Here is a 144,179-nt window from a genome sequence, read left to right as displayed (position 1 = left end):
ACGCTCTTGTTGGCTGGCCCTCACTTCATACTCGTCGCTGAACCCACAGGTTATCTACAAGTCTAGGTAAAGCCCCGCCCTATCTCAGCTCGCTGGTCACCATAGCAGCACCCACTCGTAGCACGCGCTCCAGCAGGTATATCTCACTGGTCACCCCCAAAGCCAATTCCTCCTTTGGTCGTCTTTCCTTCCAGTTCTCTGTTGCCCATGACTGGAACGAACTGCAAAAATCACTGAAGCTGGAGATTCCCATCTCCCTCACTATCTTTAAGAACCAGCTGTCAGAGCAGCTCACAGATCACTGCACCTGTTCATAGCCCATCTGTATACAGCCCATCTATCTACCTCATCCCCATACTGTATTTATTTATTTTGCTCCTTTTGCACCACAGTATCTCTACTTGCACATCCATCTTTTGCACATCTACCATTCCAGTGTTTAATTGCCATATTGTAATTACTTCGCCATCATGGCCTATTTATTGCCTTAACTCCCTTATTTGACCTAATTTGTACTCACTGTATATAGACTTTTTTTCTACTGTATTATTGACTGTATGTTTTGTTCATTCCATGTGTAACTCTGTGTTGTTGTATGTGTCAAACTGCTATGCTTTATCTTGGCCAGGTCGCAGTTGCAAATGAAAACTTGTTTTCAACTAGCTTACCTGGTTAAATAAAGGTGGAAAATAAATAAATACTTGAATAGGTTTTGTCGTGCCCTCTTCACGACTGTCTTGGTGTGCTTGGACCATGTTAGTTTGTTGGTGATGTGGACACCAAGGAACCTGAAGCTCTCAACCTGCTCCACTGCAGCCCCGTCAATAAGAATGGGGGTGTGCTCTGTCCTCTTTTTCCTGTAGTCCACAATCATCTCCTTTGTCTTGATCACGTTGAGGGAGAGGCTGTTGTCCTGGCACCACACGACCAGGTCTCTGACCTGGCACCACACGCTGTGCAGTCATGAGTGAACAGGGAGTACAGGAATTGGACTGAGCACGCACCCCTGAGGGGCCCCTGTGTTGAGGATCATCATGGGGGATGTGTTGTTACTTACCCTTAACACCTGGGGGCGGCCCATCAGGAAGTCCAGGATCCAGTTGCAGAGGGAGGTGTTTAGTCCCAGGGTCCTTAGCTTTGTGATGAGCTTTGAGGGCACTATGGTGTTGAACACTGAGCTGTTGTCAATGAATAGCATTCTCACAGGTGTTCCTTTTGTCCAGGTGGGAAAGGGCAGTGTGGAGTGCAATAGAGATTGCATCATCTGTGGATCAGTTGGGACGGTATGCAATTTGGAGTGGGTCTAGGGTATCTGGGATAATGTTGTTGATGTGAGCCACGACCAGCCTTTCAAAGCACTTCATGGCTACAGATGTGAGTGCTACGGGTTGGTAGTCATTTAGGCAGGTGTGGGAACAGGCCCTATGAGGTCTGCTTAAAACATATTGGTATTACAGACTCGGACAGGGAGAGGTTGAAAATATCAGTGAAGACACTTGCCAATGGGCAGCGCATGCTCGCAGTACACATCCTGGTAATCCGTCTGGCCCTGCGGCCTTGTAAATAGTGCCCTGTTTAAAGGTCTTACTCACATCGGCTGCAGAGAGTGTGATCAGTCTTCCGGAACAGTTGGTGCTCTCATGCATGTTTCAGTGTTATTTGCCTCGAAGCAAGAATAGAAGTAGTTTAGCTGTCTGGTACGCTCGTGTCACTGGGCAGCTCTCGGCTGTGCTTTCCTTTGTAGTCTGTAATGGTTTGCAAGCCCTACCACATCCGACGAGCATCAGAGCCGGTGTCGTACAATTCGATCTTAGTCCTGTGTTGATGCTTTGCCTGTTTGATGGAGTGCATAGCGGGATTTCTTATAAGCTTCCGTGTTAGAATCCTGCTCCCTGAAAGCGCAGCTCCACCCTTTAGCTCAGATAAACTAATCTACTGAACTATTGAGTCGCCAATCATATCATAATCTCAGCAGGAATTTATCTCTGACAGATTTTCTTTCACAAACTAGGTTTCCATCCAATTGGCAACAGATTGTCATACGAATATTCTAAAAAACCCATATAAACAAAATGCAGATTTTCCCACAAGTTCTATTTCCATCAGATGGACTTGTTGTTGTTGATAAAAGGCTGTGCGTGATGACCTGGTACACATAAAAATTACTTTTGCTGTTCAACTCCCACTTTACTGATGGTTTTGTCACAACACATTTCCCGTTATATAGCGAATATGCCCACTCTGGTCGTGGCACGTGCACTCTAGCTAACAGCTAGCATAAAACGGTTGGATGGAAAACTGGTTAGTGTAGATTACTCGTAACATGAAATATTTTGTCAATCGTTTATTCGGAACCCCAGTATTAGCTTTTGCCGACACAGCAGCTATTGAATGTCAAGTTTGAAGGACAAATGTCGATTTGTTTAATTTGATTTGAATTTAAAGGGTGGGTTTCTTTGTTTTTACCAGTTCTTCATGGAAATAACCTCAACAAAGGAAGCTTAGGGCGGGAGGTTTGTCTTTTGACGTCAACAGTCTGGCAACAGACATGAATGCGTGTGTATCGCCTCTCCGATTGGTCCTTCCGTCACATAGCTGTTGTGATTGGTGAGAGCTCAGCCAGCGCAGTTACATATACCTGCTCGAGCTTCCATTTTGTTGCAAATCAGACAGTCGAGAGGGAATATAAGTATACATATCTTTTACACCGTGTAAACTCCACACATTTCTAGATTCTCCATCCAGAGATTTCAGACTTCAATAAAAAAAAATATCTGACAAACGGCTTTTACCAACCAAGCCTGAGGAAGTCGGTAAGAGCCGGTGTTGTGTTTAGCTAAATAGGTTAAGTTCATTTAGCTAGAATGTGTGACGCCATACATATGAGTGGTGTTCTTTGTTTTGTTGCCAGATTTGTGACCTAGATGGATCGCTATTTACTTACAATGATGATAACCCTGAATACATAACTTTAGTATAGTAATGTTAACAAGCACACATTACGGTTACTCTATGCGTATTTAAAAAAAAAAAAAATTATGCAGCTAACGTTCACCAAGCTAGCTGACGAAGACGTTCGCATTCTTCGAAGCCAGTGAAAGAGGATTATTAGCTGTTTACGTGGTGGCTTTACATAGCTAAACATGGACGTTAGTTAACTACCTGCTTTATTTTCCAGTATTCCAACGAATATCCATTATTTTACTACAGTACCAGTTTAAATGAATTTGACCTGACTGTTGCTACTTGTAGAATGTAGTTAGCTCACTGGCTAACATTATTAGTTGGCTTTGTGACGATGCATGTTTGGCACACGAAAGCTGTCCCCATTCTCAGTTTGTAACATCAACAGTTTACACACTTGGCTTGTTATCGAACGCTGCGCGAGCAGTATCGTGCTATTTTACCCGAATTATTAATATAAAAACATTTTATTGTTTAGCTCGCCGCCTTGGAGCAATTTCGTGCGCTGAAGTGAATTGATGTTCTACTCGGCTTCACGGGAAAACGACGCTCATTGGCACATGACAACTCCAGTTCTTGCTGGACCTAAAAGTGCAGCGAGAAGTAGATCGAAGACTACTTCGAGGACCTGGAGCCCAATTGGAAAGGAGAAATTAAGGAAACATCTCTGCACGTTCAACTTTCTAACAACAAAGAGGTAGGCAATGGATGCGACACTGTTTTCCCAGTTGGGTGGGGGAAGGGCTGAGTTTTTGCACGTAGCCAATTGAGCTCTTTGAAGTAGATTCAGGTATGCACATTTGTTCCAGAAGTTCTGTTAGTTCTATTTTGCCCGTCTTAAATATAAATCAAGTATATTTTAGGCCTGATTGTTAAAACGGGGTTTGTCAACCGGGGACAATTGTCATTTTTTATTTTTGGGCAGCATGTAACAGTAGCCTAGCATTAAGAGTGTTGGGCCAGTAACTGAAAGGTCGCTGGTTCGAATCCCTGAGCTGACAATGTGGAACATCTGTATGCCCTTGAGCAAGGCACTTGTAAGTTCTGGATAAGCGTTTCTGCAAAACGACTAAATTGTAAATGTTAGAAATGAATTGCTTCAAGTTTGTAACTTTGATTTCCTCCTTCAGGTGACACACTGTGTGAAAAGTACAGTATGGGAGGTGGAGAGAGGTACAACATTCAAGTGTCCCATCCAGAGCGCCCATTGCCCAAGAAGAACCATCAGTTGGGCCGGGCCAAGCAGAGAGTTGTCCGCGATCAGAATGGAATGACAACAGTAGCATCCTCAGGGGCTGCGGGAGGTCCTCACCAACATGGCCACCGCAAGGGAGCAGCCTACCCCTGGTTTCCAGAGGCGCGGCTGGCCGCGTCGGCTGAGAAGAAAAATGCTTCTGTCCGTTTTGCCAACACCTATGATCAGAATTGGGAGGGCGCTGTGTCCCACCTGAACACACTTCTGGCTGCCCAATGTGGTGGCCCGAGCTATGCAGGGGCCAAGTTCAGCGAGCCACCCTCCCCCAGCGTGCTACCCAAGCCCCCCAGCCACTGGGTCCCCATGGGTACCCGTGACAGCAGGGAGATGATGGCCTTCCAGCTGAAGAGCCTCCTCAAGGTGCATGCCTAGAGATGGACTCCCATGACCTGGTCTTTCAAAGCCAATGTGTGAACGAATGCCCCTCTGAAGACTCCTGCCTGCCTAGAATGCCCCAGCGTTGTAATACACTTTTAGCTATTTTAGATTTGAGGTCTTCGCAGGGTGGGAGGCATTTTGCTGGAAAATCTCTGCAAATGTTTGGCACCCTTTTTGTTGAGAAACCACAGATATTACAGCGCTGCAGCCTTGTCGGTGGGGGAGACTGTTCTCATTGGAGTCTGTTTCTGTCACTAACGATGAACTGGATATCCGTCGTGCTCTGTTCTTTTTTTGTTTTGTTCTTTTTTTGTTGGCCGTTATAGCAAGTCTGTGGGCTTCTCTTCCCAAACGGTAGGGTTGGATATTAGTATACACATGTTCATGCGGTCTCATTTACAGTCCATTTCTGTGGACAGGTAATTCTTACTTTGGCACGTTAAGTTCTGTTAATCATTAAGGATTTCACCTCTGATAACCTGGTGCTGCCTGAAGCACAATCTACAATAGTAGCATTTCTTTTTAGTTTGACTTATTATTTTCCATCTTGTTTTTGGGGGATGTAAAAGCCACTGTTCTGCAGGGAAACCAGAGCTATCTTTCAGGCGAGAATCAGCTGTAGTAGTGAGTACAGGTCACAAGAATAACCTCAAACTGAAGTGTAGAGGCCATGGCACACAGGCCTTGGACGTTCAACTCCTGTACTTTTTTATTGCGCTGTGCGCACTGCACTATGGCAGTTGTGCTGGTCCGAGGCCTGCAGCTCTATCCTACAATTATTTTGTCTTTGTGATGTAGTTAATCAATGAGTCAGTTTTGTCTTAACCAAAGCAATGTCTTTTGCTGTGATTTTTTTTTTTTTTTCTCGCCATCTCTCCTTTGTATGTCTGACGTGGTTACCAGTGCCATATCAACCACGTTGGCTTGAGTGGCGCAGAGAATTGGTCCTCTGGGTCACTTTTTCAATGCAATCAGTACTGCTATTAGCCACTTTCAAACTATCTCCTTCCCTACTGAAACCCCACCCAGTAAACAATGCGGAAGAGGGCCAGATTCAACAGGGATGTGGGACTGTAAGTTTCGCAACCTCGATCTCCTGTGTCATGGCCCTGTTTGCTGTGTGGCAGTTTCTTACGAGGAAGTGCAAAGTTGAGAGAAGTGCGTAACGTGGCACAGAGGACGTTAGGCGCAAGGCCAGTGTGGATCTGTTTACATTTAAAGTATCCAGCAGCAATCTCCAGATACTCACTGCCTCCTGCACCCTATTCTTGCACTGCAATCAAAATTGTTTTCAGAAGTTACAGGCTGAGAGGCCCTTTTTATTGGTGGATGGTTAATTGACTATCTCCCTCTAGGTTCTAATTTGAGGGGAGGCAGTCTTTTATTTTCTTTGCAGAATGGGAACTGTAATGGCCATCTTAGAGACGACAAAACAGAGCTCACGAGCTTGAAATAAGTTAAAGAGCCATGTAAATAATGCAATGTATAAAAAATACTTGTAGCATATGTACATTTAGCAGGGTGTTTTTAAACCTGCTTGATAAAGTATTTTTAGTAATAACACTGAATGTATAAGTCATGCTAAGGACATGTCTTGACTTCAAATACTGAATATTTTTGTAAAAAAGAAATCTGCCTATAGCATTTGTCAATACCCCTGCACTGTGTAATTATTGCCAGTAATCTTGCACATGTTTTTTATTTTGTATTATGCACAGTGTAGGGTAAAAAAATGCAGTGTGCAAAAAAACGTAACTTACATTTGACCTTTTGAGTTGACTTCGATATGTATGAATTGTTAAATTATTTTAGTTTCCAGGTGTGCTACAGCCTGAAGACAGCCACTGGGGGCTGGTTTCCCAGACAGATTAACCCCAAACCTGGATTAAAACAACTATTTCAATGGATAGTCTCCATTGAAATATATATATATTTTTTTATCTAGGACTACTTATGATTTGTCTGGAAAATGTGCCCTGAATTGAGTTTGTCAACTTGATTGTGCCTACATTTTAACCCAACATTGCAAACTTTTGTTATTGAACCAACATGGACTTATATTTTTTGATTAGGTAATGTTATTCATTGACCAAAAATGTATATCTAAAAACCACCTTCAATTATCTGCTGTTCTTCTGCTAGAAGATAATTGAATTTGGCCCTATGTTATTGTGAAACTGTTTTTCAACTGCTTTTGTTTTGATATCTGTGTTTTTAATGCATTGCTGTTTATTTTTAAAACAAAGATGTCCTGTTGGTTTCTGCTAATGATTCATACATGTATAAGGCTCTTCATCCTAAATTTGAAACTGAAGGGTTTCTCAACAAATTGGCTCTTAATTTGTCCCATTTGTTTACTGTCACCAATGCTTATGAAATTATGCCACATGTCCAGACTTGATTTGAATTTGACAAAAAAAAAACTCCAGCACTGCTTTAATTGGTCTGATCAAAGTAACCCCCCAAAAAATAAAATCCCTTCCCTTTCCCCCCCTACTTTGTGTCTGTCTTTTCCTGAATGCGCTCATTATTCCAAACCATTTCCCACATTTAGTACAGCTTACTGTATTTATTTGAAAGTTACGCATGGTTATGTTGATGATTACACATTCTCATAGAATATTCGTCTCCTCGGTAAGTGAAGGTAACTAGCAATCCTGTCATAGTGAAGTGCTTTCAGGCTAGTTAAGGATCACGTCACCCTAGACCCACTACAATTTGCATAACGCCCCAATGGATTCATCTGGACAAGAGGAACACCTATGTAAGAATGTATTTTTTATTTTATTTTTTACTACAGCTCATCCTTCAATGCCATGGTACCCTCCAAGCTCATCATTAAGCCCTGGTTCTGCACCCCACCCTGTGCTACTGGGTCCTGGACTTCCTGATGGGCTATCCCCAGGTGGTGACAGTATGCAACAACACCCCCACTACGCTGATCCTCAACACAGGCCCCAGTGGGGTGCCTGCTCAGCCCCCTCCCGTACTTCCTGTTTACCAATGACTGCGTGGCCATGCAACTCTGACACTAGTGGTAGGCCTGATTACCAACAATGACTAGACAGCCTACAGGGAGGAAGTGAGGGGCCCTGGCAGAGTGGTGCCAGGAGCTGATCATGGACAGCAGAGGGAACACGCTCACATCGAGGGTGCAGTGGAGAAGGTGAAAAGCTTCCAAGTTCCTGTCACATCACTGACAAATCTGAAGTGGTCCACACAGACTTGAGGTGAAGGTGCAACAGCATCCTGTCGGGCTGTATCACGGCCTGGTACAGCAACTGCAGGGCTCTCCAGAGGGTGGTGCAGTCTGCTCAACGCCTCACTGGGGGCACACTGCCCTCCAGGACATCTGCAGCACCCGGTGTCACAGGAAGGCCAAGAAGATCAAAGACCTCAGCCACCCGAGCCATGGCCTGTTCACCCGCTATCATCCAGGAGGCGAGGTCAACACAGGTGCATCAAAACTATGACCAAGAGACTCTACCATAAAGGCCTGATTGGTGGAGTGCTGCAGAGATGGTTGTCCTTCTCCACAAAGGAACTCGTGTCAGTGTGACCATTGGGTTGTTGGTCACCTCTAAGACCAAGGCCCTTCTCCAACGATTGCTCAGTTTGGCCGGGCAGCCAGCTCTCGGGAAGAGTCTTGGTGGTTCCAAACTTCTTCCATTTAAGAATTATGCAGGCCACTGTGTTCTTGGGGACCTTCAATGCTGCCTAAATGTTTTGGTACCCTTCCCCAGATCTGCCTCGACACAATGTTGTCTCGGAGCTCTACGGACAATTCCTTCGACCTCATAGCTTGGTTTTTGCTCTGACATGCACTGTCAACTGTAGGGCCATATATAGACAGGTGTGTGGCTTTCCAAATAATGTCCAATCAATTGAATTTACCACAGGCGGACTCCAACTTGTAGAAACAGCTCAAGGATGATCAATGAAAACAGGATGCACCTGAGCTCAATTTCGAGTCTAATAGCAAAGGGTCTGAATACTTACGTAAATAAGGTATTTCTAAAAACCTGCTTTCACTTTGTCATTGTGGGGTATTGTGTGTAGATTAATGAGGATTTGTTATTTAATCCATTTTAGAATAAGGCTGTAACGTGAAAAGTCAAGGGGTATGAATACTTTCCGAATGCACTGTACACACACAGTACCAGTCAGAAGTTTGGACACCTACTCATTCAAGGGTTTTTCATTCTCCATTTTCACTATTATCTACATTGTAGAATAATAGTGAAGACATCAAAACTATGAAATAACACATGGAATCATGTAGTAACCAAAAAAAGTGTAAAACAACTCAAAAATACATTTGAGATTCTTCAAAGTAGCCACCCTTTGCCTTGATGACGGCTTTGCAGTAACTAGGTGTCCATCCAATTGGTGAAATATTTAGAATATTCTAGAATCGGCATAAAGCAAATATTCGCATCATGTTCCCACCAGTAGTATGTTTCCACCAAATGGACTTGTTCCGTATAAAATCAGTGCCTGATGACCTAGTGCGCACAAAATATACTTTTCACTTCAATTTTCATGCACCGAATACACATCTAAAGTTCAATGTGTTCCCATTGTATTTTCAACTCAACTGATAGTTTTGTCATAAAAACTGTTGCGTTAAATAGCAAATGTGCCTACACTGGGCTTGGCATGGTTTGCAGATACAGCGGGAGTTGCCTGGTCTACTTGAGGTTATGGATGAGAGCGAGAATAATGTTATCTGTCAAACGGCAGTCAAGTACCGATCATGTCCACAGAATAAGACCCTCGATATTTATTGGAAAGCAGCAACAACCTTCACCATCCTGTGAAGTATATAATTTATTTCATCTGAAGCCTAATAAACTGCATGGTTTCCCCAAGTCATAATGGGAGGACCACACACCATATCATCACGTGACTCCAAATTTACTTCAATCGGAGTTATTAAAAAATAATAATAATACGCCTCCCGTCGTTTAGAAAATTACAATGAAACCAGACGCGCATAAAAACTGGATGGAAACGTGGTTGACAGTCATTTTCCATCAATATACAAATAGCCTTTGCACTTGCCTGTCTGTATAGCAGTGGTAGTCAGGGCCTTATTACTGACCAGGGGGAGCACAACCCATATTGTTAGTATTTTCGGTGGCAGGCGGGAAAGACCCCAAAAGCATGTCATTGCAAAATGTGTAGAAAAGCTGGTGATTTGCTTTAAAAATACATTTTCTCTGTCTCATGGAAAAATGTGTAGAATAGCATTGGTAGTCATTCCGTAGCCCAAAAAATGCAAATGAGTTGTACTTTAGACGGGCCGACGGCCAATTAGAAAATAGGGTATTTTATAAATCACACTCCAGGGGTGTTTCAGGGGGAGTTGGAATATGCAAAAAACACATTTCCAATTTACACATGCGTATTAATATAGACTTGTACATGTGTGAAATAGGACTCATTTAAACACCCACCCACGTGCATTAACCAACATCCATTCTAATTTGGTGTCCGTTCTCCACGGATCAGTCTTTCCTCGACCTAAATAATCAGTAACAATTTGACATGGGTAGTGTTTTAGACGTCCCAGACGAACAATTAGTGGTGGGCCTGGACCATCATTAATCATTTGGAATTATATTTATATTGTTTATCGATAGCAGCAAGGCCTTTTAAAATCGGGTTATTCTTCACGATTATGTCAAAAAAAGCACACGACTGTTCCTGCAGGCACAAAACCCTCACAGACTTTCTCTTAGCAGCCTGCTGATGGGCCATCAACTGGATGTGATTTCCCATTCTATTTAAACTGGTTACGTAGGTGTATGCTAGAACATTCACACCTGGCACCAAAAGGCAATCCACAAGCAGTTGTCTGGACTTCACAGAGCTGGGGAAGTGAAAATATTAATGTTCGCTCAGTTGCAAATTTGCCATGTATTTAAACAAACCGATAAATGGAAAAATGCAACTGATAATGGTGCCCATCATTAGTAACAATATTCTCAGTAAATACACTATATATAGAGAGAAGTATGTGGACACCCCTTCAAATGAGTGGATTTGGCCATTTAAGCCACACAGTGGTTAACAGGTGTATACAAATCTAGTACACATCCATGCAATCTCCATACACAAACATTGGCAGTAGATTTGCCTTACTGAAAAGCTCAGTGACTCTTAATGTGGCACCATCATAGGATTCCACCTCATCAAATTTCTGCCCCGCTAGAGCTGCCCCGGTCAACTGTAAGTGCTGTTATTGTGAAGTGGAAACGTCTAGGTGTGCTGAAGCACGTAAAAATCTGTCCTCGGTTCCAATATCTCTGGAAGCAACCACAGCACAAGAACTGTTTGTTGGGAGCATCATTAAATGGGTTTCCATGGCCGAGCAGCCGCACACAAGCCTAAGATCACCATGCACAATGCAAAGTATCTGCTGAAGTGGTGTAAAGCTCACCACCATTGTACTCTGGAGCAGTGGAAACACGTTCTCTGGAGTGATGAATCACACTTCACCATCTGGCAGTCGGATGCCAGGAGATGCTAACGGCCGAATGCATAGTGCCAACTGTAAGGTTTGGTGGAGGAATAAATGGTTCCGGCTAGGCCCCCTTAACTCCAGTGAAGGGAAAGATTAATGCTACAGCATACAATGACATTCTAGATTATTCTGTGGCAACAGTTTGGGGAAGGCCCCTTCTTGTTTCAGCATGACAATGCCCCGTGCACAAAGCGAGATCCATACAGAAACGGTTTGTCGAGATCGGCGTGGGAGAATTTGACTGGCCTGCAGAGCCCTGGCCTCAACCCTATCAAAAACCTTTGAGATGAATTGGAACGCCGACTGCAAGCCAGGCCTAATCGCCCAACATCACTAATGCACATGGCTGAACGGAAGTCCCCGTTCAATTATTGTTAAATTGAACGTTAGGATGGACAAAACGAGTAACCTAAGCGACGCAGAACAGCATCTCGGAACGCACAACTTGTTGATGCTTGTCACTGATGGGCTATTACAGCACACAACCACACCGGGTTACACTCCTACAAGTTAAAAACAAGTAGAAGCAGCTCCAGTGGGCACACAATCACCAACACTGGACAACTGAGTGGAAAAACAGCACCTGGAACATGACAGCGAGTTCATTTTACTTAGAGCATCTTTGGAATGAGATCAAACAGGCTTTTCGCAGCAGGAATGTATGCGTGTTGTCTCCAATCTGCGAGATACCATTGCACTAGCATGGTCCAACATCCCTGTGGAACACGCCTGACACCTTGCAGAATGGTCCTGGCTGTTGGGGGGGGGGTGTGTGTGTGTAAGGTACGAGACACTGGACAGTTTGTTAGGAATAGGTGTACCTAACAAACTGTCCGGTGTCTTGTAGCTTCAAGAGAACAACAGCTTTGTACAACTCAGATGATTAACAAAAGTTAAAACGTAACATTTTTAATCCACAAAAAGAAAACACTGCTGCTCGATTTGAACACAAAATAACAATTGATATCAAATAAAAAAATGCGGGAGACTTTAGCAACATCAAATGTACAAAAATAATAGCAGTTAACTTGATGGCTAGATATCACTGCAAACTCCAGATTTAACTTGTTTTTTCTTATAAATGGGTTTTTGGACTCTTCTGTAGCTACAGGTTAATACCCATTAGCCCAAAACTGTACCTTTGCATTTCATAGTTGACCAATTCTTATGTGCTGAACTTAAATCCATTGGGTTCTCAATTAATAGAATTAAACTGATATGAATGTAAATTAAAAACAGCCAATGTTTTTCAGAGGTGAATGAAACTGAACTAACATAAAAAAAAAGTACTATCCATCTGTAGGGACAACCAGCTCTCCTGTTGTATGGCATCAGCCCAGAGATATAATAACTCAACTAATGAACCGAGGTGGGGTGTGGAATAACCACTCCCTAGATACCATATTCATATGTTGTAGTGTTGAACAAAAATATCTTTAGCTACAGAATAACAGGGTTTGAGGGTGGTGGGGTCCTAGGATCTGGAGCGAGATCGGGACACAGATCTGGAGTAGGAGCGTCGACAGGCCTGTTTCTGGGAGCCAGAAGAGGGGTGGAAGTCCTTGACGGGGCTGGGGGATTTGGACTGAGACTTTGTGTCTTTGGGCCTAGATCTGGGAGGAGAGGGGGAGCGGGATGCAGAGCGGTTACGAGACGGGGGTGCGTGGTGCATCCTGTGGTGTTCACGTGGAGGGCCCCTGTACCTGTAGAAAAAAGGATGGCATATGAACAGAACAATCAGTCAACACACTAATGAATACACGGACTTGACAACTGTGTAGTGTTTTGAAACCACATAGGCTTATGCATTATAAATGCAATCTCACTGCACTGTGTCGTGTTAGACAAGTCAGAATAATGAATAATATATATATATATATATATATATATATATATATATATATATCTACCTGTCATTTTCATGGCTTCTGCTTCGCCTGTGCCTGCCATATGATCGAGAGCTGTAGAGAGAAAAGTGAAAGTAAGAACCAGTCTGTATACAAAGGCATTTCGGTCTGCAATTGGGAGGATTACTTGACAGGCGAAACAGTGGTTTAGTTTCAGTGTCACCGAGGAACTCACTCTCTAGGGCTCTCTGACCTCCGAGGACGGCGGTCGCAGGAAGGGCTACGCGACCGGCGCCTTTCGTAGCTGCGACTGCGAGAGCGTCTGCGACGGCCATCGCCGCGTTCGTAGTCGTCGTAGCGGGAGAAGGAGCTGCTGCGGGACCCTCTGCGAGGAGAGCTCTCCTTAGTCTTCATCTGGTTGGGGGCTGGAGGGACAAGTCATTAAAATGAAGTACTGGGCACAAGGATAGTTGAGCAAGAAGGGTTTTAAAAATAATTTGGCATGCAGGTTGGCAATGATTTCACTAGTCTGAGAGACCCGAGTCAAGATATTACCAATAAAAGTGAAGCTGTAGGCCTAGTTAGACTTTCCAACTTAGATTCTTGGGTAAACTGTTGACGGTGAAATGTGAAATTTTTCACATTGAATTGATTGGTAGGTAGTAAATAGTGCATTCATACAGGGCACCTAAATAAAACCCATTCTTACTTTTTCGGTCACCCTGTGCAAACTGGATCTCGATCTGTCGACCACACACCCATTTGTGGTCCAGGTTGTGGAGGGCATCCTCTGCATCTCGCACGTCCTCGAATGTGCTACAGACTGTTAAGGCTTTTTACTTTCACTTGTGGAAATGGGGAGACGTATGCACACATACAACTACGAAAGTATTTTAAAAATTCAGTAAAGAGGCTGGAAGCTTCAAATTGGTAAGTCAATTGTGTGCCAACATGGAATAATAGTAAGCTAAAAGAATAAAAACATGAAGCTGAAACTTCTGTTCAAATTTCGGGAGGAAACGAGAACAAAGGCCACACAAATGCAACATTGAAATCGTATTTTCAGTAAACTTGCTTACAATTAAGTTATAATTGTCTTGCCCTTTTGTACAGAGAACACACAGAGCAAAATATTTGGAGGTGAAGAGCAAGGGTTCTATTTGGTAGGATACAAAACATTAAGCTTGTTACCTTTAAGCTTCAGCTTGACCTTTATGCTCTTTAACTGCTCGGCAGAAGAACTTGAGATTTCCGGCTTGTCTTCGCCCAATACATCCTTTAATTTTCCTCTCTTTGGTAGTCAAACAGCTGCCTTTCGTGCCCTCTTTTCTCCTCCTTGTATCTTCATGCTTTAACTTTGCTCTTTGTGTTCTTCTCCCACTATTTCCTGTCGCCTGAAATCATTATGGTCCCTTTGGCTTGAAACTACTCTACACCAGTCTTTACATTCTTTGTTGGGGTTTCTCCAGAACTGTACGTCTTTAACATTTCTAGGGTAACAGAAGCAATTTTAGTTAGGAGAGATGTTGATTTATGTCTGTACACATTTTTTACTGCGTTTAACATTCAATGTTCCCCTCCCATAAACCAGTATAGCCTACTTTTATGACAAATATACAATAAATACTTCAAAACAGCAGGCAAACTCAAGACGTGCGACAGTCAATACCCCGCGTGTGAATAATAACGCACCGAATGAAAGACATGTTCATTAATACATTACATGAGTATAAAGGATATTGAATGTAAGCAAATCCTCTTGGTCGCCGTGTAGAGAAGTCAAGTGGAATGTAGACATCTACAATAGGCCCATAACGACCAAATTCGCGGCGTAGTTCCTCTGGCCTAAAGTGTTGCGAAATGACAGGACATTTAATCTAATGGCCAGCGAAGTACAACCTTTTTGGGCTAATATTAAACCAGTGTGATTCAAAGTTCAAACCTGCAACTGTGGCCAATAACCTTCGGATTCAAGTAAATTGGCATAATACTTACCATAGAAATGGAGGTATAAAATGTGACATTGGACAAGAGATATTTCATGCATTACAAGCCAGGTAGATGGTAGCCTGAGTGCCAGTCTGTTTGTGCCATCATGCCAACTCCTGTCACTTATTGTCATGTTTGGCATACATGCCAGTTAAGCCCAGGTACTGGTTCAGCCAGTTCCATGATATGGAGTTGGCAAAAGGCAAGAAACAGTCAACCAGTGGTGTAAAGTACTTACGTAAAAAATAATTTAAAGTACCACTTAAGTACTTTTTGGAGGCATCTGTACTTTAATTTCATATGTTTTTGACGACTTTCACTTCATTCCTGAAGAAAATAATGTACTTTTTACTCCATACATTTTCCCTGACACCCAAAAGTACTCGTTACATTTTGAATGCTTATCAGGTCAGGAAAATGGTCTAATTCGCGGACCTAAAGAGAAAATCCCTGGTCATCCCTACTGCATCTGATCTGGTTGACTCACTAAACAGAAATGCTTTGTTTGTAAATTATGCCTGAGAATTGGAGTGTGCCCCTTGCTATCAGTAAATACAATTTAATAAACAAGAACATCGCATCGTCTGGTTTTCTTAATATAAATATGTTTTACTTTTAATACTGATATTATATTATAGTGTATTGAAAACCAAATGCTTTTTAAACTCAAATAGGATTACACTGGGTGACTTTTACGTGAGACATTTTCTATTAAGGTATCTTGACTTTTACTCTAGTATGACAATTGGGTACTTTTTCCACCACTGCTGGCAACCTGGCAGGTAGAAAGATGGCCAGCATAATTAAGTTATTCACAGTTGGTTCAAACAACTCTCCTGTTTTTGTGCAAACCATTCTATTTGGTGCAAACTCATGTGCAGCCTAGCAGACATGCTAACGTTAGCTTTGATACAAAGCTTAGCGAGCTAACGTTTTCAGGTAACCACCTTAGCTATCCAACTAACGTTAACGTCTCCCATCATACAAACTTAAAAACAACTAGCAACCGACAACACTTAACTACAAGTTTTCATTGTAAATTAGAGTTAAAAATCAGTAAACACAGTTTAGCCACCTAGCTAACGTTGCTCGCTAGCATACGTTAGCCCGTCCGAATGATTCAATCATAGCTACCTGGATTCGTCGGAGATGTTTCTAATGAAGAGTGATGGGTTAGGGGGCCTCATGTACCTAGCCATTGTAAAATTTGTTGTTACGGTTGAAATCTCTGATATAATATCAGTAAATTATACGACTTGTTCTAGCTGTAGCAAAAAGCAGCGAGGTGGTCTCATCTATCCGCGAACAGAGGCCAGCGCGCAGGCTCAGATACTATTATTTTAGCCCTGCCCACCAGGGGTGGCCTGGCCATCTGGCAATTTGGGCAAGGGCTATTTAGATGTTAAATGATGAGTAACCACGGCCGGCCCGCTAATTATGTACGATTAGGGGGCCATTGAGGAGTGCTGCATTTTCTGAGCTAAACTGACCAAGACGCACCTCCAACAACAACACACAAAACCTCACATAACCTCGTAAATTCAATCTGGAGTGCCAGAGGCGCTCAGAGTGTGCTCTGGGCATTTGTAAATTCAAAGTACTGAGAGTCAGATTGTCCATTAATACATTTAGAGCATTTCGCTCTGAGGCACACGTTGATCCGAGCGTTCTGACCACTCACCCTGTTTTTGCTTTGTCATTATGGGGTATTGTGTGTAGATTGATGAGTGGAAAAAACGATTTAAATCAATTTTAGAATAAGGCTGTAACGTAACAAAATGTGAAAAAATCAAGGGGTCTGAATACTTTCCGAATACACTGCATATGAAAGTTAAGTTCCTGAAGTTTCCAAAACCATATCGCTAGGGAGAATGACAAATGTTTATACATGTTAAAACAGAGCGTCAATAGTTCACGTATCCAGTTGTCCTCCATACCATCAACTGAGAACCCAAGACTGGCACCGGCTGTAGATCCCCCTTGGGCACCCTTGGGTTCTCGAGAGCTAGGGTCACTGCTGAAATTATTTATATAAAAAACATCCAGGATTTTTTTTAAATAAAAATTGAGTTTTGCATGTTTGGTGTAGGCCTAGTTTTAGAAAGTTGTGTGGAAGGGTCTCGAGCACTGAGGTAAATATGAACTGGAGACAGTCGACCATGTTGGAACGTTGTTTTCAACGTAATCTACTCACATTCGCATACTCCGTTTCGGAGTCGCTGCAATCTGCTTTACAGAGTCAGTAACACCTTCTCAGTGCACACTGGAGCAAGCGCGATGCTATCACGTCATCCAGAAGCATGGCAGACGTTGGATGAATATTAAAATGTTCATATCTTCAGCTGTGAGTGATGGAACGAATCAACTTTGAAGACAATTACTGGAAAAATCCAATAGATATTTTTTGGCACAAAGGTGATAGGTTTCCACTAGATAACACAGCCAAAACAAGTCAAAAATGATGTTGAAAAATAGGTACTGTATGTGATAAGCCTACCATTTGCTAAACACTTAAAGGCTGTAACGTAACAAAATGTGGATTGGTGGATACATCTTGTTATTTGAAGAATTTTAAAAATATTGATGTCAACTGCCTGTATGCAATGGAGAGTGAGATGCTATGCTAGCCTCATGAATATGCATAGACCATCTCAAATTTCGAGATGGTATTTTTTCCTCAAAGTTGCCAGGATGTCACGTGCAACACACATCAATCAGTACACTCATAACAACCTAAGGATTACGAAACTTCTATTAGATCAAATAAGCCTCAATACAATTAATGTTCATCGTGACTAAATTTGACACTTTTTGATTGCCTCCCATGAGTATTTTTCTCCACTCGTAACACACACACACACCCACTTAGAAATTCTTGTTTTTGAAAGAAAAGCACATTTTTTGTCCATTAAGATAACATCAAATTGATCAGAAATACAGTGTAGACATTGTTAATGTTGTAAATGACTTGTAGCTGGAAACAGATTTTTTATTAAATATCTACATTAGGTGTAGAGGCCCATTATCAGCAACCAGCAATCACTCCTGTGTTCCAATGGCACGCTGTGTTAGCTAATCCAAGTTGATAATTTTAAAAGGCTAATTGATCATTAGAAAACTCTTTTGCAGTTATGTTAGCACAGCTGAAAACTGTAGTGCTGATTAAAAGAAGCAATAAAACTGGCCTTCTTTAGACTAATTGAGTATCTGGAGCATCATCGTTTGTGGGTTCGATTACAGGCGCAAAATGGCCAGAAACAAAGAACTTATGGACTTTATCTAACAAATCAAACATTTATTGTGGAACTGGGATTCCTGGGAGTGCATTCTGATGAAGATCAAAGGTAAGTGAATATTTATAACGCTATTTCTGACTTCTGTTGACTCCAACATGGATATCTGTATGGCTTGATTTGTTGTCTGAGCGCCGTACTCAGATTATTGCATGGTTTGTTTTTTTGAAATCTGACACAGATTTCTAATTCTGTGCATTACACTTATATTGTATAATAAAGTTTATTATGAATATTTCTGTAAATTGATGTGGCTCTCTGTAAAATCACCGGATGTTTTGGAAGCAAAACATTACTGAACGTAACGCGCCAATGTAAACTGAGATTAGCTAGCGGAGGTTTTAATATAACTGCACTATCCAATTTACAGTAGCTATTACAGTGAAAGAATACCGTGCTTTTGTTTGAGGAGAGTGCACAACTTTGAACATGAAAAGTTATTAATGAACAAATTAGGCACATTTGCGCAGTACTGATACAACATTTTGAACAGAAATACAATGGTTCATTGGCTCAGTCTAAAACTTTGCACATACACTGCTGCCATCTAGTGGACAAAATCCAAACTGCACCTGGGCTGGAATAATACATTATGGCCTTTCTGTTGCAGTTCAAAGATTATGGTATCTTTGTATTATCTTTTACCAGGTCTATTGTGTTATATTCTCCTACATTCCTTCCACATTTCCACAAATGTGTGTGTTTCCTTTCAAATGGTACCAAGAATATTCATATCCTTGCTTCAAGGCCTGAGCTACAGGCAGTTAGATTTGGGTATGTCATTTTAGCCAACATTTTAAGAAGAGGGGCAGATCCTTAAGATGATTTGTAGGGCTTCTAAAGTAAGCATTCACGGTAAGGTCTACACTTGTTGTATTCGGCACATGTGACAAATAAAGTGTGATTTGATTTGAGTTTGTGGTGGTAAATAGACAGCTATGACGAATATAGATAAAAACGCTTGGTAAATAGTGTGGTCTACAGCTTATCATGAGATACTCTACCTCAGGCGAGCCTTGAGACTTCCTTACTATTAGATTTCGTGCACCAGCTGTTGTTTACAAATATACCCAGACCGCCACCGCTTGTCTTACCGGAGGTGGCTGTTCTATCTTGCCGATGCAGCGTAAATCCTGCCAGCTGTATGTTATTCATGTCGTCATTCAGCCACGACTCGGTGAAACATAAGATATGACAGTTATTAATGTCTCATTGGTAGGATACACGTGATCGTAGTTTGTCCATTTTGTTATCCAATGATTGTACGTTGGCTAATACGACTGATGGTAAAAGCAGATTACCCATCTCTTTGTGAGACGCAGAGTAGGTGAATGGATGAACTCCGCATGTGTGGTCCCCACCGTGAAGCATGGAGGTGGTGGTATGGGGGTGCGTTGCTGGTGACATTGTCAGTGATTTATTTAGAATTCAAGGCACACTTAACCAGCAAGGCTACCACAGCATTTGGAAGCAATACGCTATCCCATCTGGTGTGCGCTTAGTGGGACTATCATTTGTTTTTCCAACAGAACAATGACTCAAAACACATCTTCAGGTTGTGTAAGTGATATTTGACCAAGGAGGGTGATGAGTGCTGCATCAGATGACCTGGCCTCCACAATCAGCTGACCTCAACCCACTTGAGATGCCTTCGTATGAGTTGGACTGCAAAGTGAAGGAAAAGCAGCCAACAAGTGCTCAGCATACGTGGGAACTCCTTCAAGACTGTTGGAAAAGCATTCCAGGTGAAGCTGGTTGAGAGAATGCTGATAGTGTGCAAAGCTGCCGTCAAGGCAAAGGGTGGCTACTTTGAAGAAACTCAAAATATATATTTTGATTTGTTTAACACTTTTGTTTACTACATAATTTCATGTGTCATTTCATAGTGTTGATGTCTTCCCTATTATTCTACAATGTAGAAAATAGTAAAAAAAATAAAGAAAAACCCTTGAATGAGTAGGTGTATCAACTTTTGACTGGTACTGTAGGGTTGGTTGGTGGTGCATTTTTCTGTTTGTATCAATATGTAACATTATACACTACCGCACAATAGGTGGCGGCATGCACAAACAAAATGTGTGAATGCCATGATACTGAAGTGTCTTGTGTAGGCCTAGCGAGCCTATCTGTGCATGTGATTGTGTGTGTGTGTGTCTTCAAACAAAACCATTAAAAAAATATGGAAAAATGTCACAAGTTTCATTCATTTCATTTGTACCATTTCACAACTTGCCTGGTTGTTTCAGTAAGGTGTGCCTATGCAAAGTCACTCAAAGGTGGTACTGAAACCCAACTGTCTGATGGGTTTTGAAAATGTGATATCTTTCACTACCTTGGTTGTTAGTGAAAGTTGGACTTTAAAAGCCACATCTAAGTAGTCATTTCAAATGTGTAAGCATTCATCTCCCCTTCATTGTCTGTCGTCTTGAATTGAATGAGTGCACACATTCATTTGAATCAGAATACAGATTTTCTTTTAGTCATGTACATGTTCTGTCAAGTATTTGATTGTGGATACTCCACCCCTTCCTTTCTTTGGAAGGTTTGTAATTTTGTGATAAGTGTGCACCCTAAATGTTTGTACATTTATTTTAAACATTGTTTAAAAGGGTCTGTTTTACTGGAACGACTTGTTTAAAAATGTGTGGTTTCTAAAGTGGGGAACAAGATAATAATTTTCATGCACTTTTATGATTTTGGGTAGGCAAAAGCTCTGCTCATTCTATAATATACTGTATAATATGGGATTTTGCATAGAATAAAAATCATGTCTGTCCCAGTGCAGTTGAACTAGGTGCCCTTCATGGTTTCAATGTTGTGCAAATGAAATGCTACAAACTGAGTTCTATAACTACTGAATGGTTACACCTTTTATTCTACATATGATTTCTCAGTCCAATACCAGGCTGAGAATATTTGGACAATAACTCAGTTTACTTGCATTCTCCTGTTCGTGTTTGTTGGCCTTCAGCACACCTTAAGCTGCATTTAGACATCTAGCCCAATTCAGATTTTTTTCTTCTTCTCTAATTGGTCTTTTAACCAATCAGATTAGCTCTGAAAAAGATCTGATGTGATTGGTCAAAAGATCAATTAGTGCACCACACTCATTCCACAGAGGGCCAAGTCTCTGCAGGTTTTCGCTCCTCCTGTACCTGATTGATGAATTAAGGTCACTTATTAGATAGGAACTCCCTCACCTGGTTGTCTAAATCCAATCAAATCAAATTTTATTGGTCCCATACACATGGTTAGCAGATGTTAATGCGAGTTTAGCTAAATGCTTGTGCTTCTAGTTCCGACCATGCAGTAATATTTAATTAACAAGTAATCTAACAATTTCACAACAACTACCTTACCTACCTTACCTTACACACAAGTGTAAAGGAATTAATAAGAATATGTACATATAAATATATGGATGAGCGATGGCCGAACGGCATAGGCAAGATGTAGTAGATGGTATAGAGTACAGTATATACATATGAGATGAGTAATGTAGGTTATATAAACATTATATAAAGTGGTATTGTTTAAAGTGACTAGTGACACATTTATTACATCCAATTTTTTATTATTAAAAAGTGGCTAGAGATTTGAGTCAGTATGTTGGCAGCAGCCACTCAATGTTAGTGATCGCTGTTTAACAGTCTGATGGCCTTGAGATAGAAGCTGTTTTTCAGTCTCTCGGTCCCAACAACCCCCGATGCACCTGTACTGACCTCGCCTTCTGGATGATAACGCGGTGAACAGGCAGTGGCTCGGGTGGTTGTTGTCCTTGATGATCTTTTTGGCCTTCTTGTGACATCGAATGATGTAGGTGTCCTGGAGGGCAGGTAGTTTGCCCCCGGTGATGCGTTGTGCAGACCTCTCTACCCTCTGGAGAGCCTTACGGTTGCCATACCAGGCGGTGATACAGCCCGACAGGATGCTCTCGATTGTGCATCTGTAAAAGTTTGTGAGTGTTTTTGGTGACAAGCCGAATTTCTTCAGCCTCCTGAGGTTGAAGAGGCGCTGTTGTGCGTTCTTCACCACGCTGTCTGTGTGGGTGGACCATTTCAGTTTGTCTGTGATGTGTACGCCCTCACCTCCTCCCTGTAGGCCATCTCGTCTTTGTTGGTACTCAAGCCTACCACTGTTATGTCGGCTGCAAACTTGATGATTAAGTTGGAGGCGTGCATGGCCAGACAGTCATGGGTGAACAGGGAGTACAGGAGAGGGCTGAGAACGCACCCTTGTGGGGCCCCAGTGTTGAGGATAAGCGGGTTGGAGATGTTGTTTCCTACTCTCACCACCTGGGGGCGTCCCGTCAGAAAGTCCAGGACCCAGTTGCACAGGGCATGGTCGAGACCCAGGGTCTCGAGCTTAATGAGGAGTTTGGATGTTACTATGGTGTTAAATGTTGAGCTGTTGTCGATGAACAGCATTCTTACATAGGTATTCCTCTTGTCCAGATGGGTTAGGGCTGTGTGCATCTGTGGACCTATTGGGGTGGTAAGCAAATTGGAGTGGGTCTAGGGTGTCAGGTAGGGTGGAGGTGATATGATCCTTGACTAGTCTCTCAAAGCACTTCATAATGACGGAAGTGAGTGCTACGGTTCTTAATTGAAAGGAAGAAAACAAAAACCAGCAGACACTAGGCCCTCCATGAAATGAGTTGGACACCCCTGTATTAGTGAGAAAAATATCAGAATTGGGCTGCCTGTCTAAACGCATCCTGAGGTTTCTTGTCTAGCTGGAGGGTCCATTCGGAACGCCATCAACCGGGCAACAAGGACCACAACCTTGACCAGACCACTTGGGTCAGCCGGGTAGGTCCACTTTAAAGACAGGGTTTGAGAATATGTGTCTCTGGCGCCGATGCTTTACGGGATGACCATCACCACATGCATCGCAGCCTGGGTGTGTCACTCCCCGCACCGGAACACCAATGTAGGGCCACTTTCCTTACGTTGATTCTGTTGCAAATAACTTTGTCTGTTGCAAAACGTTTTGCAGCAGAAACCATTTACTCCAAACGGAAGACGTTTAGCAAGGACAACAAGAGTTTGTATTGGACAAATTTAGGGAGGTCTATCCCCATTTCATTCTGTTTGCTCTGTTTGCATCCTTTTGGTTCTTAAAACGGTAAAAGTTTCCATTGAAAGACGTAATTAATACACCCCAGTTTTGATTATTTCAATCACCAACTCTATTTTGCAGTAATTTTATAAAATTAGTCAATGGCCACATGTAATTATGCCTGATACTAGGTACAGTTCATTCATAAAGTATTCAGACACCTTCAACATTGAACCAATGTGGAATACACGTTGAATTGACGTCTGTGCCCAGTGGGACCATCAGGTGTACTTCCCGGAGCAAGCCCACTGGAGCAGCTTAATGGAAAGATCAGCCTGCGCCCAGAACTAATCCTCTTGTATGTTTCCCCAGCCTGGTGAGCCCTATGGCAGCTCCACGTACCAGACTGCCCATACGTCTCCCCAGTGATAATCCATGGCACTAAGCCTCCAGTGATGATCCATGGCAAGAAGCCTCCAGTGCTGATCCATGGCAAGAAGCCTCCAGTGATGATCCATGGCAAGAAGCCTCCCGTGGTGATCCATGGCAAGAAGCCTCCAGTGATGATCCATGACAAGAAGCCTCCCGTGATGATCCATGGCAAGAAGCCTCCCGTGATGATCCATGGCAAGAAGCCTCCCGTGATGATCCATGGCACGAAGCCTCCAGTGATGCTCCATGGTACGAAGCCTCCAGTGATGCTCCATGGCACGAAGCCTCCATTGATGCTCCATGGCACGACGCCTCCAGTGATGCTCCATGGCACGAAGCCTCCAGTGATGCTCCATGGCAAGAAGCCACCAGTGATGCTCCATGGCACGAAGCCTCCAGTGATGATCCATGGCACGAAGCCTCCAGTGATGATCCATGGCACGAAGCCTCCAGTGAGGAGTCATGGCACGAAGACTCCAGCGATGGCCTCCAGTCCGGAGCCTCCAGAGACGGGTTCCAGTCCGGAGCCTCCAGAGATGGCCTCCAGTCCAGAGACGGCCTCCAGTCCGGAGCCTCCAGAGACGTCCTCCAGTCCGGAGCCTCCAGAGACGGCTCCAGTCCGGAGCCTCCAGAGACGGGTTCCAGTCCGGACCCTCCAGAGACGGCCTCCAGTCCGGAGCCTCCAGAGACGGGTTCCAGTCCGGAGCCTCCAGAGATGGCCTCCAGTCCAGAGACGGCCTCCAGTCCGGAGCTTCCAGAGACGTCCTCCAGTCCGGAGCCTCCAGAGACGGCCTCCAGTCTGGAGCCTACAGAGACAGCCTCCAGTCCAGAGACAGCCTCCAGTCCGGAGCCTCCAGAGACGGCCTCCAGTCCGGAGCTTCCAGAGACGTCCTCCAGTCCGGAGCCTCCAGAGACGGCCTCCAGTCTGGAGCCTACAGAGACAGCCTCCAGTCCAGAGACAGCCTCCAGTCCGGAGCCTCCAGAGACGGCCTCCAGTCTGGAGCCTACAGAGACAGCCTCCAGTCCAGAGACAGACTCCAGTCCGGAGCCTCCAGAGATGGCCTCCAGTCCGGAGCCTCCAGAGACGGCCTCCAGTCCGGGGCCCGCAACGAGGGTGCCGAGTCTGGGGCCCGCTACGAGGGTCCCCAGTCTGGGGTCGGTGGCGAGGGTCCCCGCACCAGATGCGCCACCAAAGTGGGGGGAGCCAGAGAAGCGGAAGGGGGTCTACGTCCCGCACCAGAGCCGCCGCCGTAAAGGAAGCCCATTTCTCCAAAAAGTACGATCTTTGTCCCCATGTGTCCCCATGTGTCCCCATGTGCAGTTGCAAACAGTCGTCTGGCTTTTTTATGGTGGTTTTGGAGCAGTGGCTTCTTCCTTGCTGAGCAGCCTTCAAGTTCTGTCAATTATAGGAATGGTTTGTACTGTGGATATAGATACGTTTGTACCTGTTTCCTCCACCATCTTCACAAGGTCTTTTGCTGTTGTTCTGGGATTGATTTGCACTTTTCGCACCAAAGTATGTTCATCTCTAGGAGACAGAACGCGTCTCCTTCCTGAGCGGTATGACGGCTGCGTGGTCCCATGGTGTTTATACTTGCGTACTATTGTTTGTACAGATGAACGTGATACCTTCAGGCTTTTGGAAATTGCTCCCAAGGCTGAACCAGACTTGTGGAGGTCTACACAATTCTTTCTGCGGTTTTGGCAGATTTAATTTGATTTCCCCATGATGTCAAGCAAAGAGGCACTGAGTTTGAAGGTAGGCCTAGAAATACATCCACAGGTACACCTCCAATTGACTCAAATGATGTCAATTAGCCTATCAGAAGCCTCTAAAGCCATGACATAATTTTCTGGAATTTTCCAAGCTGTTAAAAAGCACAGTGTGTAAACTTCTGACCCGCTGGAATTGTGATACAGTGAACTAATCTGTCTCTAAACAATTTTTGGGAAAATTACTTGTGTCATGCACATGGTAGATGTCCTAACCGACTTGCCAAAACAATAGTTTGTTAACTAGAAATTTGTGTAGTGGTTGAAAAACGAGTTTTATTGAGTCCGTCATAAGTCTATGTAAACTTCCGACTTCAACTGTATGTTGAAAACGTTTTTGGGACATGCGATGGATCGTTGGGGACCCTTTCTTTTGTTGTTCAGTGAAATCCTCCCATGAGAAGAGTCAACTCATTTGATTAAAGTTCAATTTGTAACTACATTTATTTAGTTTTTTCTATTGGAAGGATTTATTCATTTGAAATTGTCTACTTATGATAAGGTAAAATGTTTATGTTTCTGTCCCCATTTGATATGGTAAATATATCCAATGCAAAAAACATCTACATTTAAATGGTATTAATATTAATTTGCATAGATTTCCGTTAATTCACATATATTCCCGTTAATTCCCACGGAAAGTTTCCAGCTCTGAATATTCCCCAAAATGTGCAACCCAAGTCACGCCAGATACTGACTAGTTTTCTGATCCAACAGATGCATATCTGTGACCAACAGATTCATATCTGTATTCCCAGTCATGTGAAATTCGTAGATACAGGTTTTATTTTAGTTGTACATCTTGAATGTAAATTATGCATTAGTGATTCAGTGGTTTGTTTTACAATGTGAAATGAGTTGATGTACCCAACTTTGCTGTTTTGAGTGTGAATTATCACACTGTAGGCCTATTCAGTATTTGAAAGGGCACTGTGAAATGATAGACTGTGTATTTTGAATCATATGTCAAATATATATTGAATACTTTTCTATTATTCAATAAGTGTTCACTGTTTATTAGATGATGCACAGCAGCATGTTCACAGCACACATAATAAACCACAGGTTTTATGTCAAGCAAGTTTATGTAAATAGCCAAGGACTGCCCCCTGCCTGCTACCATTCCAGGTTCACAACTTTTTGCTCCTCCTGATGAGTGACGTAGAGTCCACTGTCAGCGTCTGAAATGGGGAAGGTAGTGAAAAGTGTTTAGTTACTGTGGTCAGGTCACAATTATACAAATAAAACCACCTAAGGTAGAAATAGACAGCTTGTTTGACCTGTGCCCCATATTTCACAACTATATATGCTTATATTTGACACGCTGTACTGACAGATATGTAGTGTGTTATTTTTGAGTGCTACCAACATTAGGTCAAATTACCTCAACCATCTCTCCTCCCTTGAGCTCCTGGACGCTGGAGAATTTATCTGTGTTGCACATCAGCTTTCCTCCCTCCAGTCTGACAGTGCACTGTAGGGGCCAGAGAAGAGAGAGGTGATCAGTAATGCGTGGCAATAACGAGTGAGGACAGACGAGCTTAGAAACTTGGAAGAGTGAACAAGACATACACTAACTGCAGATACAAGACTATTGGACTTCAGTTCAAACCTGTCGATTTAACATTATATCAGTCAATCAATCAATACTTTCAGAAGTATAGATTCAACACAGACAGGTAAATGTGGATTGCCTACCTTGAGCTTTTTGCCATCCATGGTGGTGATGTCGGCCTCTTTGCCGATGGTGAAGGAGTTGGTGACGGACTTGCCAGGAGTTTTGGAGGTGATGACAAAGTCATTGCCGTTCTGCTGGATCTCAGTGATGGGTTTGATGTCTTTGGCCAGCTTGATAACATCTTCTGGGAGGGCTGATAGACGGGCAGGAGGATGAGTCATTAGCTTACCTTTTCATTTTGGGTCATAGTTGGGAATCTATAGTTCAATCTTTTGTATTTCCTTGATTCCTTACATCCTCTCTCCTTCTCAAAACTCATTGGATGAGAAGGTCAGAGGGGAGGAACCATTAATCTTCTCTCCTCCAATGAGTTTTGAGAAAGAGGACACAAGGAATCAAGCAAATACATTTCAGATTTACCCCTAAACAACCCTATACATGCAATGCAATGGATCTTTAGGAAACTCACAGATGGCCCTGAGAAACTCCTCGTAGTTCTCCTGCGCATACACCTGCCACGTTCCACTGAAGGCCATTTTGTCTGTGTCTGTACCGGTCCGGTTTCTTCTCCTTCACCAAGATGGGCAATAAGAGCCTGAGACAGCTGTGCGAAGCTCAACACAAATGTAGAGATGGCACTGCGTCCCCCACAGCTACTTATATCAGCAGGTAGAGGGGGCTCCGCTCTGTGCATCTGTGTCTAATCAGTAACACAGCCTCTGAAGTAATGTCCCCCATTGTTTGAACAACCCAGAGTTCGCTTACATCTCTGTCTGGCATGACCCCAACTTCCAGTTACGTTATGTCTGAGCCATAAAATTACATATGCATGGGTTTTACTCATCCCAATAGATTGGCTTCTGAAACTTCTGACACGCAGATAGATCTAAAGTTTGTTTCTGAGCACTTATTGCAATACTGTCCTAAATACAGACCTGTGTTTAAATTGCTATATGAAATCATTTTGAATACTTTAGCTGGGCTTTATCGAGCTTGCCTAGCACAATGGAACCAATAAAATCAGTGCAAAAGTGCAAACCAGGCCACATGGCTCTCCGGCCAGGCTAAAGCAAACTCTGAAACTGTTTGAATAGTATTCGAACCCAGGTCTGATGTCCTGTGGAATCTTCCTAAAAACAGTGTTCAAATCTACTCCACTGTTTAGCCAGGCAATGGGTGAATGACACCTTGGACAAGAGCTCTTCTATCAGTTGAGAAGACATGTTGTAGCTACTCTTTGCTTGCATAATACTTTCCCGCACTTTTATGAGATGCTTCTAATAATCATTGAATTACGAATCCCTCTTGCAGACATCTCAAACAGTGCACACAATGACATCAGAAGCATGTTGAGGTGAATGAAATGGTGTCAAGCCACTAAGATCAAATTACTTTATTAGCAGCTTTTTTCAAAGCGATTGCAGAGACACGTGATATGACAAACGATGTATGTGGAAAGCTAACAGGCTAATAGACCGACTTGAGCTGCAGGTGCCGACTCTGAGTGAGTGAGATTACAGCCTTAATACAGGGAGGTCAGAGCATAAATTAGGTTGATATAGAAAAACGCACTGGATGTGTCGTGCACCTATGTAAATCTGCTCCGTGTACATGACTAACATGACACCTCTAGTGAAATACAACATGGGAGATAATTGCAATTGGCATCAAGTCTGCTGCTATCAAGACATGAAATTAACATTTAACGTGCTCGCCTTGGCCAATGAATCCTACCTCCGAGCTTTCTAGCCCCTGCTCACATGTCCTATTATTAAATTGCTCCAGAAAGAAAGGGGTGACATCATACAATTGTAGCTGACACTCTTGGGATATTTATTGGTAGTCTAATGACACAAGAAAACAGGTTGTTGCAGGTTTGACTGGACCTCACATTGTCCTAATTGACCGCATTCCTTCTAGCACAAGTAACTTCTTAGTCATTGCTTACATCCCAATGCCACAAATGAACCGCTTCTAGCATGTCACTCCCCATTAACTCCAATTTAACCCCATGAAAACAAACTGGCTCAACCACACAAACACAACCCACTGGGCACACACTGGTTGAATCAACGTTGTTTTCATGTCATGTGGAACCAGCGTGGAAATTACATTGAATTGACGTCTGTACCCAGTTGTAATCGTCTCTTAGTGCAACAAAACCAACACTCCTTCCTTCCTTACATCTCCACTGCATCGTGCGCGGGGGTTTCTCGCCATGCTTGTACACGCTCACCGTCTGAGTGCCGTACTGGTTGCGCACAAAGATGCTGTAGTTGCCTGATTCCTCGCTAGTCACACTGTTGAGGGTCATAGTGCTGCACTTGTTCTCGTTGGCGATGTTGAACTAGCCCCCTGAGACGATGCCTTTGTCGTTCTTCAGCCAGAACATCTCTGAGGCAGGGTCACCGTCAGCGAAGCAGGTCAAGCACAGAGACTGGGGAGGAGAGGGAAATAGAGATGACATGATTCACAACAGTCAATGTAAATATGAACAATGACAAAATACCACTTGTCACTGTTGACTTGGGCAGGTAAGGCTATTTAAAGAAAAAAAGAAAAAAAACGTATTGGAGAAGGTGCTGATCTATGATCAGTTCCCCCTGTCCATTGAATTGTATTCATTATGATCTAAATGGCTAAACTGATCCTAGATCAGCACTTCTACTCGTTGGTCTAACAGTACAATTACAAAAATCGGACGTAAAAGGATAATGAAGTGCTAGTGAACATGGTAACCACTTAATAGGACAGTATTATTTAGTAGTTAGCCTACTTTATTCTCCATGATAGCCACCACATCTGGTAGCCCCTTGGTCACCCTGGCCCGATCTAAAGCAACGAGAAGGACATTTACTCCCTTGAATCATCCATAGGAAGCTCATTCAATCATTCCAGTGTACAGAAAATTAAACAATTAAGAAACAATGAAAGAGTATGCTACTCACTTTTCTCAGCAACCGCTCAGCAACGATTTACAAATGGTTTCAGATCTATCACCATACTATATGTCAACTCATTAATATTGAATATAGAACAGTTTTCTGTTTGTCCATGTGAGAACAGTGATAGAAAATAGTACCTGCAATTGTTTGTGTTAGTGTTTACCACTGCGCGCCACGCTGGGCGCTCACCATCAATATGGTAATGCACTTACTTCAACCTCTGGTATTCCAACAGAGCATCAGCAAAGGCTTTTAAAGAGAGCGATATTTAAATATAGATTACTGAAATGTATTTCGGATGAATGTAATATTCACCAACTGCCTGTCTTGGAAGATATGAATGTAGATCAAGATTGCAGACAAATTAAATTATAATTGAGTAATAATAGTCCGATTCTGAGGTTTACATTCTAGTGGTGAAGACATTGACATGAATCTGAAGCAGTAAAATCCCTGTATGAAGCCTATTTCGCTTAACTGCTTTGAGACAATAGTGCTTTTTGAGTGAATCAGACTGGTCAGACTAACCTTGTCCAGATAGGTCTAGGGTGTGCTTTTCTTGACCATCAAACATCTCCAGAGTGTACTTCCCCTTATCGTTCTCCGTGGGCGCAAAGACCTCGACCCACAGCTTCTGCATACTGCTGCCAGGCTTACACCTCTCCAACTGGTTAATCCTACTCTCCCTGGTACACAATGAAATAGAATATGATAATATGATTCAATAGAATAGAATATATGTTTTGTAAAAATCCAACAAAAGATACTTCCATACAAGGCCATGACTATTTATGTCTGAGGGCTTTACTTGTTCAGTTTTAAGTTTCGTTTGTTCTTTTTTTTTCTTTACGTTTGTTCTTTTTCAATCCGGTGAGATGAGATGGATTTGGGATTAAAAGGCTCAGACTGTCTCACTAAGGAAGCTGTGGGGCGATGTGAAGAAAAACAAAAATGCTAAAGCAACTGAATTTAAATTGGACAACAATCCATGCTGCGACAGCAGTGCCCTTACAGAAAAATCACATGATTTCACATAAAATTTCACATTTTCACGTGTAGTTTCATGTTATCACATATTGTGTAACATATTATCACATTAACTTCATATAAGATCACATGTGATCACATGAAAACGTGTTTTTGGAGCACCACCTGTGTTCACGTGTAAAATTAATGTGGTTTTTCTGTGTTGGGTTGTCACCAGCTCTCGTAATAGAGAGGTACAGGGTGTGCAGGCTCTCCAGACAGGCACCAACAGCTGATTCAATTAATCAAAGTCTTAATGATTAGTCTATTAGTTAAATCAGGTGTGTTAATGCTGGACTAGAACAAAAGCCTGCCTGCGCCGTAACACTGTAGAACCAGGGTTGGTGGTTGGTGCTTACCATAAAAGCTGCCAGCAGGTGGCGATAAAAGTCCGGGTCCCTGTTCCCTGTACCATGCTCTGGTGTGAAGTGTCCCTTAGGTGCAGATTTAGGGTCAACTGCCCCTCCCCCAATCCTAGCCTTAACAATTAGTGGGGAAAATGCTAAACTGACTAAAAATCAGCACCTAGGGGCAACTATTCCTTATAGCAAAGGCTGACTGTATAATGTATACAAAGTAGAACCAGTGGGCCTGGAGCACAGCCCATGTGGCAGGGCAGAGTACAGAGACCAGGCAAGGCAAGGGAACTCACTTGAATTGCCAGCTGGTCTTCATGTAGCTGATATAGTACTTGAGAGAGCAGTAGAGCTTGAAGCCCGTAGCAGTGCATTGAATCCTCACTGGGCCTGTAGACAGCGCTGTGCCACAGAGAGAGGAAAAAGTCAAACTCAGAGAGATGATACTCTGTGACAGAATGTCCTTGTTGGGATATTGACAGCTGACAGGGCATGCTGTCTACACTGTAGTCTAGGTCTAATACATTTGTATTTGATTCTAACCTGTAGTCAGGATATGACTTCATCTTAAGTTGTTCCCATCCAAAAACTGTCCATAGAATGCTTGAGAAGTCACTCCTGTTTCAGTACTCATCATCGTCATCCTGCCCGGAAAGACCCCCGTCTACGGTAGGCGGCACCCATAGACATACATATTCACATGATATTCATTGGAATCAATCAAATTTATTCATAAAGCCCTTCTTACATCAGCTGATGTCACAAAGTGCTGAACAGAAACCCAGCGTAATAGTATTAGGAAATCTATGCTGAACTTACCCCACTGTTTGCTCAGGAGTTGGAGGAGCTTGTCATACTCTGTAAATAATGACAGAAGAATTATGTCTCCAGACAGTGGGCTCTACTTAAGCAATAAGGTCTGAGGAGGTGTGGTACATGGCAAATATACCACAGCTAAGGGCTGTTCTTATGCATGATGCAACGCGTTGTGAGTGTTCCCCTACTGGCCCCTGGTTCACCTCTGACCTCTGGGCTGGGTCCCTAAGCGCTGTGATTGGTCCACAGTGTTCCTGCCAGGGCCAACAAGAGTCAACAAGAGTGTCTCCCATCCGGCTGACCAAAGTCCATATAGGACATTCTATGAACGCCTGGATACAGCCATTAGCAGTGGTATATTGGACATATAACACAAACACCCAAGGTGCTTTATTGCTATTATAAACTGGTTACCAACGTAATCAGAACAGTAAGAAGTCATTTTTTTGTCATACCCCTGATAAATGGTCTGATATTCTACGGCTTTCAGCCAATCAGCATTCAGGGCTCAAACCACCTTGTTTATAATCGTCATTAACCTCTATGCATCTTCATTCAAAGACTTAATCATGGACACTCTTACTGACAGTTGTGGCTGCTTTGTATGATGTATTGTTGTCTCTACCTTCTTGACCTTTGTGCCGTTGACTTTGCACAATAATGTTTGTACCATGTTTTTGTGCTGCTACCATGTTGTGCTGCTACCATGTTGTGTTGCTACCATGTTGTTGTCATGTTGTGTTGCTACCATGCTGCGTTGTCATATGCTGCTGCCTTGTTATGTTGTCGTCTTAGGTCTCTCTTTATGTAGTGTTGTGTCTCTCTTGTTGTGATGTGTGTTTTGTCCTACATTTATATTGTACTCATTTTTTTATATTTTTAAATCCCAGGCACCCTTCCCCGCAGGAGGCCTTTTGCCTTTTGGTAGGCCGTCATTGTAAGTAAGAATTTGTTCTTAAATGACTTGCCTAGTGAAATGAAGGTGAAATAAAATAAATACAAATAATACATGGATGATAATATTACATCATGTGCCGTCTCAGTTTCTGCACCTTCTGAATCATCATGAGACATAAAACAATACTGCACAAACAAATACTGCACAAACAAATACTGCACAAACAAATACTGCACAAACAAATACTGCACAAACAAATACTGCACAAACAAATACTGCAAACAAATGCACTTTGAAATTGCCTCATAACAATGTAACTTGAGAGACCACATACTGTAACATTTCACCGATATTTCTGCTAGACCGAGGACCGTATTGATAAAGCACTTCAGAGTAGGAGTGCTGATCTAGGATCAGGTCCCCCCAGTCCAAGTCATCATATTCATTAGGATCTACGAAGCAAAACTGAGTACTTTACGAACATGGGCCCATGTCTGTGGTTGTCCATGACAGTGCCATGATGTCTCACCTTCATGTAGCAACTCCAGTGTGCTCACATCCTGTCCTCCACCATCAGACGCCACAGCTTTGTAGTGGCCTGCCTCCTCCTTAGTCACCTGAGATTCACCAGAGAGAAAACAAGTCAATCATTATGACACACACGCAGGCATATCTGGTTCATGTCTCCTGAACAAGGCAGTTAACCCACTGTTCCTAGGCCGTCATTGAAAATAAGAATTTGTTCTTAATTAACTGACCTGCCTAGTTAAATAAAGGTACAAAAATTAAAAATTAAAAAATGTCCGCACACACATAGGGTTTGAGAACACATTTGACTTTCTGTACACAGATAATCCTACCCACTGGGCACAGACTTCAATTCAACGTCTATTCCACATTGGTTCAACGCAATTTAATTGAAATGATGTGGAAACAATGTTGATTCAACCAGTGTGTGCCCAGTGGGTAATTATGCAATGATCTATAAATACTCATACCGTAGAGACACTCTGACACAGATTCTCTCTCTCTCTGTGTGTGTGTGTGTGTTTTCCTGAGCTTAACCCTATTCCCTCATCTGCCACCATCCCATTAATGTACATCCAGTACTACTGAACATTACTTTACATATTCATTACAATACTGTAAATATGAGGTGGTAGGTAGCTTAGTTAGAGCGGCGGGTCTGTAGGCGGAAGGTCGCCAGGTCAAATCTCCACGGTGGCGCTAAATAGTGGGGTTGAGCATAAGTGATATGTGACATTTTGGGCCAGTTCCCTGGACCCAGATTCAACCTAGTCCTGGATTAAAATCATTCACAATAGAGCCTCTCCGTTGAAAGTGTGTTTAAATCCAGGATTATGTTTAATCTGGGTTCAGGAAATCAGCCCTATGAGGACTGGATGTGATGCCCTATGAGGACTGGATGTGATGATGTCATGGTGCTGACTCCAGTCTGCTGGTCATACACAGCTGGAGTCTCCATGCCGTCCTTGAACCACTTCAGAGTCGTATCCTTGCTTACGTTGGTCACCTGGACCTAGAATGACAGAGGATTCTAATGATACAGTAACACTGTGCACTGAATACATTCATAACAACACACATGCATATCAGAATCCGGAATCCATGTGATTATTCCATAACGAAGATAACAAGATATTGGAGAAAGGAATCTATAAATGATAAATAATCTACAAATTACCTTGCATTTGGTTATAAACTCACAGTCCTCTGTCACGGTCCATGACAAAAACTCCAGAAAATAGGGTCCTTGAAAATGATTAAGTGATTAACTGCGCACACTGGACCAGAGATACAGCGGCCATCTTTGCTGGCACTCAATCAATGAAACTCACTATATTCTGGTGTGTCAGCACTATATGTTCTAAAGATATAGCTGCCTGTTCAACACTGTTTGCACTCCAAAAACTGTAGATAGGTATGTTTTTGCCACTAGCCACAAAGTTAAGGAAATGGACTAACGGTTGATGATAGATAGGAAACTAGGGCATTGAGGCGTATTGAATCTGTTTCAGCACATTTGGAACCTATTTGGCAGGAGCATTTTACACAGAAATTAGATATTTATCTACTGTTGGCAGTAGATGAAAACACATCCTACATGGACTTTGGTCAGCTCGATGGGAGAAACTCTCTGAGAGGATCCGGCACCTTTTCAGATATGACTTTGTTTGTTCCGGCACCTATTTACCCTGATCCGGTACCTCTCGCGGCATGATTTATTCATTGTTTCACTGTTCGCACTGTAGACATTCGAATAAAAGCGATCGGCGTTAAATCAAGTTACCTCCTCATTATTTTTCCGGACCCCCAAAAACACCATCAAGTAAAAGCATGGCGATCCTTCTGTGTAATCATCCTATCCTGCCACACTGATTCCAGACCTGCTCTCTTATTTGTACATAGAGGTTTCGGGGAGGGTGGGTGGGGTAAGTAACTGATTTTGGTCAGCTGGTGAAGAAGTCCCTACGTAATCACATTACGTAGCCTAGGCTAGTCATCTCCCTACTGAATTTGAATTGTGGGAAAGCCAAGTAAAAAATGTTAGAGGTTAGAGGTGAACCAGGGGCCAATAGGGGAACACTCACCTGACTTTCTCTTGTAGTCCATTCTGTTGGCTCTGGACTGAGCCAGTGTCTGACGAAACTCTGCCAAAGACACAACCACAGGGTTACTTCCCTACTAGTACACTGAGGATATATATATTAACTACCAATAATAAGACAGTAACATTGAATATAATAACCAAATTGATTGGAACAAATCTATATATAAAGCCAGGCCAAACACTTACTGCTCTGTAGAGTTCACTGCAATAGTAAGCTGCCCTTTTCACACTACTGTGCCGATCTGAAGCAAACTGTGCTGGCTCACCACTTCCAGCAGCTACGGAGGATGCGAAAATAGGCCAGCTCATCACGGCTTGGTTTAGCTCAGCTCGGTTCGGTAGTATGAACATCCCGGCAGTGAGTTGGGGTGACCAGATGGACTCACTCTCGTCCACAAGCACCAGGGCGAACTGGTTCTTGGCGCGGCCGTCGCAGAGCTGAGCTGTGTAGGAGCCCTCGTCCTCCTTAGACAGCTGGTCAAACAGGATCTCTATCAGCCCACTGGCCTTGTCAAAGTTAATCTTACTGGCCGAGAGAGAGAGAGAGAGAGAGAGAGAGAGGACACACACAAGCACATGTATGTACATACATGTGCACACACACACAGGCTGCATACCTCACAGTGTGACTTGGCAAGGGTTCTAATGGGGGAAATGGGGATTGGTTTATTCACAAAATCCTTATCTGTAGTCATTTAGTAATAAACCCTTAGCAGTGTTGACGTACACGTATACACACGTGCATGGATGTAATCATGCTATTCCATACCGAGTAACCACATGCAAGACACTGAGTCCAAAAACATGCATGTTGGGTAATATTAGTTTAACCCCATGGAAAATCCACATCTGTTGCAACAACCTCTGCCTACAGTAATCTTCCAACCTGTGGTTATTTTTTAGGTTGATTTCATAACAAATCAACATTGCTATCATATTGCTACGTACATTCTGGTGAAAATCTTTATGAAGGTGATTTGTGTTTAAATGAAATTGCAAATATGATGGCGAGGGTAACATTTTTGGATTGTTATTTTGTGATTACTTTCTCTTTCTATACAGCCAATACCTCTTACTAATGCAAACTTGAATGAGAAAATATAAAACATTTAGCCATTTTGTGGCACATCTACATTTAATTATTTTATGGAGAATTTCACTGGAAATGGATTCGGAAACACAATCATCTGCATATATTCAAAAATAAATGTGTGTATGCAAAATGCAGTAGCTTATGCTTTATACACACCTCTGGGAGACAAGCTATAACTTGGACCAGTCTGTTTCTGTTTCAGCCAACTTGTCATCGTCTTCCTAGTCATACATTACTGCACCATTGACTAAAGCAGGAACATTCTGACACCCAAGCTAGTTTTAGTATTCATTTGAGACATACACACTCTCCTGACAGACAATATTTAGTTCTGGGTTCTGAGATTAGAACATATAGCCAGTGTTTTGAAGTGCTCCTTTACTGCAGCACTAGAGATCTCTCTGTCGCTGAGAATGAGGTGGAGCTCTGCAGCATTGCTCAGGCTCTCAGTCTGCATCCAGAGACCTACGTTCCCTTTCTCTGACACCTCCACCTGCCACTTGGAGCGCAAGGCTATCACTGTAGGGGGAGGGAACAATGAATAGGGAATAGGTTATGCATTCAGGTTGGCCTCCAAGCTTCAGCAAACTAAAATAATCTAGGAAGGGCACAATGACAGGAATCAAGGTTGTTGAAATTGTGATGTTGAACAATGTATTATAATGCCCGTTTCGATTTGAAAAGGAGTACTATCAATTGTTTTAGCTCGATAGAGACTTGTATTATTACAGTGACTACGTCTTACATGGGTGGCAGATGTGCCAGCCGAGCTCGGTCAGTCTCTCCAGATCTATGGGAAAAGAAAGAGAGAGGGAATTACAGGGAGCAGCAATCTTTTGTGCAGGTTGTCTTTAGCTTTGAGTATAAAGTGCCTTCCCCAGTGAAGGTGAAACTGGAAGAGATGTCTGGGTTGTCACTCATCTCCACTGTGTACAGGCCCAGGTTCTCTTTAGTGGCGTTTGTGAAGGTGAGGATGGGCCTGGGCATGGGCATGGACAGAAGGAAGGACAGTTAGCTAAAAGGACGGACACAAGGACAGTAGGCTTAAAGGACAGACCAGGGGACTCAGTTGGCCTGAATGGGACCATAGTGCTCAGTGAAAAGGGAGGACATTTTGCATCGTAGTGTGAGGTGAGGAAGAATCTCCACTGAGTCCGACCCTTTGCTGACCTCTTAACATTAAAGTCTTTCATGGGTTAAATGTCCTCTCACAAATCTACAGGTAATTTTTTTTCTCTCTCTGTAACAGACACACACACACACACACACACACACACACACACACACACACACACACACACACACACACACACACACACACACACACAAAATTGCAGTACCTATTGTTCTCCCACAGTACCCTGGCTCTCCCAGCTTCAATAGCCTCTTTGTAGCTTTTGCTCCAGACAAACGTGCTCTTCTTCGTAATTTCAGTGGCCTCAAAGGCTAGGAAGACAAAGCCATCATTGTCCACATCAATCTCTATGTCTCTGGTGTCTGATGGAGAAAGAACATGAATCATAAGTCATTCTGGTGATATTGTTCATCAGGGACCTGTATGGCTAAAATCAAGACTTATCCCTGACCTGTTAGTGCTCTTTTGCCAACTTCTATGGTCATTGTTACTCCAAACACAAACAGACCTTGAACCAGGCTAACTAAATCCCTAAAATGACTCACCTGGTTGGGTCTGGGCTCTGGGCTCTGATAAGCTCAGAGGGCAGAGAAGGGATGCCCATTCTAGCCTTGTTGAAGACACATACTCTGAGACGATAGTCTGACCAGCATAGAGACCTGACACCTGGGAACACAAACACACCAAAATCAATTTGATAATTTTATCAAAAACAAAAACACATGACCTCTATTTTAATGCATCTATATCCTTATTACATAAAACAAGTATATCTCACCAACCTTCAAAACGGTGTCTGCAATTGGCTCTTCATTCACAGCAGTCCAGCTCTGTGATTGGTCTCCCTCGCTCAGCTCCACCAGGTACCCTGTGATTGGTCCTTGCTGTCCTTCGTAGAAAGGCACTGCCCACAGGAGGACTAGAGAGTTAACCCTCACCTCCCTGAATTCCAGGACACAAGGGCAGCCTGGGAGATGAGTGGGGTTAGCATAACACAAAGAGAGAAATATGAGGGAAAAACACACATTTGTTTATCTGTGTCAACCCATACAGTGTTTCATTCTATATAGTACATGGATTGATAAGTGTCTACTGTGTTAGAAATATACCAACCAAACCTGGGTTCAAGTACTATTTGAAATCAGTGTTTGGTTCATCCTGACTGGAGTGCCAGGTGGGCAGGGTCTGCACTTTTTGGGGATTTTCTATTGGTTACATTGCAACATGCATGCTTATTCAGGCACAGATAACGTATTTGAAATGATTTAAAACCAGGCTAAAACAGGGAGAATATTGTTATTCGTCCTTTTCCTGTCTCATATACTCACCCATAAACAGCCAAGTTGTCTGTGACAGAGCAGGCCATCATAAAGAAACAAACAAATAATAATAATACAATTTAAAAAACAAGTCAAGTGATTTTGCTTAATCTACCCCTTCGTTTTTTAGTGCCAGTGCACGGAGGTTCATTTGCTTAACGATTTTCAGTCGCATTTAAATTATTTAAGACACGAGGGAGATCAGGATGGATTCAGCTGGATTAATGGGCTGTGCGGGATAAATGGTGTGTGGCTCTCTCCATTTCCAATATGAATATCACAACAGGCAGCCATTTTATGAGAAAGACCATGGGGCCAACACAGCTGGCCACGGCTGTGCACTGAACTGCTCCATTACCGAATGACAGAGTGGGTAGAGGGAGAGAGAAAGAGAGAGTGTGTGTGTTTTAGAGAGTAAACGTGCATGTGGGTGCGAACTCTTTGCGTGTGTGTACAGTGACCGTGTGTGCGTGCGTCCGTGTGTATGTGTGTGCATGAGTAAGTGTGTGTGTTTTCATGATGATTGCATCATCCTCACCTGGCTCAGGCATGGTTCACTCCTCACACAGGAAAGCCTCACTTGGCTCAGAGGGTTTACCAACACCAACCACGTTGGCAGCAAAAACACAGAACTGATAGTAATGCCCCCTATCCAGGTTACAGACCTGTAAATAAGACAATACAAAATGAATACAGTTACTGTCCAAATTACAACCAGGGTTGTGTTCATTAGGGCATACTGTAGAAAAACATTTCAAAACATTTTTACAACAGTGTTTCTTATGGGTCAAGTTCTTCTGTTTGGTGCCTAAGGAACAATACCCAGGTTATTGAGAAAACAAGGGTCAGCTAGCCCCGAGTTTCAGTATGTCAATTCTTACATGGACCAACTGTGGACAAAACAAAAAAGATACCTTGTAAGGAGAGTTCAACACAGTATCTGGATAACCTCGGGCACTCCTGATATTCGCAGAGATTCATTTGAAATCTGAGGTTGTGTTCTCACGTCCTGATTTAGCCGGGTTTCTTCAACTCCACACATATGGACATGGCGGGGGAGTTGGGTTAACGACGACTGTGGAAGGAGTGTACCTTTGGCTACATGCAGACGCTGTCAGTCGAGACAAAGAAACATTTTGCATTTGATGGTTGAATTTGATTAACGTTCTATTAAAAATGATGGATTTCAGCAAATGAAGAAAGGCACGCAGCTACAGAGGACAAACATAGGTACACGGTAAGGTTTGACATATCTACATGTTTAGAAGTATCGACTGACAGCGACTTGACGTAGTCAGAGATACAGTCCGCAAACTCTCGTCTCCACTCAACTCCATTGATGTGATGGACATTGTGCAGTTGAAAAAAACTTGGCTAATCCTAACCAAGCCACATACTGTAAAGCCAAGCGTAAATTCTGCCAGTGCAGTTTGGAAAAGCCCCATAGAGGCTGGCTTTAGGAAGGGGATTCAGATCATTGATCTCAACCACTTTTTTTCACAGCCACTTAGACTTTAAAGTCCTTATCGCCTATGAAGTCTTTCTGCTTTAGGGGGGCTGAGCCAAGGGACAATGGCTATCAATAGACAAACCTGAGGGGCTTATCTAAGTGTGATGGGAATCACACCATCGAAAGACTATGCCTCCTAAATGTATAGATTGGTCACTAGGCCATCCATACTTAGGTACAACAAAAGCCTCTTTATCAAATCAATATCTAAACAGTGCCGCTTGGAGCTCTGCAGTGAATTATAGCGGGGGCAGGACAGATGGGGCATTTGTCCCAAAGTGTATGTCAATTTGACATATCGCCACTAGATGGCACCAGTTCACCTGATTCTGAATCAGTGGAAGTAAAGGCACTGCCATGGAGATGGAGGTGGAATTCCAAACTAAGCGAGATAACAAAAAATCCTAAGGGTTCACATCTCAGACATTCTTCTAATGAGGCTGGATAGGTGGCATGCCTGCCTGACTGCTAAACTGGTGGTGGTGGATGGAAAGGATTCAGGGGGTAAAGTCATTTACATTGGCTTACACAAGCAGGAAGACCAAAGTGCCCCGAGCATGAATCCTCCGTTGGATCGATATTCTAATTAATCTCATTTACATGGAGGCAGCAAGTGAGCAGCTTGTAAAAATAAGAGCAAAAAGCAAACTCAAAGATGGGAGGAACTATTATTGGAGGAGACTGGGCAGTTGTAGGGGCTGGTTTAGCCAAACAGAGGGCACTGCGTGTGACCTCTGTGTTTTATAAATGCCTGCAAGCAGATCAATGGCTTTATATGATAAATACCTTGGACATTAGGGCACATCGTAGCAATATGTTTTGCAATGGAAAACGAAAACAAGCGTTTCTTATTGGACATTACATCCCTGTTTCAGTTTGCTTTCGTCCTCCTCCTGAACAAGACCCTAGGCAGTGAAAAAGTACGGTTTGCTCCACACTTCTAAACTATTTTGCAGTGTGGCAGACTTTCAATTGCTTTGTTCTGTTGAGTCTAAAAACAACAATATAACTCTTTTGCGCGTCATAAAATTACAGGTCACAGTTGCAAAAAGAGACAGGTGACAATTTTAACTTTCCATTAGTCTCCATGGACACCACTACTCGTTGCCTAGTGACACAGCTAAGGTAGTAGAGGGAATGTGTTTTTTCCTCCAGTATACTTCCACCAGAGCCTGATGTTCAGCTCTCTGACCACCACTAATTCTGTTTTCTACATAGATACAAAGACAGTTAGTTCTAATGGAGTGTATTCCAGGGATAAATGTTTTTTACTGATTTATTACATACATAATTATTATTGGTTATCAGAGGCGCATCTTTAGTTTTAGAAGTGAGGGGAACATAATTATCTGGATAAAAAAAATAATCTGTCAGATAAACACTCCAAACAGCCTACCCGACCGTTCCGAGGCGTCCACATGGTCCTAAAGCTTCGCCCAGTATCACATTCCAATGGTAAAACTGTGGGGGGGGGACAAAAATGCAATTTCAGAATGTGTGGGGTTCCCCCCTTCCCCAGTGAAAGTTGCACCCCTGTTGGTTATTACATTTGAGTTATTCCACGGCATTGTTGAATAATTGGCTAGGAAGCCATTCTAGAGAGGGCATTACATATACAGTGCCTTGCGAAAGTATTCGGCCCCCTTGAACTTTGCGACCTTTTGCCACATTTCAGGCTTCAAACATAAATATATAAAACTGTATTTTTTTGTGAAGAATCAACAACAAGTGGGACACAATCATGAAGTGGAACGACATTTATTGGATATTTCAAACTTTTTTAACAAATCAAAAACTGAAAAATTGGGCGTGCAAAATTATTCAGCCCCTTTACTTTCAGTGCAGCAAACTCTCTCCAGAAGTTCAGTGAGGATCTCTGAATGATCCAATGTTGACCTAAATGACTAATGATGATAAATACAATCCACCTGTGTGTAATCAAGTCTCCGTATAAATGCACCTGCACTGTGATAGTCTCAGAGGTCCGTTAAAAGCGCAGAGAGCATCATGAAGAACAAGGAACACACCAGGCAGGTCCGAGATACTGTTGTGAAGAAGTTTAAAGCCGGATTTGGATACAAAAAGATTTCCCAAGCTTTAAACATCACAAGGAGCACTGTGCAAGCGATAATATTGAAATGGAAGGAGTATCAGACCACTGCAAATCTACCAAGACCTGGCCGTCCCTCTAAACTTTCAGCTCATACAAGGAGAAGACTGATCAGAGATGCAGCCAAGAGGCCCATGATCACTCTGGATGAACTGCAGAGATCTACAGCTGAGGTGAGAGACTGTCTATAGGACAACAATCAGTCGAATATTGCACAAATCTGGCCTTTATGGAAGAGTGGCAAGAAGAAAGCCATTTCTTAAAGATATCCATAAAAAGTGTTGTTTAAAGTTTGCCACAAGTCACCTGGGAGACACACCAAACATGTGGAAGAAGGTGCTCTGGTCAGATGAAACCAAAATTGAACTTTTTGGCAACAATGCAAAACGTTATGTTTGGCGTAAAAGCAACACAGCTCATCACCCTGAACACACCATCCCCACTGTCAAACATGGTGGTGGCAGCATCATGGTTTGGGCCTGCTTTTCTTCAGCAGGGACAGGGAAGATGGTTAAAATTGATGGGAAGATGGATGGAGCCAAATACAGGACCATTCTGGAAGAAAACCTGATGGAGTCTGCAAAAGACCTGAGACTGGGACGAAGATTTGTCTTCCAACAAGACAATGATCCAAAACATAAAGCAAAATCTACAATGGAATGGTTCAAAAATAAACATATCCAGGTGTTAGAATGGCCAAGTCAAAGTCCAGACCTGAATCCAATCGAGAATCTGTGGAAAGAACTGAAAACTGCTGTTCACAAATGCTCTCCATCCAACCTCACTGAGCTTGAGCTGTTTTGCAAGGAGGAATGGGAAAAAATGTCAGTCTCTCGATGTGCAAAACTGATAGAGACATACCCCAAGCGACTTACAGCTGTAATCGCAGCAAAAGGTGGCGCTACAAAGTATTAACTTAAGAGGGCTGAATAATTTTGCACGCCCAATTTTTCAGTTTTTCATTTGTTAAAAAAGTTTGAAATATCCAATAAATGTCGTTCCACTTCATGATTGTGTCCCACTTGTTGTTGATTCTTCACAAAAAAATACAGTTTTATATCTTTATGTTTGAAGCCTGAAATGTGGCAAAAGGTCGCAAAGTTCAAGGGGGCCGAATACTTTCGCAAGGCACTGTACATATGAGATGAGTAATGCCAGATATGTAAACATTAAGTGACTAAGATATTGCAGGATAGTATAGAATACAGTATATACATATGAGATGAGTAATGCAAGATATGTAAACATTATTAAAGTGACATTATTAAAGTGGCCAGTGATTTCTAGTCTATGCCTATAGGCAGCAGCCTCTAATGTGCTAGTGATGTCTGTTTAACAGTCTGATGGCCTTGAGATAGAAGATATTTTTCAATCTCTCGGTCCCAGCTTTGATGCACCTGTACTGACCTTCTGCATGATAACAGGGTGAACAGGCAGTGGCTCGGGTGGTTGATGTCCTTGATTATCTCTTTGGCCTTCCTGTTGACATCGGTTGCTGTAGGTGTCCTTGAGGGCGGGTGGTTTGCCCCCGGTAATACGTTGGGCAGACCGCACCACCCTCTGGAGAGCCTTGCGGTTGCGGGGAGTGCAGTTGCCATACCAGGCGATGATACAGCCCGAAAGGATACTTTCAATTGTGCATATGTAAAAGTTTGTGAGGGTTTTAGGTGACAAGCCAAATTTCTTCAGCCTCCTGAGGTTGAAGAAGCTCTGTTGCGCCGCCTTCACCACACTGTCTGTGTGGGTGGTCCATTTCAGTTTGTCCGTGATGTATACGCCAAGGAACTTGAAGCTTTCCACCTTCTCCACTGCAGTCCCATCAATGTGGATGGGGGGGTGCACCCTCTGCTGTTTCCTGAAGCCCACAATCATCTCCTTTGTTTTGTTGACATTGAGTGAAAGTGATATTTCCTACCTTCACCATCTGGGGGCTGCCCGTCAGGAAGTCATGGACCCAGTTGCATAGGGCGTGGTGCAGACCAGGGCCTCGAGCTTAAGGATGAGCTTGGAGGGCACTATGGTGTTGAATAATGAGCTATAGTCAATAAACAGCATTCTCACAAACGTATTCCTCTTGTCCAGATGGGATGGGGCAGCATGCAGAGTGATGGCGATTGCATCGTCTGTGGATCTATTGGGGCGGTAAGCAAATTGAAGTGGGTCTAGGGTGGCAGGTAAGGTAGAGGTGATATGATCCTTGACTAGTCTCTCAAAACGCTTCATGGATGACAGATGTGAGTGCTACGGGGCGATAGTCATTAAGTTCAGTTACCTTTGCCTTCTTGGGTACAAGAACAATGGTGGCCATCTTGAAGGATGTGGGGACAGCAGACTAGGATAGGGATAGATGGAAAATGCCCTTAAACACACCAGCCAGCTGGTCTAAGCACGCTCTGAGGAAGTGGCTAGGGATGCCGTCAGGGCCGGCAGCCTTGCGAGGGTTAACACATTTAAATGTTTAACTCATGTTAGCCACGGTGAAGGAGAGCCCACAGTCCTTGGTAGCTGGCCGCGTCAGTGGCACTGTGTTATCCTCAAAGCGTGCAAAGAATGGGTTTAGCCGTGACTGGTTTTCCTTTTGTAGTCTGTAGTCCCTGCCAGCTGTTGAATTGCAACTCCACTTTATCGCTATACTAGTGTTTAGCTACTTTGATTGCCTTGCGGAGTGAATAACTACATTATTAATATTCGGCCATATTACCAGTCACTTTGCCATGGTTAAATGCAATGGTTCGAGCCTTCAGTTTCGCGCGAATGCTACCATCTATCCACGGTTTCTGGTTAAGGTAGGTTTTAATAGTCACAGTGGGTGCTACATATCCTATACACTTCCCTATAAACTCAGTCACCGTATCCGTGTGTGCGTCTAGATTATTTTCGCAAGCAAGGAACATATCCCAGTCCACGTGATCAAAACAATCCCAAAGCATGGATTCCGATTGGTCAGACCAGCGTTGAATAGTACAAAGCACGGGCACTTCCTGTCTGAGTTTCGTGGTCAGATTTGCCGAAAGGAGGGCAGGGGAGGGCCTTGTAAGCATTCCGGAAGTTTGAATAGCATTGGTCGAGAGTCTTAGCAACGCGAGTAGTATAGTCGATATGTTGATAGAACTTCTGCAGCCTAGTCATTAGATTTGCTTTGTTAAAATCACCAACTACAATAAATGCAGCCTCAGGACATGTGGTTTCCAGTTTGCATAAAGTCCAGTGAAGTTCTTTGAGGGCCGTCAAGGTTTTGGCTTGAGGTGGGATGTAAACGGTCGTGGCGAGGACGGAGAAGATTTATCTTGGGATATAATATGGTCGCCATTTAATTGTGAGGTATTCAAGGTCGGAAGAACAAAAGGACTTGAGTTCCTGAATTTTCCAAGAATTACACCATGAGTCATTAATCATGAAACACACCCCTCCGCCCTTCTGCTTCCCGGGGAGATATTTATTCCTGTCTGTGCGATGTACTGAGAATCCTGCTGGATTTACAGACTACGTCAGAGAGAGCCATGTGGAATAAAGTGTTATAGGCCCCGATGTCTCTCTGGAAAGAAATCCTTGGTCTATGCACATCAACTTTGTTATCCAAAGACCGAACATTAGCGAGTAATATACTGGGAAGCGGTGGGTGGTGTATGTCGTCTCCTAGGTCGAACCAGCAGGCCGCCTCGAATGTCTCTCCTCCGCCCTTTTGAGTCAGCCACTGGAATAAGTTAAATTGCTCTGGGGAGAGTGAACAAAGGATCTGCTCCAGTCGTATTCCTGGTTGTAATGCTGGTAGTTCTGGTGAGTTACCGCCGCTCCAATAGTTATTCCTGGCTGTATGTAATGACACAAAACATTTCCTGAGCTAATCATGTAAAAGTACATAAAAAAACTAAATACTGCATTGTTGTCTAAGTGCTAGTCGCAATGCTGCCATCTCCGTCGGTGCCATCTTATTGATTCAAACCGAAATAGGATACATTGTAAACGCAGGTCCAATGAGGGAAAACTTAGCTAGCTAGATAGCATTAATTTGTTTTTGCAAATACTTTTTTTTTGCGGCATCTGATGACCTAATGTGGTGAATGATGAACATGAATTCATCCGGTTCTTCATGACGCAATTGAAGCTATGCTGTCAAATCCTTCCACATGTTTGTAGTTTGACCAACTGTTTTCAGCAACTGGTATTGTTGAATTTGTTTGTCATAATGGCAGATTTGCTAGCCACAAATGATTTAGCCACAGTAGCTTCTAGCCTAGTGTTTGATATGCAATGCGATCTCCTCTACTGTAATGAACAGTGTGTCCTTAACAACCAGATGTTCTGAAAACCAGATGCGGGGACTCTGCTCAGATGTTTATCTTCCGCCTGCTACGTTGGCTTCCTAACCGACTGAACTAATGACTAGGTTTGGTGGAAGGATGAAAAAGTATGAATTTAATTATCAAAATGTAAATATCAATTAAAACATGTCATTTCTACCAGAGAAAATGTGCTTCAGTATTATTTTCTTTGGCAACTTTGGTACAAGCAGGATAAATGCCTCCACTCTGTACATTATCTTGGAACTAATGAACACACGGTCGTCAATTATTTACAAGATAATATACAGAGCATCAGCGTTTATCCCTTACTTAACATTACTCTGGTAGAGGGTCTTTGTCAGGTGAAGTGTGACCCAACATTCTAACGGCAGTGACACCTGGGTACCAGAACCTTCCTCACCTTGTGCTGCCTCTCCTTGGCAGGCTTGGTGTTGACATTTCTCCAGGAGTCCAGCTCTTTGTCCTTCTGATCCAGGTGGTAGCCTCGTACAGGGTCTCCTCCATTGTTAGCAGGGGCTCTCCAGGTGAGAATCATCTCAGAGCCAGTGCAGAGCAGCAGGGCGATGGCAGAGGAAGGGGATGGGGCGACTGGGAAGGGGAGATGTATTTGAAAAGAAAGTTTTGGCATACTAGACTTTTCCTCAGCCTGCCCAGAGACAAACAAAAAAAGTATTACATTAAGATAGATAGTTTAGATGGATAGTGTTTTGAATAAATAGCTAATCAGCTTCTATTATTCTCTATTCCATTCCATTCTATTCTATTCTGGCCAATTCCGTGTATCAGGTCAGTTATTTTAAGGCCACATAGGGTTCCAGACACAAAGTATTGGATTTCAGCCATATCACCAACTGATCCGAGACCAGCTTCGGAATCTGGCACCACTGTGAGTGGCAGCTAAAATGAACGGTCATTACAATGTAGCAGTCTGCAGAGTGCATATTATTATTTGTATTATTATTATTACTATTATCAGACATGCTATTATAGGGTAAGACAGCAGTGAGCGGGGTCAGTCGTTATTCATCAGGTGCCTACCTCATCACACGTCTATTTATTTCACTGTGTTTGTGGACAAACACAAAACACAAAAATCAGGAGCCTACCCATTAGATCTAATAGCTGTCATCACGTAATGGGTTCATGAGGCTGTTATGAACTAATGGTGAATTGAGGTCAGGAATAGATTGATGAAGAGAAAGGAGAAAACAGAGTAACAAGCCTTGGCTACTAACAAAGACTGACTGAAAAAGAAAATGGACCCCAACTTATTTACATGATCACTTCATATTTTGCATTACACCTCCTTATCCCGTCTGATTAGCCAGTGAAAGTGTGAATAAGAGATCACCACGAAACCATTCACAACTATCAACACGTTTCCCCGAGTCCCTGACAGGTGTAACTGTTTGATATGACAGCAGGGTCTTATTCATCAGGCACCAAATGGAGGAAAACGGACAGGGAAAAAAGGGAGCAACTACTGTATCTGTCCTTGTTCAATAAGAAACACTCGTTTTATTTGTTTAATTATTTCTTCATTATTTCAGTTTGCCCTAATGAACATGTCCCAGGATCATGTCCACCATTGTGGGTCAGTCCGCCGTTTTTTGTCTGGTACTCACCGAGAGCTGCTTTCACCAAGATAGGGGGAGACTCGTTGGAGTAGATACTGTTCCCAGCTCGCCCCACAGACTCAACTCTGAACACACACTCCTTCTTCGACTTCAGACCATGGACTGTAAACCTGAGAGGAAAAAACAAGAAATTTAGGCCTAGGTGTTGCCATGACAAATTGTACTATTCATATAGTCCTTATGCCTAAGCATTGCTTTCTACATTGGGATGGTTCTATGGACTAAAAAACTATTTAACTGGAAATGTCAATGGAGCAGGACTAGGCTTAATCTGTGTCCTGGAAACTGGCCCATCATGTTCTGTTGTAGAATTGGTGGCAAGAGAATAAACAACAATATTTATCCAACACACAATAGAAACAGCATTCCAAAAAGAGGATCTCAGTTCATTTAAATGGGTTCAGTACAGTACTTGGTGTCGGTGGTTGGCTTGTTGTTGATCGTCCTCCACTCTTGCTTCCCAGCCTCGCTGTAGTACAGGTAGTATCCCAGAATGCCCTATTTCTCCACGGGCTCCTGCCACTGAAGCAGGACAGCAGAATCTGTGTCTCGGATGGCAAAGACGGAGGTGGCTGGAGCAGGAGCAGCTAACAGGATAACACAGAAAACACGGAGCTCAGCTGATTGGCACACTCTTAAGACAATAAAATCATTCTATCTAAAGCCATCCCTGTAGGAGAACCCTGTATGGTTCAAGGTAGGACTGTTTTTAAAAACTTCCAAAGAGAAGGTCCTGAAGGAAGAACCACCCTAGATGAAAAGGATAATTGAAGATCCATTGTCCAAGTGTAGAATAACTCTAGAACAGTTTTTTTATATTTCTAACAGTATACACAAATCCATGTCAATGGAACTAGTATAACATTAAAGAAAGAATATGTTTGTTCCTCTCCCACACCTTGCGGTTGTCCCAGTGATATTGGCAGGCTCGGCTCTGAGGATTCGCTCACGCCATACTTGTTGACGGAGCGCACCTGGGAGCAGTAGGACTTCCCCTTCTGTAGGTTAAACATGGGGTACCTGGGAGAGCCCACCGTGATGTCCATGCTGGCCAGTTGCCAACTGTTTTTCCCTGCAATGGACTGATGGACAGAAGGAAGTACGAACAGAGAGAGAGACAGGCAGTCAGGCAGAAAGAGACAGAGAGGTAGATGGAAAGAGAAGTAGACAGACAGACAGAGAGACAGACAGCCAGACAGACAGACAGCCAGACAGACAGACAGACAGACAGACAGACAGACAGACAGACAGACAGACAGACAGGCAGTTTTTCACTGTTGTGTATCTTTTCTTCTGCTCCATTAACTTGGCTCCAATCTCTTCTAGTAATTTTTAAAAAATGTACATTTGAATGAAACCCAGTGTTTAAAAGGAGATCAGCAATTATAAAGCGCATGCCCAAGGGTGAGCCGAGGATATTTGAATATTCCTGGGTGGAACAGAAGCGGGAGATCTTGATAATTTCAGATGCTTTTGATGGATTGGACAGTTTTATTACAGAGTTACTTATAAAAGTCCAATAAAAATACATTTCCTGTGGCAGTTTGCCACTTTTCTTCTCATTATTGGAACTGCAAGCTGTTGGGCATCTAGAATGCAGAGTCCTGGTTGATATTGAAGAACTGGGGCACTTTGGGGAAGATGTAAAATTAATGATCCCTCCCAGCACTTTAATTCTTCAGGGAACGTTTTTATTTTCCTGGGCGGCCATTTTGATAAACCAGAACTTTGACAAACTCATTGTAAGACATTCATCAAAATAGGAACACTTGTGTCCTGTATAGTTTGCCATGTATGAACACACCCACAACATGTACTATAAAACCTCAACGTTAAAAGTAAACCAGAACAAAACTGTGGCTAATTCACAACCGTGAACCTATAAAACCAAGAGTTATACTTTTAATCACCCCAAAGCCTAGAGACAGAGCTTTGACCCAGCTAACAATTATAGGGAGAGAGAACGTTTTTGTAATGTTACGCATAATGTTCCCCTAATGTTCGTGTCCAGTTTTCCGTTAGTTAGGGAATCATTCTATCTATGTTATCTAAAACATTGTGAGAATTATTTTATGTACGTTTTGGGGTTAAAGTTGGGAGAACATTCTCTTAATGTCAAACATAACTTAGCAAGAATGTGGTTACAACGTTCTCAGATTATACAACATTAATGTCCGAGACGTGTTTTATGGGACATTGCAAGAACATTAAATGCGTCCCGTTTTCGAGGGTTAGGAGAATATTCCATCAACGTTTCGATACCTTTACAGCATGTGTTCTTGCAGAGGCCAGAACCCTAACCACCACCCCTCCCTAGGCACTTGTGTAGATCTGAAACAACTGGTTCAGTGAATACACTTTGAAGTAAATCTCACCTCTGTTAAAAGTACCCTCAAAAAAAGATTTTATTGATCACAGTGATTCAGGGCTATCATTAACTTCTTCGAGATAGGGGGCGCTCTTTTACTTTTTGGATAAAAAACGTTCCCGTTTTAAACAAGATATTTTGTCATGAAAAGATGCTCAACTACTAAAAACTCTGACGTTTCCAAAACTGCAAAGATATTATCTGTGAGTGCCCCAGAACTAATGCTACAGGCGAAACCAAGATGAAATTTCATACAGGAAATGGTCCAGATTTTGAATGTCCTGTGTTCCAATGTCTCCTTATATGGCTGTGAATGCGCCAGGAATGAGCCTGCACTTTCTGTCGTTTCCCCCAAGGTGTCTGCAGCATTTGTAGGCACATCATTGGAAGATTAACCATAAGAGACTACATTTACCAGGTGTCCGCCCGGTGTCCTCCGTCGAAATTATTGCGTAATCTCCAGCTCCATGCGCGTTCCATTTTCTTCAGAGGAGAAAGTAAACTGCCACGAATGATTTATCATCGATAGATATGTGAAAAACACCTTGAGGATTGATTCTAAACAACGTTTGCCATGTTTCTGTCAATATTATGGAGTTAAAACCTCTTACTTCTACCCCCTCCTTTTTCGAACATTCTGTTAAAAATCGCGCAACTTTTCAGCGTCCTGCTACTCATGCCAGGAATATAGTATATGCATATGATTAGTATGTGTGGATAGAAAACACTCTGAAGTTTCTAAAACTGGTTAAATCACGGCTGTGACTATAACAGATCGTGTGTTTCATTGAAAAACGTAAGAAAAACTGCTCTCTGAAAGCTAAAAATAATTTCCATAAGTCACTTTCATGGGTTGTTAAAAGAGGACAAAATGTAATATCGACCTGCATGCAATTCATACAAATTCCACACGATGTCGCCATTGTCGTCATTTTCAATTGAATTTTTTGTTGGAAAATCCAACTATCTGGCTTCCGTTTCTTCCAGTCTCCACCAGGACGCTGTAAATGTGGACATTGGCAGCCATTGATTTGCAGACGAGGAGCTATTGAATATACATCGCCCTGTAATCATTTTGATAGATTATAAACGTTTACTAATACCTAAAGTTGGATTACAAAAGGATTTCGAAGTGTTTTGTGAAAGTTTATCGTCGACTTTTTTAATTTAAAAAAATGACGCAGCGTTTAAAAACGATGTTTTTTTCTGAATGACAGCTTCCATAGAAAGCTATTTTGGGTATATATGGACCGATTTAAACGAAAAAAAAGACCCAATAGTGATGTTTATGGGGCATATAGGAGTGCCAAGAAAGAAGCTCGTCAAAGGTAATGAATGTTTTATATTTTATTTCTGCGTTTTGTGCTGCGTCGGATAAGCAGAGTCTTTGTTTACGTCGCATTCAGGCATTTTGAGGTGGTGCATGCTATCAGATAATACCTTCTCATGCTTTCGCCGAAAAGCATTTTAAAAATCTGACTTGTTGGCTAGGTTCACAACGAGTGTAGCTTTAATTCAATACCCTGCTTGTGAATTTTGATCAAGGTTTGAGTTTTAACGAGTACATTTAGCATTTAGCGTAGCGCATTTGCATTTCCAGGTGCCTACTTGAGACATATGCGTCTCAAGTAGAATCAAGAAGTTAATTTGGAAAAAAGTTTGCGTTGTAATGACTTAATTTTCGTTTTTTTTCTTACCCAAACGTGATGAACAAAACAGAGCGATTTGTCCTACACAAATAATATTTTTGGAAAAACTGAACATTTGCTATCTAACTGAGAGTCTCCTCATTGAAAACATCTGAAGTTCTTCAAAGGTAAATTATTTTATTTGAATGCTTTTCTTGTTTTTGTGAAAATGTTGCATGCTGAATGCTAGGCTTAATGGTATGCTAGCTATCAATACTCTTACACAAATGCTTGTTTAGCTATGGTTCAAAAGCATATTTTGAAAATCTGAGATGACAGTGTTGTTAACAAAAGGCTAAGGTTGAGAGCTAATATATTTATTTCATTTCATTTGCGATTTTCATGAATAGTTAACGTTGCGTTATGCTAATGAGCTTGCGGCGATAATTACACTCCTGGATACAGGTTTTTTTCGTAGTCAAACGTGATGAACAAAACGGAGCGATTTCTCCCACACAAATAATATTTTTGGAAAAACTGAACATTTGCTATCTAACTGAGAGTCTCGTCATTGAAAACATCCGAAGTTCTTCAAAGGTAAATTATTTTATTTGAATGCTTTTCTTGTTTTTGTGAAAATGTTGCCTGCTGGATGCTAGGCTTAATGCTATGCTAGCTATCAATACTCTTACACAAATGCTTGTTTAGCTATGGTTCAAAAGCATATTTTGAGGGGCCTCCCGGGTTAAGGGCGCTGTACTGCAGCGCCAGCTGTGCCATCAGAGTCCCTGGGTTCGCGCCCAGGCTCTGTCGTAACCGGCCGCGACCGGGAGGTCCGTGGGGCGACGCACAATTGGCCTAGCGTCGTCCGGGTTAGGGAGGGATTGGTCGGTAGGGATCTCCTTGTCTCATCGCGCACTAACGACTCCTGTGGCGGGCCGGGCGCAGTGCGCGCTAGCCAAGGTTGCCAGGTGCACGGTGTAGCCTCCGACACATTGGTGCGGCTGGCTTCCGGGTTGGACGCACGCTGTGTTAAGAAGCAGTACGGCTGGTTGGGTTGTGTATCGGAGGACGCATGACATTCAGCCTTCGTCTCTCCCGAGCCCGTACGGGAGTTGTAGCAATGAGACAAGCTACTACAACAATTGGATACCACAAAATTGGGGAGAAAAAGGGGTAAAAAAAAAAAAAAAAGGCGTATTTTGAAAATCTGAGATGACAGTGTTGTTAACAAAAAATATTGAGATATTGAGAGCTAATATATTTATTTCATTTCATTTGCGATTTTCATGAATAGTTAACGTTGCGTTATGGTAATGAGCTTGAGGATCCCAGATACGGGATTGCTCGTCGCAACAGGTTAAAACAGGTTAATATAACCCACCAATATTAGACAACTACACAGGAAGCCTTTAAATTGCTGAAATAAGTCAATCAAATCAATGATAAGAGAATAATCCGATTAACTGACACCTGACACAGACGTGGTTGCGCATCGTGAGGTCACAATCCCAGGTTGAATAATAATCACTGTATAAATGAACATGCACAATGTAATGATGTGTGTAAGTTGAAAAGACTATGTTAAAAGCACCTGTGTGTGAGTATCCCTAACCTTGGCAACAGACAAAGAGCTATAAACTTACCATCAGCGGTTCACCAATCAGGGCCTTGATTGGCTTGGCATCAATAAGTGATGTGTAATTCTTTTTTTTCTTTCTTTTTTTTTGGGGGGGGGGCTCATGTATGTTCTTGCAACGTTCTCATTTAACTTGTCTAGAACATTCACATCTTGTGTTCTGAGAACATGGCGACCATGTTCTGTGTGTGCTTGGTGGAACTTTGATGGAATATTCTCCTGACCCACAGAAAACTGGATACGTAAATATTTTGTTCTTGCAACGTTCCAATGAAATGAGTCTAGAACATACACCGAGTGTACAAAACATTAGGAACACCTTCCGAATAATGAGTTCCACCCCCACTGTGCCCTCAGAACAGACTCAATTTGTCAGGGCATGAACTCTACAAGGTGTCAAAAGCCTTCCACAAGGATGGTGGCCCATGTTGACTCCAATGCTTCCCACAGTTGTGTCAAGTTGGCTGGATGTCCTTTGGGTGGTGTACCATTCTTGATACACATAGGAAACTGTTGAGCGTGAAAAACACAACAGGGTTGCAGTTCTTGACACACTCAAACCAGTGCGCCTGGCACCTACAACCATACCCCTTTCAAATGCACTAAAATATTTCAGCCTCTGAAAGTCACACATACACAATCATTGTCTCAAGGCTTAAAAATCATTCTTGAACCCGTCTCATCCCCTTCATCTACACTGATTGAAGTGGATTTAACAGGTGACATCAATAAGGGATCATAGGTTTCACATTGATTCACCTGGTCAGTCTATGTCATGGAAATGTTTTGTACTCTTAATATCTTAAATTCTGAGAACATGGTCACCACGTTCCGGGTATGTTCTATTTGACATTAAAGGAATGGTCTCTTGGAAACATTCCTTGCACATCACGGGAACGTTTGTTGGTAGTTCATATAAAAGCAAATTAACTAGCGATGCCAAAACGCACGCCACGAGAGAGCAACTTCAAGGTCTCTCAGTTTTTAATGAGTGCACCGATGCCCACCTAAACTGACACCGGCAGCCATATAAGTGTTTTCCCCCTCCCCTTTAATATTTAATTAGCATAGTGGTCAGAGCTCTTCATTAATTTGGCCCTGAGTCTAAAGTTAGTCTACAGAACAGTAAAACAGGTCAATGGGAAGCTGCGGGCTGACACTTCATGCACTGAGATGGCCGGGTTGAGGGTTAATTGGACCTGCGTTTTAATTAGTGTTTAGGTGGTCTGTGTGTGTGTGTGTGTGTGTGTGTGTGTGTGTGTGTGTGTGTGTGTGTGTGTGTGTGTGTGTGTGTGTGTGTGTTTGTGTGTGCCTGTGTCTGTATTGTGCGTATGAGTAGGAGCACAGGCCTTAACTCACCCCCTCCACATAGAAGGTAAGTTGCTCCTTGCCTCTGGGCTCCGGCTCAGTCCAGCTAAGCACGGCGTAGTTGTCACTCACCTCACAGGCATGGACACCCGTGGGAGGGAATGGGACTTTCATTTTGACCTGAGGTCAGAGGGAAGAAGGGAGGATGGGTGTAGAAGATAGTAAAGGGTCATGGTCAGAAGGAGAAAACGTTTTGAGATAGGGAGGTGTACTATCTGAATGTCCAATAGGAACACATATTTTCCTTTTCTATTGCAAATATTTTTGCTATGGTGTACCCTGCTAAACAAGACCCAGAGCATTGGATCACATGACCAAGCAAAGGTCAGATATAAAATCAGTTTTTTTATAATGAGAAACACACACACACACACACACACACACACACACACACACACACACACACACACACACACACACACACACACACACACACACACACACACACACACACACACACACACACACACACACACACGCGCACACACACACACACACAGTTATTGATTCATTGAAACCTAAAGCTGTACCAGGGTGCCTCGAAAAGAGAGTATGGCAGTCTATGAGGTTGAGGTAGTACTTTAGATAGAGAATACATAGAGAATAGTCCACCTAATGGAACAAAATACACTGCTTTCACAAAGCTATTAACATGATGGAAGATATGAAGGAACATGACGCTGTTATATTAAATATCATAGGCGACATTGCCACGGATGGGTTTTGTAGTAAAAAAAGATAGTGAAAGACAAGTGTTTCCAATGACAACAGTGTGTGCATTGCCTGATTTTGACCAGTTGTTAGTAGGCATTGCCTGTCTGGTAATTGGTTGATGATGTCATTGAAAACACTTATCTTTCTCTATCTTTTTTTACGACAAAACACAGAAACACGCCATTTTCACACATGTTGATGTTGGTGCTGGAGATTATGAATATGAAGTTGACAAATGTTACAATTTTAAACTGCCACAGGTTCTTTCTGCCCCATGGCAAAAGTGTTACAGTTAACTGTTCCTCCCCCAAAAATCGGTTTTACCAAAACAAAAACCAAAATCACTTTCCATTTCCACATATACTGTGTTTTCAAAATACCCCTCCATATAACCTCCCACCCCAAAGAGTGACCCTCAAGAGAGGAATGATACATCATGTCAAACTGTGTAGAAATGCAGGACATGTGCATTCAAATGACAAAAGAGTACCAAGGGGAAAGCAGAAATATCGTATCGTAAGTATTCGGTCTAGGGTAAGTAGCTGGGGGATACCATTGAAAAGGCTGTAGTGCCATAGCTACAAACACAGTTAATAATAATACTACAATGATGATATATGTGGTTTCTCACTTTCCAGCTGATCTTTGGTGATGGTGATCTCTCTACCTCTGTCCACCTTGATAACTGATTGAGAAGAAAAAGAGAGAGAGAAATAAAGGAAGGAAACGCATGATAGCACAATGACTAGATGACATGGAAGAAGCCGTCCATCCAATGCCAGCATGCCAGGGCTCAGCAGAGAGAAAGGTAGAGAGAGAGAGATGGGAGAAACAGTCAGAGGCAAGCCAACCTTCTGGCCGTACGTCATCTGCGCCTAATGACCCACAGCATCTGACCAGAGCACCTATCTGTCCTCTCCGCTACACTTTCTCTCTCATAGCCCCCACCCACAGCGCACACATGAACGCACGTACTCACACACATGCATACTGTATGTTCTCGTGCATAAACTTAGCACAACTGACACACTGACACACACACACACACACACACACACACACACACACACACACACACACACACACACACACACACACACACACACACACACACACACAATATACTCTATGTGTTCTATTTAGCCTATGTTATGTCTCTCTCTATGTAATGACCTCTACCCAGAGTGTGTTTGGTGTGTAAATCTGAGTGTGCAGATTACCCATAGTTCTAGTGTGTTCTAAAGGGTCGGTGGTGATGACAGGCTCGGTGGCCTTAGAGGGGCGTCCCACACCTGCCTGGTTGACGACACACACCCTGAACTGGTAGATGGTGCTGTCACTCAGACCCCTCAAAGGGTAGTGACATGCATGCCTTCTGAATGGTGTCATTGCAACTCACCCACTGCCCACTACCAATGTCACACCTGGGAATAGGTAGAGAGAGAGTGGAAGAGAGCGTGGGAGAGTGAGGGCGAGAGAGAAAGAGACCATGTGAGAAGGGAAATTAGGAGATCAATGACTTTAATTTTTTTTATTTCACAACTTTATGACTTCCAAAATTGTTTTTAGCGCAACGTTCCCCAATTTTGTTATTTCTCCATGAAATATAATTTTGTCATTATAAAATACATTTGTAAACGTTTTTGATTGCATAAAAGAAAAACACATTTCAGGCAACAAAGGACAATCATTTTTCAACCCAAATATATATGTCTCACAACTCATTCATAAGAAAAAGTGAAGAAGAAAAGCAGCCGTCAAATGCTGATAAATCAATACTGAACATGGAGCAATGCCACCTGGGAAAGCAAACAAAGTAAGGAAATAGCATGAGAGAACATTAAGCTGTGTATGTGTTGCTAGGCAACTGGAAGGTTAGGTCTCTGATAGGTCTTTCTCTGATGCATATTATATATATATATCGATGTGCGTGTGTGTGTGTGTGCATGTGTGTGTGTGTATGCATACTTTCATCGTACTCACACATCTTCTCTATCATGCATGCAGAGGGCACATTAAAGACTAATGTTAGGTCTCTCTCTGATGTCTTATACAATATATGTATATATATATATATATATATATATATATATATGATTTGAGGGGTCTGATTATACATATATTGTATAAGACATCAGAGAGAGACCTAACATTAGTCTTTAATGTGCCCTCTGCATGCATGATAGAGAAGATGTGTAAGTACGATGAAAGTATGCATACACACACACACACACACACACACACACACACACACACACACACACGCACATCGATCAGCTTCAGTGATTAGTGAGCACCTGTTACCTATGGGAGGGCTTTGATGCTGTTAACGCTGTGTTCCATGTTGAATTATTATCACGCATATCATCCATCTTCTTTGGGCTTTGCCAAATGGATATTACATCAAAGTTGGCTGGGGTTATATCTGCCCGATCCAATTTCCTCACACACAGCAGAGTAAGATGTGGCCCAACAGTTTAGTCTCGTTTGCTGTGCGTTGTTGATTTTGAGTAAACAACGATAGCTCATATCTAAGATAACTCTTTTCGTTTAGATTGAACGTACACCTGAGTAGATCTAGTCATTATCCGTGATATATTGAGAGCGCACGTTGCACTTTGAGAATTTACCCTGAGTGTAGTTAATTGCCATTTACCTCCTCAAAGTAATTCTAATCCCCTTTTCACACTATAGTGCCAACGCCAAACTTACTGTTTTGGCCTGGGGCAGCAGGTAGCCTAGTGGTTAGAGCATTGGGCCGGCAACCGAAAGGTTGCTAGATCGAATTCTTGAGCTAACAAGGTAAAAATCTGTCGTTCTGCCCCTAAACAAGGCAGTTAACCCACTGTTCCTAGGCTGTCATTGTAAATAAGAATTTGTTCTTAACTGACTTGCCTAGTTAATTAAAGCTTAAAAACATATATGTATATATTTTCAGGCACGCAACATTTCTCAACATTTACATAACAATGGCTAACTGTGAACTTTAACACCTTCTCTCAAAGCAATTGTTTTGAATACTGTATGCAGTGGATGTTGATTCTGCTCTTCACAAGTCCTCACTGTCAGTCAGCCCTAGCTATGGAAACACAACTTCCCTGGTATAACATAACGGTGTATATACTAGTGAAACACCGGTGTTACAGTCGAAAAGCACCTCTCCACAAAGTAACCCTCCACTTGGTAGGCTCCATCAGCACTGGGAGGCTCCCAGGTGAGGAAGACATAGTCCTTTTGTACATCAGAAACCTTCAGGGCCAGAGGAGAGCCTGGGCCACCAGACACGGCTGCAGAAGCATCTGAGTAGGGGAGGGTATGGGGAAGGCATGAAAGAAGAGGGGACGGAGGGAGGGAGGGAGGGAGGGAGGGAGGGAGGGAGGGAGGGGTGAGAGACAACAACACAATAAGACCCAACCAAATCATAAGAAAATAAAAAGATAATTACTTGACACATTGGAAAGAATTTACAAAAAACTGAGCAAACCAGAATGCGATCTGGCCCTAAACAGAATACTTGACCACTGTGACTGACACAAAATTAAGGAAATCTTTGACTATGTACAGACTCAGTGAGCATAGCCTTGCTAATGAGAAAGGCAGACCTGGCTCTCAAGAGAAGACAGGCTATGTACACACTGCCCACAAAATGAGGTGGAAACTGATCTGCACTTCCTAACCTCCTGCCAAATGTATGACCATATTAGAGACACACATTTCCCTCAGATTACATAAACCCACAAATATATATATTTCTTTAATCAAATTTTTATAAATTCCCATATCTATTGGATAAACTGACAGTGTGCCATCACAGCAGCCAGATGTGTGACCTGTTGCCACAAGAAAAGGGCAACCAGTGAAGAACAAACACCATTGTAAATACAACCTATATTTATGTTAATTTATTTTCTCTTTTGTACTTTAACTATTTGTACATCATTACAACACTGCAAATATACACAATATGACATTTGAAATGTCTTTATTATGTTTGAACTTTTGTGTGTAATGTTTACTGTTTTGTTAATTTCACTTGGTTTGTCATTGTAAGCATGTTTTCCCCCATGCCAATAAAGGCCTTTAAAATGAAATTGAAATGAAAGGCTGGAGAGGGAGAGGACACGGAGAGAAAGAGAGGGAGACAGGAACATGGGGAGCAACGCAGAGGGAAAGAGAGATGGAAAAAAGGGAGAAAGAGAGTGAGAGAAAGTGAGGGAGAGAAGGATTTTGATAAACTCCCATATCTACTGGGTGAAATACCAGTGTGCCATCAGAGTGGCAAGATTTGTGACCTGTTGCCACACGAAAAGGTCAACCATTGAAGAACAAACACCATCGTATATACAACCCATATTTCTGCTTATTTATTTTCCCTTTTGTACTTTAACCATTTGTACATCGTTAGAACACCGTATATATACATAATATGACATTTGTAATGCCTTTATTATTTTTGGAACTTCTGTGAGTGTAATGTTTACTGTTCATTATTTGTATTGTTTATTTCACTTTTGTATTTTGTCTACTTCACTTGCTTTGGCAATGTTAACACATGTCTGGAGGTAAGATTAACAGGTCATCAAATCTGCATTCGTTATAAAGACAGAGCAAAGGAGAGCAGTAAAACAGAGACAGAGAAAAAGAGAGAGAGAGAGAGAGAGAGAGAGAGAGAGAGAGATAGGTAGGTAGAGACGGAGAGATAGGAGAGAGAGAGAAGGGAATGAGGGAATTATGTTAAGAGGATTAAAGAGATAAGATGTGACATGTATTAGACCCGTTTTCTATTCTCGGAGGCTTTTGAGAGACTGTTGCTTTTGCACCAACAGAAGAGTAGAGAAATGTCAAGTAAAATGTCTTTCCAACTCTCTTATTGTTTGTGCTGCAAGTGTGAGAAATTGAAGTTGGAATCCGTTGTGGTGAAACTGCCACGTCCGTTTGCGACATTACAACAATAAAATACGTTACTTCAAGCCACAAACCCTTTTTTTCACCCTCGGACATCATTGCACGCGCCATAGAACAGCAATAACAATAACAAATAAATGTGCCTTGGGTGACCAGTGGCGCTGTTTCACTTTTCGCAGATCTCAGCTTTAAGGCCGATGAGTCATGACCAATTGCCTAGGTATCAGCATGACTGGTCATAAATGTCCTTGCGGTCAAATGTCAGACATCTCACTATTTTGACATATTCTATTGAGACCATTTCGAACTAGTAGACACCCTCAGTCCATAATTTTACTTTGCTGTACTCGGTGGTGAAGAGGTCCCTCCCTCCCTCCCTCCCTCCCTAAACCAAACACAGCCCTTGTCTCTTCTCTCTTACCTCCCATTTGTAATGCAAATTCTGAAAAAATCCACTTCCACTCCCTAATGACTAACTCCAGCAGGAGTTAAGGACCAAGATTTTTTAATAAGACAGAAAATACAATGCAGTGTTAGTGATATTGAGGTCTCACTCTGGCTGGGAGTTTGCAGTGGTGGGGATGAGGGAGAGAGGAGGGGCAAGGGGGTGGGGAGGTGTGGGCGACTGGTGTCATTAAATATTCAGTGGACGTGACTGTGAATGTGGTGGGTTTAAATTACGTGTGGAAGTGTTAGGTTGGTTTCGAAACACACTACTGCTAAACCCAACCACAGACACCTGTGGGTCCCAGACTTCTCTCAAGGCCTTCAGGCAACTTTGGGAAGAAGCTACTTTTATTGTAGTGTTGGCTAGTTGCTTGAAGATCATAACAGGTCAGCTGGCAGCTGCCTTGCTCTTGGCATTGTGGTTTCTTATTATTGCCCTAATGTTGGTATAGTGCCCCTACTGGCACCGAAATCTCACCACTGCCACCAAAGGTATGGTGGCCACATTTTCACCAGAAAAACTATGAACACTCCAAACTCAGACATGCTATTGTGAATGTTATAGGGAACATGCAACCTCACACCAGACCCACAGATACACACAAAACATCCCAGAACCTACCTTTGACCCCCTTCCAGGTACGCAGACGCACCATGTACATGCCCTCCTGCTCCTTGTGCACGCCCTTCGGGGTGAGGGAAGCGGAGCGAAGGGCGGTTTGAAGCTCCACCCTGCTGGACTGGCGCAGTTGGACTCCTGTGGGAGGGAGGTGGCATTCTTGTGTGCGGGTCCTACTTCATTTATGCCAGTTTTCTTGGGGCCCAGCACCTTCTAGCAAGTGACGTACTTTACACCAGAATAATACAAAGAAGCTGAGGCAACAAAAAACAGCCCACTGGGCACACATTGTTTGAATCAATGTTGTTTCCACATCATTTCTGTTGAACGTGGAATAGATGTTGATTTGACGTCTGTGCCCAGTGGGGCTTTTGGAGATTAACCTGAATTTTCACTGATTGTACAAAACATTAGGAACAGACTGAGGTAAATCCAGGTGAACGCTATGATCCCTAATTCATGTCACTTGCTAAATCCACTTCAATCAGTGTAGATGAAGGGCAGGAGACAGGTTAAATAAATATTTTTAAGCCTTGAAACAAATGAAACATGGATTGTGTATGTTTGCCATTCAGATAGTGAATGTTCAAGACAAAAGATTTAAGTACCTTTGAACGGGGTGTGGTAGTAGGTGCCAGGCACACTGATTTGAGTGTGTCAAGAACTGCAATGCTGCTGGGATTTTCACACTCAACAGTTTCCTATGTGTAGCAAGAATGATCCAACACCCAAAGGACATCCAGCCAACTTGACACAACTGTGGGAAGCATTGGAGTCAACACGGGCCAGCATCCCTGTGGAACGCTTTCCACACCTTGTAGAGTCCATGCTCTGATGAATTGAGGCTGTTCTGAGGGCGAAAGGGGGTGGAACTCCCTATAAGGAAGGTGTTCCTAATGTTTTGTACACTCAGTGTATAAAGTATGGCTTGTATGCAGTTCAGACGGTACAGCCAACAATTCCAATACTAGTTGATATTTGGGAAGGATTCTTACTAGCCTGGTCTAAGATCTGTTTGTACTATCTTGCCAACTCCTATAGTCATTGTCGATAGGAGTTGACAAGACCCCACAAACAGATCTGGGACCAAGCTCATACCCACTTCCACTCACCATCTCTGAACCAGGCCACGTCCTGTTGGAAGGGCAGCAGGGCTGAGGAGAAGGCACACTGCAGGGTCAGATTCTCCCCCTCTTTCACCCAGGTCGGAGGGAAGCTGAACTCAATAGAGCCTCCAGCTCCAGTATTACAACTACCAAGGAAGAGGAGGAAGGGTGGGGGAAGGAGGAAGAGTAAGACTATAAGGAAGGAGGAAAAGGAGGAGTTGTAGGTGGGAAAGTTGGGCGAAGAAGAGGAGGGGAAGGCAAAAGAAGAAGAGAAATAACCGACAGGCAAGAACAAACATATAGATGGGAAATAATCCACCGAGATGAGAACTAATTTTCCCACCATCTCCAACCTCATGATGACGTTATGTCAGATGAAGTTGAGGTTTGCCATCTGGAGGACACTGGTGTTATCCCATTATTCTTGGCAAGCAATGAGTAAGAAGCCGTGGTCTCCCTCAGATTCTCTCACTTGTGGCAGCAGAGTGAAAATGCCCAATGCAAAGAGGACCTTAATTAACTGGACGAAGGTACGCCAACTGGCATGTACTAGTAATGGAAGGGAGGATATTTTTCATCTTCAGGAATGCACGAACGCACGCATACAAACACGAAGGACACACACAGACACACACACACACACACACACACACACAAACTTACTCCTTCTCTGGCATGCATGCACCCTTTTCCTGAAAAGGCCGCCCTCACAAGGGGATAAACATAGAATTAATGAGAGACAGGAATTGACCCCTTGACTTTTTCCACATTTTGTGATGTTACAGCCATATTCTAAAATTGATTACATGTATTGTTTTCCTCATCAATCTCACACAATACGCCATAATGAAAACAGGGTTTTAGAATAAAATAAAAAATAAAAAAATTAAAAACTTATTTGCATAAGTATTCAGACCCTTGGCTATGAGACTCTGGAAAGGCATACACCTGTTCATATAAAGTCCCACAGTTGACAGTGCATGTCAGAGCAAAAACCAAGTCATGAGATCGAAATAATTGTCCGTAGAGCTCCAAAACATGATTGTGTCGAGGCACAGATCTGGGGAAGGCTACCAAAAAGTTTCTGCAGCATTGAAGGTCCTCAAGAGCACAGCGGCCTCCATCATTCTTAAATGGAAGAAGTTTGAAACCACCAAGACTCTTCCTAGTGCTGGCTGCCCAGCCAAACTGAGCAATCGGAGGAGAAGGGCCTTGGTCAGGGAGGTGACCAAGAATGCAATGGTCCCTCTGACAGAGCTCTGGAGTTCCTCTGTGGAAATGGGAGAACCTTCCAGAAGGACAACCATCTCTGCAGCACTCCACTAATCAGGCCTTTATGGTAGTGTCCATATGGAAGCCACTCCTCAGTACAATGTACATGACAGCCTGCTTGGAGTTTGCCAAAAGCCACTTAAAAACTCTCAGACCATGAGAAACAATATTCTCTGGTCTGATGAAACCAAGACTGAACTCTTTGGCCTGAATGCCAAGTGTCATATCTGGAGGAAACCTGGAACCATCCCTACGGTGAAGCATGGTGGTGGCAGCATCATGCTGTGGGGATGTTTTTCAGTGGCAGGGACTGGGACTCGATTCAGGATCGAGACAAAGATGAACGGAGAAAAGTACAGAGAGATCCTTGATAAAAACCTGCTCCAGACCATTCAGGACCTCAGACTGGGGCGAAGGTTGACTTTCCAACATGACAAAACCCTAAGCACACAGCCAAGACAATGCAGGAGTGGCTTCGGGACAAGTCTCTGAATGTCCTTGAGTGGCCCAGCCAGAGCACGGACTTGAACCCAATCGAACATCTCTGGAGAGACCACAAAGTAGCTGTGGAGCGATGCTCCCCATTCAACCTGACAGAGGTTCAGAGGATCTGAAGAGAAGAATGTATGCCAAGCTTGTAGCGTCATACCCATGAAGACTCAAGGCTGTAATCACAGCCAAAGGTGCTTCAGCAAAGTACTGATTAAAGGGTCTGATGTATGTAAATGTAATATATATATTATTTTTTGCTTTGTCATTATGGGGTATTGTGTGTAGATTTATGAGAAGAAAAAAACGGTATAATCCATTTTAGAATAAGGCTGTAACAAAACAAAATGTGGAAAAAGTCAAGGGGTTTGAAATCTTTCTGAATGCACTATATGAAGAGTTAATTTCCAAAACTCTATATCCACAAATGTTTCACATTTTTGTTTTTTCATCATAAATTATTGCTTATGGTTGCCTTCATATGTGTGTAAAATGTTATTACTCTTCTCAGATTTTAGATGTGTATGAAAATGTGTTTTCGCAAAATGCTACATATAAATAATTTAGCTGGAATGGAATGTTTGTATCCTGTATATTTGACTGTGATATGTGGTTGTCTCTCCTAGCTATCTTAATAAGATGAATGAAATTACTCTAAGCCACTCTGGATAAGAGCATATGCTAAATGACTAAAATGTCAAATGTAAATGTTCTACAAACAGATCTCATATTACTGCAGTGAATTATGTTCTTAAAAACATGTTTTGAATAGTGTATGTATCATATGTACAGTTATTTATAAGCAATTTAGTTATTTGTTACATTTGACTGTGTAAAGCCTACCAGTACTACTTATTTCTCTGAGAGTGAGGCGGATATATAGCATTTAGCGGGAAAAAAAACATGATTATTTGTCTCTTTGAAACATAACAATCAAGTGATAGATGTTAAACAAATACATGTCTGTCACTGAACAACCCCATGCCATGACTAAATAGTGAAAAAACACACCAATCATTTTCATAATGTATTTAAACAATAAAAGCTAACTTACGAACATGAAACTCTTCCTTTTCGGAGGTCCCCTAATCCGTCTACAAAACAGGGTCTAGACTAATTGTGAGATAAAACTGAAAACTACCAGGCCTAGTCAGATCCCATTACCACCAACAGATCTGAAAGGTCGCAGACATGTTTCCATAATGATATTTTTCTAAATAACAGACAAGGGCAATCATTCGGATGCACATCAATTTAATAACTCCCCATCTCTCCCTAACTTCCGGCGCCGAAAGAGATGGCCGCCTCGCTTCGCGTTCCTAGGAAACTATGCAGTTTTTTGTTTTTTTTACGTGTTATTTCTTACATTTGTACCCCAGGTCATCTTAGGTTTCATTACATACAGTCGAGAAGAACTACTGAATATAAGAGCAGCGTCAACTCACCATCAGTACGACCAAGAATATGACTTTTGCGAAGCGGATCCTGTGTTCTGCCTTTCACCCAGGACAACGGAATGGATCCCAGCCGGCGACCCAAAAAAACGACTTTGTAAAAGAGGGAAACGAAGCGGTCTTCTGGTCAGACTCCGGAGACGGGCACATCGCACACCACTCCCTAGCATACTTCTCGCCAATGTCCAGTCTCTTGACAACAAGGTTGATGAAATCCGAGCAAGGGTAGCATTCCAGAGGGACATCAGACTGTAACGTTCTTTGCTTCACGGAAACATGGCTCACTGGAGAGACGCTATCGGAGTCGGTGCAGCCAGCTGGTTTCTCCACGCATCGCGCCGACAGAAACAAACATCTTTCTGGTAAGAAGAGGGGCGGGGGCGTATGCTTTATGGTTAACGAGACGTGGTGTGGTCACAACAACATACAGGAACTCAAGTCCTTCTGTTCACCTGATTTAGAATTCCTCACAATCAAATGTCGACCGCATTATCTACCAAGGGAATTCTCTTCGATTATAATCACAGCCGTATATATTCCCCCCCAAGCAGACACATCGATGGCTCTGAACAAACTTTATTTGACTCTTTGCAAACTGGAATCCACATATCCTGAGGCTGCATTCATTGTAGCTGGGGATTTTAAGAAGGCTAATCTGAAAACAAGACTCCCTAAATTGTATCAGCATATCGATTGCGCAACCAGGGCTGGCAAAACCTTGGATCATTGCTATTCTAACTTCCGCGACGCAAATAAGGCCCTCTCCCGCTCTCCTTTCGGAAAAGCTGACCACGACTCCATTTTGTTGCTCCCTGCCTACAAACAGAAACTAAAACAAGAAGCTCCCGCGCTGAGGTCTGTTCAACGCTGGTCCGACCAATCTGATTCCACGCTCCAAGACTGCTTCCATCACGTGGACTGGGATATGTTTCGTATTGCGTCAGACAACAACATTGACGAATACGCTGATTGGGTGTGCGAGTTCATTAGAACGTGCGTTGAAGATGTCGTTCCCATAGCAACGATTAAAACATTCCCAAACCAGAAACTGTGGATTGATGGCAGCATTCGCGTGAAACTGAAAGCGCGAACCACTGCTTTTAATCAGGGCAAGGTGACCGGAAACATGACCGAATACAAACAGTGTAGCTATTCCCTCCGCAAGGCAATCAAACAAGCTAAGCGTCAATATAGAGACAAAGTAGAATCGCAATTCAACGGCTCAGACACAAGAGGTATGTGGCAGGGTCTACAGTCAATCACGGATTACAAAAAGAAAACCAGCCCAGTCACGGACCAGGATGCCTTGCTCCCAGGCAGACTAAATAACTTTTTTGCCCGCTTTGAGGACAATACAGTGCCACTGACACGGCCTGCAACCAAAACATGCAGACTCTCCTTCACTGCAGCCGAGGTGAGTAAAACATTTAAGCGTGTTAACCCTCGCAAGGCTGCAGGCCCAGACGGCATCCATAGCCGCGCCCTCAGAGCATGCGCAGACCAGCTGGCTGGTGTGTTTACGACATATTCAATCAATCCCTATCCCAGTCTGCTGTTCCCACATGCTTCAAGAGGGCCACCATTGTTCCTGTTCCCAAGAAAGCTAAGGTAACTGAGCTAAACGACTACCACTAGCACTCACTTCCGTCATCATGAAGTGCTTTGAGAGACTAGTCAAGGACCATATCACCTCCATCCTACCTGACACCCCAGACCCACTCCAATTTGCTTCCGCCCAAATAGGTCCACAGACGATGCAATCTCAACCACACTGCACACTGCCCTAACCCATCTGGACAAGAGGAATACCTATGTGAGAATGCTGTTCATCGACTACAGCTCAGCATTTAACACCATAGTACCCTCCAAACTCGTCATCAAGCTCGAGACCCTGGGTCTCGACCCCGCCCTGTGCAACTGGGTACTGGACTTCCTGACGGGCCGCCCCCCGTAACAACATCTCCACACCGCTGATCCTCAACACTGGGGCCCCACAAGGGTGCGTTCTGAGCCCTCTCCTGTACTCCCTGTTCACCCATGACTGCGTGGCCACGCACGCCTCCAACTCAATCATCAAGTTTGCGGACGACACAACAGTGGTAGGCTTGATTACCAACAACGACGAGACGGCCTACAGGGAGGATGTGAGGGCCCTCGGAGTGTGGTGTCAGGAAAATAACCTCACACTCAACGTCAACAAAACTAAGGAGATGATTGTGGACTTCAGGAAACAGCAGAGGGAACACCCCCCTATGCACATCGATGGAACAGCAGTGGAGAGGGTAGTAAGTTTTAAGTTCCTCGGCGTACACATCACAGACAAACTGAATTGGTCCACCCACACAGACAGCATCGTGAAGAAGGCGCAGCAGCGCCTCTTCAACCTCAGGAGGCTGAAGAAATTCGGCTTGTCACCAAAAGCACTCACAAACTTCTACAGATGCACAATCGAGAGCATCCTGTCGGGCTGTATCACCGCCTGGTACGGCAACTGCTCTGTCCACAACCGTAAGGCTCTCCAGAGGGTAGTGAGGTCCGCACAACGCATCACCGGGGGCAAACTACCTGCCCTCCAGGACACCTACACCACCCGATGTCACAGGAAGGCCATAAAGATCATCAAGGACAACAACCACCCGAGCCACTGTCTGTTCACCCCGCTATCATCCAGAAGGCGAGGTCAGTACAGGTGCATCAAAGCTGGGACCGAGAGACTGAAAAACAGCTTCTATCTCAAGGCCATCAGACTGTTAAACAGCCACCACTAACATTGAGTGGCTGCTGCGAACACACTGGCTCAACTCCAGCCACTTTAATAATGGGAATTGATGTAAAATATATCACCAGCCACTTTAAACAATGCTACTTAATATAATGTTTACATACCCTACATTATTCATCTCATATGTCTACGTATACACTGAACTCTATATCATCTACTGCATCTTTATGTAATACATGTATCACTAGCCACTTTGTTTATGCCACTGTATGCCACTTTGTTTACATACTCATCTCATATGTATATACTGTACTCGATACCATCTACTGCATCTTGCCTATGCCGTAATGTACCATCACTCATTCACATATCTTTATGTACATATTCTTTATCCCTTTACACTTGTGTGTATAAGGTAGTAGTTTTTGAATTGTTAGTTAGATTACTCGTTGGTTATTACTCATTGTCGGAACTAGAAGCACAAGCATTTCGCTACACTCGCATTAACATCTGCTAACCATGTGTATGTGACAAATCAAATTTGATTTGATTTGATTTGACGTTCTCTCTATTTCAATCATTCCTGCACGTCCCCATCATGATTATGATAAATGTGCTGGGGTTGCCCTTTTTTCTAGGGAGTAATCCACATTGGATAATAGTGTCTGTCTCCCTGCTCCACATGGCATAATGAAGTCTCAGCACCACACTAATGTCATTCTGCAATTCAAATCCCATTTTCTCCTCAGCAAGTGTGTATGAATGGCATTACATGCTGATAAAGCTTCATTCAGAATGATTGCAATTTAATTTCAAACATGCAGAGGACACCACCGTCTGAGTCCATTGATTGTGACTTGCACACAACTTTAAACAGTGTGTGACACAGTGAGTTTGTTATTGTCAATAACAGTTTGCTCCAGTTATGTGTGATGCTGACACAATCTAGGAAGAACAAGTAATTTACTAAGGCAACACAGCAGTGCTAAACAATATAGATAAATAATCTGTTGGTTATTAGTCAGTGTCTAATCACTACTCTGCATGGTCTCCCTGTGGGTGCAACCAGCATCTCTACTAGCTCAGTATCAAGGTGGAAGAGGGACATAGCCTATATAACATTACATTTGATTTGATTTATAGGGCTCCCTAAGCTGCCAGCAAATGTGAACAAATCGCACACTCTCTCTGTGTGCTGAAATATACATGACTATGACTGGCGCTGAAATGGCAGCGATTCGTTCACCTGCCCCTCCCAATCAACTCCTTTATATACAGGCGCACGCACGCACACACACACACACACACACACACACACACACACACACACACACACACACACACACACACACACACACACACACACACACACACACACACACACACACACACACACTCCGATGAACCATAAGCATCCCTTTGCCATCCAATCCTCCTTGTATCCAGTCAGCCAAACCATGTCAGAGTACATGCAGCAGAGCCTCAGAGTCGTGTCTTCAAAGGCTCAGTCTTAGCGGAGGAGAAGAGAGTGAACTCCAAAAGGCTGCAGAGAAATTAAGAAGGACATTTTTCATTAGACGCTGCATGAAACTTACTTGGGGTCCAGGATTGCATTGCTTGATTGTGGCCTCGGCTCCTTGATATGCTGAATCGTGGAGTGGGGGGGCAAGGAGGAGGGAGAGAGAGAGAGGTGTGGGGAGAGTGCAGAGAGATAGAGGGAAAGGAGAGAGAAAGAGAGACAAATCAATCCTGGCAAGGCCACTTTTATACACGTCACAACTAATATTCCCTTTAACCTATTTAAACAATCGAAGGAGAACGTGAGCAGGTGAAATATGGATGATCGGTGAATAGGAGCGCTTGGCCCCTTGAAGTGTCTCATTACTCCTTCGCCATTTAATTGATCTAGGAGGGGAAGGAGTGTCCCGGTATTTTCGGGGCACCCTCACACTGTTTCTAGGCCATTAAGTAGCTTGGGGAAAAGATTCAGAATTGAATTAATTAATTACTCTTGTAATATTATTAACATCCCTTCTGTCAACAGAGTTGTTGTGGTGGTGTAACGAAAGGTCCAAAGTTCTGTTAATGTGGGCGGTAGACTGCAGACACCGAAGGTTTTTGGTTAGTTAATAAGCGGACTAACCCATTTAATATTAAGATGTTTTATAGGGGCAGTGAAATGTGTTGTTTTATAGTGTCAGCCATAGTAGTACAGCATCCCTGGAGCAAATTAGGTTTAAGTGCCTTGCTCAAGGGCACATCGGCAGATTTCTGATCTTATCTGGTAGGGTATTCAAACCAGCTGTCACTTGTGCTCCCTCTCCGGCCTCTAGGTCACCAGGCTGCTCGTTATGGCGCACACCTGTCACCATCGTTAGGCGCTTCAGCGCATTATGCAGCTCACCTGGACTCCATCACCTCCTTGATTATCTGCCCTATATGGCACTCCCTTTGGTTCCTTCCCCAAGCGTCATTGTTTCTGTTTCTGTGTCATGTCTGTGCTTTGTTCGTGTTTTGTATTATGTTACATTTATTTATTAAATGTATTCACTCCCTGAACTTGCTTCCCAACTCTCAGCGCACGAGTCTCAATTACACCAGCGACCTTCCAGTTACTGGCCCAATGCTCTTAGCGCTAAGCAACACGCGTTACATCACTCGTAATGGCATGTAATGTAATGCACTAATCAGTTTAGATTGAAGGTGTAGGCTATTGATATGGTCTAGAACCCCAGTCATCTAGGTGCAATACATCACTACAGATGGAAACTGGATCAAGATGATTTAGAAATAATTGGTATGGATGAACGGCGATTTAAATCCCATAGAAGTATGAATGAGCATCCCTTTAGGTTGTCTCACATGAGTAAAACAAGTATGGACTAGTATGGAACAGGAAAGGGGAAATGTGACATGGTTACCCATTTAACATTTTGAATGTGAGCCAGAGGAGCAATCTGCATGCAGGAATACCATGTCCATGAAAGTTGTCAGAATCAGCAGCTATTTACAGTTGACCACCAGAGTGGCAATGGTAGTAGCTTCACCCAGAGAACTCCTGGCAACCACCTTGTACTCCCCAGAATCCTCAACAGAGCACCGGGGGATGGGGAAGGGTGATGACTCATATGTTTGTGCCACCATCTTGGCTCCAGGCTGAGCCCAAAGCTAAATCACAAGACATGTCAACATTCTCATGTACAGTGCCTTCAGAAAGTATTGTTACAACCTGAATTTAAAATGGATTAAATGTAGATGTTTTGTCACTGGCCTACACACAATACCCCATAATGTCAAAGTGGAATTATGTTTTTAGAAATTTGTACAAATTGATTAAAAATGAAAAGCTTAAACATCTTGATTAAACGTATTCAACAACTTTGTTATGGCAAACCTAAATAAGTTCAGGTGTAAAAATGTGCTTAACAAGTCACATAATAAGTTACATGGACTTGCATGTGTCTAATAATAGTGTTTAACATTTTTGAATGACATCTTTGTACCCCACACATACAATTATCTATAAGGTCCCTCAGTTGAGCAGTGAATTTCAAACACAGATTCAACCACAAAGACCAGGGAGGTTTTCCAATGCCTTGCAAACAAGGGCTCCTATGGGTAAAAAAAAAAAAAGCAGACATTGAATAACCCTTTGAGCATATTGAAGGTATTAATAATACTTTGGGTGGTGTATTAATTCACCCAGTCACTACAAAGATACAGGTGTCCTTCCAAACTCAGTTGCTGGAGAGGAAGGAAACCGCTCAGGAATTTCACCATGACGCCAATGGTGACTTTAAAACAGTTACAGAGTTTAATGGCTGTGAGAAAACTGAGGATGGATCAACAACATTGTAGTTACTCCACAGTACTAACCTAATTTACAGAGTGAAAATAAGGAAGCCTGTACAGAATAAAACATATTCCAAAACATGCATCCTGTTTGCAACAAGGCACTAAAATACAAGGTATTGTGTGTAGATGGGTGAGAAAAAAATATATTTAATCCATTTTGAATTCAGCCTGTAACACAACAAAATGTGGACTAAGTCAAGGGGTGTGAATACTTTCTGAAGACAGTTCACTCTCATATTCACTCAGAAGGAAGGGGGAGGAAATGGAAGAGGGGAGTGGAAGTAACTACAACGTCTTGAACAGCAGGGTGCTAAAGGCATACATATGAAAATCCTTTCGTTTACCTTCTGATTTCCAGCGAGTTGAGACCAAACTTCTTCTTCAGACTGTAGTTCCAGGCCTGGCCATAGGCACCCAGAGGTGTCCCCATCATTATTCCTGGGATGGAGAGAGTTAAAAACAGTCCAAATGACTAACAAAACGTAACATAAACTAACAAAAATCCCAATTAAATGTAAACATGACCACTGTTATGCAATGTTCCTGCCCAATGCTAATTATGCTAATCTATGTTACGCAACAGGTAACATGACTCCTTTAGCATATAGATAGATGGCTTTTGATCTCACATTTCTTCTTGAGCTCTGTCTCAGTCGAGTCAAGACTCTCGAAGCTCATTGGGATGCATGCGTCCCGTCTGGGATTGTTCAACTCATAAGCCGCAGGTCATCTGGTCCACAGCTCTGACTATGCTCAGGCATGAATACTGAACACATATTCTTTTCATCAGCTAGTCTTTTAGTGAATCTGCTTATCAAGGATGATGGTTATACACATTGCCAAGGCTTATACCTAAGCAAATAAGGTAATTTCACCCACAAATATCAGAGCAATATTCCAATTCAGGAATCAAAGGTTAACATGACAAAAACCTGTGTAGCTACATAATAAGCATACTGTAACCTATCCGTCTTCAGAGATTTTCAATGGAGGTCATTAGCCTTGAGTGTGAGTGCTTACCAGGTGACCCTAGGGGGTGGGCATCCCTGGATGGTGCAAGAGAGTTTGACCCCCATGCCCTCCCACACCATGTGGGCTCTTAGCGGGATAAGGAAGTCTGGGGCTTTATGACTCAGGTCCTCCAGATACTTAAAATGGATGGAAGCCTTCTGCGCAGCCTGGAACACAGATAAACACAGCTGGTACTTCTCCGCATCTGACCGTAAGGCGCTACAGAGGGTAGTGCATACGCAATCCAGGACCTATATAATGGGCGGTGTCAGAGGAAAGCCCATAAAACCGTCAGAGACTCCAGTCACCAAAGTTATAGACTGTTCTCTCTGCTACCCCACGGCAAGCAGTACCGGTGCGCCAAGTCTAAGACCAAAAGGCTCCTCAACAGCTTCTACCCCCAAGCCATAAGACTGCTGAACAATTAATCAAATGGCCACCGGAATATTACATTGACCCCCCCTCCATTTGTTTTGTACACTGCTGCTACTCGCTGTTTATTAACTATGCAAAGTCACTTCACCGCTTCCTACATGTACAAATTACCTCTAACCTGTACCCCCGCATACTGACTCGGTACCGGTACCCCCTGTATATAGCCTCATTATTGATATGTTATTGTGTTACTTTTTATTATTATATTTTTTTAACTTTAGTTTATTTGGAAAATATTTTCTTTACTCTTCTTGAACTGCACTGTTGGTTAAGGGCTTGTAGGTAATAATTTCACCGTAAGGTCTACGGTCTACACTTGTTGTATTTGGCGCATGTGACAAATAAAGTTTGATTTGAATACTGGTCAACTGACATAAGGCAAAGAAACGTCAAAATCTCAGTAAGCCACGGGGAATGTAGGGATGTCAGCGTTAGCGACATATAACTACAATGGTTAAATGAGACCATGTTGATTTTCCACTGGGCATCTGTTTTTATACATTCGGCCCTACTGAATTCACAATACTGTAGGCCTATAATTCAGTGTCCAGAGTGTCCGTGGATATCTGTATGTGATGAGATCACAGCAGACTCTTACCTGTCTACGCAAGGCCATGTGGTCACAGCATTGGCGGACATAATGCTGTTCCCTGAGCACCTCCACCTCCACCTTCTCAGCCTCATTTCCAAACAGGGTCCACTTCTCTCCAGTTCTCAGACCCTGTTCATCCGCTGCCATGGTTTCCTTCAGGACATCCTTATTGGAACAGAGCACCAAGAGATTCTCTGTTAGAAACCCACTGACAAAAGGTCTATTGGCAAACGTGCACACAGTACATACACCAACTCCTTGTGACACTGAGGCTGTCCTAATCATGGAAATATAAATAAGCAATAACGCACGAGGGGGTGTGGTATATGGCCAATATACCACCGCTAAGGGCTGTTCTTAAGGACGATGCATGCGGAGTGCCTGGATACAGCCCTTAGCCGTGGCCTTATACCACAAACCCCCGAGGTGCCTTACATCTATTTTAAACTGGTTACCAACGTAATTAGAATAGTTTAAAGAAATGTTTTGTCATACCAATGGTATACGGTCTGATATAGCACGACTTTCAGCCAATCAGCATTCAGTGCTCGAACCACCCAGTTTATCATGATATTTATATGGTCCTGATATGGACATCTTACATAATCTTATAATAGATCACTGATATTGCAGAATTTGTGCATGTACTGCAGGCTTGCCAGTACTGTAGTTCCATTGTGTTAAACTCATATAGACTCAATACACCTTGTTTCTTGTTGTCTGCTGACAAACGCACTGATCATGCCCACCCCAAAAATCCAAAGCAGTAACAAGATCATGAGCAACAAATGTTGTTGTCAAGGCAACACTGCAGCCTCTCTGAGATAACAGTTTAACTGTGAGGATGTCGTTGGAGGAAGAAGGGGAAAGGACAAATTGAATAAAGCAATATAAATCATACAGCTTGTGCCTGCCGAAAGTCGATACAATATATCACCTTCAAGTAGGTTTTGGTTTTGCTAAGGCTTTGTGTATGGGGATGGTTGGTATGGTTATGCATCTGCCTCAGTTGCCAGTGGTTGCGTTTTTGAATCCAGCGTTAAAAAGTTGTTTTTTGTTGTTTTGTTTTTAAGCTTTACATGTCGGCCCCAGCCTCGAACTCAGTTCCTGTATGTAGCAAACTGACCTGCTCTGCCCATTCATCACCATTTACCCATTGTTGTCTTAGCTCTCCTGATCAATACCTGTGATTGCTTTATGCCTCTCCCGAATGTCAATATGCCTTGTCTACTGCTGTCTTGGCTAGTCCTGATTGTTTTACTTCACTGTAGAGCCTTCAGATCCACTCCAAATGCCTTAGATAGCTCTTTTGTCCCACCCCACACACATACGGAGACTCACCTGGCTTAACTGGTGCCTCCAGAGACGAAACCTCTCTCATTGTCACCCAACGCCTAGGTTTACCTCCACTGTACTCACATCCTACCATACCATTGTCTGTAAATTATGACCTGAATCTATTCTACCACGCCCAGAAATCTGCTCCTTTTATTCTCTGTCCCCAACACACTAGACAACCAATTCTTATAGCCTTTAGCCGTACCCTTATCCTACTCATCCTCTGTTCCTCTGGTGATGTAGAGGTTAACCCAGGCCCTGTAGCCCCCAGTTTCACTCCTATTCCCCAGGCCTTGATATATTCCTCACCATCTTAAATAAGCATGCCCCATTCAAAAAAATTGAGAACTAAGAACAGATATAGCACTTGGTTCACTCCAGACTTGACTGCCCTTGACCAGCACAAAAACATCCTGTGGCGTACTGCATTAGCATCGAATAGCCCCTGCAATATGCAACTTTTCATGGAAGTTAGGAACCAATATACACAGGCAGTTAGGAAAGCAAAGGATAGGTTTTTCTAACAGAATTTTGCATCATGTAGCATAAACTCCAAAATGTTCTGGGACACTGTAAAGTCCATGGAGAATAAGAGCACCTCCTCCCAGATGCCCACTGCACTAAGGCTAGGAAACACTGTCACCACCGATAAATCTACGATAATCGTGAATTTCAATAAGCATTTGTCTATGGCTGGCCATGCTTTCCACCTGGCTACCCCTACACTGGTCAACAGCTCTGCATCCCCCACAGCAACTTCACCAAGCCTCCCCATTTCTCCTTCAACCAAATCCAGATAGCTGATATTCTGAAAGAGCTGCGAAATCTGGACCCCTACAAATCAGCTGGGCTAGACAATCTGGACCATCGCTTTCTAAAATTATCTGCCGCAATTGTTGCAACCCCTATTACTAGATTGTTCAAGCTCTCATTTGTATCGTCTGAGATCCCTAAAGATTGAAAAGCTGCTGCGGTCACCCCCCTCTTCAAAGAGAGAGACACTCTAGACCCAAACTGTTACAGACCTATATCTATCCTACCCTGCCTTTCTAAAGTCTTCGATAGCCAAGTTAACAAACAGATCACCTACCATTTCGAATCCCACCGTACCTTCTCCGCTATGCAATCTGGTTTCCGAGCTGGTCATGGGTGCACCTCAGCCATTCTCAAGATCCAAAACGATATCATAACCGACATCGATAAAAGACAATACTGTGCAGCCGTCTTCATCGACCTGGCCAAGGTTTTCGACTCTGTCAATCACTGCATTCTTATCGGCAGACTCAATAGCCTTGGTTTCTCAAATGTCTGCCTCACCTAGTTCACCAACTACTTCTCTGGCAGTCTCTATGGGGGTGTATACATCAAAATGAAGCTCTTGCTGCTGGTGATTCTCTGATCCACCTCTACGCAGACGACACCATTCTGTATGCTTCTGGCCGTTCTTTGGAAACTGTGTTAACAAACCTCCAGACGAGCTTCAATGCCATACAACACTCCTTCCGTGGCCTCCAACTGCTCTTAAATGCAAGTAAAACTAAATGCATGCTCTTCAACCGATCGCTTCCCACACCTGCCCTCCCGTCTAGCATCACTACTGTGGACGGTTCTGACTTAAGAACATGTTAACAACTACAAATACCTAGGTGTCTGGTTAGACTGTAAACTCTCCTTCCAGAATCACATTAAGCATCTCCAATCCAAAATTAAGTCTAGAATCGGCTTCCTACAAAAGCATTCTTCACTCATGCTGCCAAACATACCATCGTAAAACTTACCATCCTACCGATCCTCGAATTCGGCGATGTCATTTACAAAATAGCCTTCAACACTCTACTCAGCAAATTGGATGCAGTTTACCGATCAATTTACCAATTCTGCCACTTGGAGGCCATTTGGGTACATTTGGGCAAATCATGAAGGACATTCTTGAAGTTATCAGTCTGAAACTCTGCATATACACAGTTGCCCTCTTGTGGACACCATCTAAATTACCTCCTTTCTTTTGTATTCCAAAGATGATTGTAAAAAAGAAACACAAAAAAATGTTTTTTTCTGTGTTTTCTTTTACCAGATCTAATGTGTTATATTCTCCTACATTCATTTCACATTCCCACTAACTTCACAGTGTTTCCTTTCAAAGGGTATCAAGAATATGCATATCCAGTTAGATTTGGGTAAGTCATTTTAGGCGAAAATTGAAAAATATGGGCGGATCCTTTTAAAGATTCCGAGTTAACGCCTAAACTTAACCCTAACCCTACAAATGAGGAGTTCGTGCCTAAACTTAAGCTTAAACACTTTGAAATGAAACATTTGGAACAACTTCAAAATGTGACATTTGAGAAACATGGATCAAATCAAATCAAATTTGATTGGTCACATACACATGGTTAGAAGATGTTAATGCGAGTGTAGCGAAATGCTCCTGCTTCTAGTTCCGACCATGCAGTAATATCTAACAAGTAATCTAACAATTCCACAACAACAACCTTATACAACACAAGTGTAAAGGGATGAATAAGAATATGTACATATAAATATATGAATGTGCGACGGCCGTGCGGCATAGGCAAGATGCAGTTGATGGTATAGAGTACAGTATATACATATAAGATGAGTAATGTAGGGTATGTAAACATTATATAAAGTGACATTGTTTAAAGTGACTAGTGATACATTTATTACATCCTATTATTAAAGTGGCTAGAGATTTGAGTCTATATGTTGGCAGCAGCTACTCAATGTTAGTGATGGCTGTTTAACAGTCTGATGGCCTTGAGATAGAAACTGTTTTTCAGTCTCTCGGTCCCAACTTTGATGCACCTGTATAAATAAATTCATTAAAAATAATTTTGTCTGTCATAGTTGAAGTGTACCTATGATGAAAATTACAGGCCTCTCTCATCTTTTTAAGTGGGAGAACTTGCACAATTGGTGGCTGAATAAATACTTTTTTGCCCCACTGTATGTATTACATTCCCTAAATCCCGTAACCACATTTCAAAGGTAAGTACAGTCTTCAATTTCCAAAATTGCAATATGAGCCTTTTGGCTTATAGAGTACAAAGAGAGACAGCTTCTCCTCCTGGTTATTCCCATCAACTGTACCAAACAGAGCGATCAATGGGTCTGGGGCTAGAACTCTATCAAAGGCTTTAGATAAGTAATACAAAATGAGAGCCCAGTAAGCATGTAATTTAGGACATGTCTGAAATAAGTGGGTCAACGTCCCCTCATCCTGCTTGCACCTCTCACACAGTGGTGAGGTGTCCGGGAATATTGTATGCAGTTTTACTTTTGAGTAATGTAACCTGTGTATCACCTTAAACCGTACAATGTTGTGTCTGGCATTCACTGAACTGTGGTTTATATTCCTGAGAGCTTCTACCCAGTCCTCATCTGAGATTTCTGAACCAAGTTCTTGTTCCCAAGCCCTTTTAATAGTGTCTGTGGATACATCTATGTGGGCCTGTAGCACATCATACAGTCTAGTGACCGACCCTTTTGAATGGGGTTTGACAAGGATCAGGCTATCTAATGTAGGATTATTTGGCTTTATGCCATACTATGGGATATGTGTCCTTAAGAAATTCCTGATTTGGAGGTTTCTGAAAAAATGTGTTGTTGGCAGGTTGAACTTTCCCTGTAATTGTTGAAATGAAGCTAACTGACCATCCATGTATAAATTAACAATTGTTGTGAGCCCCTTTCCCTCCACAGTGAAAACACCACATCATCCAATGCAGGGTGGAAAGCATGATTCAGGCAAATCGGGCTGTCAATGTAAACAGTGGGTGTGTTACGAAAATACCTAATCTGTTTCCAGATCTTAAGAGTATGACAAATGACTGGATTAGTCATAAGTGGCTTTTTTCACATATGATGGACTATTAACAAGTGCAGGGAGTGAGGAACGTTGACAGGAGGCCTGCTCAATCAAAAGCCATGAAGGCATATCATTCTGTCGCATCTCAGGTAAACTTTCCCTCCAGAAAGACACAATGTTCAGATTAGCAGCCCAATAATAATGTTTAAAGTGAGGAAGGCCAAAGCCTATCTTGTACTTGCATAAATGCTTCTTTGAAATTCTGGCTGCCTTGTTATCCCCTAAAAAATTGAATTACTATTGAATCCAGTTTCTTAAAATAGCTTTGTGGTATGAAATTGGGTAGACATTGGAAGAGGTAAAGAAACCTGGGTAGGACAACCATTTTAATAGCGTTTATATGACCAACCAAGGAGATAGGCAGAGTTTTCCAAAAATCTATATTTTGTTTAAGCTGATCATTTTTCATGTCCCAATTCACTTTCAATGGCTGATGAAGGTCTCTTGTCACTACAATGCCACGGCTTGTGAACCTGTCCATCACTGTTCTAAATGGGATAGATTGCAGAAATTGCATATCCACAGGCCGTGATATTGGCATCAATTAGCTTTTTTGCCAGGTTATCTTGTAGCCAGAGAAGGAGTCGAATGTATTTATCAAGTTAAGTAAGGGGGGAATAGAAGTTTAAGGCTTGGATAAAAACAAAAGAACATTGTCTGCATAGGTTTTAATAGTCACCGTGGGTACAACATCTCCGATGCTCTTGCTAATAAACTCGCTCAGCGAGTCAGCGTATGCATCAATGTTGTTGTCTGAGGAGAGATTGACATGCATATTATTAATGTTAGCAATATCGTCTGCTATTATCCTCAGTAATTTTCCGTCCAAGTTGTCAGACCCCGGTGGCTTATCATTGTTGATAGACAACAATCTTTTTTTCACCTCTTCCACACTCACTTTTCGGAATTCAAAATGACAATGCTTGTCTTTCATAATTTGGTCATATATAATTAGATGTGTTGTGTCAGCGTTTGTTGCTGGCATGTCATGCCTAAGTTTTCTAATCTTGCCAATGAATAAAAAAAAGTAGTAGTTGGCAATATCAGTCGGGTTTGTGATGAATGAGCCATCTGATTCAATGAACGATGGAGCTCAGTTAGCCTTTTTCCCAAAATGTCATTTAAGGTGCTCCAAAGCATTTACTATCATTCTTTATGTCATTTATCTATGTTCCATAGTGTAGTTTCTTCTTCTTTTTATTCAGTTTAGTCACATGATTTCTCAATTTGCAGTACAATTGCCAATCTGTTGCGCAGCACAGACTTATTTGCCATTCCTTTTGCCTCATCCCTCTCAACCTCCATTTTTAATTCCTCATCCATCCACGAGGATTTCATAGTTTTTACAGTCATTCTCTTAATGGGTGCATGCTTAGTAGTAACTGGAATAAGCAATTTCATGAATGTGTCAAGTGCAGCGTCTGTTTGCTCCTCATTACACACCACGGACCAACAATGAAAACCACAACACACATGAAACAAAATCAATAGCAGCAATGCAATATTGATAAATGCGGCATTGTAGAAGTATTACAAAAGCATGTTGCGACTCAACATTAGCTAACATTAGCCTGAGAAAATCTCCTGGGGTAGAATGTAAAAATCTGACATACTGTTTCTGCTTATGATCAGGTTTTATAGATAGCATATGTCAGATCCTGGTGATTTGGTGATAGATTGGCCTCGAATAAACAAGATCAATTAGAAAATGATGTTCAATATGCTGGGGGTACACTGAGTGTACAAAACGTTATGAACATCTGGTCTTTCCATGACATACACTGACCAGGTGAATCCAGGTGAAAGCTATGATCCCTTATTGATGTCAATTGTCAAATCCACTTCAGTCAGTGTGGATGAAGGGGAGGAGACAGGTTAAAGAAGGATTTTTAAGCTTTGAGACAATTGATACGTGGATTGTATACGTGTGCCATTTAGAGGACAAAATATTTAAGTGCCTTTGAACGGGGTATGGTAGTAGGTGCCAGGTGCACCGGTTTGAGTAAGTCAAGAACTGCAATGCTGCTGTGTTTTTCTTGCTCAGCAGTTTCCCGTGTGTATCAAGAACGGTCCACCGGTGGAACGCTTTCGACACCTTGTAGAGTCCATGCCCAGATGGACTGAGACTGTTCTTAGGGCAAAAGGGGGTTCAATTCAATATTAGGACAGTGTTCTTCATGTTTTGTACACTCAGTGTGTAGCCCTTTGGTCTATAGCTTAGTTCAAGAGAATCACTACTGAGCTGTGCTACAGTATAGTTAAGACTGCTGTGTCATTGCCCTGGTTCTTATGCAATGTTGATGTGTTGATATTCAGTTATTCACTTTGATTGGTGGCCAATCCCACCCCACACATGCCCCGATCAAGGTCTCCATCTGCCTTTTATCACACACATTCCTAGGCTCTCTGATCTCCAGAAGGGTGTCCATTCTGGTGTCCCGTTGCCTGACTGACTGACAGTGATAGTCCTCTGAGATTGGTAGTGTGAACACGCACACGCACATTGTGACGCACACATTGTCAGTTACACTCATTTACTCATTCTCACATACGTGATTGTAAAAGTGGTCATTTATGTATGCATGCACATATACTGAGTGTACAAAACATTAGGGACACCTTCCTAATATTGATTTGCACCACCCCCCATTTTGCCCTCAGAACAGCCTTAATTTCTCAGGGCATGGACTCTACAAGGTGTCGAAAGCGTTCCACAGGGATGCTGGCCCATGTTGACACCAATACTTCCCACAGTTTTCTGGATGTCCTTTGGGTGGTGGACTATTCTTGATACACACAGGAAACTGTTAAGCGTGAAAAACCCAGCAGCGTTGCAATTCTTGACACAAGCCGGTGTGCACACACGTGCCACACACACACACACATGTGCCACACACACACGTGCCACACACACACTCAGTGTTGCAGGGCTGATTTTGTGTGGCTGTCAGTCAGGGCTGGGCAATAAATACGTCCATCTGAAACTGCAGTGTTATGGCTTACTCTGCTCCAAGTGGACATTTCAAGATCATTTCATGGTGTTGGAAGTGTATTGACCTCCCCACAAAAGAGCTAAATCCAGTAAATGTACATACTGTACTGAATTTACACTCTCCTCCCAGATAGGAGGGTGGGAGTTGCAGGAAAGAGCGAAGGAGAGAGGGAAACAGAGAGAGGTGAAACAAGAATAAACATGTCAATCATCTTCTCAGACCTCTAATTGGGGGCTAGAGATAGCGAGAGAGAGAGAGCATCGTGCTCACATTGTTATCGAATCAAAACGAATGTCATGCCAATCTCATATCCCGGGGTGTTCATTCAGGTGTCCCAGAAATAGATTCAACAAATCCATGAAGGGGTTTAGAATCCATCCCCATATCCTTCCAAGGAGGATTTCATCAGTCTCTACTCTCTCCTCCAGCTCCTCTCCTGGGGGGAACGGGTTTAGGTTTCCATGCAGCAAATATACTTCTGAAGGGATAAAGACCTTGTTAATGTCTGAGCAAAAGGGATTATGAGGCAGAGAAATAAATAGGTGAGCCTGGGCCTTGGAATTAGAGCTGAGTACGTTAGCAGGCTGAGGTCTGGTTGGGAGGACGAGAAGGCATGAAAGAGCATTCCACTCAGATGCCAACGAGATGCGGGCACTTCTGCACAGCTGAGGGTTATTACTGCTGTCAGATGCATGGGCTTTCTCTCAAGTGATCCACAACTTTCCTTTATTTTTTACTCTTCCTCTCAGTCTGCATCTCTATCTTCCTGCTGTCAAACACGTGTCCTCTTTTCTGAAGGAGAAAGGGTCCTCTTCACTCAATCTTTCTATTCATCACTGCCAGTGACTGCCAGATAGCTTCTTAAACTTTCTTTGCTTTCTAGTTAGAGAGGAACCAGAGTTCATAGCACTGTGTAAGAGTTAATTTCAGTGCGTTTACTTTTCGTGGTTTGTACTGCTTTGACATACTTTGAAAAGATCAAACAAGCTTATTTTTTGTTTGTCACAGATCAGTTATTTCATACTTTAAACTTTGTACTGTGATGGCATGGTCTGATCGGTTTTTAGAGTTGAGGTCCTCAAGGACCTAAAAGGTCTTGCTGTTTTGTTTCAATCTTTTTTTCCAGTTACATTATATTTGGAGATGCCAAATCTAACTCCTTTAAGATTGGCTTAGCAAAACCCCAGCTTCAAGCTGAAGTAAAATACATAATTTGCTCCGGCAAAATGAACTGTTGCCTGAGTCTGATATTGAATCACATTGAATCACATTATCAGCCACATGAACAATAGGGACAGGGCAAGGTGTCCCTGGATTCTGGGATTCTGCTAAGCAAAATCGTGTTATGAGACGCCACGATCCCCCTTCCCATCCTGTTTACTGTGACCTAAACCTTCCAGTCTGGAGCCCTATTTATTTTGAGATGTATAACATCCTCTACCATGACAGCTGGTTATAAAATCCCCAAGCTTGTGATATAATCCTTAAATTAAAGATGCACCCTACATCATCACATTCATCTCCTCCGCAGTTCCTTTCTCTTCCCTCCCTCCTCTATAATGTCTTTGCCCGTTAATAAGCCCTCAACTAAATTGTCATTTGGTATTTTATTAGGATCCCCATTAGCTATTGCAAAAGCAGCAGCTACTCTTCCTGGGGTGCACACAAAACATGAAACATAATACAGAATGACATAATACAGAACATCAATAGACAAGAACAGCTCAAAGACAGAACTACATACATGATTTAAAAAGGCACACGTAGCCTACATATCAATGCATTCACACAAACTATCTAGGTCAAATAGGGGAGAGGCATTGTGCTGAGAGGTGTTGCTTTATCTGTTTTTTGAAACCAGGTTTGCTGTTTATTTGAGCAATATGAGATGGACGGAAGTTCCATGCAATAAGGGCTCGATATAGTACTGTACGCTTTATTGAATTTGTTCTGGATTTGGGGACTGTGAAAAGACCTCTGATGGCATGTCTGGTGGGGTAAGTGTGTGTCAGAACTGTGTGTAAGTTAACTATGCAAACAATTAGGGATTTTCAGCACATTCGTGTTTCTTATAAAAAGAAGAAGAGATGCAGTCAGTCTCTCCTCAACTCTTAGCCAAGAGAGACTGGCATCCATAATATTTATATCAGCCCACTGATTACAATTAAGAGCAAAACGTGTCACTCTGTTCTGGGCCAGCTGCAGTTTAACTAGGTCTTTCCTTGCAGCACTGGACCACACGACTGGACAATAATCAAGATCAGACAAAACTAGAGCCTGCAGAACTTGCTTTTTGGAGTGTGGTGTCAAAAAAGCAGTGCATCTCTTGATTACAGCCAGAACTCTCCCCATCTTTACAACCATTGAATCTATATGTTTTGACCATGACAGTTTACGATCTAAAGTAACGCCAAGTAATTTGGTTCCCTCAACTTGTTCAACAGCCACACAATTCATTACCAGATTCAGCTGAGGTCTAGAACTTAAGGAATGATTTGTACCAAATACAATGCTCTTATTTTTTTGATGTTTAGGACCAGTTTATTACTGGCCACCCATTCCAAAACAGACTGCAACATTTTGTTAAGGGTTTCAGTGACTTCCTTAGCTGTGGTTGCTGATGTGTATATGGTTGAATCATCAGCATACATGGACACACATGCTTTGTTTAATGCCAGTGGCAGGTCATTGGTAACAATAGAAAAGAGTAGAGGGCCTAGAGTGCTGCCCTGCAGTACACCACACTTTACATGTTTGACATTAGAGAAGCTTCCATTAAAGAAACCCCTTTGAGGTCTATTAGATAAATAGCTCTGAAGGTTGAAAAGCCATAACACAAGTTTTTTTAACAACAGGTTATCGTCAATATCTAAGGCTGCACTGAAATCTAACAATACAACTCCCACAATCTTCTTATTATCAATTTCTTTCAACCAATCATCAGTCATTTGTGTCAGTGCAGTACATGTTGAGTTCCCTTCTCTATAAGCATGCTGAAAGTCTGTTGTTAGTTTGTTTACAGAGAAATAGCATTGTATTTTTTTCCAACAGTTTGCTAAGAGCTGGCAGCAAGCTTATAGGTCTGCTGTTAGAACCAGTAAAGGCCGCTTTACCACCATTTGAGAGAGTAATAACTTTGGCTTCCCTTCAGGCCTGAGGACAAATTCTTTCCTCTAAGTTCAGATTCAAAATATGTCAGATAGGAGTAGCTTTCCATCTAAGTTCTCAATGCCAGGAGGTTTGTCGTTATTGATCGATAACAATACTTTTTCCACCTCTCCCACAATAACTTTACAAAATTCAAACTTGCAATGCTTTTCTTTCATTTATTTTTTATTTTTATGCATGAATACAATTGCTCACTGTTCGTTGTTGGCATTTCCTACCAAAGTTTGCCCACTTTGCCAATGAAATAATTATTAAAATACTTGGCAACATGAAATGGTTTCGTGATGAATAAGCCATCTGATTCGATGAAAGATGGAATTGAATTTGTCTTTCTGCCTATAATTTCATTTAAAGTTCTCCATTGAAAGTTTTTTTTCCATCATTCTAGTAGTATGTTCTTCTTTTTGTTGAGTTTAGTCACATAATCTCTAAATTTGCAGTAAGTAAGCTAGTCAGGTGTGCAGCCAGACTTATTAGCCACTCCTTTTGCCCCATCTCTTTCAACCATACCGTTTTTAGATTCCTCATCAATCCATGGAGCCTTAACAGTTCTAACAGTCAGTTTCTTAACAGGTGCATGTTTATCAATAATTGGAAGAAGCAATTTCATAAATTCATCAATTGCAGCGTCTGGATGCTCCTCATTAATCACATGAGACCAACAAATATTTTATAACATCATCCACATAAGAGTCACAGCTAAATCTTTTGCATGATCTCCAGCTGTTGGAACTTTGGCTTTCCTGGATATAGCCACTATATTGTGATCACTGCATCCAATGGGTACGGATACATCTTTAAAACAAAGTTCTACAGTATTAGTAAAAATGTGATTGATACATGTGGATGATCTTGTTCCTGTAGTGTTTGTAAACATCCTGGTAGGTTGATTAATAACCGGAACCAGATTACAGGTACTGGTTACAGTAAGAAGTTTCCTCTTGAGCAGACAGCTTGATGAAAACCAGTCAATATTCAGGTCCCCAAGAAAGTAGACCTCTCTGTTTACATCACATACACTATCAAGCATTTCACACATTTTATTTAGATACTACATTGTTAGCTCTTGGTGGCCCATAGCAACACCCCAAAAGAAAAGGTTTTAGAAGTGCCAAGTGAACCTGCAACCACAAAACTTCAATAACACTTGACATAAGATCTTCTCTAAACATTACAGGGATATGACTCTGAAAATATACAGCAACACCTCCCCCATAAGCATTTCTGTCTCTTCTACAGATGTTATATCCTTGTATTGCTACTGCTTTATCATCAAATTAATTATCTAAGTGAGTCTCAGAAATGGCTAATATATGAATGTTAGCAAGTTATTGATTTCATGAACCTTATTTCTAAGGCTACATATATTAATATGGACTATTTTCATCCCTTTCCTGAGTAGCTTATCAGAGATAGACATACTATTGAAAAGAGTAAACAAAGCAAGAGAAAGAAATATACATTCAGCAGTCCATCAATTGATGTGTTTGTGCTGCTGGGTTGAAGCTACAAACCCATAGGCTTGGCTCTCTCATCCCTTCTATGCTTCTGGGAGGGAGGGTGAACAATGAGCCTGTCATAGCAGATGTAAGCAATGTCCCCACAAGCTCTGGTGGCTTTCATTGCTGGGATCATTTCTTTCCTCTTCTGGCACACAGCTTCATTGATAGTCCTCGTTGAGGAAGATATACATTCATCTCAAATTCTTGGCTCTTTCCAGATCAGCTACCTTGTCCTTGAACCTCAGGAACTTGACCACTATTGGCCTGGGCCTATCACCTGAGCCGGTGGTGGGTTTTCCAGTCCTGTCATCTGGTAGTTTATTGGCTTTACATATAAACGTCTTGAGCCAGTATATGAGGTCATAGAGCAAGAGTTTTAAATGACAGAGAAGAAGAAGAGTGAAATGGACATGAATGGAATCTTCGTTTATCGTCAACCTCTGATGCTTCAAAAGGACGGCCCTTGAACTAAAGCCCAGCGCCAGTGTAACTTGACCTTATCTTTTCATGGATGGTGGAGTGGGAGGATGCAAAGATTGCTTTGGCTTTGGCGTTTCATGGCGTCCCATTGATCTTTATAGCTGACGTTGCTAACTTAGAGGCTGTATCATACAGATAGTTGTCCACAGAGAGTCAGAGACTATGCTGACTGCAGAGTCATGCTTTGAGTCTATTCTCTATTTGATTGAATATATTTTTTAAATGTAACTTTTATTTAACTAGGCAAGTCAGTTAAGAACAAATTCTTATTTACAATGACAGCCTACCAAACGGCAAAAGGCCTCCTGCGGGGACGGGGGCTGGGATTAAATATAGAAGTGATTGCAACAGGAAAAGTAGAATGAAAGAGTGTGCAGTGGGTCACATTCCAGCCCATGTGAGCAACGGAACATGTATTCTGAAGGCAGTGACCTAGACCGCTAGACTACCCCACCCCTCACTCTGGATGTGCTCTACACAAGATAAGCCTACACAAGATAAGCCTGGAAACACTACCAGGCAGGGATGAATTAGTCAGGAGAAGATGCAGCAGAGATGTCTTTGCTTTGTGCTCGCTGAGGTGTTGCAGATTGAGACGGTTCAGTTTGAACTTTGCCTCAACTCTGACTTTGCGACAAATTTGACACATTGTTTCTAAATAACATGAATTGATCTTACTTCAGGGTGCTCTTGTTTCAACTGGCAGTTGCTGGTGCATAAATGCATTTCAGAATCATAATTTAGTTGTCATGAATTGTACCTATTGTATTGACTAGCGTCCTGTACAGGGGGGTGTGCTTGTTTAAGGAGCTACCTCCCGCTACAGAAACAGGACAATGATCCTGCCGTATGGGCCATTCTGGTTCGTACAAGACTTACTGTATTACTGTATATATCATACACCCTAACACCTGCGTAACTCTTCTCCACACACCATGTCCTGTGGCGTGGGAATTTGCCGATGTTCAGGATCTCCTTGACCGACAACACATCACCGGGAATGATGGGATAGAACTCGGAGTAGGTAGCCTCCTCATCACTGGTGCATCACAGGGACATAGAACAAACAACATATCAGATTAATTGGGTATTTTAATCAAAGTAGAAATCAGATCATTCAATAAATGATCAATTAATCATGAGGAGAATTTGTTTTGGTTGTTTGGTCTGACAAGAGTTGTGGGACAGGGTTCATGTATCTGAAGCTAGATGGTGTTATTTCTACGAGGGTGTCAGACGTCTAAACCTTAGCCCCAAGTCAAGTGTAGTTACAACTGTGCTGCTATTCTGAATCTGACCGCCAGTGGAGGTCAGACATCCAGAGGGAGTTCCACTCATAGGTTTCCTTTTAAAGAACAAACTAAATTACAAGAACATTGTTTTATTCAACAATATTTCTTACTGGGGACATGGCTTTGGCATTTAACATTTAAATTTCAAATGAAATGCGGAAACATTGCCTTTATTATTTCCTATTCCCGTGACACTCAGAAATTGTCTAAGTACTCTGGAGTCTGATTACTCACCAATAGAACAAGCTGTTGAGAATAACAGCTGAACAGAAACAAGGGCAATATTAACCTGTTGGTACTAGGGGGCAGTATTTTCATTTTTTTTTTAAAAACATTCCCGTTTTAAACGGGATATTTTGTCAGGACAAGATGCTAGAATATGCATATGATTGACAGCTTTGGATAGAAAACACGCTAACATTTCCAAAACTGTAAAGATATTGTCTGTGAGTATAACAGAACTGATGTTGCAGGTGAAAGCCTGAGAAAAATCCAATCCGGAAGTGCCCCAGGTTTTGAAAGCGCTACGTTCCAATGAGTCTCTATTGAACTGTGAGTGTGCTATGAACCAGCTTACGCTTTCTACGTATTCCCCAAGGTGTCTACAGCATTGTGACGTAGTTTTACGTATTTATGTTGAAGAATAGCCGTAGGCGGACACATTGTGTAAGTGGTCACATGGTGGCTCCGAGAGAGATTCTCACGTAAAATACAGAGGTAGCCATTACGCCAATCGGTCCTAATGAAAAACTAATTGTCCCAACGTATATATTATCGAATAGATATTAGAAAAACACCTTGAGGATGGATTCTAAACAACGTTTGCCATGTTTCTGTCGATATTATAGAGCTAATTTTGAATATTTTTCGCCGTTTTCGTGACTGCAATTTCCGGGCGATTTCTCAGCCAAACGTGAAGAACAAACGGACCTATTTCGCCTACAAAAATAATATTTTGGGAAAAAATGAAGTTTGGCTATCTACCTGGGAGTCTCGTGAGTGAAAACATCCGAAGTTCATCAAAGGTAAACGATTTAATTTGATTGCTTTTCTGATTTGTGACAAGGTTGCCTGCTGCTAGCAGGGCATAATGCTATGCTAGGCTATCGATAAACTTACACAAATGCTTGTCTAGCTTTGGCTGTAAAGCATATTTTGAAAATCTGAGATGACAGGGTGATTAACAAAAGGCTAAGCTGTGTCTCAATATATTTCATTTGTGATTTTCATGAATAGGAATATTTTCTAGGGATATGTATGTCCGTTGCGTTATGCTAATTATTGTCAGGCGATGATTACGCTCCAGCATGCGGGATGGGGAATAGCCGAGACAGAGCTGAAGTTCAGCCTGATAATAGAGACTGATAACCTCTGTGAATAACGATGTCAATGTCGTTGGCCAAACTAAGACCACCTGACTAGCTCGACAGCCTAGAGCGGCCTTTATTTGGATCAGCAACTAGATACATGATAAAGCAAAGGAGGGAATTAACAGGCGGCGTTGTATTCACTAGTCAGCAGTCACTATTGAATGGTTTCTAAAATAATTTGTGATATCACCTCCAGATACATTGTGTAAGTCTGTTCAATGTAAGATTTGCTTCTAAGTAACACGTACAAGGCTTTTCTCCATATCAATTTTAAGGGAACACAGCAGTGCTAAACCTGGGAACCTCCATACCAATGTAAGAAAAGGGTAGGATAAGAACAACAAATCAGTTGTGAGATGAATTACATTCTAACGAGACTATACTATATTTGTTTTTTGCAATTACACCCCATTTTTTTTAACACTGCTGCAACTTGCTGTTTATGATCTATGCATAGTCACTTTACCCATACCTACACTACATATTACCTCAATTACCTCGACTAACCTGTAACCCCGCACATTGACTCAGTACCGGTACCCTTATCATGTTACTTTCTTTTTACTTTAGTTTATTTAGTTAATATTTTCTTAACTCTTATTTTTCTTAACTCTTATTTTTCTTAACTGCATTGTTAGTTAAGGGCTTGTAAGCATTTCACAGTTAGCATCAGTATGGCGGCTGTAGTAATTGTGCATAAACCATCTCTGTGGCCTTTTCAGGTATGACAAATGAGCGCCGTGTTGAATCTTTAAACATCCCTGCGAGTTCATCCTGATTTCATCGATCATGAATAAAAATTCACACAAAACACCCACCCAGCCAGTAACTGCATGTAACGGCAGATCTCCTCTTCGTCTGAAGAGGAGTAAGGATCGGACCAAGATGCAGCATGGTAAGTGTCCATAATGGTTTTAATAAAGACAAATGAACACTCGAACAAAAACAATAAACGATAACGTGAAATTTACAAAAACCGAAACAGTACCGTGTGGCGACAAACACACACACGGAAACAAACACCCACAAACCAACAGTGAAACCCAGGCTACCTAAGTATGATTCTCAATCAGAGACAACTAACGACACCTGCCTCTGATTGAAAACCATACTAGGCCGAAACAGAAAGAAAACATAGAAAAACAAACTGCCCACCCCAACTCACATCCTGACCATACTAAATAAAGACAAAACAAAGGAAATAAAGGTCAGAACGTGACACTGCAGCTGACGTGATATCTGGTTGAGATAGGTGCTCCCATGTGGGGTCCTAACCTGAGCTGATATCTAGTCAGGCAATGCTGTGGCTGACCTGTTTTCTCTCAACTGTGAGTAATGTTATATTCACCTGCTGCCTTCTTATCTACTAGGTCTGTTCTGCTTTGTTCCTCTTTTTTAGTGGTGCATAAAGCCATGTTGTTTTGTTGTGGGGAGGTTGTAGAGCCAGGAGGAATGAACAGCCAAATGAATGACCACAGGGTCGTATTCATTTGGCAATTAACAAAAGGAAACAAAATGAAACAGGAAGGGACTACCATAACTTGTCCAATAGGAAATGCTTGTTTTTTTAGTTTTACGTTTCATAACACTTTGATACAGTGTGGACTAATGAATACAACCCAGCTCTTAACAATTGCAACAGGGTCTACGAATCATAAGGATTATTTGTGGACCTCTGGCTTTGAATCCAGTGCATATTGTGTAGACGTGCTCAATTAAGATGCAGCAGCATTGTATTCAATTGCCGTCGCACGATCACATACCATCAATTTCCATGTTACACTTTTTTATTTAAAAAACAAATGCTGTCAGGGGATGCACCAGTAGCCATGGCTCCATGCCTGTTTGTGACAGAAACACACAGTAGTTGTTCTAATTCAAAAGTGTTGTTTCTGTCTCTTGTGCCTCTCAGCTATCTAGAGCTAGCGCAATGTCATTCACAGACACGCAAGCACACACACAAAATGAGTTTCACTGTTAGTCTACACCTGTTGTCTACGAAGCATGTGACAAATACATTTGGATTTGATTTGACACTGCAGTGGCACAACAGTGGGCAGAGGAGAAGCAGTTTCACATGGGCACACAAAGGCCCTTAATACCCAGCAGATGCCAATAAGGGTTTAGTAGGGATCACAGCCAGCCACTCTTATTGTCTTTATTCAAATCTGCCTTCATATTTAGCAAGGCCTGATTTCTACTGTTCCTGTTTCATCTAGAGTTATTAAATTAGACTAACCTGCAGGTCTGCAATCTGGATGGACGAACAAAAGGAATGAGACCAAATTTGTCCTCGGGGTACTAGTGGAAATAAGCTATTATTCCATGGACTTGCCGTAGGCTGGTTGGATAGCTCATTTTTACCCTGTTAGAGGGAGGTGTGAGACCAGGTGCAGAGGGTGTATTTGTCTCGGTACTGCCAACAAGACGTTGTTAAATGTCTCCGAGGCGTGAAGAAAAAACAGTGAGAGCCATTGGGTAGATCTCTGAGACAGGACTGCTAATGAAGCCAAAATCTGTCTTAATTTGACTTAATTTGACCAAACAAGAAATGTATCAACCCCTACAAAAAATGTCTATTAATTATAATTCACATAATAATTCACATTTCCTGTTGCTACAGGATTGTTTTCCTGCTGTAGCAAATTGGCTGAAATTAAGATCCTCCTTTTTACTGGTATATTTTACATAATAGGATGTCCTTGTGGCTTTTTCTATGTTGGAAAGACTTTCTTGAATACAGCTTTTTACATACACTATTATGTATATACAAAAGTATGTGGACACCCCTACAAATTAGTGGATTAGGCTATTTCAGCCACACCCGTTGCTGACAGGTGTATAAAATCGAGCACACAGCCATGCAATCTCCAAAGACAAACATTGGCAGCAGAATGGCCTTACTGAAGAGCTCAGTGACTTTCAACGTGGCACCGTCATAGGATGCCACCTTTCCAACAAATCAGTTCGTCAACTTTTTCTGCTCTGCTGTAGCTGACCCAGTCAACTGTAAGTGCTGTTATTGTGAAGTGGAAAAGTCTAGGAGCAACAACATCTCAGCCGAGAAGTGGCAGGCCACACAAGCTCACAGAATGGGACCACCGAGAACTGAAGCGCGTAGCGTGTACAATCACCTGTCCTCGGTTGCAACACTCACTACCCTGTTCCAAACTGCCTATGGAAGCATCGTCAGCACAATAACTGTTTGTTGGAAGCGTCATGAAATGGGTTTCCATGGCCGAGCAGCTGCACACAAGCCTAAGATCACCATGCACAATGCCAAGCATCGGCTGTAGTGGTGTAAAGCTCGCCGCCATTGGACTCTGGCAGTCTGATGGACAAATTTTGGTTTGGCGGATGCCTTGAAAACGCTACCATAGTGCAACTGTAAAGTTTGGTGAATGAGGAATAATGGTCTGGGGCTGTTTTTCATGGTTGGGGCTAGGCCCCTTAGTTCCAGTGAAGGAAAATCTTAACGCTACAGCATACAATGACATTCTAGACAATTCTGTGCTTCCAACTTTATGGCAACAGTTTGGAGAAGGCCCTTTCCTGTTTCAGCATGACAATTCCCCCGTGCACAAAGCAAGGTCCATACAGAAATTGTTTGTCGAGATCGGTGTGAAAAAATTTGACTGGCCTGCACAGAGCCCTGACCTCAACTCCATCAAACACCTTTGGGATGAATTGGAACGCCGACTGCGAGCCAGGCCTAATCGCCCAACATCAGTGCCCGACCTCACTAATGCTCTTGTGGCTGAATGGAAGCAAGCCCCTACATCAATATTCCAACATCTAGAGGAAAGCCTTCCCAGAAGAGTGGAGCCTGTTATAGCAGCAAAGGAGGGACCAACTCCATATTAATGCCCATTATTTTGGAATGAGATGTTGGACGAGGTGTCCACTTATGCTTGGTCATGTAGTGTATCTCATAGGATGCCCATGTATATTGTTCTATATTGGAAAGAGATGCATGAATATTGATCTCTTTGAAAGCATATCATCTAAGTTTTGTTAGTCTGTTTTCTCCCCCCTCGTGTTGTTTTTCAGCAACATTTTTTTGAGTAATGATATCAATATCGAAACCACACACTCCAGCACACCTTTTTTTTCTGAAGGAGCAGGCCTCTATTTACTGTATGTGCTTAGTGGACCGGAGCCAGTGTGATATTGTCCAGCCTTAGGCTCCATGCTACATTATTCAACAACACCCTATCACTCTCTCTCTGCACGCTGTGGAAACAGTCCAGTAACCAAACAAAAGAAAAAGCAGAAGTTGCTCTCCCTGAGCTCTGTGAAATGGGGAACTGTCCCAGCAAATAAACGAAATAAAACGGGAAGTCACAACAATTTTCATTGTCATCACAAGTAGGCTTTCTTTCTGAAAGGAGTGCCTCAAGCAATGTGGCTACATATATTAGCTGGCTGTATTGACTTGGGGGAAATAAATTCTGACTTTCAGAAATGTTTTGTAGTGTGGGGCAATTCAAAAACCCAAATATAGACCAAGCAGCCCATATAAGACCTGATACAAGCATTTACTCTCAAAACATCTCCTGAATGCAGCTGTAGTTGCTCTTGTTAAAGTGTAATAGACCCTTGTGGATAAAAGTTGAGCAAAAGTTAGCACCTCTCCTATTACTTTAAGATGCCTTCCAACTTTATTGTCTCGACTTGCCCCCCAAACACCAAGTGTTCTCCTTGTTGTTTATAGGTGTATAAGAGGGCACTTTATTTATTGATAGTCTGAGAAGAGAATGTTGACTTGAATGGGAATGTCTGTTGTTTTAAATTATACTGTCAATCCTCCATATGAAACCTATACCTAACCTAAACCTACCTACCTAAACCATAGTAATATACAGTGCCTTGCGAAAGTATTCGGCCCCCTTGAACTTTGCGACCTTTTGCCACATTTCAGGCTTCAAACATAAAGATATAAAACTGTATTTTTTTGTGAAGAATCAACAACAAGTGGGACACAATCATAAAGTGGAACGACATTTATTGGATATTTCAAACTTTTTTAACAAATCAACAAATCTATAAATCACATATCTATGTGAATTTGGTCGGGTCACCCAAAAACGTACATATTGGAGCTTTAAGCATTTTTAGATAATTGACATTAAAGGTAAAAAAAAATTTTTTATTCAAATTATACAGTAGTTTGACAACCCTGTTTGTAAGATTTTAAATGATATCAAACTCAACCGTTTATCTTTTCCAGTGATGAAGACATAGATGTTTGCATGGTGTGGTGTGGTATGCAAAACTTTGAGCACCTCTCGCTTTCTCAGTAATGTTTTGGCATTCAGGACCAAAAAGTGGACAACTTGTTCCATGTATGAAAGTTTTGTTTAAATCAGAAGGGATGCTGTCAAAAAGTGACTCAAATGGATTTACCCCATGAGGTGTGTGTGTGTGTGTGTGTGTGTGTGTGTGTGTGTGTGTGTGTGTGAGAGCGAGAGAGCTATATTGGTGTTCAGTGTTTGGGTTGTCTGTGTAACAGGTTTGGTTATGTTTACACTTGACACTGCAGAAATATGTATTCAATATTTATGTATTCCTATTGGTTGGTGTTACACCATAAGTTGTTATACCAATAGTTACGCTTGCAGATAGGTAGGTCAGGTCACGTTCTGAAATGGTGCATTCTATTTACGTATTTACAATGTGTATGAGTTCACTGTGTACATGTCCTGATGTGTATATACTGTGTATGTGTACGGTATCTGTTAGATATTGGGGGCTTTTAAATGTTATTGCTATAAGAATGAGTTAGCTAGCATGCTCTAATTGTAATGGGCACATTAGCTCCCTGCTAATTCACAGTTATTTCCATGTTAACAGACGAATCACAAATCTACAGCCTGCAAATCTAGATCCCGCAAATGTGCTTCCTTCTGTTAATCGTCAGGTACTTACATTTATTGTATTTTGTACATTTTTTGTCATCGTTATAATGTTTAAATACAAAATACCCAGTCTGATATTGACATGCAAGCATCAAATCAAGAATCTACAGCCATCAACATACTGTTGTCCTGCAAAGCTAATGTGCTTCCTTGTGTCTATCATCAGAATAAACACCAAAGAACTTGGACCGCAGGCTGGTTATTCCTTTCTTTAATTAAAAACGCAACACAATAGAGTTACGAAGTACGATCACATCAAATCAAATTTTATTTGTCACATGCACCAAATACAACAGGCGTAGTAGACCTTACAATGAAATGCTTACTTACAAGCCCTTAACCCCTACAGGATCGGTGGGTCACCTATATTCATTTCACATTTCCACAAACTTCAAAGTGTTTCCTTTCAAATGGTATCAAGAATATGCATATCCTTGCTTCAGGTCCTGAGCTACAGATTTGGGTATGTCATTTTAGATGAAAATTGGGCAAAAAAAAGGGCCGGATCCTTAAGAGGTTTTAACGACCATGTAGTTTTAAGAAAAATAAGTGTTAATAAAGTATTTACAAAAATAATAATAATAATAAAATCAAATAAAAAGAAAAGAGAAAAATAACAAAAAATTAAAATAAACAATAAAATAACAGTAGCTGGCTATATACAGGAGGTACGTACAGAGTCAATGTAACCTATGTAACCTAACCTCAAGATAATTGAGATAATATGTACATGTAGGTAGAGGTAAAGTGACTATGCATAGATAATAAACAGAGAGTAGCAGCAGCGTAAAAATTGGGGTGGGGGGCAATGCCATTTGTTTAGCTTTTCAGAAGTCTAATGGCTTGGGGGTAGAAGCTGTTAAGAAGTCAGTTTGGACCTAGATTTGGCCCTCCGGTACCGCTTGCCGTGCAGTAGCAGAGAGCACAGTCTATGACTAGGGTGGCTGGAGTCTTTGACAATTTTTAGGGCCTTACTCTGACACCGCCTGGTATAAAGGTTCTGGATGGCAGGAAATTTGGCCCCAGTGATGTACTGGGCCATACGTATACCCTCTGTAGTGCCTTGCGGTCGGAGGCCAAGCAGTTGCCGAACCAGGGGGTGATGCAACAGGTCAGGATGCTCTCGATGGTGCAGCTGTAGAACTTTTTGAGGATCTGAGGACCCATGCCAAATCTTTTCAGTCTCCTGAGGGGGAATAGGTTTTGTCGTGGCCTCTTCACGACTGTCTTGGTGTGTTTGGACCATGATAGTTTGTTGGTGATGTGGACACCAAGGAACTCGAAGCTCTCAACCTATTCCACTACAGTCCCATCCATGAGAATGGGGGTGTGCTCGGTCCTACTTTTCCTGTAGTTCATGATCATCTCCTGTGTCTTGATCACATTGAGGGAGAGGTTGAGCGATGTGTTGTTACCTACCCTTACCACCTGGGGGTGGCTCGTCAGGAAGTTCAGATCCAGTTGCAGAGGGAGGTGTTTAGTCCCAGGGTCCTTAGCTTTGTGATGAGCCTTGAGGGCGCTATGGTGTTGAACGCTGAGCTATAGTCAATTAATAGCATTCTCATATAGGTGTTCCTTTTGTTTAGGTGGGAAAGGGCAGTGTGGAGTGCAATAGAGATTACGTCATCTGTGGATTTGTTGGGGCGGTATGCAAATTGGAGTGGGCACTTCATGGCTACAGACATGAGGGCTATGGGTCGGTAGTCATTAAGAAGGTTACCTTGGTGTTATTGGGCACAGGGACTATGGTTGTCTGCTTGAAACATGTTGGTATTACAGACTCGGTCAAGGACAGATTGAAAATGTCAGTGAAGACACTTGCAAGTTGGTCAGCACATGCTCGGAGTACATGTCTTGGTAATCTGTCTGGCCCTGCGGCGTTGTGAATGTCGACCTGTTTAAAGGTCTTACTCACATCGGATATGGAGAGCATGATCACACAGTCGTCCGGAAATAGTGTGGTCTACAGCTTATCATGAGATACTCTACCTCAGGCGAGCAAAACCTTGAGACTTCCACATTATTAGATTTTGTGCACCAACTGCCGTTTACAAATTGACACAGACTGCCACCCCTTGTTTTACCGGAGGCAGCTGTTCCATCTTGACGATGCATGGAAAACCAAGCCAGCTATATGTTAACCATGTCGTCGTTCAGCCCCGACTCTGTGAAACATAAGATATTACAGTTTTTAATGTCCGTTGGTAGGGACTCATCCAGTTTATTATCCAATGATTGCACATTAATAGGACTGATGGTAGAGGCGGATTACCCACTCGCTGTTGGATCCAGAAGCTCTTTTAGATCATAGATCATAAGAGACGGTGGCAGAAACAGCATGTACAAAATAAGCTTTGAATAACGTGAAAAAAAACACACACAATAGCACAATTGGTTCAGAGCCCGTAAGACGGCAGCCATCTCCTCCGGTGCCATACACATAATGGTATGGTGTATGGTACATGTATGGTATCTGTATGGTATGGTGTGTATGTGTGTGTGTGTGTGTGTTTATATGTGAGTCATCTGTCTGTACATGTGTGTGCAGTATTTGTGTGCGGAGTGTGTGGGCAATCGTTGAGTCAATGTCGGTTGGTGTGTGCTTATATGAGCATGGGTGAGCTCTGTGGTGAATCAGGGCTATTCTGGGGATTGAAGGCTGACTTTGGCAGGGATAGACAGACAAGGTTGACTGCTCATCCGGAGGTATCTCAATAAAAGCGCCAACGTGTCTCTCTTTCTGGAGAGGGTCTCAATGACGTGTGTATGTGAATGTGCAAGTCTGCATACAGTGTACGAGGGTAATCTAAAATCCATAGGCAACTTTATCCACATTGACTTGTGTGCACCACGTGTTTATGCACGTAAGTGTAGCTCTAATACTGCCTTTAAGCAAACACTCACACACTCCGGACACACACTGCGTCACTGCGCTGCTGTCTCAATGAGCTCAGAATAACTGCCACCCGCTCATGTCCTTGTTTAAAAGCTCTAATGTCATCCCACAACCCACAACAAACCAGGGCTCCATTATATACAGGGCACTTTTCATCTGTCTAGCTATGCACATATCCGGTAATAGACAGTAATACTTGGATGGTCAACATTGACTGTACTTGTAACGGTTTTCTTGGTGAGAAGGAGAGTCGGACCAAAATGCAGCGTGTAGATTGTGATCCATGTTTAATGAATAACGTAAACACGAATTAACACAAACACTACAAAACAAAGTAATGAACGAAAACCGAAACAGCCTATACTTGTGTAAACAAACACAGAATAAGGACATCAAGACACTAAGGACAATCACCCACGACAAACTCAAAGAATATGGCTGCCTAAATATGGTTCCCAATCAGAGACAACGATAAACACCTGCCTCTGATTGAGAACCACTTCAGACAGCCATAGACTTAACAAGAACACCCCACTAAGCTACAATCCCCATACATACACACCACATACAAAAACCCATGCCACACCCTGGCCTGACCCAATACATGAAGAAAAACACAAAATACTTAGACCAGGGCGTGACAGTACTTTACTCCCATGCAAGCAGTTTTCAATGAAGTGGATGAATAAATTACAGGATATATTGTGCTAAGGAAACTGGGTCTTTAGAATTGTATTTGCATCCACTGGATGAACATGATCAAAACATAAAACTTGGACGGTCAACATCTACTTTTCTCCAATGCAGGACAGGTTTCCATAAAGTAAGTGTATGATACACTACATTGCCAGAAGTATGTGGACACATGCTTGTCGTACATCTCATTCCAAGATCAGGGAGTTGGTCCCCCTTTGCTGCTATAACAGCCTCCACTTGTCTGAGAAGGCTTGTATGCTGTAGCGCTAAGATTTGTCTTCACAGTCCCGGACCATCATTCCTCCTCCAGCCAACTTTACAGTTGGCACTATACATTAGTGTTCTCCAGACCCAGATTTGTCAGTCGGACTGCCAGATGACGAAGCATGATTCATTACTCCAGAGAACGCGTTTCCACTGCTTCAGAGTCCAATGGCGGAGAGCTTTACACCATTCCAGCCAACGCTTGGCAAAGTGCTAGGGGATCTTAGGCTTGCGCGTGGCTGCTTGGCCATGGAAAACTGAGGACAGATGATTTTTACGCATTACGTGCTTCAGCACTCAGCGGTCCCATTCTGTGAGCTTGTGTGGTCTACCACATCGCGACTGAGCCGTTGTTGCTCCTAGACGTTTCCACTTCACAATAACAGCACTTACAGTTGATCGGGTCAGCTCCAGCAGGGCAGAAATTTGACGAACTGACTTGTTGGAAAGGTGGCATCCTGTGACGGTGCCACGTTGAAAGTCACTGAGCTCTTCAGGAAGGCCATTCTACTGTCAATGTTTGTCTATGGAGATTGCATGGCGGTGTGCTCGATTTTATACACCTGTCAGCAACGGGTGTGGCTGAAATAGTCAATCCACTAATTTGAATTTCAACATACTTTTGTATGTATACTGTATATACAGAACACCATATTCAACTAGATCTCTTCTGGAAATTCTTTATTTATTATATCAATGTTTTTTATAATAAGCATTGGATAAACATGATCTATGTTATGATGAGGAAGCAGGGGGTGTGTACCAAGGTGCCTTTACCTGGAGGTGAAGGTTTTCTTCTTGATCTGCGAGGCCAGTGCCATGCTGTGGGACATCTGGTGGGACTGCTCTTCCTGGACCCGTGTCATCAGCGTCTTGGTTGACATGGTGAACCCCTGACCAACACCTGTGGAGGAAGGAGGTAGGAGAGATGAGGGAAGGATGAAGGGAGGAGGATAGATCATCTAACATTGCACAGTATGACCACTCTGTGGGTTGACATGATGGAGACTAACAAAGGAATGCAACAGAGATCTCTTTTCACTTTTATTGTGAGGAATATGTACATTTATGACCATCGTAATTATGCTCACGGTGGATCTCAAATAGCCAGCTGTCAATAGAAATGCATCCAAAATATGTAATATCATATTAGCACAACAACAACACAATCCAATGTGTTGACTGTGTTTGAAGTAAAGACAGGTGCAGTTGCCATGGAGAAAGGTGTGCTTCAGGCCTCTGTTAAATGAACTGGCCCTTTGTGGGCCATTGAGCGAGTTATAATTCATTAGTTCAGGTCTGCCACCATGCCGCTGCCTGCCACCCTAGCAGTCATTAATCACTCTCTGCTCTGAGGAGGCCGACAAGGCAGCTCACCCAACCAACAGAACCAGGCCAGAGCCTGATTGATAACTTCCTTCACCTACTCCCACAAGCAACTGTCAACCGTGTTCGCATTATAAACACCCTAATTTGTTTTTCCTTCTGGTCTGTTCGATTTACATTGGACGACCTGGGCCAACGTTAGCGAGTGGCTAGTGTCTAATGATTTAATGCTTTGAATTACATTGCGGTGAGCCTGCTGATGTTAGCAATCGGCTAATGGCTAACACTTCAACCGGATAGCAGCCCCACTGGTTTCCCTTCACGGCTCATTGTTGTGCAAAACGAAAGGGTTGTTTGTACACAGGTGGTAAAAAGGTAAATCTCCAGTGTGTTAAAATGTATCTGTTTCAGCTGGTGCGTGCCTGGATACCCGGACCCCTGTGGAGAGAGTGGAGAGTAATGTTATTTTTGCTCACAGTGCAGTTTCCCATATGTCTTGAAGTGGACAGTACAGTCCAACTCTCTGATGAGAAAAGACAATCAAGTAACATGAGAATGAATGATCTGTTATTTGGTAGATCACGGATTGTCTGAACAACACGTGAGCTTCACATAATTGTCCTGAGAGGCATTTCAACTCGTATCTATGAAGGCTGCCAAAAGTAGAGACTCTTTTGACACTCAACCAGCTTGAGGAACCAGCAAAGAAAGACTTATCTCAGGCAGACAAAAGGAAACATCCAAGACTATGCTAAGCTCCGCAGTATAGTAACATGCATTATTTGCATATGGAGGCCAGATGAGGCTACTCCATGGAGGAAGAGGATGACGTTCTACCACATGAATTTTAGGAAGAATGTAGAAATAACTAGAAACACTGAAACATAGTGAAACGTTTTTGTAAACACATATGCCATCCCATTGGCCAGTGGTGGAAAAAGTACCCAATTGTCATACTTGAATAAAAGTAAAGATACCTTAATAGAAAATGACTCAAGTAAAAGTGAAAGTGAGTCTAAAAGTATTTGGTTTTAAATATACTTTAATATCAAAGTAAATGTAATTGCTAAAATATACTAATGTATGAAAAGTAAAAGTATAGATAAGTTCAAATTCCTTATAATAAACAAACCAGATGACACCAATGTCTTGTTTTGTTTCAAATTTATGGATAGCCAGGGGCACACTCCAACATCATTTACAAACTAAGCATGTGTGTTTAGTGAGTCCATCAGATTAGAGACAGCAGGGATGACCAGGGATGTTCTCTTGATAAGTGCATGAATTAGACCATTTCCTGTCCTGCTAAGCATTGAAAATGTAACGAGTACTTTTGGGTGTCAGGGAAATTGAATGGAGTAAAAAGTACATTATTTTCTTTAGGACTATAGTGAAGTAAAGGTTAAAGTTGTCCAAAATATTAATAGTAAAGTAAAGTACAGACCCCCCCCAAAAATAATTAAGTAGTACTTCAAAGTATTTTTACTTAAGAACTTTACACCACTGCCATTGGCTTAATTAAAAGTCCATCATTATCCCTTACTTATTAAGCCACCAGACGCTAATTGTCATTGGGTTACTTTCCCGGTATTGGTTTTCACTATATGTGACGTTTATGATCCTTGTAATGTAACACGTCCTTGTGGATGAGACTACGTTGGAAAGAAAACAGGAAGTGATGACATCATGACATCACAGTGTACCGCAAGGGTGAATTAAAAAGCCACTTACGTTTGTCTTTGAAGAAAGGGTTATACTCCACAGGCGCTCAAGATGAGCGTGAAGGACACACTTCTTTTCTCTCTCTCTCTCTCTCTCTCTCTCTCTCTCTCTCTCTCTCTCTCTCTCTCTCTCTCTGTCCCCTGTCACCTTTCACTATCTGTCTCTCTCAATTGCTGTCTCACGTTCTCTTTTTATCTCCATGTCTCACCTCTCTTTAAAGTTCCTCTCTCTATTCTTTCTCTCCCGTGCTCCTCACTCTGCCTCTCCCTGTATGAGCAGTGAAGGTGAACCTGGCCCTGGACACAAAGTGTCCTTCATGAAGAGAATGTGGCCAAACACAATGCACTCAAGGTGGTAAATATAGACTACTGACACGTCCCCTCCGGTGCCCCCACCATCAACCCCCACCCACACAGGTCAATGCCATCCAGCCAGATAGACTACAGTCAGCACTGCAGACCTGCGGCCAAGGATGCCACAGTAGCAACAATAGAACAATACAATAGGGTTGAGGTTTGAGCGGGATGTATGATCTAGGCAGCTGAAAGCAACAGTTGGAATGGCCACAGGGGAAACAATGCCTAGGGTATTCCAACTGTCTGTCCATCAGTCACTGTCATGTTGGGATGAGTGTGAATATATGGTTTACTTTTTATAATGAATGTGTCTATATAACAAGATAGTCCTAAACTTATTGGTAGTTGAACATTCTCAGAAAATGTGGGGTGGGGGCTAGTCCATTCTCTGTGTTCCTTTTCATCTGGCCCCATAATGGTCTTGTCTCATAATTGAGACCATGGGCGATAAGGGTAAAGAAAGCCTAGATAAAACAGTCTGGGTCTCTTCTATTGAAAGACTGGCCTTGAACACCCTCACAAAGAACAAGGGTTATTAATGATCGTATTCGCACCTGAGTTCCAGTCACGCCATTCCTCCTTTCAAACCTCTCCCTTTATCTCGCAGACTACTTTTCCATCCTTGATTTCTTTCTCTATCAACCCCCGTCTCCTGCCTTGATCTCCCTTCCCTCTCCACTCACCGTCTCACTTTTGTCTCTCCCCTGATACAAGTTCCTCTCTTTCTTCCCCTCCCCCCTCACTCCCCAACCCTTCTCTGTCTCTTTTTACACTGATCTCTGATTAGTCGCTGGAGCTTGCCCACTGTTCTGTCTCATTAAACATGGAGCTCAGACTGGCTGAGACAGAGAGACAGTGAGAGCGAGGTGGCAGCTGGGCGATATGGACAAAAATCTATTTCACTATAACATTTCACAACTGAATGCTATCAGCAAAATGCCTGTGATAAGTGATCGCTATGGTAGGTGTCGATCATTTTTAGTTTATCCTCCCAGATCTAGTGTGTGTGTGTGTGTGTGTGTGTGTGTGCGCGCGCATGCACGTTTGCGTGTGTGTGTTCATTTGTGCGTGCACAAGCATGTATGCGTGTGTGTGTTAAGATAGTTCAATACCGTGTGACAGGGTTTAAAAAGACACTAAGAGGCTTCATCCAAGGCCATCTCTTTGTGTGCCGGGTTGGGGGGTTATTTAAAGCATTTACTGTCCACACCTGCCTCTGGTGTATCAGTAAACAATGCAAGCTGGACTTGCCAGCTCCCTCTTCTCATCATATACCACCAGTGACAGTCTGACTAAGAGTAACTGGACTGCCCCTGCCAGAACAAAGCAGCTGAAGAGACCAGCTGTATTAGTTCCTGTTATAATGGAGAATCCGTGATCAGTCAGTCAGTGTACAAATCAGTAATCAGTCAGTCAGTAATGCTATAAATACACCATTATAGTGACATACAAGTGAATTTAGGTGACACATAACTAATATGTCAGCTTAAGTAACATACTGTATAGCTACAATGGTTAAATGCCACTATTTGGACATTCTAATGAGACCATGTTGAGAAATTAGTTAGCGGTTCTACAACTCCGCTCTTTTACAACTCTCTTCAATATGGCACCCATCCGCTGTCAAGATGACACTCAACATCCTCTTCTTCCTCAAGCAATGGAAAACTGCTCCAGCTGTATCCAAATAAACGTTGCTTTCATCTTTTCAGACACTTGCAAAAGCAACAGAAATAGACCTTAATGGACATTAAAAGTACTCTGAGAAGATCCATCATTTCCGGCCGGGCCATGGCAGCTGTCTAAATGCATTTTCTAATCAAAGACCCATTAAGACCTCATTAAAATGCAAGGGGGTGATGGGTGGGGTGAACAGGCGTGATTGCATCCAACTAAAGGCAGACTTCAATCCATTAAGTCATTTGGAGGAAGTGGGTTTGCAGGGAGGAAGTGTGGGCCTCGGATGGGGGAAGCAGGAAGAGGCTGCTCAGTGTAAGACAATTAGATCAATTACTGTTCACTCTGGGTAGAAAGAAATCCTGAGTGCTGCAGAACCTTCCGTACTTCATGCATGGTGCATAGTACTATTGTAAATTTGACACATTCTTGTTAGGGCTAATAAGAACTAGAAACAGGGGCTTTGCAAGGTCAGCACACTGTACCTGCCTGTCTATAGACTAGTAGAGAGCAGTGGAGCCTCCTACTCAGTGAATTTCATAAAAATGGTAAAACATTGAAAAAGTTTTATTTTTTAGATAAAACTATTCTAAATATATTCACGTCACCAAATAATTGATAAAAACAAACTGTTTTGCAATGAAAGTCTACAGTTGCCTCAACAGCACTGTAGGCTGTAGCCAACAGCACCATGGTGTAGCTGGGAGACAGCTAGCTTCCTCTAGGTACATTGACTTTAATACAAAACCTAGGAGACTCTTGGTTCTCACCAACTTCCATAGAATTACACAGTAATTATGACAACTTCCGGAGGACGTCCTCCAACCTATCAGAGCTATGGCAGCATGAACTGACATGGTGTCCACCCAATCAAAGGATCAGAGAATTAATCTAGCACTGAAAGCATAAGCTACAGCTAGGTAACACTGCAGTGCATAAAATGTGGTGAGTAGTTGACTCAGAGAGAGAAAGACAATAGTTGAACAGTTTTCAACAAATGGATTTCTTCAAAAATGAAGGTGAAGCAAGAGCGAGAGAAAGGGAGAGATTTCGTCATTCTTTCACTTTCAGTTTCACTTACTTAGCTAACAAATGCAGCTGGCTAGTTTAGTTACTCAAACACCCAGCTCAAACAGAGGGATGCTATGTTAGCTAGATGACTATCCAACACAACAATGGAACTCTTCCAAGTCAAGGTAAGCTTTTGGTTTTATTAATTTATTGCCACCAAGATCTGCCCGTGTAACTGCTTACTGACTATACACTGTAACGTTACCGCATGATTGTAGCAGGTTTACTAACACATTAGTTCTATTAGCTATGTTGACTACGACGTTACTTTAGCTAATATTGGGACAATGATGTAGGCCAGGGGTGTCAAAGTCAAATGGACGGAGGGCCAAATAAAAAAATCAGCTACAAGACGAGGGCCGGACTGTTCGAATGTTCATTGAAAAATTTTTAAATGACGCATATAGTCTAGTGAACCTAATTGAACCTACTGAAAACCTAACAAATATATTACAATATGATCAGATAAATAAAGCAATATTTTCTTATGGCTCTGTCAGTAATCTTTAATTTTCAACAGACACAAAAGACAAATTTCCTTTATATAAATATCCCCATAACATGAACATTAAATGAAAGAAACCGGTATTCAAGGCACCATCAGTAGACTATATTTTCTATTTTAGCAAAAGTGGGCTAAATTTACTTCAAAGAAAAAACAATAATAGCAATTTTCTATCATCCACTCAACTGAAATATTTTTAAAATATAATTGGATTGAAATACAAAAAAATAAAGTGCAAAAATCTATTAATCAAAAACAACACTTTGTTTAAGGAGAAGTAACATGCAGTGAAAACAAATATTAAATTTTAACTTTTAAACTTGAACTGAGTAAAAACTCTAAATATGTGATTGCACAGTAATGTTCACTTGTTTGAGGTTGAGGGTGATACTTGGTGGTGTCCCATCTTTTCCACAAGTTCATCAATGTTCGGGGTAAGGCTCTGAGCTGAAGAAATCCTCAGAATTGAGTGGAGGTGTTCAGCAGTAAGTCGACTTCTGTGTGATGTTTTGTTCAGGTTCATCAAAGAAAACAGTTGTTCACACAGGTATGTGCTGCCAAACATAGACAACGTTTGAGCAGCCTGGATGCGCAGCTGGGGCATTGTGCCGGGGAGGAAACGGGCGAACTCCGCAGCACCCACTGCCGCATATTTTGCCCTCAGTGCATCATTGCATTGGAGGTCAATCAACTCCATTTGGAGGTTTGGTGGTGAGCTTTCCACGTCAACAGCAAATGGGTTACCGAGCAGTTCCAACCTGCTTTTTTGTGCTTCAAAGTCAGCAAATCGGCGTCGAAAGTCAGCGGCAAGCATACCTATTTTATCAGCCAACTGTGTGCTCGGGAACGCACTGGTAGAGAGCTTCTCTTTCATGGTCTGGCAGCTGGGAAAGTGGCTCAAATTTTCTTTCCGCATCTGCGTCTCCCACAGAGTCAGTTTGGTTTTAAATGCCTTCACTGTACTGTACATATCAGAGATGACACGATCCCGACCCTGCAGCTGCAAGTTTATTGCATTCAGATGACTCGTAATGTCACACAGAAAAGCCATTTCACACAGAAACATTTCGTCTCGGAGTTGTGTTGTGTCTTTCCCTTTGCTGTCCAAGAACAGACAAATCTCCTCACGAAGCTCGAAACATCTTTGAAGCACCTTTCCCTGGCTTAGCCATCGCACCTCTGTGTGATAAGGCAAATCACCATGCTCCGTTTCTAACTCCGTCAGAAATGCCTTGAACTGGCGGTGATTCAAACCTTTGGCTCTGATAAAGTTAACTGTGCGCGTGATGATGCTCATTACATGCTCCATTTTCAAGGCTTTACCGCACAACGCTTCCTGGTGTATGATACAATGATAAGCTGTCAGCTCACCTGTCGCGTTTTCCTCTTGCATCTTTTCCCGTATCTTCGCCACCAGTCCGCTCCTGTGTCCACACATCGCAGGTGCTCCGTCGGTTGTCAAACCCACGAGTTTTTCCCAAGGCAGCTCCATCTCATTTACACATCTTGACACCTCTTCATACAAATCATGCCCCGTAGTTGTGCCATGCATAGGACGTAAAGCCAAAAACTCCTCTGTCACGCTTAGGTTGGAGTCCACTCCGCGGATGAAAATTGACAACTGGGCAATGTCAGAAATGTCGGTGCTCTCATCCACAGCCAAGGAATATGCAATAAAATCTTTTCCCTTTTTCACAAGCTGCTCTTTTAGATTGATGGACAACTGGTCTACTCTCTCGGCAATGGTGTTTCTGCTCAGACTCACATTTAAAAAGAGTTGCCTTTTTTCTGGGCAAACTTCGTCACAAACTTTAATCATGCAGTTTTTGATGAAATCCCCCTCCGTAAATGGCCGGGCTGATTTAGCGATCTCTTCTGCCAAAATAAAACTGGCCTTGACAGTTGCGTCCGCGTGTGTGTCCGCGTGTTTCGTTTCATAATGTCGTCTCAGATTATACTCTTTCAGTACCGCCACACTTTCTCCACACAGAAGACACACAGGTTTTCCAGCTACCTTCGTGAACATATACTCCGACTCCCACCTTGTTTGAAACCCCCGGTTCTCAGTATCCACCTTCCGTTTTGCCATTTTTGATGGGTATCTGAAAGTTAATTTTACTGTGATGCTGACGACTGCTGTGCCAATAAATATTGAAATGAAGCAGCCTACTGCTCGGTGCGTCACCTTTGCATTGTGGGAAATGTAGTATTGGTGCGTGTAAAAGATCTGCGGGCTGCCGGCTTGCTGCGGGCCGGTTCTAATAATAAATCAAGATCATCCCAGGGGCCGTAAAAAACCTTCTTGCGGGCCGGATGTGGCCCGCGGGCCTTGACTCTGACATATGTGATGTAGGCTGTCTGTAGCGGTTATGACGTGGTTAAGCGTGGCAAGGATTTTTCATCTGGTCATATAGAGCTGATGTGTTGTGCATTGAAGTCCATAAACGAAGGGAAAATGTGAGAGGAGGAGAGTGCATAGAGGCTAGAATGAATACAAAACGTGGTTGCTGTGATCTGGGGTGTATTCATTCCGCCGATTCTGTTGAAAAACGTTTCTTTAACGGAAACAAACGAAACAGGGATAAAAATACATGAACTTGTCCAATAGAAACTCATTTTTGCAACTGTTAGACTAATGATTACACCTTAGATAAGCTAGATGATGGCAAGAGTGTGAAAGGTGATATTGAATGTGTCACTGCTATCTCAAAATTTTCTCTCTGTGTGCACCTACGTTGTAAACTTTCATTAATAGGCTAGGTTATAGCAACCTCATTGATGGGTAAAGGGAAAATTTGAGTATCATGTAGTAGCCTAAACCTATCGATGTTACATTGAACTGGGTGAATGAATATGAATGAAAGTCCTCCAACATGCTGCAATAGAAATAAAGCCATTCTCATTAACAAAATAATCCTCCTGCCTCATCATAAACGGCACTGACCGCCACTGTTATAGACCCATTTCCTGGCTACGTCATGAAAAGTTGCAAGCACAGTTCCGAATCGGAAAGCAGTTTGTTTACATGGAAGTAAATACGTTCACATCCAAATTTAGATGCAGCTCATGGAAGTCAGAAAATATGTAATCAGATGGTTATTGTCTACGCTACAACATCGCAGATGTGTTTTGACGGTTGATTGCCTAGCAAGCTAGCAAGCCAACGAGGCAAGGTAAAATATCGCAAATAGAGCTAGATAAAACTAGAAGAATAATATACTTGTTGAGCATAGCTATAGCCATCAGTCTTGTGTGTTTTCATGGTCATGACTCACTCACTGCTAAGTTTGTCAAGATCCCGACATCAGTGTCTGCTACAGGGCTTTTTGCTTGTAAAACAAAAATTGCTCTATATCTACAACCTAATGAAGTTACTAAATGTAGGCTATCAGACATGAAGCTTCTCATCCTGTGTGTTTGTTTTTGTTGTTGTTGAAAGACATCAAATTGACATTTAAAAATAACACTGGCGTACGCATTGCTAATTAGCGTTAGCATTATATTTTCATGGGCAAAGTTGGCGTCTTGCCATCATGACAGGCAACTGTGTGAGAAACAGAGTTAACGGATCCAGCTTGCTCCTCAATTAAACTTTCAGATCAGAACAAAACTTCATTAGCAACGAGCCATGCATATATTTCAATGGAGCAAGCTAAATTGGTCCATTTTATCCGAGCGGAACCTAATATGCGGAAGTAGGAAAAAAGATAGCGACTGCCAAGAGAGAATATTGGGGTGATAGTGGGTTGTAAAAGATACCAAAATTGACCCGTTCCTCTTGTCTAGTCCCATCAAAGTCTTCAAACGTTAGCTGATAAGATTTTCATTACTTCAAAGGAAATTGATTTTGCCCCCATCAAGCTGTATATTTTTCAGAGGCTGCCTTTTGCCTCAGATCAGAGAATATGGTAAGTGAGCCCATCAAAATGCCCACTCTCAAAGATAGAAATTTGGAACGAAGGGTTTAGAGTTCAACTCCCAAAGGAACTATTAAGCAATCTCCATATAATATATAAGCTGATAAGTTAAGAAACACCAAAGAGCAAAAAATAACTGTATTTCTCTTAGATAACCTCTTTATTTTCAATCAATCGTCTCCTGGTTGTGTTTTTTGAAAAATACGATGCTGGCTTTTCCACCTGGCTGTTTTGTTTGTGAGAAGAGGTTGATGTAAACAATATCCTTTGCTAGGGTCAGTACGAGCTATTAATCCCTGAAAATTATTTCTCAGTGAGTAAAACTCCCACCCCATCAATATATTCATTGATTGAGGGCAGGCAGTGACACTTTTCACTTCAGTTTGAAATGCAATTTGCACTTATTTCAAAGAACTCTATTGGGATTCGCTCAGAAAGTTCTTGGAGAATCGGGAACTACTGTATGTTAGAAGAGACCAGAGGGTCATCACTGCAATTCTCTCTCTTTTCTTCTTGGGTATGGAGAGAAGGAGACAGGAGAGGATGTGTAGAGGGAATGTCTGACAGATAGAGTGGAGTTTCTGTCAGAGTGTTGTTGCAAGTGAACACAGTTTCAATGGTCTGGACATCTGTCCAAAGGAAACAGTCAAAGTAAGAATAAAAGTCTGCAATACCAGCCAAGGGGCTGGACAGTTTCCCCTATCCTTTCTCCCCCTCTCACATGAACAGGATGGCTGCATTATCAGGATGGCTCTTTCACTACATTTTCACTACATTTTGATTTGCATACAGGCTATTGTTAAAAAAAGAGGATAGTCTAAGTTTGGAACAGTGCTAAAGTTGTCTATCGACAGTAAAAAAGTAGTGCAACAGAACCAGTTTCAACAGAAGTATCTGATCATCAATGAATTCGAGAAAAATGCATCTGTTGTTTAACACAGCAGCCGTGTATCATCAGGCAGGCCTATATGCACTTGTATGCACACCACATGATCCTCAAACCAAATACTGGCCAAACTCGTGTTTCTAAAAGTTAATTCAAAGGCAATGTATGGCCTAATAAGGCATTTTTTGTTTAATTGCTATTTAACTCTAAGGATCTTTCTATTTTTTCTTCTTCATTTTATAGAGCCTAAATGCTACATTTATAGGCATGTTGGTTGAAGTGCTGTTGTTGATGTGTTGTTGAAGTGCTGAACACTGCTACCAGCCTCTAGCGTGTCACAAATGCTTCATAATGTATTTCTTAAATGGCAGGCTATAGCCTTGAAATAATATTAATATTGACAATAATATAGCCTAAATAATACATGTTCATTCCTTCTTAGGCTACCAGGCTTGCTCCTGACTGATTTAGAGTTAGTATGTTGTTAAGTAGCCTATCGAAATAATGAATTGATAGTGACAGAATCACACATTACTTCCCAAGCAAAGTACATTTTTTGTTTAGTCAGCTAGAGAAGGTTGTAGTGCAGGCTCTGAATGTCATAGAGATAAATCAAAGATACCCCATATGCATCGGAGTCACGTCTTTCCCTGCATTTTACAGGATGTTTCTAGCATAAAGCATTGCGGACTAAAGCGTAGTTATAGATCGCTTTATATAATTAGGTCCAAAATGCATTATTTATCTTAAAACCTCTTAGGGATCCATTCACCCCCATTCCTGCTCAGATCCCGGTAATGGGATTGATTCATCCAGTGAAATTGCAGTGCGCCAAATTCAAAAACAGAAATACTCATAATAAGAATTCATTAAACATACAAGTGTTATACATCAAAATACAGCTTAACTTCTTGTTAATCCAGCCACAATGTCAGATTTCAAAAAGGCTTTACGGCAAAAGCAGACCATGCGATTATCGGAGGACAGCACCCCGCATACAAACACATGAAAATCAGATTTCAACCAGGCAGGTGCTACACAAAAAGCAGAAATAACGATATAATTCATGTCTTACCTTTGAAGATCTTCTGTTGGCACTCCAAAATGTCTCATAAACATCACAAATGGTGCTTTTGTTCGATAAATTCCTTCATTATATCCCCAAAATGTAAATTTACTTGGCGCGTTTGATTAAGAAATACACCGGTTCCAACTCGCCCAACATGCCTACAAAGTATCTAATAAGTTACCTGTTAACTTGATCCAAACATTTCAAACAACGTTCCTAATCAGAATTGATGTATCCTAAAACGTAAAAAATAGATAACATTTAAGACGGTAAATACTGTGCTCAATAACGGACGAAAACAAAGTGAAGCGTGCTCCAAAAGACTTGAGTCCCTTTGTGTGACACATGGAAAGGAAAGGAATACTTCTTCATTTCTCAAAGGAAAAACATCAACCAATTTTTAAAGACTGTTGACATCTAGTGGAAGCCATAGGAACAGCAAGCATATTTCTATTAAAAAGGGATTACCATAGAAACCTAATGGAAAACACTTTGAGCTCAAAAAACAATTTCCCTGGATGGATTGTGCTCGGGGTTTCGCCTGCCAAATTAGTTCTGTTATACTCACAGGCATTATTCAAACAGTTTAAAACCTCTTACTTCTACCCCCTCCTTTTTTGAAAATTCTGTTAAAAATCGCGCAACTTTTCAGCGTCCTGCTACTCATGCCAGGAATATAGTATATGCATATGATTAGTATGTGTGGATAGAAAACACTCTGAAGTTTATAAAACTGGTTAAATCACGGCTGTGACTATAACAGATCGTGTGTTTCATTGAAAAACGCAAGAAAAACTGCTCTCTGAAAGCAAAAAATAATTTCCATAAGTCACTTCCACCAGTTGTTAAAAGAGAACAGAATTTAATGGGAATCTGCCTGCAATTCATACAAATTCCGCACGGTGGCGCCATTGTCCTAATTTTCAATTGAATTAATTGTTGGAAAATCCTTCTGTCTGACCTCCATTTTCCCAGTCTTCACCCGGATGCAGTTGAGGGAGAGATCAGATGGCATTGTTTTTGAAGTGAAGACCTATTGAAGAGACATCGCCCTGTAATCATTTTGATAGATTATAAACGTTTACTAATACCTAAAGTTGGATTACAAAAGGATTTCGAAGTGTTTTGTGAAAGTTTATCGTCAACTTTTTTAATTTTAAAAAATTACGCAGCGTTTAAAAACGATGATTTTTTCTGAATGACACAACTTCCATACAAAGCTATTTTGGGTATATATGGACCGATTTAAACGAAAAAAAGACCCAATAGTGATGTTTATGGGGCATATAGGAGTGCCAAGAAAGAAGCTCGTCTAAGGTAATGAATGTTTTATATTTTATTTCTGCGTTTTGGGTAGCGCCGGCTATCGCAAAATCTGTTGTTTACGTGTCGAGCTGGCATTTTGGGGGGTGCATGCTATCAGATAATAGCTTCTGATGCTTTCGCCGAAAAGCATTTTAAAAATCTGACTTGCTGGCTAGGTTCACAACGAGTGTAGCTTTAATTCAATACCCTGCTTGTGAATTTTGATCAAAGATTGAGTTGTAACGAGTACATTTAGCATTTAGCGTAGCGCATTTGCATTTCCAGGGGCATACTTGGGACGTCTGCGTGTCAAGTATTCTCAAGAAGTTAAGAAACTTCAGAGTGTTTTCTATCCACTAATAATATGCATATCCTAGCTTCTTGGCCTGAGTAGCAGGCAGTTTACTTTGGGCATGCTTTTCATCCGGACGTGAAAATACTGCCCCCTAGCCCAAAGAGGTTTTAAATTAACAAGCGGTAGGCCTATGCTTTTAGTCATTTTCTTTAACAAAAAAAGGGAGGGGGGGGTATACTTAGCTAACATACGGAATTGTTTTAGGATGGCTATACCATGGATCATTTAGATATTTGATTTGGAATTTTAGGACCCCTGTAGACATAATATACATATATTGATTTTGGCCTTGACTACTAAAGCCCATAGAAACACATTGACTAACATTCATCAATGGCAAAACAGTCAGTCAAAAATGTATCATAATGAAAAAGGTGTCCTATATCTAGGAGATATAATTAAGCTCTGGAAATATTTTTGTGTTTTGACACACATTTAACCCCTTTTTTGTTGGCAGAAAACTACCTCCATACTTCAATAAAAATGTTCAACCGGTACCGGGTTACCTTCAGACGCTTCCCTTGACACTTGTGGGGGTCGTAGAGCAAAACGGGGAACACCGTCATGCTCCTGAGTCTCATATTTCCATAGAGTGGTCATATCAGTTGTAGGCCAAACCGTTCGGACGCTACAGAGGTTTTTGTGAGAAGACCAATTTTCAGGAAGTCTCCTGGTCTGTAGCTCTGCCACTTTCCACCACAGATGCGGAATGCTGACATAGGCGGATGTGGTGGATTGAGACGCAGCCCATGCAAAAAACAATGATATCTCTAGCTTAAACTGACGGATTTTGATGGGGATCTTTTTATTTGTTAATTAGATTGACGTTCTAGTGTGTCATTAGAATCTTATTAATTAACACACCAAGCCCTTCGCTGACACCGATGAAATTGGCTGACAAAATCTATGGATAGTAGACTATAATTTTGTCTGTCAAACAGTCTCCAACACTAAGCCTGAAGACTGTTTAAATAAATGAGGCCTTCTCGAATTTCAGCACCTATGCACTTTCCATCTCCATGGTTGCCACTTCATGGTAATATAGGTTATGTAAATAACTTGAATATGGCTAATTGTGAGGGCTATAACTCTGATAAAAAGCTTCATTATGGGCAATGAAACATGTTGTTTTTATTATTGTTTTTATTTAAATCAATTATAGTGGTAGCAAGCTTACCTCCGGTCCTCCTTCTCATCTTCACACTCTCCCTCTCAAACTGAGGTTAGGGTTAAGTTCAGGCATTACCTCCGAATTCCTAAAGTTAGGCATTAACTCCGATTAAGGTTAGGGTTAAGGTTTAAATGTTTAAAACAAAAATATCTAAAACAACTTTCTGCCTGTAGGATTTGAACATGCAACCTTTGGAATCAGAGGCAGATGATCATGCCTACTTGAAGGTAACAGCTCTCACTGTTGCCCATAGTGGCCGGTTTCCACCTCATCTCCTGACATCCTGTGTGTGTGTGTACATGTTTTACTATACTTGTGAGTACTGGAAGTCCTCAAAATAATAGTAAACCAACTAATATTCAAAGAAGTTAGGACATTTTGCCTTGTAAAAAGGCTATTTTAGACTTCGGGGTTAGGGTTACAATTGTGGTTAAGGATAGGGGGTTAGGGTTACAATTGTGGTTAAGGATAGGGGGTTAGGGTTACAATTGTGGTTAAGGATTAAGGATAGGGGGTTAGGGTTACAATTGTGGTTAAGGATAGGGGGTTAGGGTTACAATTGTGGTTAAGGATAGGGGGTTAGGGTTACAATTGTGGTTAAGGATAGGGGGTTAGGGTTACAATTGTGGTTAAGGATAGGGGGTTGGGGTTAGGGTAAGGTTTAGGGGTTAGGACAAAATGTGATTTTGAATGGGAATCAAATGTTGGTCCCCAAAAAGTCCTCACAAGTATAGTAAGGCAGTGTGTGTGCGTGTGCGTGTGCCTGTGCGTGTGCGTGCGTGTGTGTGTGTGTGTGTGTGTGTGTGTGTGCGTGTGTGTGTGTGTTTGGTCATAAGATTTCCAAATGAGGTCTGGAGGCAAGACCCCCTTCAGGACAGCAGGAACCACATGAATAAAGTTCCCCTCAAGTCCGGTCAGCAACTTTATGTTAATGAGCAATTAAATCCATTCAATTATTACAAGTGATGTTTAACCTCTCCAGTTTCTCACTGCAGAACATCTGGTGTCAAATTGGATTTCTGACACCAGGTCCGAAGTAGATTTGAGTGAATTATGTCCGGGCCCAGGAGATTTACGTTAGGACACTTTTTTTTTTAAAGGATCAGAATTAATGTGGCTGAGTTATGACATTCCTGGAAAAGTTTCCCCCAAGAGCAGCCAGCGAATTCATATTTTAGCAGTATGACACGTTTGAATGGAACATGCTGCACAGCTACTCCATGATATCATACAAATTCAGGGCCCATACTCATAATGCATCTCAGAGTAAGCGTGCTGATCTAGGATCAGCCTTTTAGATCAAAATGAACACAATATTATGGACAGAGGGACCTGATCCTAGATCAGAGCTACTACTCCGAGATGCTTTATGAATATGGGCCCTGAACTTCTCCCAATCTTACCTTTTGCCTAGTTTGACAGTTGGTTGTACAGAAACCATAACATTGCAACTGGCAGCCACACTGTACTTTGGCAGTATCAATATCCCACCAGCTGACACTTTATTGTTTGAGTCATCTAATACACAGTATATGGGTGGAGGAGGACACACTGTATTCCTTTCTGAGACCTTTGTTTGCAGAAACCACCTCATTGGTTGACATGGCTGTGTGGGAGGTTATTCTGATATGTTTGGCTAATACCTAATGACAAGGAATAACACTGCTGGTGAGCCTTTCAGTGAGACAGCAGTGAAACGTCTTGTTATTCACACTGGCACTAATCTACACTAATCAATAATATTTTTTTTGAAGTAAAGAATATTCTTAGAAGTCAAGCAATTCTTAGAAGAAACACTTGATATATCAGCCCATCAAGACTTCCCCTCAACTTCCCCTGCTTACTAATGGTACTGAAGCACATGTTTGCTGAAGTACCTTTTGACAGCAATGATGGGATCAACCAATTCAGTAACACAATAGTTACCTTTTAATGAAAGCATCAAATTCACAATCATATTAGTTATAAAAGTGAGCCATATAAAAACAAATCAGTATTATACTGTACATATATGTTGAATATGTGATAGACATCACAGCATCAACTAGGAATACCTGCCAGTTTTAACAGTGTTTTAGCCTATTAATATATCAAAGTGTAGTAATAGCATAGGTAGTTTCACTTAGATACTACGACCATTTGGTGTTAGTAGCTCACCAGAGTACCATAACCACCACACCCTGGTAAAGAATTACCAACCCTTTTGTCTCCTGTCCTGTAATTTCATCACCTCAAAAGGGCAGCAAACAATGACTAGACGTTATTGAGGTCACATACTTCGAAGACCAAACACTCAACAAAGTCATTTGACACATTTCTCACCTAACTCATGCTGCCCCTTTTTTGTGTTTCTGACAATAATATTTTAGAAATGTATCACCTTCAATGCGAATATGAATTTAAATTGTGAAAATGTCAGTCATATTTTCTTCAGCATTGTGGTGCATCTAACGTGGAACACTAACACAGATAATATGAAGAACAAGAAACAATAAATAAAGAGACCAAGTATGATGAAATGAAAAGCTTTGTGCCTGTGACTGGCTGTTTACCACCTTATGCCACCGAGCTTGAATCACGGATGTCCATTTCATTTCTTCAAATGAAACAGAAACTTCACAGTCATGATTTAAATGAACATGTTAGTGTACATTTAAGATGTGTGTATGTGTGCACACATATATTGGTAGAACTAGCCTATTGCTGGAACTGTTGCGCAGTATGCAAATTAAATAGAGCGTCACAATATAATGTACACAAATCTATTTTACAGCATTTGATCTTATATCCTTGATCCTACATTTTTACAACACTTGATCCTCCTAGTCATAATGTTTAAAAAAGGGCCAAAATTATAGCTTTGATTCAGTAGGACTCCATTGAGGGGGCCATGTGTGCTGGATACTGGAGTAGGATCCTGCTCTTGTTTCTGAATCACAAGCTCCATAGCAGGCAGGAGAGGGACCGTGAAAGCCCCACTCTGCACCGCCGCCAAAACCCTCTCTCTGCTCCTTCCAACTTCTCCCTGCACTTTGTGAAGACTCGCTGAGACGGAACTTGTCTCTGCCGTACATTGGGGACCCACACAGAGCGAACAGGCACAGGGGCCCTTAAGATTATTTTAGGGGAACTAAAGAATTTGTACCACCCAACCTCCCAGAAAGAATTCACGGATTAGTTCATCTCCTCCTTCCTCTCCTTCTTCCGCTTCTTCCTCCTGATCAATCCAAGCCTGTTGTGGAGCATATGAGGAAATCCCAAAGTTATCCTCTGCTGTTAGCCCTAGAGGGGCAAGGGGTACCCAGTGTTGTTTGTAACCAGACAAGAATGTCATTGATGAGGTCTCGCAGTCTGCAAGGTTGATGGGAGGTATGGAGTGAGATGGTGAGTCATTGGAGTTATTGAAACACATTTGAGAGATTGGGGTGTATATTGTTCTCTCCTCCTCTCTCCCTGTACCAGGGTCCAAATACTCTGTCTCCCCCGTGGTGACCAGATCAGACAATAGTGATGCCCCTTGCCCAGTGCTGTCTAGGTCCCTCAAAAGGGGCTGCCCCTCAGTGTCGGTAGGCAGTGCCATGCTGGCCATGGCACTCTGTGTCTCTGGCTGGAGCAGCAAAGTGGACAACTGCAGTAGGCCATCAATACGCCGCAATGTGGGCAGTACCAGGGGGTGCCCTGTTGATTTCCTGTCTCCAACACACTGTTTCAGCTCAGGTGGTGCTCCACGCGAAAACAAAACTGGGCCACCTTGAACCCAACTGGGTTTGTGGTCACTGGATTCAGATGACCATGGAGAGTTGATGTTGTCTTCACTGTCTGGATAGCGATGGCATTCTTCCTCCACACCTTCATTAGCCACCTGCACTACGACCATGCTATAGTTGGTGGAGGACTGGGTGCTGTTGTTGGAGTGCTCTGGAGGTGGACCCTGCTGGCCCATGTAGGTGTCACAGTGCCTGGGCTGGACAATGGAGGAGGGTTCATCCTGGGGGGAATAGGACCCAGATCCGCTGCTGGTGAACCTTGGCCCCATCTGGAGTTTACCAGTCTTCAGGTCACCGTAGGAGAACCCTACAGGGTAATGATACGACTTGGCAATGGAGAAGGTGATGGCTTCTGGAGGGTGCCACAATGGAGGAGGGACGTTGCTTGTTGTCAGTTTCTGTGAAGAAGAGAAAGAGGATTTCGTTTACGTAACTATTACTAAAACACCTCTATGACCCCCTCTCCACCCACCAAACCCTTGAGGGGAATCATTGAGGGGTTACAATGTATGTCAAACCAAAATGTATTTGATTCTTTAACTTGTTCAATTATAATTCTGAACAACTTTCATGGCAAGAATGAAATGAGCTCCACTGAAACAACACTGCTGTAATCTTTTGTAATTGCTTTCAGTTCTTGGCATGAAATGCAAATGACAGTGATACAACTGATTAAACGGGTATGATTTCTCAGCATATGAGAGGAAATGGAATAAAACAGATACAACTTTGGGAAGATTGGTAAATGCGGCCATTTAAAGAGAAAATGAACAATGGTAAAGTTCAGTCATTTCATCATAAATCAGTGCATGTGTAAATTGCAAAGAGATAACATTTTATTGTAACTACTGTTACACATTGTGCCTTGTTCTAAGTTAGGTCTTGCCGTAGAAAAGAGCTGAATGTATTGCGTGTTGGTGGCTGAGATTAAACTCAGGTTCGGTTGCACCCTATTGAGGCCTCTCATACACGTGTTACTGTAAGTTTTGCCTGGAGGCCTGTATTTCCAGTATCAGGAACTGGCACTCCTTCATGTATGGGGAAATCCCCAATCTACATTTCTTACCAAGGCGTCTGGCATGTTACTCTTCTTTCTCGCATAGTGACGACACACCACCACCGGTAGCAGGAAGGAACCAAGTAGCAGACACCCTAAGAGGAGGAACCAGGGAAACAGCAGCGAGTGTTCACCTGGATAGGGGAAGATTGCTTCTATTACACCTCAGTAGTGACAATACAGCTGCTTCACTCTCAGAGCCTATTGGAAACAGGCCAATAGGTTGTAAATTGCCAGCACTATAGAGGAAGCGGTTAGAGCTTGGTTAGAGCGGTTGGGCCAGTAACCAAAAGGTTGCTAGATTGAATCCTCGAGCTGACAAGGTACAAATCTGTCATTCTGCCCTTGAACAAGGCAGTTAACCCAGTGTTTCTAGGCCGTCATTGGAAATACGAATTTGTTCTTAACTGACTTGCCTAGTTAAATAAAGTTTAAAGAAATAAAAAGTGTGGGCGTGTCTGTGAGGTCAGTCAGTACAGTAGTTTCAAGGAAGCGTAAGTAAGCGGCTCCATTCAGTCTTGTCTCCAGGAAGTGAGTCTTTATATAGTCTTTGAAAAGGCAGCAGGAATACCCTTAACAATGTAAATGTAAATCCGGGACACTCAAATTAGTATGACATGTTACTTTTGGTATGGTTACGAAAGACAAGCAAAAACGAAAGTAAGGTGGTTGGTCGTGGTGGATGAGTGGGTCTATAACCAACGATTGCGAGTTCACATCTCGTCAAGGAAAACTTGAGCATTTTAACTAATTAACAACTTTTCAACTATTTACTACTTTTTGGCTACTTTGCAACTACTTAGCATGTTAGCTAACCCTTCCCCTAACCCTAACCTTAACAATTTAACCTAACTCCTAAACTTAACCCTTATCCCTAGCCTAGCTAACGGTAGCCAGCTAGCTAACATTAGCCACCTAGCTAGTTCATAACATATTCAACATTTTTCTAATTCAGAACATAAAATACAAATTGCAATTCATAACATATCATACATGGACAGCCACAAATTAATACATATCATATCATACTAAATGGAGCGCCTTGGATTTTCATACAAAATAACACAAAATGCTCTGAGACCAGCTTGTTCATACATACAGAGCCTTGAGGGGCACCAGATGACCTCACCTGGTAATACCACACAGAATGTACGGCTCTCACTGGCATTTCGGTACATTTCTCTAGTCGGGATGTAGACCACATAGCCACAGTACTTTACGCTGTTGTCTTTTAGATGGTTGAGGACAAACTCTCCAGTTGTGTTTTTATGGACCTGTGAAAAAAAGTCAGCAGTTAGAACATGTTTGTGTATTCAATATGTGTGTGTGTGTGTGTGTGTGTGTGTGTGTGTGTGTGTGTGTGTGTGTGTGTCTGCATGCATCCATGCATGCATGCGTGTGAGCAGTACATGCGAGAGAATCACCTGTGCTGCCCAGCTAGGATGAGTGATGTTGAGGATATAGAGGGTTGGAGGGTTATGGTAGGAAAAGCTGGTACTATTGAAAATCTCCTCGATGGAAGTCTTATTATCCGGTCCTAACGGTAGGGTGACAGTCACTTTTAAAGATGACGTTGTGGGTGTCACAGACACATTGGCTGGCCCAAGGACAGCTGACATGTAAAAGACAAAATAAAGAGTGAGAATAAGACTAAGGAAAATAACAAATTAGTGACAATGTGAAAGAAAAGAGGATAAACCCTTTTAGCATGGGCCAAATGCTCACTGGAATAATTGGTGAGTAACATAAGCTTTCATGGAAACATACATTGATGTCATTAGGGAATATGAACAGAAAGTTGGGGCTATGTGTATGTATCACAACTAAGGATTCTGCCTTCTGAGCCAACACATAATCAAAAAACATCCCAATCTAGAAAAAGTGGGATAAAGAGAGGAAATTGCTTACTGTCTCTCAGAGGTTTAAACAGTGCTGTACGGCCTAGTGAGTGACTGTCGGCGAAAACCTCAGCATAGTAGGCATTTTGATAGATGTATGGTGTCTCTGCAGTGAGGTCACAAGAAAGAGTGGTGATGTTCTGGCACTCAATCTTCGGCTTGTATGGCTCTCCGTGTCTATAATGAACACAACAAAAGCATGATCAAACATAAAACACACTATGGAGGGAACCCTTAGCCAAAATGTTATGTTGCACTTTGAAAAAGTATTGAGAAACACTTTACTCGAAGCCTGCAGTTACAATGCTTTTTAACGTGTTATAAGCATGCATGAGCCTTTATCATGACATATCACATGTTGTAAATGTCTTGCCTTTCAGGGTGTGCGTGCGGCAGCTTAGCTTGCTAGACCACAAATAACACAACAGAGTTACGAAATACGTGTCTTATTTAACCCCTTACTTCCTCATTTAAAAATAGCTAAATTGTGTCAAACAGGGAACCGATATTGAGTGGGCATGATCAGGGCCAATCTTTTCCTGAACTGATTTGATGGTGGCGCTATGAGGCCTTGAATAAGGACACGCGAGCAATTCCAAGTGACAGTCTCGGAGAGACAAATCAATGTGATCGGTGTGGCACTTGACATTTGCCCGTCAGACGATGTCATGAGCAATTAGATGAGCTGACGTTTCCACTTGGTCAAAGGATCTCAAAGAGGCATTGAGTGATTGCGATGAAAACATTTGCCTCACATAGCCACAGGTGAACTGAGTGTCGTTTGTAAAGTTGAACGTACATTTTTACAGGCAATTTTTTTCACAGATTTATCCCTGTGGTGTGCAGGGAAACAGAGTGAGGCCTGTGGTAATGCACGGGCCAGAGCCTGTCTGCTAAGGCTTGCCCCAGTCAGTGGAGCTCAACCTGCAGCATGGAGAAGTACAGTAGCACCATAGTTTCAAGGCTGATGGCAGTAGGTGGAGCGGCAAATCGAAAGAGCAATGCACCATATCCAAAACAATGGGGAAAACAATGGGGATAACGATGGGGGCAGCAATAGGGACAATGATGCTGAAAAGGAGCATTGAGAGAAAGAAAATGACACTTCAACTTAAACATACACCACACACACACTCAGTCTCTTCCCAGAGGCATATTTCTGTCTTTCAGCACACAGCTTTAAAATGTTTCTGACATAAGTCACATATCACCCTAGGTCACACTAGCCTAGGCACATAAATATGCTGTTGGGTTGAAAGGTGAAAAGGTGACCACTGTTTTCCTGTCTCTCACCTTTGGTAATGGACACTGTAAAGGACCCCTTCATCTGGGCTGTCGACCTTGTTCCAGTGGAGCACAGTGTTGAAATTCCTAGAGATGAAGTATGGCTTCCCTTCACCAATGGCGGAACAACCTATAGATAAAGAGAAAGACGGTGGGGAAAGTGAACTTGAGACTGTCCATTCACCAATAGCATTCGTAGCATAACGTCTCGCTAGTCAGTACACAAAAAGCATTGCTCTATCGTTCAACATTGTCACGACCCATGTGACATGCTCACAACAACAGCCTCTGTCAAATCTGCCTCACTCGAGATACGCTTGCTCCATGTTCACTCACAGCAGCTGTGGGCCAAACTCAAACAAGGATTATGTGAGCTGGACTTTGTTTCTTTGGTAGCAGGAACTAAAATGTGTAATTGTTCCTGGTCTACAGAGGAGGGAACCTAAGCAGTTGGACATGTGGAAGCAAGCCAATTGTTTGATTTGAGTGAGAATAGGATGAAACAAAAGCAACAGATTGTGTCAGTAGGGCCCATCCATAAAGATACAGTGTCCGTTATAGGACAACCTTAATTCCTCAAGAAGTTTTCAGGACTATAATATGATAGAAACTGTGGTGGAAGAATAAGAAAAGGTGATACTCGTGACTTGCGGGTGCTGAGGCGTAGTGTGATGACTCAATCATGGTTTATGACATTGTTTGGATGGCTGACCATCTGTGGGCTATCACAGGGTTTAAACACACCTTATATGTGGATTTCTCTGGGGAGGGACGTTCCCACAGAACCCTGCGAGTACGGAGACCATTGGAGGTGTGAAGACAGATGAAAACGTGAAATCGACAAAATGAATGTTATTGTGAGTTAAATTGTCATGTTTGGATTGTTTCAAGAGTTCATAAAGAGCAATGCATTTTGATATTGTGTTACTGTGCTGTAAGTGCTATGCATTTATTGTTACAGGGAAACTGAGTTATTCTGTTAATCGAACGGCTGATAGTTCAAAGAGGGAGCGACACAGTGGCGCTCTGCTCTATTCTAAATTGAGTTGATTAGATTAGAATCTGGGTGTGTTTTCCTGTCTTTTGTTTTTACTAGCAAAGTGCAAAGAAATGTTCATTCAGGTTGAATGTGTGTTCATGCTTGAATTTGGTTAAAGGACAGTAAATTTGTTAGTATTTTGAGAACTCTTAGAGATCATTCTGAATTGAAGACAAGTGTAACCACGTTAAGCCTTAGCCTATTGGTGATAGTAATTTACTCTGATTAGTCTGTAGTGTATCATGTATATAATGTACACTGCAATTGTTTGAGTGTTAAGTATTTCATGACTAATACATCCTACTAGTTGAATTGAGTAAATGCATTCCTCCTTTTACGGAGTAATTCTTTGACTATACTCTTATAATTTATCAGGTCTACTGGTAGTTGTGATATACACAATAGCCACAGCATATGCCTTGGTACCACACTGACATCCCTGATCTGCTTGCTTCAATAAATGAATGCTAGTACATTGGTCGCCATAATGGAATAATGGTGCAAGTTAGACATGTTCATTATAGTCATACTGAGAGGTGATGGAAGGCTCGCTACCTTCACTATATCCTCTAGAGACGTACAGGGCCTGTTACTCACAATGTTGGAGTGAAATTGATGAATGTGGTTTATTATTATGTTCATAATTTTGACATAATGGTTGGATCATTTCCATCCAACTACATAACGGGTAGGATTTTCACTACACTACAAAATAAGTACTCTAGGAACAATTTATGCATGGTTAACCTTTCCCTTTTAAAACCTCAACTACGTATGTACACCACTTACGTCACAGTGCATCTGGTCATGTCTCATGCAGATTACAGGTTGCGCAATTGACAGTGACCAGAAAAGGATACACAGTCTCGACTCCCTTCAACATTAGCATTTTGATATCCTCTATAATAATGTAGTCGATATAATAGACCAGTCATGGAGCACTCAAATGCCCGTGGATCCGTTTTCCATTGATCGCTACAATTTAGAATGAGTGAAGTCCACAAAGGGTTCACTACTCTTTATCCACCAAGACCTTGATTAGAACTGAGGGGAAACCTCCAGAGCCTCACTACATCTAATTAATTTACAACTACATTTGAAACAAAGACTTTAGTGATGCGTCCCAAATGGCACCCTATTCCCTATATAGTGCAGTGCTTTTGTCCAGAGCCCAGTAGACTATTTCGGAAATAGGGTTGGCATTTGGGATGTAAGTCTAGGTTTATACCTACAAAAGAGTGCACTCATCCAAATCAAACAGGAGATCAGTAGTGCCCCATTAAACTCACCATAGTAGTACAGGAGTAGCACTATGACCTTCCTAGGCCACATATCCATTGGGCTTGAGGAGTAAGAAGAGTGAGATTCAAATCCCGTTCCCACTGTCTGTACTGTCCTGATTTCCTCAGGGAGAACCCACCATGTGATGTGTAGTAAATACGACTGCAGTCAAAGGGAAAACAATAGGAATGGTCCAGGTCCAAAATCAATGAAGACACAAGGAGAGACCAAGTCCCAATCCTCCGGGTATCGGTGAGCGGCTCTGGGCTTCATCGGATATCCTATCCATGACCTGAACCATCTCTGACCAGCTTAGGGAGAGGAGCACCCATCCCCAGGTGTGCTGCAGGTGAACTTTGGAACCGTCTTATCAACCTTGTTCCTGTTTTTCTCTCCCTATGCTCAAACTCCCTCCCACAAAGTCTCTATTACTGTGTTGACTGTCCCCCCTCTCTCTCTCTCTCTCTCTCTCTCTCTCTCTCTCTCTCTCTCTCTCTCTCTCTCTCTCTCTCTCTCTCTCTCATATATATATATATAAAAAAAAATGTTTTTCTTTCTCTTTCTCTTTCTCTCTCACTCTCTCTCCTGTTCTTGTCTTTCAGGTTTTATCTGAAAAAGGATCCTAAGTAATTACAAAAGAGGTATCACGCTATCTGGCTGTCTGTGAACACAGCTTACCCCTCCCTGGGAATAAACTGTATAACCTGTTTTCAGTTTCACCAGTATCTATTTCTGTGTTTATTGGTATTCAAACAACGGTATGTTACATTGTTAGTGATTCAATGGCACACCTTTCTGCTCACAACCAACAACCAAGGTGTGTACAGAACGTGAATTGTTGTATCGGAATGAATGAAGGAGACTCCCAAGAAATATTGCTTCAATGGATCTTTGTATGATAATTATGGAACTCTGATTGTCTAATGCAGTCGTTCCCAAACTTGTTATAGTCCCGTACCCCTTCAAACATTCCACCTCCAGCTGTGTACCCCCTCTAGCACCCGGGTCAGCGCACTCTCAAATGTTGTTTTTTTGCCATCATTGTAAGCCTACCACACACAAACACACTATACGATACATTTATTAAACATAAGAATGAGTGTGAGTTTTTGTCATAACCAGGCTCGTGGGAAGTGACAAAGAGCTCATATAGGACCAGGGCACAAATAATAATATAATAATTATCAATAATTTTGCTTTGTATTTAACCGTCTTACATATAGACCTTATTTGTTCATCAAAAATTGTGAATAACTCACCACGGGTTAGTGAGAAGGGTGTGCTTGAACGTGTTGGATTCTGATTTCTTGACTTGTGAAATCATGAAATATACTTATTCCTTTCACTGAGGGAGAGAGGCTAATTTATAATGTTTACATTATGTCAAGACGTGTTATTGTTAGCCATCGGGGTTCCTATGGGAGGAGCAAAGACAGTCTGGTACGAGTCAACATGACAGCTGTGAGTTGGGGAGGAGTGAGCACTTTGGGGCAGAGGTCAGGTCAGATGAAGTGAGGAAGAACAGGTATCACTAAGGTTCTGTATAGCAACAGAGATGCATTGGCTGTTCAGATGTGTAGGAGGGGACTCAGCCTAGGACAAAGGGTTAAATATCAGTGCTTGTATGAATATGTCTTTTGTCGATTCAGCTGTTCAATCCTTTGGGAAGAATGAACTTGGTTTAAGTGTCCGTGGAGTTCTTACTCAGATAATTAGAACATAACAAAAGGATGCACATAACTCTGCAATGTTGGCTTGTATTGGAGAGAGTCGCAGTCCTGAATCATTTTCCACACACAGTCCAAGCCTGTATTTAGTTTTCACGCTAGTGCGTACCGAGAATCTACTCTCACGTAGGTACGGGATTGCAAAGGGCATCAGTGTCTTAACAGCTCGATTTGCCAAGGCAGGATACTCAGTGCAGCCCAATCCAGATATCTGGCAGTGGCTTCTGATTAAATTCAATTTTCACAGAACCGCTTGTTGCAATTTCGACTAGGCTCTCTTGTTCAGATATCGGTAAGTGGACTGGAGGCAGGGAATGAAAGGGATAACGAATCCAGCTGTTTATGTCATCGGTTTGGGGAAAGTACCTGGGTAATTGCGCATCCAACTCATTCAGGTGCTTCGCTATATCACATTTGACATAGTCCGTAAGCTTGAGTTAAAAGCCTCAATTTTGTCCCGCATATTGAAGATTTTTGCTCAGATGTGTGTATTGCATTACCATCCACTATGACCTTAATGTCTCTGGAAAAATACCTGGGAATTAAGCATTTTTTTCTTAGTTTAGCTTGTTCCTCTACATTCTATTACAATACTAAACTCAGATCATTCGGGCAAGAAAAAACATCACCCAGATAGGCCAGTCGTGTGAGAAACTCATCATCATTGCAAGCGGTCAGACAAGTGAAAAATATGGTCAGTAAAGAAAACTTTAAGCTTGTCTCTCAATTTAAAAAAAGGTGTCAATACTTTGCCCCTTGATAACCTGCGCACTTCTGTATGTTGTAAAAGCGTTACTTGGTCGCTGCCAATATCATTGCATAGTGCAGAAAATACACAAGAGCAAAACACCTTGCTTTAACAACTACATTTTCACTGTAGTGTCCAAAACATCTTTCAAGCTGTCAAGCATTCCCTTGGCAGGAAGAGCCTCTCGGTGGATGCTGCAGTGTACCCAAGTGGTGTCGGGAGCAACTGCTTGCACACGCATTACCACTCCACTATGTCTCCCTGTCATGGCTTTTGCGCCATCAGTACAGATGCCAACATGAGCAGCAGCTACGTTTGGCTACATATGGACTGTTAAGTGGAATTCCCGCGAGAGAGTAATGTTTAATGTGATTGGATGTTAATTATTTGACTAGGCTACCTGTATTTGACATTGTGTTGTTATTTTGCTGAATACTAGATTGGCAGTGAAACGAGGCTACTCAGGCAAGAAAAAAACATCACCCAAATGTATAGCCCCATTGGAAAATATAAATGGACTGTTTGAAAATGTGAAAAAAAAGAAGAAAAAAAGAATAATAATCACATATTTAATTGGCTTACCCCGTCCCGATCATATAGACTTTGTTTTAAGATGGTAATAACATGGACCATCAAGCTATTTGATTCTCAATCCAGAGGGTATAATGCACACTGAATGATGCATCTATCATCTATTGTATACACTGGTGTGAACAGTTGGTCAGCCATTTACAATAGGAGGAAGTAAGAAACAGGAAGAAGAACCTGCTACAGAGGTCATGGTGTGCAATGCGTACATTATCTAATGCTGCGGTTATTCCATACATCTATTAGTCTAAGATGGGAACACCAAGGCTTTATTGATTAAATCAAATATGAGGGACCTTCTGTCTCCATCGACAGTAACAGAGATAACACTTGTAAAGCATAAACACTGCACTCAAATAAGCTGCTGTATTTTGTTTATCACAACAGCGTGCTCGTTTATGTCTGTCTGAGTGTCGTAGAATCATATTGGCCATAAAGACTCAAGGCTGCATGCATAACTCTACGACAAAGAGCAAATCAACATTCAGATACAGTGACTCAGATACAGTATAATTGGACTGGATAAAAACAGAGTGTGGACCATGGTCACTGAATTGTGTTCCCAGTGGGTGTCGGCAAGTCTAGAACACAACTCTAACCCCTCGTTCCCATTAGATATTCAAGGGTTATTTTGCATCAAAACAAAAAATATGTTTGTGCAACCTCAACCCACAACCCTCGCCCTCTCTTCTGCGTATTTATGTATTTATGCCTGGGAGTGTAGCACAATAAGTGTAGCACAATAATATAAGACATTTTGCTAAGTGGATAAATCAAATGAAGTGTTATTGGTCACATATACATGGTTAGCAGATGTTATTGCGAGTGTAGTGAAATGCATGTGCTTCTTGTTCCTACAGCGCAGCAATATCTAACAAGTAATATCTAACAATTCCACAACAAATACCAAATACACACAAATCTAAGTATAGGAATGGAATAGGAATATATAAATATAAATATATGGATGAGCAATGTCAGAGCGGCATAGGCTAAGATGCAATAGATCGTATAGAATACAGAATATACATACGAGATGAGTAATGTAAGATATGTAAACATTATTAAAGTGGTATTATTAAAGTGACTAGTGTTCCATTTATTAAAGAGGCCAATGATTTCAAGTCTGTATGTAGGCAGCAGCCTCTCTGTGCTAGTGATGGTTATTTAACAGTCTGATGGCCTTGAGATAGAAGCTGCTTTTCAGTCTCTCGGTCCCAGCATTGATGCACCTGTACTGATCTCGCCTTCTGGATGATAGCGGGGTGAACAGGCAGTGGCTCGGGTGGTTGTTGTCCTTGATGATTTTTTTGGCCTTCCTGTGACATTGGGTGGTGTAGGTGTCCTGGAGGGCAGGTACGCACCACCCTCTGGAGAGCCCTGTGGTTGTGGGCGGTGTAGTTGCCATACCAGGCGATGATACAGCTCTCAATTGTGCATCTGTAAAAGTTTGTGAGGGTTTTAGGAGACAAGACAAATTTCTTCAGCCTCCTGGTGGTTGGAGAGGCGCTGTTGCGTCTTCTTCAGCATGCTGTCTGTGTGGGTGGACCATTTCAGTTTGTCAGTGATATGTACGCAGAGGAACTTCAAACTTTACACCTTCTCCACTGCTGTCCCGTCGATGTGGATAGGGGTGTGCTCCCCACGATCATCTCCTTTGTTTTGTTGATGTTGAGTGAGACGTTATTTTCACCACACTCTGAGAGTCCTCACCTCCTCCCTGTAGGCTGTCTCGTCGTTGTTGGTAATCAAGTCTACTACTGTTGTGTCGTCTGCAAACTTGATGATTGAGTTGGAGACGTGCATGTCTACCCAGTCATGGGTGAAAAGGGAGTACAGGAGGGGGCTCAGCAGGCACCCTTGTGCGGCCCCAGTGTTGAGGATCAGCGAAGTGGAGATGTTGTTTCCTACCTTCACCATCTGGGGGTGGTCCGTCAGGAAGTCCAGGACCCAATTGCACAGTGTGGGGTGTTGAGACCCAGGGCCTCAAGCATAATGATGAGCTTGGAGGGAACTATGGTGTTGAATGCTGGAAGGCAGTTATTCATGAATTATGACAAGCCTTGGTATCTTTACCCTATAAAGCTGGACTGCTACACAGAGCAGATTAACATCTGCTAACCACGTGTATGTGACAAATAAAATTTGATTTGATTTGATTTAATGTACTTGTGGATTTCTTCTGTGGTCCCGCTCACCTCTCTTATCAGGAACATATATGGATTTGACCCATGTAGGAGATTGCAAAATCCAGCACTGTAAATTGTATTCCTTCAGTCAATACTGAAGGACTGACTGATATAGACAGAGACCTGCATAGCATTCACATAAGTCCCTCTCACCTCTCTCACCAGGAAAATAGATGGATTTACACAACATACATTTTTTTTAGGCCTAAATATTCTATTCCTTCAGTCAATACTTCATGACTGATAAATATAGGAGACCTGCAAAAAATGTGCTGTCCTTTCACAGAAGTTTAAGTGGCAATATGTGACTCACCATCTGGATTTGGTTTTATGTAGCAAAATGTGAAATCGTTTTTTTATTTTTTTACATTGGATTAAAGTAGAGACTCAGAGCTACAAAATGGAATGGGGTTTTTGAGGAACAATGGGAAAGTATTTTTACTTTGAAAGTTCATACACTTTTGAGAAAAGGGTCTTTGAATGTTTTGGTACCTACTGGAGAGCTCTCCTTTGTCTACACCCATTCAGCATTGTTCACACCCTCTTAAGCCAGTACCACCCATCTCTTTAAGGATTCACATGTGAGGTCATGTGCTAAACAGTGAGTATTGTAGTAAAGATTCAGACTAAAAGTGGTAAAAGTAGCAGCCTACAATAAGGAAAAATTAAACGTAAAGTGTCCAGATAAAAATATGTTATAAATATTAGATGACGCTTACCCAGACACACTTGTCTAAAAATTGAATGGTCACGTGAAAGAAATGCTTTAACCTCCAGTCACATCCAGTGGTGGAAAAAGTACTAAATTGTCATACTTGAGTAAAAGTATAAATCCTTTCAAATTTCTTATATTAAACCAGATGGCACAATTGTATTTAAAAATATATATTTGACAGATAGCCAGGGGCACAATGTACTTAAGTATCAAATTCCTTATATTAAGCAAACCAGACAGCAACATAAAAAATAAAAAATACTGTTAGAGCCAAGGGCACACTCCAACATAATTTGCAGACTAAGCATTTGTGTTTAGTGAGTCTGCTAGATTAGAGGCAGTATGGATGACCAGGGATGTTCTCTTGATAAGTGTGTGAATTGGGTGTCAAGGAAAATGTATGGACAAAAAAGTACATTATTTTCTTTACGAATGTAGTGAAGTTAAAGTTGACAAAAATATAAATAGTAATGTACAGATGCCACAAAAAAAACTACTTAAGTAGTTCTTTAAAATATTTTTACTTAAGTACTTTACACCACTGCCCAAATGCCTTCACACCAGTACATTAGCATACTTTATATACTGTTACACATGCACTTATCACATAGTATTATATACATATGTTTTAAGGCCATGCAACCTGAGTGAGTTTTAGATTTTTTGCACATGTACAGTACATAAACAGATGCATGCGTCACTTATATTTATGTGGTGGACACTTGATGCGGTCACATGATGTTGTTGTGGCATGTCACAAAATCATGTTACAACCCCACATCAATATTAATCAGTCTTGCTAAGTCATTGGTCTCTACAGAAGGTGTAAACGGTACAGCAAAATTGTTAGTACATAGTAGCAATATCAGAAATAGATAGTGTCAATATAAATAAAATATACAGTATGTACTAGAGCAATATCAATAACGATATCAGTGATAGACGAGGAAGTTATATGCATACACTCAGGGGTAAAGTGGCTGAGCAGCGGGATAATCAAAAAAATAGTAGCAACAACGTATGGCGTGTGTGTTAGGAGAGAGTCATGTGAATAGAGTCACTGCAGATAGTGCAGATGACTGGTCCGTCCAAACCACGCATGAACAAGGGAATCTATATTCGGAGAGCCTGTTTCTGTCCTGCCCTTGACTTTGGTGCAGGGCTTGGATTGTCCATAGCCTCTTCGTCGCAAAACTCCCTGATCTTGTCAAAAAGATTGATCAGGGATCAAAAAGTTTGTCTAGCTGTGTCCAGTCCAGGTGGTGCTTTTACAGGCAGACCATCTATGGGAGGAAGGATGTCAGCGTAGCACAGCAGCTGAAACCTGATCATGACAGTCCGAATGCTCCTTGGCGACAACATCAGGCTCCAAAGCCTCTTAGCTGTAAAACAGGGAATAACAAAAAATCAGAAGACATTACAAGCCTGCACAACATCAATTCACCTTCAAAGTTAGTTTAGATAAGAATAACCTCATACAATGAAAATATTTTTTTACCTGAAGTGCTGGTACTGCTTGATTTGTGGCAGCAGCCTGAAGTATGGAGTCAGGTGTTGTTGCCAGCCATAGCTTTCCAACAGCACCGTAACATCCTCCAGTCCAACCAGCTGTGGGATGTTGACCCCTGTCACAGTGCTGTCCTTCACAACACCAGCAACCTCAGACAAAGTGTTCGCTCTGGTCTTTCTGAAGAGCTGCTTGATGAGGCCGAAGCGCCAGTCTGGGGGCAAACTTGGTGTGGCCTGTGATCAGGAAGTGAAGGTCCAGATTATGCTGGAGCTTATGCATGGTCCACCAGGCACAATACCAGAGCACAAACTTGTTCTTGTTTTGGCCACTGCAGTTATCACAATTCAGGTCCACACGTGTTTTTCCAACTCTGTAGTTGGTGAAGAAATGGTGCGTGCAGTTGATGACTGCGCTGCTGCCATTGCTTGCGCTTCCTCTTTTTTTGATGACTATGACTGGTGGATCAGAGTCAGGCGTGTTCTACTGATTGATGTTGAAAGACAAATTCCAGGGACAAATATTTTAGCATTATTATACAATAGATGCAACATGGCATTCTGAGATATCACTACACACAGTTCATACAGGTAATGTTAGCTGGCTAGCTAACAGCAAGCTTTAACTAGCAATGCAAACCAATTGTCATAGCTAGCTAAAGTTAACCAATAGGTTCAATGTTAGCTAGTTAGCTAGTTAACATTAGGCTATAACTAGCAATGTGAAATAGCATTCTGAGAAAACATCACTAACGTTACACACACCTCATACACACAAGTTAATGTTAGCTAGCAAGCCAGCCGCCTAACCTCAGGTAACGTTAGCTAGCTAACAGCAAGCTTTAACTTGGGGTCTTTTGTTGAGACATGTTTTAGGGTTGCGTCAATTCGAATCTGGTATCAGGATAAATATGACATTGAGTCACCGATTGTATACTATGTATTTTTTATTAGCTAAGCAATAAGTGGTAAATGCAATTTTCGTATATACGGGCTCTCTGTCCCACCTCGCAGGGCAAACAGAGAACTGACTTGTTCTTGACAAAGATATTATAAATATACTCTGTCAGAAATGGTTCCTGCTTCCAAGCCAGCCTGTCAGAGTAGAGACTGGGCATGGTTTAGACTCACCCAGCCTAACGTTGATTGTTGGCGCAGAGCTGGTCCCAGCCCCCTAAGCGCTTCAGTTGATAGATGTAACTGTTGCTGTGAAGAATATCTATGCGCTCATGCTCGATACCGTTATTTCGCACCTGGCTCTTGTTATCTAACAAAATACAGTTTGTTCTCGCAACACCACGCTCTGAATGTGCCCCCCCCCAACTCATTGCACAGTTCCTGTCTTCATGTTATTCTGTATTTTTCCATCATGAGAAAGGGCCATGGCCCTGAAACTGTTAACAATGTCTCAAGTCAGCTATGTTGCATTACACATACATCCACACAAGCCAACAGCAGATAATATTCAATCACATATATGGTAACGGGCTATAGTGCATAACACAGAATCCTCATACATGTCACGTTAACTCTAGCTAAAAAATGAACTATAATCCAAATCCATAGAGTAACGTTACTAGCAATACAAACCGACTGTCATCGCAAGCTAAAGTTAACCAAATAACATTAGGTTTAATGTTAGTTATCAAGCCAGCCATCGAACTCCAGCTGGCTAGTTAACAGCAAGCTTCAGCTTTCTGACAAAATGAGAAACGTATAATATCTGAATCTGTTGCTAAATTCTTACCTGTATACATGGATGAATCCTTCACGGCAGACTGATACCCCTTTAATAAGACATCCTGTGTTGTTTCCGTTTAGTTTGCACAGCTTGTTTGGTCTGTTGTGTTCCACTGATTTCAAAAAGTGTTATTTTCAGAATGAGAGAGAGTCAGCATTCATCGTCCAGAAAGTAGTCCATCACAACTTTTCCCACTGACCTTAGTCGAGAGCGCCTGATAAATTCAGAGAGGCAATATTATTGAGAGCAGTAGCAACATATTTGCAATGATCCATGGCTAACATTATGTATTTAAATGTTATAAACTACAGTAGAAAGGATTATCTAGGCATTACGAGCAGCTCATTTTATAGACACAATATGAAACATCGCAGACCAATCCAAACTCATCTCTCGCATGTCCGTCCCACTCATTATCTCAGCCAATCATGGCTAGCTGGAATATTTACAGATGACGTACAAGTTTGATATAGGCACATTAAAGTTCACATGTTCGAGAAGGCATTTCTACAAAAAAAACACATTTTGCGGACTCGTGACTTGTGACATACGCCTAGTTTCCTGAACACACGTAGAAAAAGGGTTCAAAAAGGGTTATTCAGCTGTCCCCATAGGAGAACCCTTTCTGGTTCCAGGTACAAGCCCCCTTTTGGGGTTCTACCTGGAACCAAAAGGGGTTCTTCAAAGGGTTCTCCTATGGGGACAGCCAAATAACCATTAGGTTCTAGATAATACCTTTTTCTCTAAGAGTGTACACTGTGCACCCAATGAATTGTTCTATCAAAAAGGTGAGGTTTATTGTATTTCTAAATCTGACCAGTTTCTTATTTATAACTTTTGATCCAAGGCCGTTTTCCGAGAACTTTACTATGAGATAAAGTCTATCTTCGAGAAGTGTCTCAGAGTTGTCACATTATTTTCAGGAGAGAAGTGCACACATAGATACATAATTAATATAAAACCTTGTATTTTATTGTGAGTCCACACACCTCTTCCTCCATTATCTTCAATAGCAAATGATAAAAAAGTAAACAAGGAAGGCCTTGGAGAAATCATGGCCTTATCCGCTCCCTAGCCGACGCTTTTCACACACTTCTGGCAGTCCGCTCATCATTACATGACAAATTCATTAGTCTTTACACAATTAACCAGTTTTACCTCCCACTACCCTCGCTTGCACCTCACCCTCGTTCAAATGCAAATGAGAAAAGTCAAAGGTAGACAAAGAGGATTAGGGAAAATTACACAGTACAAAATGGATGAGCGGTCCCATGGTGCAACAGTGCTTTTGCTGCCTTTATTTGGCATTCGGAAAATGAGTGTGAAAAAGAAAACAGTTTGGCGTCAAATGAATTGCTATAATGACTCATAATCATAGCCAAACTGCCTCCAGTCCAGCCATGCAGTCCCACAGTACACTGTGTGTGCATCTTGGTAATAAAAACATAATTAAACAAAAACTATGACCACAAATGTACTGATCAATCATATCAAAACAGATGGCCTTAAAGCAAACGGAGGGATTGAAACTTTCTGAAAAGTGTCATTGCTTCAGCTGCAGAGTTAACTGTGTAAAACTTCAATAATTGCTTTTGTGAAAGAACAAATTTAGCTCAACAACTTAATCATTGATGGGCTCCAAGCAAAAATCACTTGTAGCACATAATTGCAAAAGGCATCATCATTTTCTGTTTCAAATTCGCTCCATTTCATGAATCATTGCTATTCTCACTAGTCAGACATATGGAAGTTAATACAAATATTATACACAAGCTACATTTTCAATGGTTTACTTTTTTTTTGTTTGGTCTATAAACTCGTAAAATATACACACATGCTGATAACGCTTCAATCCAATAACCAAGTTTAATTAACTGCTGTTTGACTACTGTGGCAGAGCCACTGCCACCTGAATATGACAGCTGGCCACAGGCTGATAGAGGAGTTGGCCCACTTACAAGCCGCTGTGTTCTAACAGAAAGATAACAGAACAGCCACCTCAACCTGGCAACAAAATGATCTGGCAGCCCAGCAACATCAAGCTCAAAATCCACAGCATCCTAAGGTACTGCAGTATGGGCTACTCTATTTAACAACGCAGAGAGGCCCTATTGTTCTTTCCAGTATTCCTTTTCCTCAGGACTTCTCGCAACATTTGCTAAAATGTGATATTTTTGGGGGGGACGAATTTGAGCTTTAATTGTCCGTCTGTTCATTCTGAACTTTTCATGAAGCATGAGATGAGACATCTGCCCATTTTACTGACTCCTTTTATAGGGCCTAGTAACAAAGTAATCAATCACAAGATGAGGCTATTAATTAAAAAGAGTACAAATTAACTGTCTGGAGACACAGAGAAGAAAAGAAAGAGGGATGTTCTGTGTAACTAGAGTATATTGGACAGTGTGTAGCTATGCCCCTGTTTGACCTCAACTTCCACTCAAAGTCGTCAGACTCCCTTTGAAGCCCAAAGCTCATCCTGTCGACAAGTTTTTTTGATCACCATGTCAACCCGAGAAATCCATACGCTACTGTGATCCCTGGCTGTTTCCAATTCCTACTCTGCTGTAACAATGTGCTCGAGTGGATTCTATCTCCTTCCTTCTTGTCACCAAATGAATTCGTTGCCAAGGCACCCTGGAGAGAAAACAGCTTTGAAGTTGGACACAGGCTGAGTGAAGAGAGAGAGAGAGAGAGAGAGAGAGAGAGAGAGAGAGAGAGAGAGAGAGAGAGAGAGAGAGAGAGAGAGAGAGAGAGAGAGAGAGAGAGAGAGAGAGAGAGAGAGAGAGAGAGAGAGAGAGAGAGAGAGAGAGAGAGAGAGAGCAGACCAAGCCTTGTGCTTCAGGAGCATCATCAACACCGATTCCTCCTGCCTGTTTTCCGTCGCAGCCAGTCAAACACGACTCACACCTTTCACCTGTAGCTAGCTGGTCTACAGAAGTATTGGAACGAGCCAGTACCTTTGATCTGGCCTTGGAAACGTGTGTTAGTCTGAGATGACACTGTCCCCTTTAGGACCAATCATCTAGGGGTCTCAGTGCAAGAAGGAACAGAGGGAGCCGGTACTGCAGCCATAGTATATATTTTTCTGTCAACTGAGGGACTTTCTAATATGGATTCTGTGAGACAAGGGGGTCTTGACGCATACATCACCTTATATTGCTGCGTCTCGTCACGCTAGAAGATGTCTCGCCTACATCAGCTGACAGACATAGCCTGTATTATCTGTACGTCTCTGACTTTGTGTGTAACTATCACACATGTCTTTCTGGGCAGAGAGCAGATAGTACTGAATGCTGATCGCAGCCGTCCTTCACATATAGAGGAATAGAGTAATACATCACGAGCAGACCACAAATGGATTGAGAAGGGAGAAATAGAAACACAAAATAAAATGAGCCCCATTTAAATAATATGTCTTAGAATTTGTGGAGAGCATGGAACCAAGGTCTTCTCTGTCTCTGCGGGAGAAAAGCAGCTAATTACTGGCTGCTGACTGCAGTGGTCGATAGGCCCTAGTTCCCTGCAGGGCCGTATCCATTGGAAACGGGGCTGAGCTCGAGCTCCCTGCTGGAATGGGAGAAGTGATCACCCACCGCCTCCCTGGAAAAGGTCTCTGTGGTATTTTGAGGCCCGGGGAGGGGGGCCATGACAAGCCTCCACTCACACTAATGAAAGCTCACAGGTACCCTGAGCAACTCTGACAGATCCCTCTCAGGCAGAAAGAGACAGAGAGAAGGGCAGAAGGCTGCTCCACAGAGACTGGTGGACTGAGAGAGTGTACACAGAGACATTGACAGTCAGACAGACACAGGAACATGAGGGCAGACAGACAGACAGACAGACAGACAGACAGACAGACAGAGACGCAAGCAGGCAGAGAGGTCAACATGCACAACAGAGGTCACATTTCGACCTGAATACACAGGAATCTAATGTACAATCTATTACAAACCGTATTACTGCCTCTGTAATTGCCTCGAAGAATTTGACCTCGACACAGTCATCAACTGTCATGTGTGTGTCTCAATGGGCAAACGTGACAATTAAAAACTATTATTTGATTGGGGCGAGAACGTGAAGAAAAGGTGAGCCATGTCTTATATCACAGTAACACAAGTATGGAATCGTTCATCAGCGTCTTAACAATTTACTCACTAATGGCCTCATAATGACCCTCTCAGAAGAGATGCCCTTTTTCCGACATTAATGAGAAATGATTATAACGAGACAATAACGTACTATTTGTCTCCAGGCAAAGACATTTGATTCTATCATGAAAGTTTGCTGCACGTAGCTGCGCTAATGGTGTGGCATTATCAAAACCAATCAATTTTGCCTCCATCATTTTAATTTGTGGCACGGCCAAGATGTGTAACTTGGCAAACAACTGGAAACTGTTTGTTACACCAACAGTCTTGTTTGGTTGTTAGGTAGGCTGAAAAATACTGTAGTGTGACTAATGTGAGTTAAGCACAATGCTCCCGAGTGGCGCAGCGGTCTGAGGCACTACATCTCAGTGCTAGAGGAGTCACTACAGACCCTGGTTTGAATCCAGGCTGTGTCACAACCAGCCGTGATTGAGTCCCATAGGGCGGCGCACAATTGGCCCAGCGTCATCTGGGTTTGGCTGGTGTAGACCGTCATTGTAAATAAGACTTAGTTCTTAACTGACTTGCCTAGTTAAATAAAGGTTAAAAAAAAAAAGGAAAAGAAAGACTTTCTTACGCTCAAATCGTTGATGGCGCTGTTGTAGCTTCATCCAAGTACTTAACCTGCATTATTCCAGGAAATGAATAATTCAATACAACCGCATTCTTATCCCTGATCCCCACATCAATATGAATAGGACCAGGCAGACTAGCTTTGCAATCAATGTTTCATTCTGCCAGGAGCAGTAGCATACCCAGCCAGGCACCAGAGCCCACAAACAGCAGCCATATAAAACGCTGAGATGCTGCTCTAGACATCTCCTAGCCGGTTGGCCAAAATAGAGCAAGTTGGAAGCAAGTGTATCTATGGAATGATGAGGAAATTATTCAAATGGGGAATGATCACATCATCCGAGATGTGCAAATCAACACAAAAATGGCAACATTTGAAGCTTCACAGCCATGGTCGGTGTTACAAAAGTGAGGGCTAGTGGATTGTAGTAGACACCAGTGGATGATACAGAGTCTGGTGATGATTTTTATCGCCAGCCCCATGCGTCATCCTGGATGGACCGCAACAATACATCACCTCAGAGAGGTGTAGTGTGGCAGCCATGTTGGACTTTTCATGCACAGATAAAAGACAGGCCGCTTCATTTACAAAAGAGGGACAGAGACCCTTTGGGCATGAAACACTAACAATCAAAAGACATATATTGGATACTAAAGATCTGGCCTCGGGCCACGTGAGTACGCACACACATTCTACACATCCAAGCACCACCTTGGGGAATAAAAAAAAGTGAGAGAAAAAGGACTGTGTCCTTCGAGCCTAGAGTCCATTTGTTCTGATTCTCTGAGATGACTGAATTCACAATGTTGCCATTTCTTTTCTCGCAAGTCAGCAGCAGCATCCATGACCATACTGTCAGCTATTTATCAGCGTTAGTGTGCAGTGTCGCTCTCCAACAGTGGGGCCATTCCTCAAAGCGTCAGGCAAGGCCTGTACCAGAGGACATTACACTTTTTATTTTATTTCTCAGAACTATTGCTGTGTGATCTTTTAATTAGGGGCAGTTCGATATTTTTGCTGGTCATTTAAAGAAACGCACCTGACCCTCCCATTGTGCTGTAAAATACATTGCACACCCTCCCCCCTCATAGGATAAACTCAAAATAATGTTTACGACCACAAATAACAAGAGCTGTTATAAATGTGGATATTGGCTTTTCCACTTCAATATGCTTTTGTGGTACAGTCGATGCCACGCAGGGCTACGGGCCAGAAGGTTGAGGGTTCGACCCCCTCCATGGACGAGCTCACTCTCCCTGCCTGACTCATTACACTACGATCAGAGCCGGTGTTGTGCCAAAAATCTCCCCGCTGCCAGAATTCTCCCCCTCAACCCAACTTCGGGTGAACGCGCACACGCTCAATTCTTCATCGCTGCGACTTGCTTGCTAGTTAAGATTTCTGATCACGTTAGGCTGCTTTTCATTTTATTTTTTACGTTGGTTTGATCACGGGGAGGCACTAATAATGTCTGCAGGTTTCGGTTTGGCTATTTGTTTCAAGTATATAAATATAAAGTATAAAGTATATAAATAAATCTCTTTGCCAAAATTCGTCATCTCTCCCATGTCTTTTTCGACTAGTAGTTGTTCTAAAATGTTTATTGCTTGCCTACGTTTTACTCCCTCCTCTATGTTTAATATAACACAATTACATGAATTATTCATTTTGGTTGCCTATCCTGATAAGATGTTTGTTCTATAGAAGGTATTTGACTCTGATGTGTGCCACAGATCAGGATTTCGGGAAGGCTATTCTCTTGGGACTGCAAGGCCTGGCACACTTCTGAATAATTTTGGTAGCTCATGTCGATCTGTAGTGTGTGCCACAGAAACTATTTGAGTCTAGCCACAAGATTAAGGAAATTAGAAGGGGGGGGGGGTGGATTTCGGCAAGGATATTTTCTTGCCTGCTGAAATCCCCCCCTCTTCTATTTTGGGACTGCAAGGCCTGGCACACTTCATAATCATTTTGGTAGCTCATGTTGACCAGTAGTGCGTGCCACAGAAAGCAATATTAGAGTATAAAGAAACATAAACATTTATTTTAGAAACGTTTTCTAATGTTTAAGAAAATAAAGATAAATCACAAATATTATCCACAATAACACAAAAACATCAGAGAAAGTCAAGTTTGTTAACAAACATTATATAGGAAATACAAACTTAAATAATTGCATAATAAGATATAAAATGACAGTAAATCAAATATAAAAAGACAATAAATAACATAAATAAATTGGAAAGCTGCAACAGCTCGACTGTACATTTAGTCCACTTTTTATAGAAAGTTTTCCAGGTGATACCGTTGCCTGGAACTCAAGCCTAACCTCGTCCTGACAGGCAGCGCAGACATGATCCTCCAATGATGTGACGGTCTTCATACAGGACTGGTGGAACCATCGTGGGCAGCGGTCACAACCAATCTGAAATGTATGATGAAAAAGTTTAATATGCTTAAAACATGAAATACATTTTCTTGAGTTACCATTATTTCATTATCAGACAAAGCGGATAATACTACCTCTAGAAATATTACTGCTTATACAAATTCGTGGTCGTAAATATGTGCCTTTAGATGTGAACAAGCAATTACCCAGTTAGTATCTTCCTCATTATTGTCCACCTCCCCACAGAAGTGGCACAGTTGGCTCAGGTCATCGAGCAAAACATAATGTCAAGTAGTCTATACATCTTTACATTTATTTTTCTGAGCAAACAGGGAACAGGGAACAAGGTTGCTTGTGACAAAATTATTTAAGTACATGTGTTTTTTTGTCCATCTAGTCAGAAGTTGGATTAAAGATAACCTTGAAATATCCATATAAATGTTTTTTTTAAATCTACAATTATATTAAATTAGAAATTGAACATACTGTCAAGCCCTGACCTTAGAGATCCTTTTTATGTCTCTATTTTGGTTTGGTCAGTGCGTGAGTTGCGGTGGGCATTCTATGTTTTGTGTTCTATGTTTTCTATTTCTGTGTGTTTGGCCGGGTGTGGTTCTCAATCAGAGGCAGCTGTCTATCGTTGTCTCTGATTGAGAACCATACTTAGGTTGCCTTTTCCCACCTGTGTTTTGTGGGTAGTTGTTTTCTGTTTTTGTGTCTGCGCCAGACAGAACTGTTTCGGTTTCGTCGTCGTC

At 42.2% G+C, this 144,179-nt stretch overlaps 4 protein-coding genes and 1 pseudogene across 4 annotated transcripts; 1 reads left to right on the top strand and 4 right to left on the bottom strand.

Moving 5' to 3' along the window:
- Positions 1-2,598: 2,598 nt before the first annotated feature.
- On the top strand, positions 2,599-7,090 carry LOC139366369 (proline-rich nuclear receptor coactivator 2-like). Its single transcript, XM_071103783.1, has 3 exons — positions 2,599-2,813; positions 3,443-3,661; positions 4,095-7,090. The coding sequence occupies exon 3, from the start codon at positions 4,121-4,123 to the stop codon at positions 4,589-4,591; it is 471 nt and encodes a 156-aa protein (XP_070959884.1). The 5' UTR covers positions 2,599-2,813; positions 3,443-3,661; positions 4,095-4,120; the 3' UTR covers positions 4,592-7,090.
- A 4,929-nt stretch (positions 7,091-12,019) lies between these two features.
- Positions 12,020-16,292, bottom strand: LOC139366367 (serine/arginine-rich splicing factor 10-like). The gene is made up of 6 exons (XM_071103768.1): positions 16,097-16,292; positions 14,714-14,818; positions 13,683-13,786; positions 13,209-13,398; positions 13,037-13,087; positions 12,020-12,829 (listed from the first exon to the last, which is right to left on the bottom strand). The coding sequence occupies exons 1-6, from the start codon at positions 16,159-16,161 to the stop codon at positions 12,601-12,603; spliced, it is 744 nt and encodes a 247-aa protein (XP_070959869.1). The 5' UTR covers positions 16,162-16,292; the 3' UTR covers positions 12,020-12,600.
- A 10,295-nt stretch (positions 16,293-26,587) lies between these two features.
- Positions 26,588-27,897, bottom strand: LOC139380851 (fatty acid-binding protein 10-A, liver basic-like). The gene is made up of 4 exons (XM_071123969.1): positions 27,669-27,897; positions 27,220-27,392; positions 26,906-26,995; positions 26,588-26,702 (listed from the first exon to the last, which is right to left on the bottom strand). Exons 1-4 carry the CDS (start codon positions 27,733-27,735, stop codon positions 26,652-26,654), a joined length of 381 nt encoding a protein of 126 aa, XP_070980070.1. The 5' UTR covers positions 27,736-27,897; the 3' UTR covers positions 26,588-26,651.
- Positions 27,898-28,577: 680 nt separating this feature from the next.
- Positions 28,578-104,532, bottom strand: LOC139377185 (myomesin-3-like; annotated as a pseudogene).
- Positions 104,533-118,719: 14,187 nt separating this feature from the next.
- LOC139380848 (uncharacterized) lies at positions 118,720-127,418 on the bottom strand. Its single transcript, XM_071123953.1, has 7 exons — positions 127,105-127,418; positions 124,786-124,906; positions 123,503-123,669; positions 123,019-123,206; positions 122,724-122,868; positions 121,604-121,728; positions 118,720-120,935 (listed from the first exon to the last, which is right to left on the bottom strand). Exons 1-7 carry the CDS (start codon positions 127,151-127,153, stop codon positions 119,901-119,903), a joined length of 1,830 nt encoding a protein of 609 aa, XP_070980054.1. The 5' UTR covers positions 127,154-127,418; the 3' UTR covers positions 118,720-119,900.
- Between the last annotated feature and the right edge of the window lie 16,761 nt (positions 127,419-144,179).

Source organism: Oncorhynchus clarkii, chromosome 2, assembly GCF_045791955.1.
Source record: "Oncorhynchus clarkii lewisi isolate Uvic-CL-2024 chromosome 2, UVic_Ocla_1.0, whole genome shotgun sequence".
NCBI lineage: Eukaryota > Metazoa > Chordata > Actinopteri > Salmoniformes > Salmonidae > Oncorhynchus > Oncorhynchus clarkii.
Note: the sequence above shows the minus strand (reverse complement) of the source record. Positions and strands in the feature narration are given on the sequence as shown.

What these genes read in the sequence shown, in the direction of transcription:
- LOC139366369 (XM_071103783.1), top strand. Translation starts at nt 4,121, where the DNA reads ATGGGAGGTGGAGAGAGGTACAACATTCAAGTGTCCCATCCAGAGCGC.
- LOC139366367 (XM_071103768.1), bottom strand. Translation starts at nt 16,161, where the DNA reads ATGGCTAGGTACATGAGGCCCCCTAACCCATCACTCTTCATTAGAAAC. An exon ending in AGAGGATTTGCTTACATTCA is followed by an intron (nt 13,787 to 14,713) that starts ATATCCTTTATA and finishes AGTCTGTAGCAC; the next exon opens with ATTCGAGGACGTGCGAGATG. An exon ending in TGCACAGGGTGACCGAAAAA is followed by an intron (nt 13,399 to 13,682) that starts GTAAGAATGGGT and finishes TTGTCCCTCCAG; the next exon opens with CCCCCAACCAGATGAAGACT.
- LOC139380851 (XM_071123969.1), bottom strand. Translation starts at nt 27,735, where the DNA reads ATGGCCTTCAGTGGAACGTGGCAGGTGTATGCGCAGGAGAACTACGAG. An exon ending in GGAGTTTCTCAGGGCCATCT is followed by an intron (nt 27,393 to 27,668) that starts GTGAGTTTCCTA and finishes CCCGTCTATCAG; the next exon opens with CCCTCCCAGAAGATGTTATC. An exon ending in TGGATGGCAAAAAGCTCAAG is followed by an intron (nt 26,996 to 27,219) that starts GTAGGCAATCCA and finishes TGGCCCCTACAG; the next exon opens with TGCACTGTCAGACTGGAGGG.
- LOC139380848 (XM_071123953.1), bottom strand. Translation starts at nt 127,153, where the DNA reads ATGGATATGTGGCCTAGGAAGGTCATAGTGCTACTCCTGTACTACTAT. An exon ending in ATCCTAGCTGGGCAGCACAG is followed by an intron (nt 122,869 to 123,018) that starts GTGATTCTCTCG and finishes TTTTTTTCACAG; the next exon opens with GTCCATAAAAACACAACTGG. An exon ending in GTAACATGCCAGACGCCTTG is followed by an intron (nt 120,936 to 121,603) that starts GTAAGAAATGTA and finishes TCTTCTTCACAG; the next exon opens with AAACTGACAACAAGCAACGT.